The sequence below is a fragment of the Drosophila sulfurigaster genome, chromosome 2L (assembly GCF_023558435.1).
Source record: "Drosophila sulfurigaster albostrigata strain 15112-1811.04 chromosome 2L, ASM2355843v2, whole genome shotgun sequence".
In the NCBI taxonomy this organism is placed as follows: domain Eukaryota; kingdom Metazoa; phylum Arthropoda; class Insecta; order Diptera; family Drosophilidae; genus Drosophila; species Drosophila sulfurigaster.
In genome coordinates, this window is record NC_084881.1 from 3,883,545 (window position 1) to 4,019,867 (window position 136,323).

At 38.9% G+C, this 136,323-nt stretch overlaps 4 protein-coding genes and 2 long non-coding RNA genes across 15 annotated transcripts in view; 5 read left to right on the plus strand and 1 right to left on the minus strand.

The window, feature by feature from the left end:
* Window positions 1-6,377, plus strand: part of LOC133840439 (homeotic protein spalt-major) — an 11,369-nt gene extending 4,992 nt beyond the window's left edge. Inside the window, exons 1-4 of one of the 3 annotated variants that reach the window (XM_062272282.1) lie at window positions 1,351-1,502; window positions 1,583-5,796; window positions 5,902-5,982; window positions 6,112-6,377. In XM_062272282.1, coding sequence (XP_062128266.1) covers window positions 1,457-1,502; window positions 1,583-5,796; window positions 5,902-5,982; window positions 6,112-6,141 — 4,371 coding nt within the window. In that variant the 5' untranslated portion in view covers window positions 1,351-1,456 and the 3' untranslated portion in view covers window positions 6,142-6,377. Of the gene's footprint in view, window positions 1-1,350; window positions 1,503-1,582; window positions 5,797-5,901; window positions 5,983-6,111 lie in introns of those variants that run through there. The other 2 variants (XM_062272263.1, XM_062272272.1) reach the window with 2 other exon arrangements.
* A 19,641-nt stretch (window positions 6,378-26,018) lies between these two features.
* LOC133848990 (uncharacterized) lies at window positions 26,019-27,218 on the plus strand. Of its 3 annotated transcripts, none has more exons than XR_009895317.1 (3): window positions 26,019-26,203; window positions 26,264-26,361; window positions 26,436-27,211. It is a non-coding gene; the product is annotated as an uncharacterized LOC133848990 (long non-coding RNA). The 3 variants fall into 3 exon arrangements; XR_009895318.1 differs by having other exon boundaries at window positions 26,020-26,361; window positions 26,436-26,642; window positions 26,714-27,218; XR_009895316.1 differs by having other exon boundaries at window positions 26,022-26,361; window positions 26,436-26,649; window positions 26,714-27,214.
* Window positions 27,219-50,021: 22,803 nt separating this feature from the next.
* Window positions 50,022-51,948, plus strand: LOC133850459 (uncharacterized). Its single transcript, XM_062286563.1, has 2 exons — window positions 50,022-50,306; window positions 50,406-51,948. The coding sequence occupies exons 1-2, from the start codon at window positions 50,224-50,226 to the stop codon at window positions 50,722-50,724; spliced, it is 402 nt and encodes a 133-aa protein (XP_062142547.1). The 5' UTR covers window positions 50,022-50,223; the 3' UTR covers window positions 50,725-51,948.
* A 27,743-nt stretch (window positions 51,949-79,691) lies between these two features.
* Window positions 79,692-98,393, minus strand: LOC133843437 (homeotic protein spalt-major). 6 transcript variants are annotated; one of them, XM_062277014.1, is made up of 7 exons: window positions 97,920-98,393; window positions 84,880-87,911; window positions 84,173-84,330; window positions 81,533-81,863; window positions 81,229-81,461; window positions 80,935-81,144; window positions 79,692-80,678 (listed from the first exon to the last, which is right to left on the minus strand). In XM_062277014.1, exons 2-7 carry the CDS (start codon window positions 87,776-87,778, stop codon window positions 80,226-80,228), a joined length of 4,284 nt encoding a protein of 1,427 aa, XP_062132998.1. In that variant the 5' UTR covers window positions 87,779-87,911; window positions 97,920-98,393; the 3' UTR covers window positions 79,692-80,225. The 6 variants fall into 6 exon arrangements, 5 of the variants coding, with proteins under 5 accessions (XP_062132998.1, XP_062132987.1, XP_062132980.1 ...); XM_062277003.1 differs by lacking the exon at window positions 97,920-98,393 and adding an exon at window positions 88,672-88,929; XM_062276996.1 differs by lacking the exon at window positions 97,920-98,393 and adding an exon at window positions 88,596-88,929 and having other exon boundaries at window positions 84,880-88,523.
* On the plus strand, window positions 92,126-92,364 carry LOC133843541 (uncharacterized). Its single transcript, XR_009894518.1, has 2 exons — window positions 92,126-92,273; window positions 92,313-92,364. It is a non-coding gene; the product is annotated as an uncharacterized LOC133843541 (long non-coding RNA).
* A 20,265-nt stretch (window positions 98,394-118,658) lies between the features above and the next one.
* On the plus strand, window positions 118,659-119,490 carry LOC133843523 (heterogeneous nuclear ribonucleoprotein A3 homolog 2). Its single transcript, XM_062277124.1, has 4 exons — window positions 118,659-118,855; window positions 118,915-119,102; window positions 119,154-119,254; window positions 119,306-119,490. The coding sequence occupies exons 1-4, from the start codon at window positions 118,760-118,762 to the stop codon at window positions 119,371-119,373; spliced, it is 453 nt and encodes a 150-aa protein (XP_062133108.1). The 5' UTR covers window positions 118,659-118,759; the 3' UTR covers window positions 119,374-119,490.
* The last annotated feature ends 16,833 nt before the right edge of the window (window positions 119,491-136,323 follow it).

Consider the following 136,323-nt stretch of genomic DNA (forward strand, 5'->3'; position numbering starts at 1 on the left):
CCTTTCGTGGCAATTGGCAACTGGCAACTGGCGACAAGTACAAAGCGCACCGACTGAAAGCGTTGACGCGACGTCGAGTGCATTTAACGAGCCCTGGAGCACATTATACTTAATTTTAATTAATTAAAATAACATTGGCTTATCAATTATAATTATTATGGGGCTGCCAAGAATTTTCAATGAACTCTGCGGCGACTGTGAGTGTATTAAATAACAATTATAGCAGCCTCAACAAGTTCAATCGCGGCAAATCAAATGAAAAATAATTTCTCACAAAAATGTATTCTTATAATAACCAATAATAATGATACTTATGAGATTTGCGAGACGTGGAACTGTGCTTCCAAATTCATTGTCATATTTGCCTTTAAAAATAATAATAATATTAATGCGATCGATATGCAAATGGCGCTGATAGCGCAGTCAACAGTCAACGTAGCAGCTAAAAGTATCTACAGCCTGTAGCACGAATATCTTTCGCTTTGTATCTCTAGCGTTCGCCTTAGCTTTTGCTTTTGCTTTAGCTTTAGCACTGTTTGTGCCAAAACTCGCTTGACTCGTTTCGATTTGTGCAGAAATATGCTTTATTATACTCACTAGGCAACAGTCAGTGACCAAGGGGAAACGAGAGACAGAGAGACAGAGAGAGAGAGAGAGAGAGGGAGAGAGTCTAGATTTATCTCGCGTTGACTTATCATAAATTATGTTTTATGGCTGCGGCGCATGCGAACCAATTTGGTTGATTTTAAATACATATATTCGAGTGCAGATACACACATATTTCGCAATCTTCTTCATTTTGCCGACGGACACACAAAAGTCAGCTGTTTTTTGCGCTTTTCTGCTGGCAACAGGTGAGAATCAGCTGGTCAGCAACAATTGCTAATTGCTGGCCAAACAAACCGCTGATTGACAGCTGCAGGCTGAAGCTGGATGTGTAGGGGGCATCATGTTCAACGTTGCCACAAGAAATGTAATTGCAACAGCAACTTCAACGAGCTGCAGCCTCAGCGGCAAACACAATTGGCGACGATTAAGTTATATGTGCGACAAGGCAATGGACAACTGCAGTGGGTGCATTGCGGGGAGCAAAGCTGGGAAACCAGGGAACAGAGCAACAGTCTAGTTGCTATACATTGTCTATTTTGGACTTTGCTTCCAAGAATAACAAGATGATGTTTTCTTGTTCCTTTTTTTTCTCAGTTATTGTCATTGTCAAGTTGGCTCTGAGAGACATGTGCTTGCAAAATATTATTAAATAATAAATAAAAGGCATGATTAATTCCCACTTAAGATTCATAGTTAAAGCATTGCATTTTCCGAATTTATTTCCATTTAATTAGCGATTGAAGAGAAATCAGCTTGTTGAACAATTACTTCAAATGCATTAAAATGAATAATCAATTCTAATTTCGAGACTGGATGACTAGTTTCATTAGTGCTGACTAACTTAAAAATGGTTCAACTTGTTAAATATTTGGCTAATTACAAAGAATTGAAAAGTATTTTGCTAGATGACTCAATTCGCAATTTATTGGCGTGCTGTAAATGTAATTTTGCAAACTTTTTAATTCTTTTGCAGAGATAGCCAGTGATCAAGAGGATAATGGAGCCTGCTCGCCACTGACAACCGCAACGGCAAGCGCAAGTGCGGACAACAGTCCCAGTCCCAGTCGGAGTCCGCCGCGACAAAGCGAGGACGAGGCAGAGCGTGAGGTGGACTCCTCAGAACCAGGGGCAGTGAGTAAACTGGAACAATTAGATAATGATAATGCCGATAAGGCCATTGAAGATCACAATCACAATCACAATAACAACAATAACAAAGTGATTATGACTAAACCGCCCGTGGAGAACGAGCTAGAAGAACATAGTGGCAACTCCGATGCCTCTATGCCACATTCACCCGCCGCGGCGACATCTGTTACAGAGGAGGCCGCTACACAGCCGGCATCCACGGATAAAAACGTGGACGTGGATGTGGAGATGCAGGAGGACGACGCGCCGATGGCGATTCCCTCATGTGATCAGACCTCGACGACGCAAACAGCGTCTCAGGTGGGCAGTGCTGGAGTTGCAGCTGGTGCTGGAGCAGCGCCTGTTACTCTCGAAGCGATACAAAACATGCAGATGGCCATTGCACAATTCGCGGCAAAGACCATTGCAAACGGTTCTTCAGGAGCGGACAACGAGGCTGCCATGAAGCAGCTTGCCTTTTTGCAGCAGACGCTCTTCAATCTGCAGCAACAGCAACTCTTCCAAATTCAGCTGATTCAACAGTTGCAATCGCAGTTGGCCCTTAACCAGGTGAAGCCGAATGAAGATGATGCTGAGGATGATCTCGAGCCTGAGGAGCGGGAGGATGGAGAGACAGATACTTATGAGGAGGAGGAGCGAATTGCGGATATGGAGCTGCGTCAGAAGGCCGAGGCACGTATGGCTGAGTCCAAGGCGCGACAGCATCTCATCAATGCTGGTGTCCCACTACGTGAACACTCCCGAACTATTTCACCTCCAGACGCAGGGGAAGCCCTATCTGCGGATTCCTTGAAGCGCAAACGCGAGGAGGACTCCTGTGTGAAACCACTCAGCTCCAGCATCAAATTGAGTGGGGATCGTACCAGAGAAACGGATAGAAATGGGGAAAGTGCTAAGGATGCACTGTCCAAGCTCAAGGAAATGGAAAATATGCCGCTACCCTTCGGCTCTGACCTTGCTTCCAGCATCATCACCAACCACGATGATCTCCCCGAGCCAAACTCTTTAGATTTGCTCCAGAAGCGAGCACAGGAAGTGTTGGACTCCGCCTCTCAGGGAATTTTGGCCAACAATATGGCCGATGACTTCGCCTTTGGCGATAAGTCAGGTGAGGGCAAGGGCCGCAACGAGCCTTTCTTCAAGCATCGCTGTCGGTATTGCGGCAAGGTATTTGGCTCCGACTCAGCTCTGCAAATTCACATACGATCCCATACTGGTGAACGTCCCTTCAAGTGTAATGTGTGCGGCAGTCGCTTCACGACCAAGGGCAACTTGAAGGTGCACTTCCAGCGACATGCGCAGAAGTTCCCACATGTGCCCATGAACGCCACGCCCATACCAGAGCACATGGACAAGTTCCATCCGCCGCTGTTGGATCAAATGTCGCCAGATAGTTCACCCACACATTCACCCGCTCCAGCGCCAAGTCAGCCCTCAACTTCGACGTCAGCTTTGACACAGGCCCAGGCTCAGGCCCAAGCTGCGATGTCGATGACCTTTCCCTCGAGCCCAGCCTTTCCTGGTCTGCAGGGCCTCTACCGGCCTCCCATGGAGCTGCTGAAGTCGTTAGGCGCTGCTGCTGGCAGTTCCGCCGGACTACCCTTCTTTCCACAAATGCCTGGACTGGGCGCTGCTCTGAAGCACAGTCAGCAGCAGAGTCAGGAGATGCCCACAGACCTGCGAAAGTCCTCGGGTCCCAACTCACCACACGACGAGGAGGAAGACCTGTCGACGGGTCGACTTCCTGTCAAGACAGAGCTGGTGGAGGAAGATAAGCCCGAAAACTTAATGCAGGAACCGACAGCAGAAGAAGCCACTGAGCTGGAAGTGGATACCGAGCCAGAGCCAGAACCACTGCCCCTTGAGGTGCGCATCAAAGAAGAGCGTATCGATGAGGAGCTTGAGCAGGATCAGCAGCGCGGATCGCAGTCAGAAGGAATCTCTCGCCGTACGCCGTCGCCTTTAGCCTCGACTGCGGCGCAATCGCCGCCTTTGATGGCACGTCAGCATCATCATAGCCACTCGGCGGCTATGCTAGGCTACCCACCAGTGGTCCAACCAATTCAACCAGCAGCCATCATGCATGCGCAGTGTTCGCCTGGATCACAATCACATCTCGATCAACTGCCGACGCCGGGACAACTGCCACCAACGATGTCGCATCGGGAGGATTTCTTCGCCGAGCGTTTTCCACTTAACTTCACTACCAAGACGCTATCGCCGGAGCATCATTCACCTATTCGTTCGCCGGCCAACCATGGCCATGCGCATGGTCACGCCCATACCCACGCCCACATTCCCCGATCGCCATTCTTCAACCCGATCAAGCATGAGATGGCAGCGCTACTGCCGCGTCCCCACAGCAACGATAACTCATGGGAGAACTTCATCGAAGTGTCCAACACGTCGGAGACGATGAAGCTCAAAGAGCTTATGAAGAATAAGAAGATCAGTGATCCCAACCAATGCGTCGTCTGCGATCGCGTCCTCTCATGTAAAAGCGCCCTCCAGATGCACTATCGCACCCATACTGGGGAGCGACCTTTTAAGTGCCGCATCTGCGGACGCGCCTTTACCACCAAAGGCAACCTCAAGACACACATGGCGGTGCACAAGATCCGGCCGCCAATGCGCAACTTCCACCAGTGTCCAGTGTGCCACAAGAAGTACTCGAATGCGCTCGTGTTGCAGCAACACATTCGCCTGCACACAGGTGAACCCACCGATCTGACCCCGGAGCAGATTCAGGCTGCCGAGATCCGCGATCCGCCACCCTCGATGATGCCCGGTCACTTTATGAATCCCTTCGCCGCTGCCGCCTTTCACTTTGGCGCTATGCCTGGCGGCGGACCCGGTGGTCCACCAGGAGCACCGGGCATACCCGGGGGTCCACACAATGGCACTTTGGGTTCGGAGTCGTCGCAGGGTGATTTGGACGACAATATGGACTGTGGCGATGCAGATGACTTTGATGATGCCTCATCGGAGCATTTGTCGAACAACAACGAGTCAGCGAGCGATGATCGACCGCGCTCTGGCGATGACTTCAAGTCGCTACTCTTTGAGCAGAAGCTGCGCATTGATCCCACCGGTGTGGTCAACATTAATAGCCATCAACGTCCTCGTTCCGCCGCTAGCAATGCCAACTCAATTGGTTCCGTGTCCGCCTCTGCTTCACCTTCGGCTCCCACCAGCCCCAGCTCGCAGCCCAAGCCCAGCTGCTCCCCTGTGCGCTCTCTTTCGGAAGCCTCTCAGGGTGCATTGGATCTGACGCCACGTGCGGCTCCCCCGACGCTGGGCTCCAGCTCCAGCTCGAGGTCACCGCTGCCACTTGCTGCCGAGCGAAAGGAGAAGACCCTCAGCCCGCAAATAGACAGACAACAACCGCCGCCACGAAGTCCCAATGGTCCGGCATCAATGCTCTCCTCCCCCCTGCCACCCTCGGTGGGCATCGATTGCCTGCCTCCGGGATTGCAGCATCACCTCCAACAGCAGCACCAGCATCTGATGCAACAACAAGCCGCAGTGGCGGCCGCAGCTGCCGCCCAGCATCATCATCATCAGATGCAGCAACATGCCGCCGCTTTGCATCAGCATCAGGAGCAACTCCGTCGCGAGGCGCAGGAGGTGCAGCAGAAGGCGGCCGCAGCAGCAGCAGCCGCTGCTGCCGCAGCCGCTGTCCAGCGCCAGACATCGCCTCAGCCGTCGCCGCGAAGCAGTGAGCCAAGCGGTCCGAGTCCCGTTCAGCCCAATCCCTTGATGGCGGCACGTCCGCCTTTCGGCATGTTTCCCAACCTTCCCATCTTCCCGCCGGCGACGACGCAGAACATGTGCAATGCCATGAACCAGATCGCGCAATCCGTGATGCCGGCGGCGCCGTTTAATCCGCTTGCACTGAGCGGCGTTCGCGGCAGCACGACATGCGGCATCTGCTACAAGACATTCCCCTGCCACTCTGCTCTTGAGATTCACTACAGAAGCCACACCAAGGAGCGTCCCTTCAAGTGCAACATATGCGATCGTGGATTCACTACTAAGGTAAGTTATAATCTTGAGTATGGGGAGCTTTGGGATTGGATCACCTTCGGCTGGAAAACCTTAAGACTAACTCTTTGCTTTCTTCTTTCCTTTTTTTACTTACAGGGCAATCTCAAGCAGCACATGCTGACTCACAAGATACGAGATATGGAGCAGGAGACCTTCAGAAATCGTGCAGTAAAGTATGTAAGTCTTCCAATCAAACACACAAATTTTCCATTGAATAACTTAATAGACTGCCCACACGAGCCCGAAAACTGTTGTGTCTTCAAAAAGTACTTATCCAACACTATTTCTTTGATTTTGTCGTTGTAGATGAATGAGTGGAGCGATGACCGCGAATAATACCATTAGTTATCGATAACACGATGATAAACAACAATCCACAAAAAACGGCCATCGGCCGTGCAAATAGACTCGCAACAATATGATCTCAAACAGTGTTGTAAAGCCCGAGTTGGAGCGAAAGAGCGAAGAAGTGAAAGAGCAGTGAGAGGCGACTGTGCAGCTTTTGCCTGAAGTGAGAGAGAAACCAAGCTTCTGAAGGCAAGAGGCAGGACACGGAATAAAAGAGGGGCGTCATGCACCACACCCATCCCCCCTACCAAAGGTAGTTCAAGAGCAAAATCAATGAAATCGCCCCATAAAAACAGCGAGGCGTATACAAACAGTTTTATATTTATAAATTGTTGCCCACAAAAATATTATTTGATTGTTGTTTTAAAAGTTTGCTGGCAAACAGCAACAGCCAGGCAGATTTCTTTTCATGATTTCATTCATAAACAATTTTTTATGAGTCCAAAAAAGCTACGAAATTATTGAAAACAGCAACAGGCAGAGATGAAATAAAATTGGCATGAAATGTATCCAAAGATGCATCAAAAGCAATTTTCCAGCTTGTGAATATGTTGGATTGCTTTGAAACGAGACTGATAGTGTTTCAGGCCAACTACCTAATATAGTAATTCACCCCATATATATAAAAAGAATATACAATATGCAATAGAATCCATTAAGCATGCAAAACGGAGGAACAGCAGAATTGCGAAGAAATCGATAATGAAATCATCTGAAGATGAAGGCGTAGTAAAAATCAAAATTCGAATTTAAAAACACTAAACAAAAAAGAAATGCAAATGAAACAATTCTAAGGTATATGATAATCGAAAGCTAAATCGTTAGCTATTTAGTATATATAAATATATATATAGACATAAATATAATGCTTAAATATGCATGTGTGCGTTCCACACATGTTACAATAATTATACGATATTTCAAAATGTGCAATAATCATATGACATGCTATAAATTTTAGTCGGATTTTTGTTTCCTATATTCGTAATTTCTGCTTTTATTTTTAAACTCTTTCTCTCTCACTCTCTGTCTCACTGTGTTTATCTCCGTGTAAATATGTTGCAATAAATCCAGGCACACACAATACACAAATCCATTTGCTTAGCTTCAAGAAATGATTTAAACAAAAAACAAAAAAAAAACAAAAAAAAATTTAACATGGAAAAAAATGTAAAAAAAAGAAATTGTGATATTAAATGTAAAAAAAATATGAAAAAGTGTTTGAGAAGCAAGTAAAGCCAAGTCAATATAGAATGCAAATGAAAAATGCTTTCCATATCACTTTTAACACAACTGGCAAATCATAGGGAAAAAAGAAACATTGAAAACAAATGAGAAATGGAATGGAAAATACACAAATATTATTAAACACATTGTACACTAAAGATATTTAACATTCATAGTTAATTTAGTTGTTAGAACTTGACGTGAGGGGGATTGTCAAACAAATAAATACATATACATACTTAGAGATATCCATATCTATACATAAAATATAAAATCGAATCTAATTATTTCACGAAACACATTGAATTCATTATAACTTAGTACGTTGGTTAAGTTGGTATGACAGGCAACACATAAATTACGATCTAACATACGATATAATTGATGCAGGTACAAATGTATCTCAATCGGTTCGTAAGCATAGTCTCATAATTTATTATACACAGAAAAACAAAAACAAAAGCAAAAGCAAAGCAAAAAAAACAAGTAAGAATCATAAAGCAAAAGAAATGCAAATAAAAAGTATACAACTTAAAGAAAAAAGAAAACAGAAAAATATATGTATTTAAGTTATGAAAAATTAATAAACCAACTTGTGTTTTCATTCTGTGGGTTTCTTCTACGCCTGCGCCGCTTATCAAGATCCCCGGACGGGTGTTCTGGGAAAAAATTGAAGCGTTAAAATTTCGTGGTAAAAGGCCATGGACCTCCAGCTCCCATCACCATCGCCATCACCAGCATCGGCACCGGCATCAGCACCAGCTCCATGTCCATTCCAATAATGGGCCATGTCTGTGGCAGAGATCTTGTAATAAAAATGATTAGTCAAGTTTATTATCGTCATAATCTTTTAATTTGAAATCGAAACGAATATCGACAGCCAACATCAGTGCGACTAACAGCTGGCGAGCTGTCGAGCTGGCGAGCTGGCGAGTTGGAAAGCTGATCAGCAGATCTCTCTGAAATCTTCTCAAGCTGAAGCCAAGCACATCTGAAATATTTTTATTGCCTTTTAAATTGATATTTTACCTTCAACAAATTTTTGCTGCCTGCTTAATTTTTATTTTTTATTATACTTTATTTTGTTTGCTTTTGGTCACAAACTTGTAGCTTATTTTTTATTGTTTTGTTCTTATTATGTTCAGTTTTTTTTTCCTCTTTTTTGGCTTAGTATTTTTTGTGTCTTGCCTCTGTACCTGTTTTGTGGACTTGGCTTGACTTGGCTAGCCGGTCACTTGAATTTGGCTCGCATGGCATTTGAGTCGTTAATCAAAAAATTTCTTGTTGACAATGCTTTGTCATCTTTATAACGACGAACACCCGCTGTGTGTGAGCTCTTATGTGTTTTAGCTGTGCCACTGGCACTGCTTTCAGAGACGTAAATTTGTTTTTCAGCTGGTCTCCAAATGTCACATGAGATATTATTATTGTTGAGTTTGCCTACTTGCGTTGACCTAATGGTTGAGTTATTAGTGTCTTTAAACAATCGACTTGCAATCTCAATGCAATTCAATTTTAAAAGTGTAACGTTAGTTACCCCAGAATTTATATATAATTTAAATTTTAAACTAAACTGCTTATATAACTTTAGATATTATTTGTAGACTTGAGAAATATTAGTAAATTCAAATTTCAAAGTGCGGAAGCGTTAGCTTAGTGCACTTCAACTTCGAAGCGAATATGTGAGCTATTTGTGAGACGTGCAGATAAAGACTAATTATTATTATTGGCTATTCAGATATTTCTCGACTGTCCTCAAGTTGTCAACTTAACGAATAACATCCACGATGACAACATTCCAGAGACTTGTGATCTGTCATCGATCGCTTCTGTCCTTTATCCTTTCAGCGTATCCTGGCACGCCCTTATCTGTCAACGTTGTGATCGTCAGGAATATTTTCTTTCAGGGTGCTATCTGAGAAGGGTTGCCAGAGCTGGAGTTAAGTTATTGCTGGTATCTGAAAGGGCAATGTTCATGTTAATTTGCTGCGTGTAATTGCCTTACTCATTCTTGCAGTTGTTTATTTATAAGTTCTCAACAGTTTTGTCACATTTCGAGGACTTTTTAGTTTTATTTGCGCTGTTTAATGGATTTACGACACGAGAACAGGAACAGGATCGAGAGCCAGACCGGGAACTAAACAAACCCAAGTGGTTTGGGCAAATGTCTCATTTATGTTGCTTATAAAATGGCATAAAATTTTACTGCCAAATAAAGTTGGCTTAGTGTGTGCACTAACTGCACAGTGGAAAAGAACAATAACAGCGACAATAGCAACAGCAACAGCAACAGCAACAACAATAACAACGGCTACAAGAACCGCCTGATAACTATTAAGATAACTACTGCTGCCATATTCAGGTTGGGGCTCCAGCAAATCCTTGAAACGTTTGCAATAAATGCAAAAATCCTTACAAATAATATGAGAATGGTTATGGTCGCTGTTTGAGCTTATCGCAGGCATAAAAGCATACACACACATACACCCGCACGTTCACACGCACACACACACACACACACAAAGTTGGCAGCAAAAACAATCTAAACAAGAAAAATTGCACAAATTGCCCGGCTTCGGTTTCGCTTCTAACCAGCGGCAGTAAACGACCACTCGATCCAACAGATACTCCGTATCGTATCGGTCCAACGTCATCATTGCCATTGCACAGTGGATTTTATACGCGTGCACGCGCTCAAATTGTTAAGAATGATGTCTGTAGGTGAAACATCATATAGCTAACACATGCGTGTGCTTTATAAGCATTATATACAATCAAGTTTCCCATGTCGACGCATTTTGAAGGAATTTCATTTTACCAGCGTTGAGTTTTTCTTTTATTTTGTGTTGATTGGAAACATTATATATTGAATGTTTTGCGTATGGGTCCCGACAAAGGAAAACTTTATTTGAGGGCCTTAAGTTAAAGTGATATAATAATAATTTTAATATATGTTCTTAATGTTATTGTAAAGAGTGTGAAATCGAATACGCAACAACTATGCTACATACCAAAATAATCATTGTACCAATTTCTTAATCACTCAACTGCAATCTTCGGCATAATATACATATGTACATGAATGAGAAAATTTATATAAATTATTAAATACTGTGTTGTTACGTATTATTATTCTTGAGCAACCAAGCTATACACAAATTCTGACTCTTCGCGTGTCCAGTCAATATAGAGTTTGTATAGTTTGTCCAAAACAATGAAACATGACTATATTGCTCTGATATCAAACTAACTGAATGTAACTGAATGTGCAGTAGGAATATAAATATAAATGTAATCACTTTTAGCTCATATGTTGAAATTTAGATTTTTTTGGTGATACAGCTTGTAATAATGTGTATGGTGTTCAGCAATATTTGAGAAAGTAGTAATTGGTGTGGTTCCACTGTGCGCATAGCCAACGCGCACAACAACATGCACACACACTTACAACTAAAACAGAAAACACTTCAATACGAAATCTAACGATTTGTTTGCATTTTTATTATTTCCTGCTGCTGAAATTGTCACAAAATAAAAAATAACAACAATCGGGCACACTTACAGCAACAGCAACATCAACAGGAACAGCAACGTCAAGGGTTCGGAGGTTTGTGTGTGTATATGTGTGTGTATGCAATGCAGTTTGCGTGTCCCCGCTTGGGCCACCATTGGCTTCGTTGCCACCATGTCGCAGCCTCGTCAGCCGCCTTAATGGTGTTTGGGTATCCGTATCTGTGTATCTGCAAGTGTCAGTTTGGCACATCATTTGGCGGACACACAAAGGCAGCGGCTGCCTCCGTTTGAGCCACCGCCAGTTTGTGCTTGCATTTTGACGGCGGCAGATTCGGAGGCGCAGATGGATATGGATATGGATATGGACACTTATCGACCTCACTCTGCTGTTGCCCCGCCTCTCCCCCTCTTTGGGCGACTTTGTCTCTGCTGCTCTGGCGTTTGACATGCGCTCGCATTTAGGCAACATTATGCACAGGATTAGTTGACAGAGCAGCAGCAGTAACCGAAGCATCGAAGTTGTGTTTGACCATGTCACTGCCTTAAACCTAGTTCAATTCCCTTTCTCCCTTCTTTGCCTCTGTCTCAAGTCAAATCCCAGGCCTTGTCTTGTTGGACACGTGCATGTTGCATGCTGCGTGCTAGGCCCCTTGATCTATGCTGCTGGGTGGGCGTGTTCTTAGCTTTTGTTTGTGCTTGTGTTTGGGTAATCGACACCATCATAATATTGCCCAGACAGATTAATTGTGATTGAGCATTGTTTGCCGTTATTTGTGGCATTCTCCGCCCTCTCCCCCCTTTATTGCATGGCCATTTAAGCTGACAGATTGTGTGGCTGAAATATATTCCATCTAATTCCATTTAATAAGCTGTACTTTCCTCCTGATTGCATATCAGATAAAAGCGGCGATCATTGCAATACTATATAATTTATTGTCTTTTCATTTCTTCACTATCGAGAAGCATAAAATCTAACGTTTCGGCGAAAAGTTATTTAATAGTTTAAAGTAATCTAAAATTCCAACTTCCTTGCAAAAATCATTTTATAATTTTTAGTTATACCCTCAATGTATAAACCCTGGTTGTGAACTTATATAGTAAAATATATATATATATATGTATATATATATATATATTTATATATAGTATAATATAGTATATTCCCTGGGACTAGATTTGACATTCCCTAATGTTGAATACGAACAAAAATATCATTTGATTATAGTATTTTGCTCTATATTTAGTCCTGGCCTGGATCTAGCGTAATAAACGTCTTGTACATATAAAGAAAAAAATCTAGATTGAAAAGTGGATTTAAAATCTTGATTTTACAACTTTTCGATCTAAAACAATCTTAAAAAAAAGAATAGATTTAGTTAAAAAAAAAAATATTAAAGATTAAAAAATCGTATAAAAAATTAAAGACTGAACTATTCCCTTTTTTTGGTGTTGTTGCTGTTAGCTCAGTTAGTGGAGATGCCGCAAATCATGGTGCCATGTTTGATCGTTGGCCTTGAGTTGAAATTCTAGTCGGTTCGTTAATAAACGGGTAAGAGCCATAATTTGTAACTAATAATATTAAACAAAATTTAACAACATATATGTGTAAATGGTCATATTGACTTCTTGGCTCAATTTGGATATTTTTGTATTCCTGAAACTAGAATATAAACTTGAATATTAATATAATGGGTAATATTGAATGTTTGAAGAATTTTGATCTTGATATCATATAATCGTGATTGAAGATTCTATTATTGATTTTAGCAAGTTTTTCTGTGTAGTGAAAAGGTTTTATTTATAGTCCTCCTTCTTTTTATAGCATGTGCAAACAATTTTATAACAGTTAATAAGAGCTTTTAATTAATAAAAGATAAAAGTGTGATAGCCCCATAATTAAACCTTTTTTATTGGCTAAAATAATCATAAATAACAGTCATATAGCACATGCGACTATTGTTTTGTCAAATATGAATTGTGTGGCAAGATTTGGCTAATGGGCGTGGCACACAGCTAGATGGTTAATAGAAGCGACTGCCTGAGTGGACTCGAGTTCAGTTTGACTGGCAACAGGCTGTCAGGATAATTTGCGTTGCCGTTGCAAATGATGAAGCATTAATCGGTACGTTTGGGCCCTGCCCCGTGGGCGTTGACCAAATGAACGGACGTAGACTAACAGATTACAGTTACTTCTTGTCAGACCAAGACCAAGACACTCGGCACCCACTCCGTGGGGAGGAGGGAACTGTCGTGGCATTCATGGCCCCCGCTCGACCAACTGGGACTGGAAGTTGAGCTGCGACGCGATTTGCTGCTTGGTTGCACCGCCTTGCCATCTTGCCCCCCCTTTAATGGAGACGGCAGCGATGCGATTACATGAGAAAAGAAACAACTAGGTGAGAACTTAAAGAGGTTGCTCAACTAAGAGATACCCTGTAGGGTGATATTATTACTCAGAGTTTTTATTGAATGTTCCAGATCTTCTAAAAACTCGATGTCAATCGGAATGATATTTTCTTATAGAAATATGATTATAAATATGTTATTAGATAATAAAATACCATCAAAGATGTTCTTCAGTTCGTCACCAATTTCTGCCAGACATAAAAAATTGTAAGACTTGTATTGCTTTGCACAATCTGTGGGTTCATCTAGAAATTGGTTGAACTGAGTCGAGTTGAGTTGAGTTTACAGTTTGCAGTTGGCGTCTCGAATAATACCCGCAATCCCAGCAGCAATTTTCAAAATTTCAATCCCCATTTGCGCTGCTCTCTCTCTCTCTCCGCTGCACTCTCCGCTTCCACTGTCTCCTCTCAATTACATTGCCAGTGATTTGTTTGCTGCATTTTGCCAACAATTGTTGTTCGAGGACTGCAATGCTGATGATGAGTACGCTATTGAGTCGATCTAATTTCTCATGTTGAAATCATCGATTCATCGTTTTGTGTTGCCCTCTAAATCAACTGCGGCGACACTAGCAGCGACAGGGGCAGGGACATAGAGAGAGGAGCTTAAGTGGGAAAGAAGCGCTGCTGTAACTGCAAAAACCAGGAAGAGAGTATCTGTTGCAGTTGGACTCGGTTGGTGTTGGAGCCAGTTGTTGACGTGTCTGCCACCACCAGCAGAATGTGCCCCTTCCGTATTCCGTATTCCCAGCAGCTGCAGCAGCCCAATCAATCCAACTTCCATGCCACTCAGCCACCCACCGGTCGTGTTTTAATGCCAAATCTAAGCGGCTCAAATATATTTTCCCCCCGATTTGGGAGCAGAAACGCGGCATAATTGCCGTTTTGTTCGTTGTGAATGTGCGAGGGAGAGCGAGCAGGGGCACCACAGAGAGAGAGAGAGAGAGATATCTAGTTGGGGGGCGGTGGCGAACAGCGATCAAAAGGGGCAGCAACAAACAGAAATTGCACAATTTCAACAACCAATACATGTGTGTATTTTCTCGATGTGTTCGTGTGCATATATATATATATATATATATTTATGTGTATGTGTAGCTGTTATTTTTTTTTTTAAGCGAGTGTTTGGGTCAAATCAAAAAATCACAACAAAATTACTCGCCTGTCATGAAATTTGCCTCGATTTTTTCCTTTTTTCTCTTTTCTTCCGATTTTCTGCTGTTGTGGATGCAAAATGTTTTGCTATTTTACTCCATACCTTGCCGCAGACTTCCCGCCCCCTCCAGCTGAGTGCAAAGTGTTCATGTGCTTTGCCATTTTTTTTCTCTTCTTTTCGCCAACTTTTTTATGTATAATTTGAATTTACAGTCACTGGGACGCCTTCCGCTATTTGAAGTCATTGAAGTACACTGCTCTAAAAGTGATAAAATGTGTGTTCACCTTCTACATTTGTACGTATAGATAAATAGGAGTTTCTTGTTATTTATTATTATGCTTGTTAAGTTCTATTAAATAAAAAATAAAATTAAAACACTTTTTTACTTTTTTAAATTTTTAAATAATTTTTTAAATTTAATAAATACATAAACATATCTATGGATGTACAAAAAATTTAAGTAAAACATAATGGAATACAATTAATTAATAATAATTCAACTTATTATTAGATAAATTAAGTTAAATTTAAAATAAAAAAAAAAATAATACTAGTTTATTTCATGAGAAACTAACGGGAATAAAATATTTACCTATTATTCCAAAAGTCATGGTCCCACTGTGCGCCTTTTCCAATCAACGTGACGTATGAGTGTTTGGTTGTTTGTCAGCTTCGAGTTTGTTGTGTGTCCAACTTGAATTGGGTTTGAGCTGAGTTTAATTTTGAGCTTAGGCAAGAGCAAAAGAGAGACAGAGGGAGATAGTGAAAGAGAACGACATAAGACTAGGTTTGAGTTTCAGTATGGGTTTGAGCTTGAGTCTGGGGAGAATGTGGCCTCAAAACAATCCCGGGTGGAATATGCAATTATGTATTTTTAAGTTCATGTTTTTACATTTGGCAACATTGTTGTTGTTGTTGTTGTTGTTCAATGTTACCTCTCTCTACCGCTCTTGTCCGTTGTGGTTGCTGTTGTTATCGGTTGTTGTTGTTGCTGCTCGCATTTGCGCCCAATTGCTGTAAATGTAAAATTGCAGCAATTTTCTATGACTTGGCTCAATTGGCGTCGACGACGAACCCCACTGACTGCCTGGCTGCCTGGCTGCCTGACTGTCTGACTGCCTGCCCTGTCTTCGTTGTCTGCCTGCCCGCCTAGCACCACTGTGAAGTTGGACAGCCACTTTGGTGGTTTGGGCCTCGGCATGGATTTGATTGCGAGAAAGAGACTAACAACCACCCTGTGGGTGGTAGCGAGCCCAGTTATTATGAATTGCAGCAATTTGCGGGCTATGGCGATGGAAACGGCAACAACAACGGCAACGGCAATAGCAAAATGGCGATATGTCTGCGTTTCAACTTAAAGTTGCAGTTACACTCAGAGTTAATGTGGAAGTTGCAGTAGTCTGCTGGCGATTATCAGGCAATTGTTTAGCCTTATGGAAGATGCCACATGAGTATGCTGTTTGTGTGTGTGTGCGTGTGTTTGCGCGGAAAACTTAATTGAGTTGGCGCAGGCACACCTCTTAATTGATGCCAGCTGAAGAAAGGCAAAGCAGCAAGAAGTGGGGCGGGGCGACGCGGTGTGTACCGTACATAGAAACAACCACACGAAATCAACAGTTAGCCAAAAATACATTGCAAGCTCGATGCAACAAATGCCCACTTGCTGCACCTCCTTCATCTGCTGTTATTGCCTCGGACTTTAGTTGACTTCAACTCAGCTCAGCTCAGCTGAGAGCAGTCTAAGTTGGCGCTGAGCAACAATGGGCAACTGCCACCATAGCTGCAGGTGAGTGGTAAGTGGCAAGTGGCTTGCGGTACGTGGTGCGCTGGCACTTTTCGAGTGTCAACTACAAAATAACAACAAAATGTTTCGCGCTCTCATGAATGTGCTGTTTTTTTGTTTTGTCAATTTGTTTTTGTTACTTTTGTATGCATAAAACGTGATTGTTGCTGTTGTATATGATGATGTAGAATTAGATTGTCGGATGTTAAGTGGATGGAACATTAACTAATTATTAGCTAATCGGTCAAATAGTATTCGTTTTGCGAGCAACTTCGTGTGAAGGCGACATCTGGGATCACAAAACCCATAAATATTGTTAATCAACAGCATCAACAAAGACGGAACTGCAGCGATTATGGATTCCAAAGAAAAGGCAAATACATTGTGTAGGTACAAAATATTTACCTGCAATTAAGAGACGTTCATTTGTATACTATGGAATCGATTAATGGGAATGGAAATGGGAATGAGATGAATTCGATGAAATGCGTGAGTTACTGCAGAATCAATAGGCGTAATAAAAACAAACAAGAGTTTGCACGTTGCAATAAAAATCGGTTCGTGGATCAAGATCCATATATGTCTGTATGTATGCGAGCATGTACAGATCCAAATTTAAATTGTATATTTGAATTGAGTTTTTGAGGTATGCACATGCACAACAGCGACGACAACAAGAATACAAACACTATTTCCCATTTTTGTAATCGATTATAATAAAATTGCCCAGAGTTTGAAGTTGTTGATGGGTTTATTGGCTGTCTGAAGGTTTTGCTTGATCGGAAGTTCAGCATGTTATACAAATGCACACAAATCTAATGCTCAATCGATGCTTTTGCATTTTTTGGTGAATGGAAACGCAAAAGTGGAAAATTTACTGAATTAAATTCCAGCCGGTTGACAAATCATGGATTTAAATGCACTTGTCGTAATTCTGATGCAAATTCTCAACTGCTTACTTCGAATTTCAAATTGAGAGCAAATAACTCAACAACCCAAAAATCAACTGCAATACGATCTTTACAGAACTTTCTGGCAACTAAGACAACTGTTGGCGGGAGAACAGCATTTTCTACTGGGTATTTTTTATCGGCGATTCCATATAATGCTTGGGAATTTCACTGATAGGGCAAGCGAATGTCGCTCATCGTAGTAATGCATCTTCAAACCATGAACCATGATTTACTTTTGATTTGTATGTATTTCAGCCTAAGCAGAGGCAATTATTCATTGTGTTTAAAACTAATACAGATTTGAAGGTGTGCACAAAGCACAAATGCAAGTAAAAAACAAGTAAGAAAATTACAGTCGAGTATGCTCGACTGTGAGCTACCCGCTACCCATTTTGAATAAAAGCAAAATATAGCGGTATTTTTTTCAAAATATGCCAAAAATACAAATATACTAAAATTATACCGAACGGCGTATTTGTTGTATCGATATAGTTGCACATTCAAAATATACCATAGACGGCACAATATACCAGATTGTCGGCCAAAGCAACTAAGACCCCTAGTAAGTAGGGGTTTTTCTGCGTGCAAATATAACAAATGCTGTCGAAATTATAGCTCTATCTCTTATAGTCTCTGAGATCCAGTGTTTCATACGGACAGACGGACAGACACACAGACACACAGGCGGACATGGCTAGATCGTCTCGGCTGTTGATGCTGATCAAGAATATATATACTTTATAAGGTCGGAGATGCCTCCTTCTACCTGTTAAATACATTTCCTGCCGGCACTTCTACCCTATGGGTAGCGGGTATAAATATGGAACATTATAAAATTTGGTTAATTAATCGAAGTAAAATAAATACAATTTGTTGTTATCGAGTAGAGTACTACGCAAAGCAAAACACACTACGGCATGGATACGGATTTCAACAACAACTGATTCATATAATTAATCTTATAATATTCTTATAATTCTTGTATTTAATTCTAGTGCGGTTAAAAAATAAATTCAAATTGATGCTTTGCGTTAATCTATAAAGTTGTCGTCGTTGGACTCTCTTTTATGTTATCTCTTTGTTTATTTTTGCCTTGTGTGTTACTTTTTACAATGAATTGTAAAATAAATTGTACACTTTTTCAGTGCATTTCGCTGTTTTAATTCCGGCCGGTTGTTCGGAGTTTATTTGAAGGTAAATGAACGATAGAGGAGATTGGGACGGCGACTGTCGACGGCGTCGATAACAAATCGTAGATACATAATTAAATTACAGCGTTTTAATTTCTGTAATTAGTCACGACTTTTGTCGCAACGAGCACCGCCTGAAGCTCTGACAGAGCTGGTCCATAGTTGCAAGTTGTTACTTGGGAGCTGGCCAGACTTTGGAGTGAGCAGTGAGGTCGATGGCGGCGCCAAGAAGCCACCGCCACCGCCGCAGAGCAGAGCGAATTCAAATCAAAACCCATTTGCATCTAGGCAATCGCATCTGTATCTCAAACAACTACAAAACTTTGTATTCCCTCCTTTAGCCTGACTTCAAGCCACATTTGGTTCGATATGTGTGCGTTGGAATACAACTCCAAAGGACAGACTAACAGTTGGCAATCGAATCAAGGAAATGATCTATTTAATTCGATCGCAGGCCATAAATTGTAGCTGTTGAAGGCGAAATATGCAAAATATTTGGATTTTGTGCTTTGCGTGTCACAAAAACATCGAGCTAGTCTCTTTAAAGTCTGCATGAAGGAGTGAAAAAGAGAGGGCAATATACTTTGTGGGTTTGGGGGTCTGGTCAGGGGGCTGACAACTGCGCGTGCGCATTCACATATAAATTAAAAAAACGTCGCACATTTCACACACGCCAACTGGCAACTTGATTCATGAAATATGTGAATTCAGAGGCAGCAACAAGTCGCAACAGTCTTTGGTAATGTATCTCATATTATATATCTATATATGTATATCTATCAATATCTATCTATCTATATATCTATACATCTATATATCTATATATCTATATATCTCTATATCTATATATCTATATATCTATATCTATATCTATATATATATACATTCATATATATATTAAAATTACTTAAAGTTTCCGAACGAAATTAGACAAATTTAATTCGGTATGTGAAGAAAATACATTCACTATGTACATAGCACGTATAGTAAGTATTCCCTTACTATGTATCTTTACACTTTTATGTGCTCTATGTGTAAGTATGAATGTACTATTAAAGTACACACGTATTTGTGTATTCGTTTGTATTAAGTATTTGTATTTGTGTTTCTGTTGAACATTGGAAGTTGGAGAACATAAAGGTCAAAAGTTTCTCGTTTGCAGTTGAAACTTTTTATGCAGTTTTTTCTTTATCAAGCGTGTTACTGCACACAGCACGAAAGGGCAAAAATACTCACACATACATACACATTTAGACTTGCACTAACAGAATGTATTTGTAGTTTGAGCTTTCGTCCTGGTTGTGCACTGCGCCTTGAGTGCGCCATATCCTTTGGTTCGTCGTTTTCGCCACGGTGCAGACTAAAAGGTAGTTTTCATATTTTTGGCGATAAGCAGGGATGTGTGTTTGTGTAGTTGTGTATGTGTAAGTCGCACTTAACCATAGGATTGGAGGGCGGTACTTGCTCCAGGTGGACTCTCCACGTGAAGCGAAACAAAAAGTCGAAAACGAACGGGATTCGCTGCAGCAAATGGCAAAGCATAAATTTATGTAAAAAGATCTGTGATTTATAGTGGCAGCCAGTTCAAAACTTTTATTTCGCTCCCAGTTGCGATGTCTGCCACCCCAAGCTGCACTGCAATGAAATAAAGTCCGTAAAATTTTGATTACATATTAACGAGAAAATTTTTTATAAATAACATAAGCCAACCATTGTATTTAACATAAGTTTTCTGAATTTAACATAAATCTAATCTATTTCCATTTTCCATTTTGAAAATAAACCGTTGTTGGAGAGACATTGATAAATTCAAGTTGTTAAACCCAAACCTTCTAAAGCGATGTTGCTATCGATAGCGTTATTTTTGTGTGGCTGTAAGTCTAGTCAACTCTATTTTGAAATTATTTCAACTACTACTAGTTTTATTGCAGTGTACGCTTAATTTATGGAATTTTAGCTTCAACGCCGCCACAACTTTTCCTTCTCGTGTTTTACGCTCACCGTGAGCGTAAGCGTTTCATTCTTGCTGTAGTCGTCCTTGTCGATGTTGTTCATGATGTTTTTGTTGTTTTGCAACTGCGTACGTCTGTCACACGTGAGTGTGTGCGTTGTTGCCTCGTCTTTTCGTCTTCTTCTTTTTGGGGAGAGAAGGCGTGCAAAGTTGAAAGTTCCAAAAGCACATAAATCAGATGCACTTTCGGCATTTCCGGCTACCCAAAAAGACGATAAAGGAAGCCGAAACGCAGCTGGCCAAGGACTCACAGAGCCCGGAAATTAGCCAACGATTTTGCAGGTCAGCGTCAGAAACTGCCCCACAGCATAGTATAGCACAGCACAGCACCGACGCGTCGGCAGTCCATTTGCAAGGTGGTGTGATGGATATGGAAATGGGGATAAGAATGGGAATGGAAAAATGCATCGATTGCAGTTATTGCAGCCATTTGTGAATCTGTAAAGGCTTTTCCTTGGGGTTCAACACTGACAAATTCGAGTCATTTGCGTTAAGTATCTTTTTTCGCTGCATGCGAACTGGGTCTAATGACTGACGACCAACGTCAAAATTCAATTAGTCGCTAGCCCCACTTTGTCTCGAACACTGGAATGGGGAGTGAGGGCCACTCATAAATGATGATGAAGTCGCTGAGGGCGCTGGAAATATAAAGCAATTTTGCTAATTGCCATTAGGAATTTTTCGGTCTACTCTTTGGGTTCCACCTTCCACTATTTGCCCCCCATTTAGTCCACCCACCAATCGGTGCGTGCTGTGCTAATTGAACGACTTGCTCATTAGAGAAGCATGCAGAGTTGGAGAATGTGTCAGAGGTGGGCTGAGAGCGTCAGCCAAGCGATGCTATAAATTACGCACTTAAGCTAGACAGTCAGTCAGACAGTTATTCCGTGCGTGTATCTTGAAGATACTTTGACTCATATTTAGCTGGTCTAAGCTACGACGAACAAAGCGAAGCGATGCCATCGAGGTAGAAGCAATTTCGCGGCATTGAACCTTGCAAATCCCTTTTGATCCCCCATATGAATGTCATAAAAAATTAAGTGAGTCCTGGTGTCCTGGTGTAAAGGATTTTGGCTAAAGCCGCTGCTCCAGGAGTGCCGCATCTGGTCAAATATTTGCGCAGACTTCAGAAAAATCCACTTGGCATAATTTTATTTTCCATTCTCTCCGCAATTGTGTCTTCCCTAAGTGTCCATTTAATTTCGTTGAAGTATATTTATAAAAAAAATATACTTACATAATAATACAAAAAAATAGACACAGCGAAGGACGACGATGGTGCGAACGGGAACGACACAAGGACAAGGACCTGCTGACAGCTTTTTGTTTGCCTTTGTGTATTCGACACGTGACAAGTGAATCCTTTGCAGTTCGCACCCCTCGTCGCATGAGAAGGGTCCTTGCCTGCGTCTGCGGTCGGGGTGCGTATTCAAACTGGGGGTGCGGCGGTAGCTTATGTTGTTCCAAATCACACTGACAAGATAATAAATAAATATCAAAATATGTCATAAAGAGATTTTCCACAACGCCAGCAAAGAATAATCAACTGGTTTTAGAACTCTCGATGTTAAAGTGTTGCATTGTTTGTTGAACGAGAATCTTTTATTCTGTAGCGCGGTGTGTGCTCTGAAATGTAACATAAGGTGCTTCTGAGTTGGGTTCGATATTCCGTATTAAATTTTTGAATGCGACTTTTATTTGTGTGAATTGAAAATATCAATTAAATATTCGCAATTAGTGACTTTAAAATTACTAAGCCACTACGCTTTTTCTGTTGTAAAACATGAGATGCTACTCCCGGTCTTAAAGATTTTGGAAAACTCTAGACAGAAGAAGTGTTAAATGGATTCTCCCCCTTCGTAGATGACAGTAAGGCAATGTGCGTAAAAATCTCAAATGCCTCTCCGTCACTCAAATGGACACATATTCAGTCCAGATCCACGTGTGACTGTGGTTGGCAGCCCTAAAAAGGGGTTAAATGAAGGCTGGGCGAGGTAAAGGAAGACGTCAACAGACAACAACCCCATGAACTGCTGCCACAGCATGATCAAATTGGAAATGCTTGTCATATCCTTCATTTATCCATGGCTTCATACATGGATTTTTCATTTTTATACCATACACACTCGCACACATTTATTTCATAAATTATTTGTCACAATTAATGGCACTGTGTGTGCCTTTGGTTTGCTGTAGAACAGGTTGTCGTTTCGCTAGCAGAAGTGCTGTCCGCCCTTCTTGCAGTGTGATACATTTCCCCACACATTTTCAGCAGAGTTTGTAAAACTTTGTCACCACTAAATGTGCGGCTGGTGGGTGGGAGGACAATTGTCTGATATCGTGTAGCGCAGGGACACGACAAAAGGATGCGCCTCACACCCTGAGCGGGCTGACAAATAATATGATGAGATACGACATATGTGCAAACAACTTTTATGCGGAGCTTCATATAATTGAAAATCATACACATATTTATATACTTGTATACGCACATACATATAAATCTATATGTCTCTCTTTAGATGTATATAGCGACCATATTTTTGGCAATTCGGCGAAAGAGTGCGGGTGCAAGTGCGAGTGCGAGCTCAAGTCAAAGTGAGAGGGGGGACCTTTATGTTTTGCGGGGCAATTTAGAGGCCAATATCCTGCTGTGAAATATGTGCAGATTTCCGGTTGTGCTTTTGGCCATTGTTCATCGTCCTTGGGTTGCATTAGGCGTTGGATTTAGCGCTCTGAAATGATTTATGATTATGACAAATTGTTAGCGGCGACTGAAATCAATGCTTGCTTCGCCCTTACAGCTGGATAAGATACGAAGTCAGCATCTGAAGTGGGCGGGCGAGAAGTCAGAGCTTTAAGAGGGTCTTATGGCAACTGTAACACGGTCTCTTTGTGTTTAGAAAATGTCCTCTTAAATTGACAATTTTATCAAAATAAAAAAAAAAAAAATTGTAAGAAAAGACGTAGAAGATGATTTTGTAGCTTGTTTTTATATCATTAAATTTGTTTGCTCCGGGCAGATACATAGAAAGTGGGAATTACCCTGATTACTTCAGGTGTTGTATCTACCTAAATATATAATTTAACCAACATACATATTCATACTTTATTCAATTTACTTAATTTTTAAAATGTAAATTGAATGTTTACTATTAACCAAAACAATCTACTGTTTTCGTTTTATTTTGTTTGTTAGTCTGCTGTCTATAAATAAACATTTTATATTAATGTCGAAGAGACTGAAAAACTAATAATTGCTTCCATATATAACTCAAAATCTTTTGTCATTTTCTCTCAGCTTGATGTTAATGTAATGTAAATAATCTGGATAATGATTAGATCAAATATAATATATATATATAATTAAAGGTGTTTTTTTTAATTGGAGCGTACAGCAAATGCATGTAACAGGTAAAAGGAATCAAGTTGATAAAATTGTGCAAGTTATTTGAGAAATAATTTCATATGGCAAAAAATTGGTATAGCGTCTTAGTTGCTTTGGTAGACAATCTGGTATATTTTGTAATCTTTTGTATAATTTAGAATTTAGTAGTATATTGATATTACAAAAATTGTCTTCGGTATATGAATTTCGGACATTTAAAGATTACCGCAATGTTTTGCTTTCATTAAAATGGGTGTCGGGTATCTTACAGTCGACCAAACTCGTCTGTAGCTTTCTTACTGACTTATGAATATAATTGTATGCAATTATAAATAGAGTCTTTCTTTTTTAATTTTTAATTAACTTATTATATTTGTCGGTACATAAATTCCGCATATTTTGAAATTAATACCACACTATTTTGTTTTTAATAGAAAAGGGGTCAGGGGTATCTCACAGTCGAGCACACTCGACTCTACTTGTTAGCTTTGGTATAATTGTATTTGACTATATTTATGTCGTACCATTCGATCAATTCGATGGCCAACAAGTTTCCAAAGCAATATGAAATAAAAACTCAGGTTGCATTCCACGTAAGAGTCATATATCAATAGAATAGATATCAATAGAACAATCAAACTAGGCATTTAAATATATTATTTTCGTTTTATTTCTGAGATTCTATTCTTCGTGGTTGAAGATCTGATGAGGGGATAGCCCGTCATCATTAAACTGCGCGGAGTACAAGAATGGTAAATAGTGAATACTGATTACTAAATAGTGAATAAGGAATGCTGAAATTAAAAAGTGGAAAATACAAACGAGCGAACTGAGCTGAACTGAACTGAACTGCAATTAATGCTGATAGTAATCAAATAATTAACTTTCTTAATTGAAAACAATGAAAAGAGGTTTATGTCTTTGTGTTTGAAATGTTTTGGTAACATTAACACTTTACCTAAGACTACGCAGTGCAACGCGATGATGTTCTAATACCTGGACTGAGATACAGATGGAAATGAGAGACGAACATGGATGGAGATGGAGTCTATTAACTTTGAGGTTCTTTAAAAATGCATTAAACGGCAACAAAGACAAAAGGGGCCAATGAAAAGGCCAGGGCGCATGCCTAAGGTTAGCTGTTGTTTATTGCATTGGGCCAGCGTCTTCTATCCTAATAATAAAATGGGAAAATAAATAATTTTATCCAAGGAAAAAGAATAAAAATCGATGCCATAAGGCGGCACTGCAATAAAAATGTGACAAGACATAAAGCAAATGTCCAAATATACACACACACACACACACACACAGACCTTGTTGCATGAACGACACATGCGGCACAGGATGGCAACGAGCAAAGGAAAGGGGATAGGGGATAGTAAGAGTCTTCGTTAGACTGTCAGCAGGACGATGCGGTACACAAGGAAGCAGACACAAGCAGAAATACAATAAATTACTTGACGGAAAATATTGATAAGGTGACACACAAACGGGCCAAGACTGCGACTCAGACCCCGAGACATGAGACATGAGATGACACCCAGTTGATTCCAGTCCATCCCATGTCGCCATGCAGCCTTTCTGTGGCCTTGCTGTTTTTTATAGCCCTCGTCACCTTCATCTCTTGTCCCTTCGCCGTTTATCTTGGCCTCTGTTTTCGTCTTCGTCTTCGTCTTCGTCTTCGTCTACGTCTCAACAGTGTCGCCAAACATGACGCATGTTCCGGTGCCGTTGCCGTTGGCGGTGGCCAAGTGGTCATCAGGCCCAAATGAAATGAGTTAAATGACGCAGGTAAGCCCGGCTGCATACGCTGATAAGAGCAACAGGAGAGGTTCATAAAAACTAGGCGAGTTTGACTAAATTGTTCAGTTAATTCGTTGCTTAAGTATGATCGATTCTACCCCTTTTTCTTACAAGCATTAGAAATAAAAATAATGGGAATAATGATTTTGAATATATAAAGCGTTGATGGCGAATTCATATTATTCGTAAGATATAAAGATTTATTTTTAAAGATTTTTAGAAGATTTATTTTATATTGTGTGAGCTTATTCGGATGGTTTGAGATTCTTTCTGATAGACGGTAAATTCACGATTAACAACACCTTAAGCTATGTCCGTATTAAAATGAATATTCAAATTGGAAAAAATATAAATAAGTTATTAATTGTTTAAGACTCTGCTATATAAACATAATTATGGTCATTTAAATCTTTATCAGATCGAAGATGCCTTTGCTGGACTAATACATTAATTTTCGGTTGTCACAATATTTATATATCTTTGTAGACAATATGTATCTGGTATAATAACTAATAAATATTAAATACATACAGATATTGGAAATCTACATAGATAAATATCAGTTGAGTTTCCAGAACTATGAATATTCATTTTAATTGGAATAAATAATATGTATTGGTAATAATGTGAAACTGGTTTGAAAATGATAAACGAATTGAAGATATTTAACCTCTTGAGGCTACAATTACAAACACTTAAAAATTCCTAATATTAAAAGATCCGTGAATGATAAAACAAATTAGTACCTGAATAAAATTGACTTGAGAAAGACAGCTGTAAGTTTTTTTTGTTGTGGAGTTTGAGCGAGTTGTAATAAGCTCATAATTTATAAATTTAAATTGATATTCAGCTGGCATAAAAATGCAAAAATAATTCCCATGATCGAGTCGAGGCACAAATCACTCGGCAATGGCTCTGACGATGAGAATGACTGTGAGTCGGACTCGAACTCGAAAGCGAAGCGAAGCGAAGCGAGTCGAATCGAATCGAAGCCGAAAAATGCAAATAGAGTGACAATTTCCCAGCACGTTCAAACGGAGGCAAACTCATTAATTAAGTCAGCGGTGGTGTTGGCTTTCCATCGGTATTTGCCATACAAATGTTTTAAACTAATGGTCATACTCGCAGAATGAAGAACTATCCGTCGTACTATGGCCCCGTCCAGAACAGGCGACAACTCCAGCAATTAACAAATTTATAATTTCCAAACGTTTGCGACGATGAGACAGCCGCCAGACGGGCAATTGGCGACAGCGGCGAATTAAAATTACAGACAACACAATGAATAAATAGAGATACATATAGACAGATAGATGGATGGATAGATGGATCGATATACCCCCGATAGAGTCTTGAACCGCACAAATAAATAAAGGTTCAATTTTACGTCATAAAAAAGCGTTAGAAACGTGATTGAAATCTGTGAGAAATGTACTCGTATTGGAAGAACGACAACTAACCAACTCGTCGAAGCGGAGGCGCCTCGAGGCGACACATATCGCACCACGAACGTGTCTGCCACGTCTGCGCATGCGCAGCCAACAGCCAACAACCACAGCAATAACAACAGCAACAGCAACGGCAACTGCTGCAGGAACAGCACTCTGAAAGCAGCGTGTGTATCTCGTATCTCATACACCGTTTAAGCTAATTGCCGTTCGCTGCGTTGCCTTCTTGTTGTTGCCTCGTGTATGTATGAGAATTGCTGTTGTTGTTTTCACTGTCGCTGTGGCTGCCGTTGCCATTAATGTTGTTATTGTTGTCGCTGTCGCTGACAGTTGAGCAATAATAATTGTCAAAGCTCTGACTTAACTTGACTTATCGCTTCTGCTACCTTCTTAAGGTGTTTCCTCGCCCATTCGGACTCAATTAAATTGTCAAAAGTTGCCGCTGCCTTCCCAACTATTGCCACATGGCGGTAGCTTGTCTTATGGTTTAATGGCGCCAAAGTTCCCAAGGGGACAGTCGTCTTCAATATTAATTAGCAACGCTTCGAAAGTATATTCAACTTTCCGTAATTACAATATTTATGCAGTCATAAAGTATTGACCTGACTCTCTCCTCTCTTGATAGAATTTATTCACCACGGCCTCAAAGCCGTAATTAAATTTTGAATGGTTCTCTTAATATGTGAAGGAATTTGAAACTTTCGCGTGCACATTGTTCATATTACTACTTGACTATAATTTAATTCCTTTAGGATTTAAACCGAAGTGAATCATGAAAACTTTTTGTTTCTAATATTTTAATTGATTTATAAACAAGCAAGATAGATGGAGTTGAGTGTACTCGGCTGTGAAATACGAGCACCTAAAAGGAGTATGATATTATTTTAGAATATTCCAAATTAATATTTCGAAAAACTCCAATAATATACCGAACGTAATATTTGGTATATCCATATACTATTGCGGTCATAATATTCAAACTAAACAACAGACTGTTTTAGCCCTTATTGGTTTAAAAACTTTAATACTTTATCGATATTCAACTTTTACAAACAAAAAGAAAAAACATGCTAAAGTAAAATAAATAATAAATAAATAAATTCTTAAATTAGAATTATTTGATATCAAAATTGAAGCAAGAAAGTTTATTCATAAATCATGAATAAATCTAGATCGCATCATCTTGAAATTAATGATTAGAATCTTGTTTCAAGAATGGAAAAATCTTAAACCAAGAAGACAAAATTTTAAATCAAAATCAAATTATCTTAAATTTAGATTGTTTAAAATAAAACAAAAATATTATTGCGTGATTTTTTATCCATTTATGTATGTTGTCTAATTTTTATACCCGCTACCCATAGGGTAGAAGGGTATTATAAATTTGTGCCGACAGGAAATGTATGCCCATGAAAAACTATCGTAGTTTTGAAGCTAGAATTTTTGTAAACACAATAATAACTACAGTCTTTGAGATTCCTGAAAATTTGCAATCAGATACAAATTGTCGAAGTTATTAAAGAAATACTTCATGGGGTTTTAGTTTCTTTGGCTGGCAATCTAGTACTTTTAAATATAGCACTATTCCGATATACAAAATATAGTTTGTGGTATATTTTAGTCTATTTTCGGTATATTAATTTGATATATATTTTTGGAATATGTGACTCCCAAAATTGAATGTGACAAGTAATTTTGTATGGCAAAAAAACGACTACTGCAATCGGTTCCTCGTTGCTTGGATGGTATATTTTATCCTCTATGGTATATTTTGAGTAGTTGATAGACCTATACCCATATACCAAATATAGCTTTCGGTATATATATATTTTTTTAAGTATTTTTGTGGTATTTTATTTATGTATATTTTTTAAGAATAATACCGCGCTGTTTTGTATTAAAAATGCGTAGCGGGTATCTCGTAGTCGAGCACACTCGAGCTTTCTTACTTGTTTTAGTATTTTTAGTCAATGCAAAACACTTCAGTAAAATATCCGCTTCTAATAATATTTAAATTAAAGTAAATATAATATTTTGTGTTCTTAGTTTCAAAAAGAGATTAAATTTATAATGGGCGCCTCATAGGCTCCACGGGACATCAAATTCGGCTGCATATTGAAGATGCACGATATTTATGATATTTACCTAACGCTTAAGGCAATTGCGGAAAAATTTAATAACGTAAACAGAAGTAAATAAGAAGGAAACGTAAAATGTGAAAAAACGGAACAGTAATAGAAGTTGTAGCTGGCTGCACTTTCCAAAGAATATTGTAAAAAATTATTGTTTACATAATATGTAAGAAATGTGCAGCCAGACAGGCGGACATACGGACAAGCAGATAGACAGGCATACCTGGCCAAGCAATGAAGTGACGAGAAAAGTGAGCTGGATATGGAGCTCTCGGCCCCTGGTGCTGGGCAATAATTTGTTAACATCCATCGCGATGGCTGGCAGGCAGCTAGACATACATACATACATACATACAGATTAAATGTATGCATGTAGGTGGGTGGGAATGGAATTGAAAGAGTAGTTGGAGTTGGAGTTGTAGCTGACTGTGATATGGCGCAAATGAATTGTATTGGCAGCTGGCAGCCGTCGGAGCAGTGAAAAAAAGAGCTGAATATATTATAGATTGATGTGACTGCGGATGTGCAACGACACTAATTAATTGGGTATTTCATAAAATCAAAGAGTGTCTTGTGCTGCAACTCTAACTGCGATTAATATAGATACACAAGCAGTTGTATTTGCAGTTGAAGTGCTCGACGTAGTTGTATCTTTGGCTGTATCTGTATCTACTGCGTTAGCTACTGAACTGTTTGTTCATGTTTGCTGTCGTCAGCAGCTTCTGCTGCTGTTGGCTCGCGGCAATGTCTTACTTGGACTTCGTGTTCACGTTCGCGGATCGACTTGGCTCGGCTCGATGCGAGTGAGCGAGCCATCGATGCTTGATTGCTAATTGCAATCGGAGTTGTCAGGCGTCCCGTCCCGGTCTGTCTACCAGATTGCCAGCGACATAGGCGCGGGCACAGGCACAGGCACTTGCTCTGGCTCTGGCAGTGGAACAGACGAGTCCAGGGCCAGACTTGCAGAGATAGATACAACTAGAGCTTCGATTGCAGCTACAACTTTGGGCAGCGAGCCAGTTTTTCAGTGTTTCCGTTTTCATTTTTCACTCTTTTTCCCGGGGCGGGCAGCTGACACAAGGAGAAAAAAATTTCTATGTAACAACAAGTAGATTTACAATTTGTGATACTTCCCGTACTTCAACAACTAAATAAATATCCATCTCTCGCTTCCACTTCTCTCTGTGTGTACGAGTTTGTGTATGCGTTAGGTGTCTATGGGTGTGTGTGTGTGTGGAGTTTGGCTGCGTTCAAGAAATCATGTCAGGCGTCAATATGAGAATCTTCAAGTGATTTGTTTACACGCGGCAGCGTCTATTAACGAATTTATGGTAAACAAAGGGAAGTCGTTTGTTCAGCCCTACCACCCCCACTTGGACTCTCCCCCATCCCCAACTGGTTCCCTTCCCTCCTCCCTCCTCCATTGGGCATTGGGCAGGTCTCTATAGAGACCATCGAGTATCTGTATCTGCAGTTCGAGTATCTCATGCGCCAACACCGACAGACAGAATCGGGCACACACAAAGATACACTTCATAAAATATTAATTGGCTGATTTATGTTTCTATTTTCCCTTTTATTGAAGCGCATGTGTCTGCAACAACAAGAAACTGAACAAGACCAGCAACCTGGTTACATTTTGTGCATTGTTTATGTTGCACTGTGCAAGTGGCAAAGCATCTAAACAAGCGTAAATTTCTCGAAATCCGAATATACAGCATAAAATGCTTGTATGTGAAAACAGTTCCCTGTTTTCTTCTTACAGTTGACACTTTACTTGATTTGTAATTTCATTAGCATTTCAAAGCTGACTTACAGTTGAACTTTACCAACAAAAATTGCAACATTTTGCTTCAAAATTTCATTTTGACCAGATAACAATATTATGACTTAATGATTTTTATACCCGCTACCCATGTGCCGGCAGGAAATGTATGTAACAGGTAGAAGGAGGCATCTCGGACTCTGTAAAGTATATATATTCTTGATCAGCATCAATAGCCGAGATGATCTAGCCATCTGATCTGTCCGTCCGTCCGAATGAACACCTAGACCTCAGAGACTATAAGAGATAGAGCTATAATTTTTTTTCGACAGCATTTGTTATGTTTGCACGCAGATCAAGTTTAAATCAAAAAAATCGAAGAAGAAGCGTAATTTTAAAGCTAGAATTTCGGTGTATACAATAATAAGAATAGTATTTATGATTCCAGAAAATTTGGTTGCGATCAGATAAAAATTGACGAAGTTATTAAGTAAATACTTCTGTATGGGCAAAAACGCCTACTTACTAGGGGTCTTAGTTGCTTTGGCCAACAATCTGGTATATTGCGCCGTCTATGGTATATTTTAAATGTGGCACTATATAGATATACCAAATACAGTAGAATCCGGTTATAACGACTCCGCTTATAGTGTCCGACCGGTTATTACGACGAAAACTCGATGGCTTGGTTGGTCCCCATACAAACTTATATGACTAACCGCTTATACCGACGAAATTTTTCAGAATTCAGCCGGATATTGCGACGATCAAAAAAAAATCAGCGAAATAATGCCACAAAATTTAAGCATCAAACGACGCTGTTAGAAATGTATGTATTTAACAGTGATCGGCACTCTTGCTTGTCTTCATAGGAGCGATACGAAGGTTCTTATATTCTCACTACTGTCTGCTAGTTTTAGCTGATGCCTTAGCTTATGCTAAGGAACATGCAGGTATACGATTTATTATGGAAAAACGATGATATTAAATGAAATTTATACTTTTTTTTGTTTTGTTTAAAAATTAATTTGTTTTATCTTAAAACCCTATTACGAACATGGCAACCATAAAAAAACAAAACAAAAATTTGTTTTGCTCCTTTCGGTTAGTGCGTCTTCCGGGTATAACGACGTAAAATCGTCGGTCCCTTGAAAGTCGCTATAACCGGAATCTATTGTATACAATTTGCTATATTTTTAGTATTTTTGTAGTATTTGCGGTATATTTTGAAAATAATACCGGAATATTTTGCTTTTATTCAAAATTGGTAGTAGGTATCTCACAGTCGAGCACACTCAACTGTAGCTTTCGTAAGAGTTTGTGATTGAGAGCGTTTTTCCTTCAAGACATATTGATAGCAAACATTTAAGAAGTTTGTTTGAAGAATTACTTTTATATTGCAAAAATTACCTACTGCAATGCGGTCTTAGTTGCTTTGGCTGACAATCTGGTATAATTTGTACTCTATAATATATTTTGAATATTTAACAATGTCGATTTACCAAATATAATCTTCTTCATATATTTTAGTATTCTTGTGATGTGCTTTTCGGTATATTTAAGAATAATATCAATACACAAAATATATATATGTATATATATATTTTCCTTGTATTTTTACAGTATATTTGTAGAAGATAGTTTTATTGCAAAAATACTAAAAACGTTTAATTCCCATTCCGAATTCTAGATTGGAATTTTAGAAATTAAAAAAACAGTCAAGGATATTCATCCCCACACGGGTTTTTTTTTAAATAAATAAAGAGTTAATTATGTCTCGTGAATAAAGTTTATAAAATGATGATAGAATTCTGCGAGTTTCAATTACGAATGGAAAATAATAAATGTAAATTGATTCTCACATAAATCGAACCGTTTAGCTGTGACAAGCGTATCCAACTGCCGTTGGAAATAATTCATTTGCCAAATTGCCAACGAATTACAAATTAATTTGGAGGCTCAGCACGGTGTGGCACAACGCGAAGGGCATTAAAATTCGGATTTAGCTGTGCAAATCGAGCGTAATTAAATATTCAAAATTCTAACAAAATAATAAATATCGTGGAACTAATTTAACTGCCGCTGTTCCGGGTCTCCATCTGAGTCAATATTTGCATAAATTAGCGACGCTTCGACAGACTCACGTGCGACCGAGCGACGGAGCGTCAAATGCAGCCAATGGCAATCATCCCGCCTCACATCTCGCCCATCTTTCTGAGATCTTGCTGGCATGCATCCCTTGCCTTGCCTTGCCTTAGACCAGCGATGGGTCTTGTTTGTTTGTTTAAGCCATTCACTGCTGCTGTCGTCTCGCTGTTGTTGTTGTCGATGTCGCAGTCCTCGCCAGGATGTAATCCTGCGGCAGCGTGACCAATTAATTTGATTGTAAAATGTGAAATTCGTATTAAAATCAAATACAACAAAAATGACAATGCGTATGACGGGAATATTAAAAAGTTGCCAAAGCCACCACCATCTCCATTGTGAACCACAGCTCCCTGGCACCAGCAGAAAAGGAAAGAATGAAAAGCATCCCAAGCATATATCTTCTCTTCTGTTCTTGTCTCATCTTCACTGACTTTAAAGTCACGCACGGAGTTTGCGCGATTTTTATGATAATTTCTCGTTGCGATTGGGCTGCTGTCGCCATTGCTGTGGATCCCTTTCCAACCAGAAAAACAGGCGGTCGCTACATTGGATTTTGGGGAAGGAGCAGCAAACCAAAAGGGATATTTCATTTCCATTCTACTTTTCTTTTTGCTCTTAATAACAATTCCAGTTCATAGGGTTTTTCTTTTTGATCGAATCACTAAACTGTGAAAAAAGGTTGTTGCTCATTTCATTGTCTTTCGCCCTTTTTATGCGCTGTCATCAGGCACCAGGTTTCTTTGTGAAAGTGGCAAAAGTTTACAGCCGAATATCTGATTTGCATATTCCTTAAAATTAACGATTGGAAAAATTGGCATAATGTTCGAAAAGAAATCAAAGGGTTGTTGCATTAGTCATGCTCAAAACGAATGTGGCAAATTAACATGTATTTATGAGCTGAATCATTCAAGTTCGACAACCATTCAAAAAGAAACACGTATATACTGTAAAATTAAGTATAAAATGATCTTGAAAAGATTACAATGTATTTTAGATATGGTATATAGATATAATATATACGTATATAGACTTATATTTTCAACCATTAAAATAACCAAATTAAGTTACATTGGTTCTTAAAGAGTACGTCAATTTCTTACATCTTCACTTATAAATTCCTATTTACGAGCTCGACTGTACTTAGCACACATTGTTAGATGGTCTGTATTAAGTTGTAAATAAAGTATTACAGACAAGTCCAAAAACACCCTTCAAAAGTTATGGGCCACGAACGAGCCACAAAATAAAATTATCTTTATATGCAGTCCAATAATATTTCCATTTGGCGAATTGCCACGACAGCTCTAAGTTGCTTCCATTTCAAATGTAGTGTGATTGTGATAACCCCCATGGGAGAATATCTAAGCTGAACTTGAAACATGATAAAACAACCAAAAGTGTCTTGGTTGAGGGTGCACACCTGCAAGATACTCCGTACTCATCTTTATTTAATAATAATGTATATTTATATCAATAAATTTGGTCATAAGTATGTAATACGAATATAGTCAATTTTATAGCCCTATTTCGAATTGTCTAATTGCACTTGTGAGAGAATTTGATTAATTCTGCTAGATATTATAAGCATGTTGCCTTCTTTTTTCCTAAGACACAATCTATGTATATAGTCCATGACTATGGAGGTCACAGGGTATAAACAAATCGTAGACAAAGTGTCATAGAAAAGCCACACGAACTGCACTTTTCGACTGTGGAAACATGTAATATGATTTTTATGAATGGGACACAGGACTGGAGAGACAAAGTGAGAATACATGACAGAAAAGAACAGGACAAAGTCGAAGAAATCTGTGTTGTTTGCTCTTCAGGTAAATTACGGGAAATCGTTATGCGCAGTTCGTGCCTTTGAAAGACTCCTGAAATACTCAAAACACATTGACTATTCTAGGAACTTAAACTAAAGTTGCAAGAGAATTGCATAGCTCAACCCCTTTTGGGGCATAAACCCTTCACTCTTATTCGTACGCATTGTGTCTCAGGCAGGGTCATTAAATCATTCATTCCGAGTCATTTAATAATTTCAGCCAACATTGCATAAAGCACAGCGTCGGTCCAAATAATTCATTAGTGCCCAGGAACAGTAGCAGGAGCAGAAGTTCTCATAAATGCTGTGCAGGCGAAACAATAACTTTAACAGCCAGCAACTCCCACTCCAAATCTGACCCACAATGTGGGCACTCGACGAGCTCGAGGTGTTCTGTAGTCCTACGGAGGAAAAGTACAAGTTAAAGTAGAAGTTGTATTGAGAGGGGTTTCTCCATTGTGAATGGAACGAATGACCGAAACTGAGCAGAAGGTCAAAAATGATAAACGGATATGAGTAAAGGATATTTCTGTGCGTATTTCCTATTACGATTGTTACCAGAGCTGCCATTGTCGATGAATAATTGCAGCGGACTCACATTCGGACTCAGACTCATACTCGCGTTCGCTGACGACGTCCTATTCGATATAGTATGAATGTGAGAGAGAGATTGAGAGAGAGAGAGAGAGAGAAGGAGAGGGAGAGGACTGAATACAATTGCAAGTAAATGGCAAAGAAATAAGGAAAAAGGAGAAAGAGAACGAGAACGAGAAGGAAAAAAGTTTAAGCTGTCAATATTTTGACTTTTCCTGCCTGCTTTTGTGAAGTGGGCGTATAATTAATGGATCGGGCGTTCGCAGCCCATCAATGGAAAAATATTGTGAATGTGAATGCGAAATGGGGCAAAAAGGGTTCAACATTCGAATCGATTGCTTTATTTATGGCGAAATAAATTGAAATGTCAACCGGGTGGGTGGAATATCATATTCCTTTCCAGCAAAAGCATAAAAGTATGAAAGCAGCGCATTGTGTAAGACGGCAATTGCAAATCTCAGTGAGTGGGCGATTGAGAGATGGGTGAGTGGTTCTTCGTTTGTTGCAGTCGCAAAAAACTGTACACATACATATTTCTATACAAAGCGGGGCAAAGGTTCAATTACACTTTTGAACAGCATCGGCTTTCGCACCGTACCGCCCTTTCAACGTTCCAACAATGGGCCAAAGGGCGCATTGTCCTGCAGCCAAAGTGGCCTGACATTTGTCTAATGTAATCGAAACAGATTGAGATAGATAGAGGAAAACTCTTAGCCACACAGTAGCACTGAAAAACTATAAAATTAAAAGCTGAATGAGAAAACTTTAGTTCGATTATCTTGATGATATAATTTGCTGCACAATCTTACCTCAAAATAAAATCCAACACGAAATACTTTTTACAGTAGCGGTCTTTGGTATTGCTCTTTAATAATGCTCCAACAAGTCTTCATAAAATATTTGTACCATACTTCTATTTCGAATACTTCCTAAATTTATTAGATTTTGTAGATGGGTGCGGTTTTTGATAGAATTTCGTTACACATCATTTATGGGCCACAACATTAATTAATGCCTCAATAAATTATAGCCTCATTATATCGTATGAGATACAGGTGCGGGCTGTCGTGTACTCGCGTACTCATAACACGACACATAAGAAGCCATAAAATCGAATTTCATATTTCATATTGATCGCAATCATGCGATTCGACTCACGTCGCTTCGGTAGCCTCGTCGCGCCCACATAAAGCACTCGGACGCTTGAGGAACACGCGGAATCGGTAGCTATGGCCATAACATCATAATATTCATGCATTTAAATCATAAATTCGTGATTACTCGCAACACTCAAATTAAATTCCAGGCAGGCTCGAGCCACCGCTCCCTGCAGACATATTGCTTCGGACACGAACTGGAACTGGGGCTGAGAGTTGGACTTCAACTGGCTTTGCTGATGTTCATGTTCATGTTGATGTTGATGTTGAGGGGTTTTGGCATTGAGTCCCATTGAGCACAATCATAACAATTTTTGAGATATTATGCGACAGATACAAGAGCTCGTCTTGCATGATAAGCAGTCGTGGCTACGTCAATGTTTTGGCTTTCTCTGAACTTGACCAATTCAGTTGTGAATACTCATAAACTGATAGCCAAAGGCTAAACAATTATAATTTGTTGGAAAATAAAGAAAATTTGGGGTTTGATTTTATTTTGCCTCTCACTTTAAATAATGAAATACACTCGTTTTATTGAAGTTCTATTATCGTTCTAAGTAGAAAGTGTTTTAATAAAATTCGTACAATATGCAAAAACTATGACTGCTGTGATAATTAAAGATCAAATGCATTTATGTATTCTAAATAACATATGTATATAACATATGAACGTAGAATATTCATTTGCACAATGCCATAAAAAAGAATCAACAATTTCAACTATTTTGCATGACAATGAACTGGACTGAAAGTAAAGCATATTCTGTTCAGAATGAACATATAAATGCAAAATTTTCGATTTCACAATGCGGCTTTTATTATGGCCAACAATATTTGCCACTAATATGCAGCCAACAACAAAAGAGTCGCCTCCACAATGCATATTTATGAGCTCTGCAATGTGCAACGCGATTGGAAATTTGCATTTGGCCAAGTGCCTAGCCTAGACACAATTCCTCATAATTCCCGCAATATTCGCACTACTGGGCCGAACTCTTTAGCTCTCTCTTTTTTATACTCTGTGCAAAAGCAATGCACATCAAGGGTATCTGCCTTCGACCAACAGATTTGTCATTTCTCACTGCCTGTTAATGTGCATTTTTGGGTATGTCGTAGTTCATCAGTTATGAATGTTTCACTTCGCACTTGTTTTGCTTTTCTGCTGCTAGCTGGGATTGTGACACTGTGGCTATTGTTGTTGCAGACTGCCACATGTTGCAGCACGTACTTGCCGCTTGGCAAAACTAAAAACAGAATCTGAATTGAAAATGAATTACGCTGAAATGAATGCAAAACTTTTATCACAAAGTGAAATCTATAAGCCAAACGGGCACGCACACATATTGTAGTCCTCAAAGCCCATATTTCCCTCTCTCTCACTCTCTTTCGCACTCTCTCTACATAAATGAGACGTGCTTATAAAACAAGTTTTCATTAAAAAACAAATACTATACATGGTGAGCGGCAGTGAATATGTGTGTAAAGAAAATCAACCAAGAGCTTTGAAGCTCCAAAAACCCAACTATGAAATATTAAATTTATATTAAATATACTGGATTTAAAATACTTGAATATTTTAAAAAATTATACAAACAAATTCGCACGAAATCTTTTTACTGCAAACAGTGTCAAATATAGCTATTCATCTTTAAACTTTATTTCGATCATTTCCCAAAACGAGGAGTCGATTAATTTTGGGCAGGAGTGTATGTATAACATTTATAATTATTATTTTAAAGTACATATAATTTATTTTATAATTATAAAAATAGCAAGTTCTGCTTCTAAGCATCTTCCTCTGCAATATTTAATTATATAATATTTGTGTAAAAATTGAAGCAATTTTTGAATTGAACAAATATTAAGATAGTTGGACTTTATGCAAGTCCCAATTAGACATTTACACATCTGCAGATTCGTGTTGCATAGGGAAAATGAATTTACCGCATGCAAAAATTTATATCTCGTAACTTTTCTCATTAAATTTTATAAAAGGAGGCATATTTTAAACTTTTTCGACAGTTTCGCTATTTTCTCACCTGCTTCTACTTCGATGGGAGAGAAGAGTGGAGAATGGAGAGTGGAGAGCTTGATAGAAATGGAGGTTGTTGGATGCTAGAGGCATTGCAGTAGTTTGGAGATGCGCTCAAGCGGCAACGAAACTTAATTTCTATTCATTTGCTAAAATTCATTCTCACACACACATACACACATACACAGGCAGACTAATGTGGTACATACAAATGAGCAGGTGTGCGGTATATACATGTGTGTGTGTGCAAGGAGTTTTGTTATCTGCAGTCATATTGGCAGCGGAAATTGAAGCGAAACTTTTGTCTTCAGACTTGTGAATATAATTCCACGACAGAATGGATGAAATTAAGAAAACTAAAGGTAAGCAGATTAAAGAATCTAGCCAGGGGATGGGTTGAGCAGAATATCATTGTTGTGGAAGGGGAAGGTGGTGGGGGGAGCAAAACGAACACTCAGTAGTGCAAGCAGACATCATGACAAAGGGGCAAGGCGAGGGGGGCCTGGCAAAAAATAGTTTTCCAATTAAACTTTATCCTTTTGCTTTAATTTACTGGTTTCATGCCTTGTCGCCTCTTTTAACCGCAGGCAGCAGTAGAAGCAGCAGCAGCAGCAACAAAATCCCATTTTAAAGTTTTCCATTTTCCGTTTTGCCTTTTAATTTTTCTGCAGCTCCTGGCAGCGATTTCTTCTCATTTTGTTTTTTGGGCATGGGGTAAGTGGCACCCTCGACTGACTTTGATTTTGAATGCAGCAACGGATAAGCAATACGAATACGAATGTGAATACTCAAAACCAACAACAAACTGTCGAAGCATTGCATTAAGTAGAGATAAAAACACACAAAGTCCAAAATAAACAAGAATCAATTCCCTATTCCGAAATGCTGAACTATGAAATACCCTATGTAACGAATCCTGACACTAGCGACACCAATTCAAAGGTATTCAAGATGAATTTAATTATTAAATTATACATATTTAACATATTTATTATAACTCAATAATCAAAAATAATTTTAAAGCTATCATAAACTTTAAGATTGTGTATAAAACTGTATAACCACTTTAGTGCCTGTTTATTGGGTATTGAGCATAATAACGAAACAGAAATCGAACAAACTAAAAAACCCCTCAAGAGGACAAAACGTCGAGAAGGACGAGAAAAATGTGAACATTTTTCTCCCAGAATTGTTTCATGTATTCCAATATTAATTTGGTCAATTTATATTTTATTTGGAATTTTTAAATTGGTAACGTTTTTGAGCCGAAAAACATATCGCGCTGACCCATCGGAAGTCAGCTCTGTATGTGCGTGTGTGTGTGTCGGTTAAGTGGCTTAAATGGATCGACTGCTCGCAAGCGAAGATCGACATAAGGATGATGCGGGAATACGACAGAGTAGAGCAAGGGATAACTCTTTTGCACTTAGAGACTTTAGAGATTACTAAGAATATTAAAAGTTTTTTAATTTAATTTTATTAAATAATGGCACTAAAAAAATATAAACAATTACACAGTGTATATTTAATATTTCAAATTTTATGAAAATAAGTTTTATAGTAACAGTTTTATAGTTAAGTTTTATAGTAACAGTAGATAATTAGATTAATTATAAAATGAAAATATATTTCAAAATATACGGAAGGTTAAATTTAGTATATGGGTATACCATAGAGTACAAAATATACCAAATTGTCAGTCAAAGCCACTAGGACCCGATTGCTATAGCCGTTTTTTGGCCATACAAAAGTATTTGTTAAACTCAACTTTGAGAGACCCGCTACCCATTTTCAATGAAACCACATTCTAAAAAATACCAAATTAATATACCAAAAATATACTGAAATATTCAAAAAGCTTTATTTTGCATCGGAATATTACTTTATTTAAAATATAGAGTAAAAAAATCCAGATTGTCAACCAAAGCAACGAAATTGGAGTAGAAATTCAAAAGTATTTCTAGAATAAATTCGAAATGTTTTATCCGATATCAACTAAATTTATATTTCTCTGAAATTTTCGAAAATATTTTTTTCAGTGTTTTCGCGACATTCTCCCACACTGTGCGTTAGATGCAGCCGATCTGCTTCTGAACGCGTCCCATTGTCTCGAATATGGTTATGATATTGTTGCCGCCTTGCCTCCCAAATACTCTGGCGGGCTAAATTCGCATATGAATCCATCCGTCTAAAAAGAGTTCATGCTGCCACACTGTCCGTTCGTTCATTTATCCTTGCCACAAAGTGCAGAAGCAACGAGAGTGCCAGAGCACTCTTCTGTGCTGCGCACAGTAGCATGCCAGATAAATCAATGTGTCAACACCTCTTTTTGTGCTGTCAGTTTTTTATGGTTTTCGATGATATTTCGCCTATTGTCAGGTCGACGCACGCGGCCAGTTGTCTGTTGCTGGTTGCTGGTTGCCGGTTGCATGTTGCCCGCTGTCCCCAGTCCGATGTCGCTGTCCGCTGCCCCTTGTTGCCATTGGGGCCATGTTTACCCATTTGGTTAAATCGCACTTGGTCGGCGGATTCTCGCTTCGACTCGGAATCGAAATCGAAGTCGGAATCAGACTCAGACTCATGCTGCTGACATGGCCATCGCTCAGCGCTTTTTGCCATTGCTTGAGCGCTGCTCTCTGGCTTTTTAGCAGAAGAATTATGGCCTCCCCTGGTCGCCACAGTCGACAGTCGACCCCTTGCTCCAGCAACGAAACGGTGCGAGCGATGCGAGGCATTTGCAGCCGCTGCAAAACTGCTGCAACTGGATCAATTTCAGTGGCAAACGTGTCGTCGTCAACGTCATTCTTCCCTCCCTTCCTCCTTGCTTCCTTCCATCCTAGCTTTAGTGTGGAGAGTCAGAAGAAGCAACGTTGCTGCGTTTTGTTTTTGCCAGCGCTTGTGAAATTTGAATTGCCTGCTTTTTTAAGAAGATTTATGGCAACCTCGTTAAATTTTAATATAAAATAAAAGTTTTTAGAAAATCAAGAGTGTGGCTCAGCTATAGCTTTACCCTTCATTGAACTGCTCCTTAGTTCGATTGACATGCAAAGCGAATTAGTTGGCCATAAATCTGTAAATCAGCCCAAGCCAAGCTCCTAGTGAACCTGAGATCGCAGTAAAATTATTATTACACAAGTCCAACTCGTAAAATGTGCATTTAGTGTAAAAACAATTTCCATAGGAAGTACTTACGGGGGATTAATAAACATTTAATAAAGGATTGTGGTCTGCAGCTTCCTTTAGACACAAGCGCTTTTATGGAAATCATTTGCAATAAATCCAGATAGGTAGATAGATGAGTGGACACGAGACTCGAACAGAAGAGTGCTGAATACATTTGGTGAGTAACAGCAATTAAGAAACGATTTCCACATTCATAAGATCAACAGCAGTGTCCCAAAATTGTACTTCTATGTATGAGAGACAGGGTCAGCTTGTGGGACAGGGGAGCGCTGAAAGCGGTGCGGCGGCAACTTCCGTTTGTAGTTGGATGTTGGGCAAGATGTGCGAGTGGCGATTAGCCGAGACAGCTGGAGCTGGGGTTTATAATAATTTCAAATATGTTAAACAAAAAAAGCAGCAACATTAAAAACGAACATGGAAATTATTGTTGGCCCGGGCCAACACTTGAGGCCGATAAAAGTTTTTCGATAGGGGCAGTGAAAATGCCACAAACAGCTCATTACAAGCGTCAAAACAAATTTATGCAAATAGCAGGCAGCAGCAGCAGCAGCAGCAGCAGCGGTAGCAACAACAAGCTGTACAAAGAGAGTGACCATAGACCAAGATCTCAGCTCCAAGCTTAAGCTCAATTTGAAGCTTTAGCTGAAGTTGAGATCTCTGGCAGTTTGGAGGTTGAAGTCGTGGCAATTAACATTGCGCCGTGCGTTGAGCATTAATCATTTTAATCGCAATTTATGTGTCGTCGACGTCGTCAACACCAACTCGACACGATAACGGAGGCAACAACAACAAAAACAGCAACAACAACAACAACAACAGCAACAACAGCAACAACAGCAGCCGCAACAACAACAAGAATTTCCACTACAGCCTCGCCTCGCCATTTTGGCCACAAATGAGCACTAAACGAGCAACGGCCTCGCAGATTGGCATCGAAGTGAAGAAAGCCAATTTTTAAATTGAGTTTTTCGGGCCACACTCGGGCGGTCTTTCAAAAGCCGAAAGCCAAAGCCGCACGCATTTTATATATTTTTTCTTTTTTTTTAAGTTTATCACATTTATTCTTGCCAACCCTCTCCTCCCCCTCCAGGGCCTCCTCACACCTCACATCATTCATTTATCTCTGGACATCTCGTCGGTGTGTTGACACCGAGGCATTTGCCCCGATCAAATTATGTTTCATAAACGATCGCATTTATGGTGTTGACAACGGCAATGATTTGTTACAGTTCCCGAGTTATTTGAACTTTTTTTGAGATTTCACTGGGTGATTGCTTGCTCTGTTCGGTCTGTTCGCTCTTTGATGGCTTTCGCGCTAAATGGCAAATTATTGTTTAAGAAACAGGGACGAATCAGTCACAAAGTTGCTTAATTGGCTTTGGCTTCGAGTATATTCGAATGTCTTGCAATGTCATGACTAACATTGAATGTGCTCAAACTGGAATTCAAGGAATTCAGAATACGAGTATTTTAATGCAATTAGTATTAGAGTAGTATGTAGAAAGAAACCATAATTAAATATGTGGATAAAGTAGCTCAGTTTTAACTCTTCATCTGCTTGTAACGCTGACCCAATAAATTAAGCCTACAAAACAATGCATATTAAATCGACTCACATCTTGTCATTTTGACATAAAACATAAAACATTTAGGCATTCAGCTGGAACTTAAAAAAGGCCTCCCTAAAATCTAATTTCAGTGTTATGCAAATTGTATTTATTTCTTATTGTTTATGGCTGGTATTTGATTATTCTCTCTACACACATACATACATACATAGGTACGTAGATATATATATATATATATGTATACATCTAACTAATATAAAGATACAAATGCCGAACTTTTGGGCGTGATCATTCTGATTGCTCAATACCCCAGCCAAGCTGAACAATTGGTGGCACAAAGAAAACCAATCGAATTGCTGCTGCTATTTTCGATTTTTATATTTAATTTAGTATTTCCGATATTAAAATCGAAAATCAAGCAAAGCACCAACAACAAATTGATTTAAATCACCTGCACAATAATATAGTAGAAGCTGCACCTTAAATTGTTGCCATTGTCGTTGTTACTGTCGATACTGTTGTTGTTGCTGCTGCTGTTTTTGTCGTTGTTTACACAAGCAACACATACGAAAATTTATAATCACAATAACAGCAAAATTGAACAATAATATTTGTTAACGCTCGAATAGCGACGCGCCCAATAATTTTATTGAATCTCAAATGTAAACACACACACTCACACACAGACACACATATATACATATATATTCACGTATATACATAAATAGGAAAGCCAACCTTAATTTGAAAAGCAAAACAAATCGAAAAAACAAAAGTTGCAGCTACCGCCAAGAGAAAAACATACAGAGAGAATATACAGTAGCGCTGAGTGTAAAATTTATAGAATGGTTGCTTCGATTTGCTTCGCATGAATTTCGATTCATATAAAATTAATGAATATTTAAATTGTGTGACGTTGCTTCATGCAAAATGCCGCCGGAAACGCGCTTTGCTGGAGCCACCTGTATCTGTATCTGTATCTGTAGCTGTATCTATATCTGTGTCGGTATTCGTATCTGTAGCTATTGACACGCCGGATGCTTACTCACACCCACAAAACTTCAACACACGTTCTAACATATTTGTTTTTTTTTTTTTTTTTTGGCATACTTTGATTTTTACCAGGGGGTTTATTCAAAACAGAAGATGAAAATTTGGATAGATTTTTCGTATGTTGACTGGGATTGTGAATGAGTTTCTTGAATGAGTTTCTATCACAACAGTACAAACAATTTTACAGTTAATAATTTGAGATCTTACAGATACCCGCCACACGCATTCGCCTCAATCCCCTTCCCCTGCCTCTGCCTCTACCTCTGGCTTCCCCATAGTTCACTCTATGATCCACCAAATACTAGGATTGGATATTTCATTCATACTATGTCTGCTCACTCTGTGACGTCAGATTGAAGCGGCAGCTGTTTAGCATCCAGCATGGAGTATGCATATGGATATGGATATATAACATATATATAGTGTATGCAGATATGGGCATGTCGGGGAGTGTGGCATAGATCAATTGTTGTTGTCAGTTGGTCGACGGATTTGTTTGTTTATGCTTTGGCCGTATTGCTGATCTCTTTATGAATGAATGAATAATTGCCGTCGTGCCAGTTTTGTTTTAACCATTTTAAACGATTAATACCTGGCCCTGCTGAATGTGTGTGTATTGGAATCACCGACAGATGCGAGTGTTGTAGTTGGGCCCACACTATTGCCAATCGCTGAATGGTGCGTGTATTTAGAGAGGTGAATTATGCAAACGTCGACTTGGACAGCAGTGATGGGTCAACAACAAAATGGATTTCCATATTCCTCTGTGATCAATCGACTAAAGGATGATATGTGCTTAATCTGGAATTATATTTCTTATATCTACACGATGCGTACCGTATATACACATTAGTTTATATTGAGACTTTTACAGTGGATATGTTATATAGTTGAAAATAAAATAGTAATAGTATAACATTTATTCCATTTTTTTTAATCTTTTCTTAGACTGTGACAAAAATAAGTAAGCAAATCTTACAATCTGCGTTTATTTTTTTTTATGTTTTATTCTAGTTTCTTTATACACTAAGTGATGTATGAATGCTAAAATAATTATATTTTTTCAGGTAAATAATTTGATTTGGAAATTAAATTATGTTATGTACTATTTTCTAGTTTACGAGGTATTTTACATTTTAGTATGTACTTAATTTTTTGCCGTTATGGAAAATTTACTTAGTTGTGTTTATCGCCAGATGGCTTCCAGGCTGAAATGAAATTTCAGTTTTAATGCCCAAGAGAGAAGAGGGAATTCTAAAATTCAGCTCTTGCATTTAAGATTATTATGTGTACTTTTAGTTAAATTAAAATTAAAATTTCCAAATAAAAGTAATAAAATTTACATGCATGAATATCGCAATTCTAATAATAAAGCTGCAGCCGAATATGCCTGACTATGAGATACCCATTACCCATTTTAAACAAAACAATATTCGAAAATATACCGAATTAATATTATTATAATAAATTTGGTATATAGGTGGAGAATAACATTCAAATATTCAGCCAAAAAATCTAATACCCGTTTGAAGTAGGCGTGTTATACCATATAAAAGTATTTCGTAAATAACTTATTTTATCTTTTAATCTGATCACATCCAAAACTTTCAAAAATCATATATACTGTTGTTTGCGACTCTAAGTTCGAAATTATGCGTGGTATTCGATATTTTCGATTTGCCAAGGTGGAAAGGAGCGTGGAAAAGTATTACAAATGCTGTTGAACAAAAAAGTATAGCTCTTGTCTTTTTTATGCTCTGAGATCTAGGTGTTCATACGGACAGACGAATAGACAGACATCAAGATACAAATTATTGATAAAGTGTGATTATTCTAATATGAGCTTAACATAGAGGGATTCTTTGCATTTTGTTTAGGGAATAAATAAAATAAGATATATTTTGCTCATTATTTAATATTCTGAAGCGATATTTTCTTATGCCGCAATATGTTAAACAACCCTCACATTTGTGAATTCATTTGTAAGGAACTTTGACACTGAAGAAAAAATTACTGCGTGAATTTTTACAACAACAGTTGACGCTGTTACACAACGATACTTGGCCGATGATCATGTTCAGACAATAATTGTGTATAAGCTGCAACTGCAAAAACTCACCTCGCCTTGCCTCTTCTCTTATACGGGGTTGCAACTTTTTGCTGCAATGGAAAACAGAACCGTTTGCTTCTTTCTGTCGCCTGTTGATGCAGCTCCGAAAAATTGTTACTATTGTTCGGGCGTCTTAGTCCGTGTCGGAAATGTCGCCAGAGTCGCCTTCGATTGCCTTGTAGACGATGTTGTTCGAATGAAATTCACGGCTTGTATTTTGTTACGTTTCGCTGGCAACTTTTTGTGCAATTGGTATTGTTCTGTAGGTATGGGAATGGGAATGGGAAAAGCGGCCTGGCGATAGTTGGTAAAGCGGGCTTGCTAATGACAATCTCATAGACGTATCCTCAGTTTGTCCAAACTGTTTGTTGACTGTCCAAACGAACATGATTTGAAACACAATGTTGTATTTTTTTTTTCTATCTTTTTTTGCTTCTTTAATTTACTTCGCTGAAAAGTTGTAACAGAAGCTGTGCAACCTTTCAACCTGCTTGCCATTGGCAATCACTACTACCAATTGCTGGCGGTTGGTAGTAATAGTTGATCATGTCCTACTACTGCGTTGTAAATGTGGCCGAGCATTTCAAGAATTTCCACGAGTTGTGTAGCGCTGACAACAACAGCAACAACAACAATTGTCGCCGCCATCGGCAATAGCAACCTGCTGACCTGCAGCAACAGCAGCCGTTGGCCAACTTCAAAGTGTCCGAGACGGGGGCCGAGTCTACGCGACACTGCCTCAGACAGTAACAGAAGCAGCCACAGCAACAGCAACAGCAACCGAGACCATGCCCTTGCCCTGGCCACGCATTCTGGGATCAAATCGATTGCCAAACAGTAGCCAAAGTTGTTGTTGCTGTTGTTGGTTGGTGCAACTCCGACCGCTGTCGCCAGCTTAGTTGTCGCTGCCGATGTTGCAGTCGTTGTCGCCTGGTTAACTTTGATTTGTGCCTATTTTACAATGATTTTCTCTAATTGCAAATTCAGGTTTATAGATATCCCGAAATCAAAATTCCTTGTTAGGATTCTTCAACCGATAACGTTTTCCTTCTCGATGTCTCGTTCGGAAGAACTTCTCTCTCGTTATCGTTCTCGTTCTCGAATTCTACTCCTTGTCTTTTGTGTACATATGTATGTGTATAGAGTACATAGCATGTCGTCCTTCTCACGTTCTTGGCCAACCTAATGGGAGTCATGACCAATACCAGTATAGAATTGCAACCATATTTAAATTATGGAAAACATAAGCGAACATTTCTTAAGCGACAAACATGAACAAAATCAAAAATTCCAACAAGTTACAAAAATAACTCGTAGCAGTTGCCCACTTAAATCCAAAGGAGCCAGGCCACAGAATGCAACAGCAACAGCAACAGCAACAAGAACAACAACCGACCAGTTGGAGTGGATCTGTAGATGAGCAAAGGGCAGGTAGCATAGTAGAAACGCATAAGAATTCGCGCTCATTGGACAGAGGATGAGGCAGCGACTACGACTGAGACTGAGTCAGTCTGAGTCTGTGTATCCTTGTGGCTGACTGGCCGCGACAAATGAAGCTAACAACTCGGACGGCGTCTGGCAGTCGTCGTCGTCGACATTGCGATTGGCTTTGGCTTTGGCTGGCAACAACAATTGCAAATAGCAACGACCACGACGACACAACAACTTCGAGCCAACAACGGCAACAACTTACAACGACAATTATAAAATGATGACAATAAGAACAACATGCGATGATGCTGTGAGTAGGCAACGGGACGCAGTTGCAACCGCATCAGACAACAACAACAGAGACTCACTGAGCGCGGGCTTTCGCTTCAGCTTCAGCCTCAGCTTAACGTGAGTCTTAGTCCCGAGTGCGCATGATACTCTCACGATCTGGGCGATTGGCTGACTGGTTGGCCTCTACCAGGGTCTCGGGTAATGCCGAGAATTCGCCGAAACAGCCCACGAGCTGATCTCAGTTGCTTTTGCTGTTGCTGTTGCTGTTGCGCTACCAGTCTCTGCTCCTCTTCACCTTGTTGTTATTTCTCCTGCTCGGCCAGCGACAAATGTGTTTTCGATTGGTTGCCCTGTGTTGCGCCACGGCGCCACAAGCCGCAGTAATGTTCACAGACAGACTCGGCACCAGTTACAGGCCCGAAAAATTAAAATTGTTCTAGGCTGCAACATCGCAGCTTACCCAGTGCAACCTTTGAGCATCTGAGCACCTTACTCCCACACTCCTCCCTCCGCGGCGCATTCACTTGTCGCGATTAATCGCTATAGATCGACGCTTTAGTTAATTTTTGTGTGTGGGTGGCTGCAGTTTCAGGTCCAGGTCCAGTTTACGCTGATCTCGTTTCTCTTAATTGTCGCAGCTTTTATGAGACTACATTAGCATTGGGGGGAGAACGGGGCTGAGAGACCCGGGAATTGACTAAGAGCTGTCTTGTTTTTAATTGGCTACTTTGTCATTCAGCCAAGCTGCGAAATGAGGGGGCGGAAAGACGCAATTTTGAGTCCTTTGACTTATTGAAAAAAATAATTTGCGATTAGTTTGTGCATTCAACAAGTACTTACGAAAGTGATTTTAAATTAATAGAAACGAGAAAAATAGAAAAAGGTAAAAATCTAATCTAATCTAATAAGCATAATTTTTCGAATAGAAATAAATTTGAAAATTGTAGTCTGCGAACTTTAAAACAATGATGAAAAAATTAATAAATTTTAAGAAATTGGTAAACTAAGAAATGATAGGTTAGGAATAATTTTTATATCCGCTACTCATGGAGTAGAAGGGTATTAGGGTAACTTTGTGCCGAAAGGAAATGTATGTGAAAGACAGAAGGAAGCATCTCCGATCCCAAAGAGTATATACATATATATTCTTGATCAGCGTCAACCATATCCGTCAATGCGTATGAACACGTATGAAGATCTATAAGAGATAGAGGTATAATTTTTGACTGCACTTGATATGTTTGCAGTCAGATCAAGTTCGTATAAAATTTTTGCCACAACCACTTTTGCCATAGAAAATCTAAAAATTTGGAATTACAGGCGTAATTTTAGTACATATGTGCAATAATAACTATAGTCCTTATAATTCATGAAAATATGGTTATTTATGAAATACTTTTGTATGCAAGAGACTATTAGTTGCTGTGGCTGACATTGTATATATAGTATATTTTAAAATATCCTACTGTGCCAATGCAACATTTGGTATATTTTTAGTATTTTTGTGATAGATTAATTTGGTATATTATAATTTGATTCTTTTATAACTAAATATTTGGAATGTGCAATACAAATTTATTTTTAATATCGTAGCCTCACATGGATTTAATTTCGGTCAACCGAGAAACATTGTCAGCCCAAGTTTAGATGGATAAAAAACATAATGACAATATAACTCTAATGAATAAAATATCTTAACTAAATTACGCATGCAAATGCGATCTCAATTGAGTGGAGAATGGATATTCGCAAATTAGCCAATTGCAATACGTTGTAAAAGCAGGGCCAATTAAGTAAATGTTGAGCATTGAACTGTCACAATCGTTAAAAGAATGCTTATAACATATTTAACAAGAGATTGTTGGCAACAAGTTGCAAAAGTATATAATAAATAAGACAGCATGCAGAGAGGAGACGCTGAAATTGGAGCCCGACATAGGCGGATCAAGAGTATCCTTAAGAGCAGCCAAAATACCAAAAGCAGGTAGTCTTTATGTTGGCAGCAACAATATTGGTGGCTGCCGTCGAGGGTTGTATCGATCTGTACTCGAATGTATAATAATTTCATTTTATTTGGTTTTAGTCCCGATCCCAATACTGATCCCGATCCCGATCCCAACAGTGCCTGCGAAAGCGACAACCAACCAAGCGACCGATCGGATCAATGGGGGGCCAGCTGCAGAGCTGGCCAGCAATGGGAAGGGGGCGAAGGAGACGGGGATCATCCGATCGACGATGTCGAATGTTATGTTGTCACGATATCAAAGCATTTTAATTGGCCGATTTATAGATTTAATTACGTATTCATGCGAAACATCGAATCCGTGATTCGTAAAAACACACACCGCGCATCGACTTACAGAATGAAAAGGAGACACATAAAGCGAGAGCGAGAAGATTGAGAGAGCCGAAGAAAGAGAGAGAGACTGAGACTGGGACTAAATCTGAGAAAGGGAGAAAGAGTGCGAGCTCTTCAGATCTTTGGCTGATCGGAGTGCGAGCAACGCAGCAGATCTTAACAATCTTGGAATCTCCTAGTGCTATTTGAGTTGCCTGGTCTGTTCTGGTGTTGAGAACGAGCTTGGAGGTGGAAGACACATGATCCTCTGGTTCTGGCTATCGTTACCTGCCCAAGACCAATTGCTGTTACAACCAAAGCCAAAGTCAAAGCCAATACGCTACAGATGTCGGAGCTCAACTTGAAGTTGATATTGACGTTGAAGTTAAACCAAGCGCCACACGACGCCAGACTTGTCCGAAATTGTCCAAAATGGAAAGGGCAGCAAAATGAATGCTCCTACATATTCATTTCGAATCAACGCAAAGCGTTGCGTTTTGCGTTGTGGTTTTGTCGTCGCATTTCGTATGCGAAGCATATATAGGGGAAAGCCCACTGTCTCGTTACCAGTTCCAATCCCCATACCCCAGTCCCCAACTTCATCACCAGCCCAGCCTCGGCTCCCGTCGAGGCGTGCGCAGTGCCATTTATGAAATCATTTCGGGGCACATTTCATACGCCGTTTTAATATCTTTATTGGTCATCATCGTTGTCATTAAAACTGCGAATAATAAAATCATAAAGTGCCCCATACCTGCCCCTTATCTCTCCTTTCTCTCTTCCTACCCAAATATCCGACGCCATTCTCCGTCGTTCTATTTCTCTTACTGATGTTTGTGCAAAAAGCGAAATTATTAAATTTTTCGTCTTCCTGACTCGCATTTTAAATGCCTCGCACGCATTTTAATTTCGACGCTTCACTCACGTAGTCCCAGCTGGGCCAAAGGCCCAAGTCGCAAGTCGCCAGTCGCAAAACGAAAGACGCATGCCGCGAGCCGCATGCCGCAAGCCCCCAAAGTCCGAATGTTTCCAGGTCTCTCAGCTGGGCCCCATAATTAGAATGAGTTCACTTGCTGGACAACAGGAGCAGAGCTGAAGCACCATCAGATATTATATATTATGCGTAACAAGTGCGATCCCCAATCCCCTCTGATCTTCCACTGAATTTCAGCCCATAAAACCAACGAAATTATTCAATATGACAGCCGTACATGACAGTTGATTTTTGAAATTTCATCATAAATGTCAAAACTGAATTGTTTTGCTCGTAGATCTTATCCATGTTGTCGTTTCGGCCATTTCACGGTTTCTGGGACAGAAGCCACAATTGGCAAATGGCAGCAATCGTCAGAATATATGTACATATGTAGATATATACTTCTCAGACGTGCATATTTCGGCCGATGGAATAAATTATAATATAAAAGCAATTCGCGTTATGTATTTTATGCCCAAGAAGTGTCAACCAGGTGATCGTCATAATATATTTTTGTACATTTTACTGTGCCCATTTTGAAGCCCCTCAACCAACAACTCAACATGTTCGTGAGCTGAAAGAGACAGTACTCAGTACTCGGTGGTCAATGGTCAATCACATAAGTATGCAGTTAAAGTGCAAATTTATAAATTCAAATTGAATAAAATATATATTTTACATGGTCACTGAAACAAAATTAAAGAAGAGTGCACGAATGTAAAATACCCCTCAATCATTTAATAGAATTGGAATCATGAACTATAAAAGAACACCTTGTTTAATTCTTTAGTTTATTTTTGTTGAGCTGTTCAATTTTAAGCATCAGTTCACAGTTCGATTTGTGGATTAGTTGTTCTTTTGGCAGTCGTTCGTCTTTTATTTTTATCGATTTATTTCATAACTTACGAATACCACATTTATTAAACTGATCACTGATATGGCAAAACATATTTAATTTTCACAAAGGAAGAAAGTCTCTGAGAGAATGATGAACTAAATAGAATGGACGACAACGATGGGAAGAAAATAAAACAATTGAAGCGAACAACCTGGTTAAGCGATCAAAAAGACGCGAACGAACTTCTTCAGTAAATTTAACGAAATTTAGGCCAGTTGATTTTTTCCCTGGCACAAGATAATGTATAATCCGATTGCTAACTTAAAGTATTCAAAATCAACTTAATACGAATAGTCACTAGATATGCTAATATAATAAAAAACCAAATAAATTTCCCACAATTTAAGTTTTACGGTATCTCTGAATTGTTTGCGAATTATAACTTCTGAATCAGTTTCTATAATTCTATATTTAATTATTTACCACCACTAATTTATTTCGCTTTTTTTCCTCTCAGGAAAATAATTGTCCTGGGAAATTGGAGTAAATAAAAGTGATACTTCCGCAGCTCCTGTGAACCAGTGAGGAGTCTGTCAGCGCCTATTGAGTGTCCTGCATATCAAATAACAGGGGAGCGGGAGAGTAGCTGAGAGAGGCTCTTGAAGTTTTCTTCTCTTGACCGCAAGTTGCCATACGAAGCGCTGGGAATTTTGGCAAGTTGTGGCTTCGCAAGTTAAGTGGCATTTAAGCAAATTGACCACAAAGGGGTTATGCCAGAGTCATGAAATGGTAAAGCACATGATGAGAGGGGAGCAGGTTGTTGGATTCATATTAATTATGAGACTCGTATTGAAATGCGCTCTGCTGGGAGACGAAGCTCAATCAATGTTGTTGCCATTATACAATAATTCAAGTTTCGTACTCAATTTTCAGCGTGACGATCGATTTCATGTGCATCCGGTAAACAACTGCTCCTCTACCCCGCCTATCCCGTTCGGCACCCAGGGTCCCCCCTCCAGGTTTGACCGCAGTCCCGGGTCAGATATATTTACAATATGTGAATGTTATACAACGTTTTGTATTCTTTTACGCCTGCGGATATGAATGCAATTGTTGCCCTGTTGGCCTTTTGTTGTGCTCGTAGTTTCAGTTGTTGTTGTCGTAGTTGTGGTTGTTATTGTTGTTGCGAATCAACATATTATTATACACCAAATGAGTGCTGGCTGGGTGCGGCGACATTTAATGTAAATCAGAGAGCGCACATTAATTTCTGAAGGAAGTCGCACGGTGAAAAGTCTGTAATTGAATATGATAACTACACACGCAGACACATACATACATGCATACATTGTGCTTAATGGACTCTTGGACATTGCTTTATATGAAAGGTCAACTGGCAGCCGACAATTGGACTTGGATTCCAAATGGGTTAAGTTCAGCGACAATTCCAATCCCAACGGAAATCAACGTCTTTGATTTCAGCATATCCAATGGAATGGATATTATCCATTTCGTGCTTTAACTGAATTCTGAATCGCATGACACTGAAATGGGCGTGGATGGGGGCTTGTCCCATGCAAACATGGAGAGAGAGAGAGAGAGAGTCTCTGAATGAGAGAGACGGACTGACAATGTCAAATGTTTACATTGCGAATGTCTCACGTTATTTGCCAGTTACGCCGACTGGCTTTATGTCTGTTTAATCAACGACATCAACTGTAAACAACGGTCAACAACTCAATCGGTCGGAGCAGTGACAGAGACCGAGACGAGGTAGGAAATTGAGACAGAGAGGAGTTATAGACTCTCTCTCTATCTCTTTTCCTCCCTCAGAGGCAAATTTACATTCGGGTCTGATAAGGATATTTTCGTTCATTTCAGGTGCATCAAACATCTTGGCTTCTTAAGCTTTGATGCGCACAAATATTTGCACTCTCAAACACATGCAGCAAACCAACAAGAATTATGCACACACACTCATATACATACACATACATACATTTCTATGTGCCAATGCAAATAATACACATAGTAGAATAATATTCAGATATCACGAGGGTTGCTTCAAGAGTAGTCCCTCTATTCGAAGTTATTGGATGGAAAATTTATCTAAAAAGAACACGTTTAAAACAAGTTAGAAAGCTATAGTCGAGAGAGTTCGACTATGAGATACGCGTTACCCATTTTCAATAAAAGCAAAACAGTGCGGTATTATTCTAAAAATATATAAAATTAATCTTCAGAAAATATACTAACATTAACCGAAGGCTGTATTTGGTATATAGTACCACACTCAAAATATACCAGATTGGAAACCAAGGCCACTAAGTCCCGTCACCTGTGACAGACATTTTCTGGAGGCACAAAAGTATAATACCCTTCTATACTATGGGTAGCGTGTATAAGTAAGAAACATTCATTGTTTTCAAAGGAATATAAATTAATTCTCCTTAAAATACGGATTAATAAGAATTTGACTAGAACTCACCAGTTAACCCAAACTATCTTATCGCTGCAATGCGGATTTCTGCAATTCAAATGCAATTGAATTTCGCATGTCAAAGTACATGGAAATGGAAATGAAAATGAACAAAAAACACATTTAGTTTTCACAGCATTTGTGCTCGTAATTGTGGCTCTGCATCGATTGAATGACATACGATATCATCATCATCATCATCATTGGTATCGGTATTTAGCATACAGCATAGGGCATTTGTGAGTATCACTCATAAATACGAGTATGAATGCGTACAAGATTCGCACTTGTCGACAATTGCTGCAATTGTTTCTGCTGTTGCTGTTGATTGCCCCATTGTGGTCTCCCTCTCTTTCCCCCTCTTCGCAATTTCTCTGAACATGTGATTGAAGGTGTGCGTCAAAGCCACACAATAATAACAGTATATCAGACATAACACCGACAGCAACAGCAACAACAACAGCAAACAAGGAGTAGAATATTATTTGTTGGCAATAACTAATAGCACATCACATGCAGCATTGCAACGTGCGTGTTGCAACTGAAACTGCAACTGCAACTGCCTAACCAAACATGAATTTAATGATAAACATCACAAAGGCCAATTTCAATGCTCATGCCACACCTCACCTCACCACACCACAGCATGAAGCCATAACATTTGCACAAGACACAAGCAAATACCATGCGTCTGTCTGTGCGTTAGAGAGAGCTAGTTTGCGGCTCTCAATATGCAAATTTTGATATTGACGCATTGATATAACAATCAATATTTAAATTGCCGACCTCGGTCAGCTATCTGTCCTGTCCTTTGATTCAACAGCCAACAGGGAACCGCTGCATCCCGACAACAAGCCAATTCGCTCATATGCTTTAAAAATACTTATGTACATACATATAGAATGTAAGACGATGTTCACATATAGCGGACATATTTCCCATAATTCTTGACCTTATTTCTAAGTTTAACATTGCCATTGATGTACTCTAAGTGTTTAAAAGCAAACAACGAAGTTTTAGTGATGAAGTAATATTTGTTTGCTTATATATATTTATAATATTAATATTATATATTATATAATTTGTCATAATTATCTTTATTTTTTTTTTTTGTATTTTCTACCTCTGCTTGAAGGTCATTAGGAATTAGCAGTTCCCGGCAAATTGACTGAGCCTCAGTTTAATAGGCAGAAAAACTGTCAATGTCATCGATATGCTTTGGCCTTAGCTGATGTAGACAGCCTTTGGCAAAATTCCTTGAGTAACAGGCAACTGCCAAGTAACAAGCTAATTATGAGAGTTTGTCTAATAGGCTTAAAAACGGTGAAAGCCAAGTAAGCGAGTAGCTGAGGGTCATGGTTGAGCAACAGTCTCTGGCAATGGGATTGGGACTGGAACGGGGACTGGGCTTGGATTGCTAAGAGTCCCCTAGGCAAGAAGAAATGAGGAAGACAGTGAAAACAAAAAGAAAACAAACTCGGCAGACAGAAGGGTTAATTAGAAGGATAATTAGTGCGTAATCCGATATGTCAACAATGTACAAGACATGGGCGACGTTGGTGGAGTCAAGGAGTCGCTATTGGCATTGGTTTCGTCGTCGTTGCCATCGTCGGGGTGTTAAGCGAGACTCTTAATGAAATTTGCCTAAGTAGAGGCAAAGGCCAAAGACTGAGAGAAGCATGTGCAAGTGTCTAGAAAATTATGATGTAAATTCTTATAGAAGTATCGCCATGGGGCTTCCATGCCGTGACCATGCTGCCTTTTAATTTTTTGTAATTTAAAGCGCAGTTTGAATTCCAAACGCCTTGTTTTAGTGTCTCTTTAAATGATGGACCAAAAAATATGAATAACCATGCGATGAGGCAGCCGGATAAGGAACCGCATCGCAAGAGTGAAATCCTTTATGGCATTGGGCGCCACCCAATTAAAAGGCACTCGATGACCATTAAACGCTGTCGTCCAACAGCATTTCGACGTATTTTTTGCAATTAGAGAATTATTAAAGTGTCGTTAAACTGTTGGAGCTTCGCATATGAATCATGGCATCTTTTATGACGACTGCCAGTGCCAGTGAGTTCGTGAGTATTTATGACCCGGCATATTGGCAGCAACAGCAACGACGTCAACATCGACAACAACATCAACAACACTCTGAGGCAGGGAATTGCCATTTGAGTGGGCGAATGTTGCGATGGATTTGAGACACACTGCAAAATATGAAAATAAAGTTAGGCTTTGTCAGCTTGACCACAAAGTTCAAGAGTCTTCTTTACTTTGATTCAAAATATCAATTTTATTTATCCAAATACAGGACCGCTACCCATTTTGAATAAAAGCAAAATAGAGCGGTATAAATTTTAAATTATACAGAATTATTATACCACAAAAATGGTAAAAATATGCCAAAGTAACTTAGTCCCTTAGTAAGTAGAGGTTTTTACCCCTACCCTGTTACTTTGTGCCGGTAGGAAATGTATGCAACAGATAGAAGGAGGCATATCCGACCCTATAAAGCCATATCCGCCTGTTCGTCTGTCCGTCTGTGTGTCTCTCCATATGAACACCTAGATCTCAGAGACTATAAGAAATAGAACTATAATTTTTTTCGACGGAATTTGTTATGTTTGCACGCAGATCAAGTTTGTTTCAAATTTTGCCACGAATATAGAATTTCCGTATATACATTATTAACTATAGTAGTTATGATTTCTGAAAATTTGGTTGCGATCAGATAAAAATTGTTGAAGTTATTATTTAAATACTTTTGTATGGGCAAAATCGCCTACTTACTAGGGGTCTTAGTTGCTTTGGCCGACAATCTGGTATAGTGTGACGTCTATGGTATATTTTGAATGTGGTACTATACCGATATACCAAATACACGGTTTGGTATATTTTAGTATTTGTAGTATTTTCGGTATATTTTGAAAATAATACCGCAATATTTTGCTTTTATTCAAAATGGGTTGTGGGTATCTCAAAGTCGATCACACTCGACTGAAGATTTCTTACTTGTTTTAAGTATAGAGTCGAATTTTGGTACATACAATAATACCTTCAATCTTTCTCAATCCTAAAAAGTTAAAATATATCAAAAATATTAAAGAAAAACTTTTATATGGGTAAAACGCCTATCGCAGAGGGGTCTTAGTGGCTTTGGCTGACAATCTGATTTATACTGCACTCTATGGTATATTTTAATTCCCTTGATATTCTGTAGAGAGCATACAAAGCTGTCCCTAAACTAAAGTAAAGTAATCATTGTGACTTTTAGTACTCTTTTAGAAATTGTTGGATAGCAAACTTATTATTTTCTCAATTCTATTGACTTCTTTAACTTAAAGCTCATTTATGGTCAAAGTCGAACTTTGTGACTCGAATGGGATAAACGTGATTTACATTCATTTGTAACAAATATTGAAATATTATATCCATATTTATTAGGGCTGTGGCAAAAGCAAACAGGCAAGGAAATTGAATCAATGAATTTAGTGCGCGCATCAGCAGAAATTACTTTTATGATAAAAAAGATACTAAAGCGAAGAGCAGAAAAAAGTTAGTAGCCCAGCAACCCCCGCAACAGCAGCAACTGAGGCCAAAGGATGGACGAAGGATGAAGGACAATGAAACTAAGGATGAATGGAGAATGGACACTGCGGCTATCTCATATCATAATAAGCGCTCATCAATTTCCATTAAATTTAATATGTCACTTTTGGCTCAATGGGACGTGGAATGCAGGACAACGAAAACAACAACGCCAACGACAAGCACAAGGACAAAGTCAGTGTCAGAGCTCCTCCATGTGCACATCATCATCGTAAAAAACGTATGTGGCCATAAAAAAGCTTTTTCATAATTTCAAAGGGAGCTAGAGCAGCACTCAGAAGACTTCACTCGAAGCAAGTGTGCCAAGGCGGAAATAAAATATGATATGAGCTTGTAATAGATTTCTATCACATTTTGAGTGCACACACACAATCTCAGGAATGGACAGTAGCTTGACCAGGGGCTGAGTCCTGGGGATGGTGATGTCCACGCAGTGATTGGGGGAAGAGCCGAAGATGGGTGTGGTTTGGGTCATTGAAACAAATGAGCGTGCTAAGTGAAAGTTTTGATTTATGCTGAAATAATATACGCCTGGGATCCAAAGGTCCTTGGCCACGATACTCAACTGACACTCTCGCATGCACTGAGCTAACTACATTTTCTGCAAGGAATTCTTAACAAATTTAGCCAAAACATGCAACTAACTCTAGACAAGTAGCTGTAAGTCAATTTAATGGTTAAGTGCGATTTTAGAGCCTGGAAATATACGACTATCTCTTGGGCTTGGTACTCTTAAGTATTGTTGAATGAGTCAGCACAGTTTTGTGACTGACCGATACCTGGGTGGGCTTTCAGTTTGTAAATCAAAATTAATTAGGCGCACTCAAAACACAGCTGAGACATCCAGCTGGGATATACTTTTGTTTCCACGCTCAGTTTTGTTGCATTTCATACTTCAATAATTGAGGAATATGAACCCCCTCCACCCCACCCCACTCCATTCCATCTCAAACCCTTTCCAGTCCCGCTCGGTTCCTTTGCAAAGAGCCACCAATAAAACTTTTATTGCACATCAACAGCAGCAACAACAAAAACATCGAACAACGTACGACGACTGCGAATGGTCTGACACATAAAATTGTACAGCTTTCAAAGGAATCAGAGATACTAGGTGCACCGAGGGGGAGGACAGTGTAAGAAGGGGTAATAAGCAGGTGCCTGCAGTGGCGAATGTGTTTTCCATAATTGATTAATTAATTAATTTTCAAGCCCATTTGCGAAATGTTCCAAGATACTGACTCTTAAGCACACCTTCCAGCCCAAACAAAGACATCGAAATGAAACTTCAGACTAGCTGCGTGTTTTTTATGGCCGACAAACAAACCATAAAAAATTAGTCCAGAGAATGCAACCCAAATATAATAAGAATTCACAGGAAGCAAAACAGAATAGTCAATTGAATTTTATTCCACTCAACATGAAGACAAGTAATGGATATCAAATAAGATGACAAAAGGAAACTAAAGTGAATGATTTAAAGTTAGAGCGAAATACAGAAAGAGAGAGGAAACATAGCCGACTGGATTCGGCCTTATAAGCTTACCGTTAGTTCTTTGCAGTGTGGGGACTGCGACAAAGACAAAGATGAATCCGCGAGTGCAGAAATTGTGGCACTTGATATCCATAAATACGTCACAATGTGAAAGTCGATGCAGCATGCAAAACAGTTCAGTTTGCCGTTGCCATTTATGCAGAAGACGAGCTCAACACTTGCAGCACGCTGTCAGCTAGTTGCGAGTTGCCGGTTGCCAGTTGCCAGTTTCCAGCAGATGTAACGTGCCACATATCAGACTGCAGATGAAGTTCGAGAAGGGGAAGGAGCCGGCATTCAATCTCTTATGAAATGGATTTTGTCATTTATTTATCGCTTTTTCACATACAAATGAAATCTGATTGAAATATGTCTCTAGCGCTCTTTGTACCTCCGCTCTGAGTGGGGGAGTGTCTACAGTTAAAGCAGAGATTTGAATATATATATCTGGTGAGAGAAAACGAGAAAACGCTTTCGGACAAACGGTTGATGCCTAATTTGGACGCGAAAGCAGGCAACATCAATTTGGCCAATTATATTGACACTTTCGCTTGGCCATTGGCAAGTGGGTAAGAGATGAGTGGAGACAGCTTGACCAGGCGGCAATCGCATCAATCGACAGCCGACCATCGACCATCGACCGTCGACCGTAGACTGTTGAATACATTCTACTCGAACACTCATAGACCAGAACAATGTCCGACAAGCTGTGAGCTGCCATATCCCTGGCTGGCTAGCCGGCAACTGTGAAATTGGCATATCTCCGCTTGACAATCAAATCTCGGCCTTAAATAGACGCAGCTGGCTGGTTGCCGACTCACTCCATGCGACACAGGCTCCTTTTGCTCTCTTCCAACCGTCGATCGTCCCGGCCAACGCCTGGTAAACTGGCAATGGTCATCAATTCGCTCGACTCTCAATGATGTCGCGATGATCACAGCAGTCCCATCCCCAGCCACATCGCATCCCCAAAAAGTGTCGCGGCCACTGAGACGCAATCTCTGTGAGATCAGCCGCAACTACGTTGCACGCTGCATAGATGCAACAATGACTGCTACAGCGATCGTGACACAAGTGCGATGCTGTGAACGACGCCTCATTCAAGAGCAAGAGAGAGCGACAGAGAGTCCGACACTGAGAGAGAGGGAGTCAGGCGGTTGGTCAGAGGTGTCGGCAATTTTTCAACACCAAGCAACACGCGGCAGCCTCTCTTCCTACAACACGGCAACGGCAACGGCGACTGCAACAGCAACAGCAACATCAACGGGCAAGATATCAACAGATTTTGCAATTCGGTTATAAAAATTCTAACTGGAGCAATTGGTGTGAGTGTCGTTCTGATCGCCTTGAACACTTTGAGGATCCCGTCGTCTTCCAGCTTGCCTTACAAATTTGTTGCAACTGACAGTTACTCTGTTTCAGTTGTCGCACCAACAACCAACAACCTTCCACTCCACCCCTCCTCATCTTTCAGTAGTAGTGTCTACGTCCGCGTTTAGTTGCTCTTCAGTTAGCCGGATAATGATCGTGAGAGAATTAATGCCTCTGATTAGTCGACTCGCCTGGAATTTTAATGCAATCAAAGTGCTAATATGTGTTCTTTCTTAACTATCGTCGCGCATTCGAGAAGAACTGCAATTGCGATGAGACCCAATTGAAATTAAAGCAGTTTCTATCTTATTTAGTTGACTTACTCTCAATTTATAATAACTCTACACCTATTGAAGATGTATAATATAAATTGGAGTGAAATAATAATAATAAGTAAAAAAGCTATAGTGGAGTATGGTCGAAGGTTTATAATATTGATAGTACGACATTCAAAATATACTATAGAGTGGCGTTATTATTCTTTAAATATACCAAATTAAAATACCTTAGAAATACTAAAATATACCGTATATGGTATATTGATATTGATACATTAAACATAATCGATACAGTATTAAACACACCAGATTATCATACAAAAGTATTTCTTAAATAACTTATATTTCATATAAATATCTGATCGCATCCAAATTTTTGGGAATCTTAAACACTGTCTTAATTATATTGTATATGCCGAAAATCGTGACTCTTGCTTCAAAATTGCGTATGTTATTGTGAGCAGTGGGCGCATAGTGGGCGATTTGGTCTCGCTAGCGGCATTTAATACAAATTTTCAAATTAAAAAAACCGTTAATATTTTTTCACATATCGATAGCAGATGCTTTGATTAGATTTTTTAAAGCTTTTTAAAAGCTCTACGATCAGCTGATCATCAACTGTGAACGGACAAACACACCATATGATTTTGCAAAGAGCTTTACACATTTTTTTCTCTTTGCGCGCATTGAATTTGAGTTCCTCGGAAATTTACAATTTTTAGTGAAATTGTTAGAAGTTTGGTTTTTTATTATATTCAAGGTATGTATTTTCAAAAAATTAATGTTTGTGACCGGTCTATAAATGTGTAGCTCATAAAACGTAGTGGTAATTCAGTGTATTAACAACTAGCCCGGATTAGTGTACACCTGTCTTTCGTGGAGTAGAACTTACCTGATTCAAGTGGATTCAGTCTAACTCTTTTATTAGTCGAAAGTGTGAATCAGTGACGTCCAAAATGTATAATATGAACTGCTATTACCTGCTAGCCTTCAAACAATGGTTCTTTTTAGACACAGTGTTAGTACCAAAAAGGGATCTTTTTTAGTATTGCACTCAGAACTCATCCCATTTTTTTCCATCATCCCATAATTTTTTAAATAAAGTTTATATATTAAATATGTTAATTGAAGTTCAAATAAAATAAAAGTACAACAAAATTTTAAATTAAAAAAACAAAAAAATAAATTAAAAAAAACACTTTTTAACTTAAAAAATTTTATGATTTTTCTCTGATCAGTAAAACTAAATCGACTGAAGACATCTATTTTAGTTTAGAAGTTATTAATTAAATGCCGCTAGCGAGACCAAATCGCCCACTGTGGGGAGTGACAAAAGTTTAAGACAAACTTGATCTGCGTGTAAACATACACATCCATAAACAGTCATTCAGAGACTATAAGAGATAGAAATATAATCTATGTATTTATACCGACAGAGAACATGAGCATATCGTCTCTAAATTTTTTGATCAACCATATTTTCAGATATAATAAATGTTATTATTGTCAATATTGTGTAACTAAAATGAAAATTGTAAATAGTTGTGGACTATAAATCTCTATTATAACGTTTTCCCAATTTGTAGCTGGTGTTACTATCATTCACACATTTTAATAATTACATTTCCTTAAATGCCATTGAATAATTTCACCAATCAGTAAATAGACGATAACCGACGGAAAGAAATAACAATGTTGTGACATTTTTAGTGATAACTACAAAATGTTTTGTAAGCCAGTCAATGGAATAGACCGCGCCAATGGCCAATTTGATGCTGTCATGACTTTAACTGTTGTCTCGGACCTGGAGGTGTTTGGCACTAGGTGTGCATAATAAAGGTTTGGAGTCGCGCTAAATTGGGTGATAAAGTTGATCCGAGCACGATAAGGCCATTATAAATGCATTTAATGGCTAAATATTAAATGTATCTTCGTGTCGTTGTCGGGCTCGACTGCAGTCGACTGCCTTCAGTTCCTTCTACACACGCTAAACTCTGTCTGTCTTGAGTTCCCGATCCCAGATCGCAGATCCCAGGCAAGCATTTACCTGGTCCGGGTGTCAGGTGACTGCCAGCGATCTTGTTGCTCTTAGTCTCCAACCTCAACTGCTCTTGCTGCTCTTTCGCCCCCGGCGTTTTGACTAAATTTATGAAGTTGTTTGAGCTTATTAAATTTTAAGTTGAACACTTTTCACGCCTTCGGCCAGACATGCAACTCCACACACCACACACACTTGGCATTGCCGCCTGCCACTTGCCACTTACCACTTGGCGACAACTTGGCGTTACCCCGAGATGCACAGATAAGATTCTGTGACTACTGACTGGTTCCCAAACTGGGTACTGGACTCGCAATTAGCAACGCCGCTTGAAATGTGTTGAAAGATATTTGATGAATGGATAGCGTGCCAGGGGCTTGAGATAATTGTGACTCCTATGGGACTTGGTAATATTTTGGAATAATTAGCATATAATGATCGAATAACTCGAATATTATTCCATTAAAATAATTTTTCATTTGTTATTTTAATGTATAAATGATAAAAGATTGCTGATTCATTTTCTATTGATAATAATAGTTACTTAAATAAATACTTCGAAGGAATCTCGTAAATCTGTCATCGACAAATTCTTAAAACTTCTAACACTTAAATAAACTACAATAAATAAAACAAGTAAGAAAGCTCTTGTCGACTCGACAGTGTCGAGTGTCATCGACTGTGAGATTCGTTTTTAATAAAACCATATTCTTAAGAAATACCGAAATATACCGCAAATATACCTAAACTTACTAAAGTCTATATTAGTTTATCGATATTTAATTCAAATTATACCATAGTGTACGAAGTATATCGGATTGTTTTTATTAAATGTCTTTTTAAATTTGTATATGTTCGTAACCAAATTTTCAGGAATCATAAATACTGTAGTTATTATTGTATATATGTACTTTAGCTTGAAAATTGCGCTTGTTATTCGATTGTTGTCAATTTGCGGAGACGGAAGAAGGCGTGGAAAAATTTTTAAAACTTGATCTGCGTTGATCCCTATAAGAAGCGAGTATTAACATTAGTATGTCTATAACTTTTAGCCTCCTGCATACTGTTTAAAATCAACATCAGATTATTCTATACGATAATTAATGCAACACTTTTTTAGTTTAATTGTCCATTCATTTTTAGTCGCATTCATTATTAAAATTGAGTTAAAGATTTACAATATTTGTGCTTAAAATTTCATAGCAAAATACATAAATATCGATTCATTATATTTCGAATGTGACAGTGAGTGGTTAAGGATAATGTATGTATAAAACTAAGTTACCAAAGTACTTATTTACTTTGCTTGTCTGTGTGATAACTATCTGTTTTATAAATTTAACTATTATTTATTTATTTTTATTTACACACAAAATTTGTTGTACGCAGTACTATTCTAGATCCCACTCAGGATTATGGGTTCGTTGTAGTCTTACCTCCATTAGGAGTATTATGGTCCGCAAGGTAGTCAAATAAAGATGTTGCATGGAATGAATTATGAATTATATCACACGCTGGCATCCAAATTTGGGCAAATCCGGAAAACAAATACTAGCCGCAGACTCTGAACCGTACTAAGTCAACTACAGATGTAGAGGAGAACATGCCAGTAAGAGGAAGACAATGCCTCGTGTTGACTTGGCTTGGCTTGGCGCTGGGCAAAACAATGACAATGGCCATAAGAAATATGTAGAAGGAAGGCCAACAAAAACTGCAACTGCAACTGCAACTACAACCTTAACTACAGATACAGGAGGCGAGTGGAAGGAGGTGGCATGGATATGCCAAAGGCAACTGTGGCATTGTGTCGTCGGTTTGGATATCTTCATATGGCCATGGTGGCGGCCACGCTGAGCATTTAGTTGCATTTATTTGTTGCTATTAACTGGCGCGCTGACGCTTATCGACGCCAACTTAGCGGTTGGTAGGCGATCGGGTCCGGGTCCTGGCCAGGCCTAGACACGGAAAAGAAAAGCGCACACGGCGAGAACAATTGCCAGTCCAAACGATGCCAGACCAGCCGCCCCCGCCCTCAGATATGGACATGTCTATTGGTCCATTGGTCGAGTTGTCCAGCTGTTGTTTGGCTGGTCGTGGCGCACGTAGTATTGTTATCGGCTGGCAGAGATGGCCAGACTCAGACTCCAAGTCATAGCCAGAGTCAGAGCCAGAGCCAAAGCCAGACCCAAGGCAGACCGAGTACATTCTTATGTTATATTTCTCGTTCGATTCTAAGCCTCAATGTTGCATATGCCCAATGTCCCATGTCCCATGTCCCATGTTGTAGCTTCTGTGCAAGGCAATTCACAAAAAAAAAAACGAAGAAAGAAAGAACGGCATGTTCATATCTCAGAATTGGTCTGTGGTCGAGCTTAGCAGCCAGCCAGCGAGTGAGCTACCGATGTCCATGCCCAATCCCATTGTGACCCGACCGGCCCTGATGCCCTGAAGCCATGGCGTCCTCGACTTCACTGCTTTGCTTACCTTATAATGTGCCTGGTAATGCTCATCGTAATTTTTCCACATTGACGCTGCTTTTTCTGCGGTTTTGGCCATCTCGCTGCTTTAATCTGCATATCTTCATTTGAGTCTGCCGCTTTTGCTCTTAAATGCTCTGCGGTATCCTGGTCGCAGTACCAGTTGCAGCCCCACTACAATTTCTTCCACTTCCACCTCCATCCCAATGTTCCCTTCCTATTCACGTATTTTTTTGCAGTGGCGTTTTTAGCAAAATAATGAGAATCATGATTTCTGCTTGACTTCGGTTTCAACAGCAACCAAACAGCAAACCGCCAGCTATTTTCAGTTTTTACGCCATTTTCCCCTTTTCAGTTTGGACGGTTTTGTTTTCTGTGTGTACAAATTGATATGCAAATTTTTGAATAGCGCTACCGCTACCAAAATGCCCAGGAGACGCCTCCGATCGAGGCACCATTTATCGCTCCTGCAAAGGCTTCTGCAAAACGAACGTTAATTAGCTCCAAAGTGTTTGCGACTCGACAGCGGCCCTCGATGTCATCAAGCTGCAATTGCGATTTTCATTTCATTCTAGTTGTTGTCAACTACTGTAAAAGGGTATATATATATATATCTAATTATTATTATATATATATATATATAATATATACCCTATTATATATTATATATATATATATATATATATAATAATTAGAAATTATCTAATTGGAATTACATTACTTATTTTCGAACCAACATTTTTTTTTATTTGTATGATCTAAAATAATTTCAATAAAATATACAAAATTAATATACGACAAGTAAGAAAGTGTACCCGACTGTAAGATACCAACTACACATTTTGAATAAAATCAAAAGAACGAGGTATTAACTTTAAAATATACCAAATTAATATACGTAAAAAAACAATGGAAATATACTAAAGGCTATATTAGATATATTGATAAATTAAAAATATATCATGGAATACAAATTATTCCAGAATGTCAGCCAAAGCACCTAAAACCCCCTTGCAGTAGGCCTAAAAAGTGCTGCCAAAACAATTGATAGCTCTATCTCTTATAGACTCTATGTTAAGATCTAAGTGTTCATACGGACAGACAGACTGTATCACCTCGGCTATTGACGTTTATGAAGAATATATATATACTTTATGGAGTCGCAGATGTCTTTTTTTGGTTGTTAATCGGTAAAAAAGAAGTGTATAATTCAGAAAACATTTATAGAAAACCCAAGCGAGAAAACATACGAGTACGTAAACATTTACATTACAGCTTTTTTTTTTTTGACGATGGCAGTGCTACATTTATATTCTCACAGTTTCATCATATGTAGTTTAAGTTCGGCTCTCAGGTGATGTCAAAAGATAAGCCAGCTAAACACATAAACGGAAGACAAAACCAGTTTTAAATATTGGGCTTAAAGTTAATTAACTGATACTAAATATTTGATATACTTGTTTATTAATTTAATGAAGAATTATTACATTTCCATCGGTTAAGGTTCAGTCCAATCCTCCCACTTGCGCGGTGTATTCAAAATGTTGCCGCGACTCGCTCCATTTTGATAAATCCACTTTAAATACTGTTGGCTAGTCACTGCCGCCACATCTCTTTTGCTCCTTCCCCCGGATTGCCATCTACATCTCCAGTCTCAACACACTCAGCGAAACACAACATGGCCACAATAATCTTGGTTGTTACTCCGAGTTTCCCCCCAACCTGCGACCGCGCTTACTGCATCTTCTGGGCAAACAAGTTTCTGCACTCGCATAATCTGCATGAACCATAATTTTATTGAGAGCATGCCTGCCAATAAATAACTCGACCCTGGAATTCCCCTCATATACCTCTCGTGCAGCAGACGTGGCCATTTATTAATATGGAAATCTACAGAGATGCCGCTGGAAGCTGGAAGTGCTTCTGCTTCTGTTGTGTGCGTCGTTTGCCAGTCGCCAGTCGGCAGTCGCCACTCGCAGCCTAAGCATATTACATGATAGCGTCAAATGGAAGCCGATGGAGCATGCCACTTGGTGCTGCGTCAGTCTCTGCCTCAGTTTTTGCCTCTTCTGCTGCTCTTGTGCCGTGTACCCCTTCTGCGACCCTTATGGTATTGCAACTCTCTGTTGTTGCTCGATGCCGCCATCGTCATCATTGTGGTCGTCATCCACCTCATTCTCATTGTTATCGCAATGCTTCTGCCTCCGATGCTGAGGCTGACTATGAGCCTGAGCATCAGGCTGAGGTTGGAGTTGAGTGCAAAAATGGGGCTGCAGCTGGAGACTGGAGGTCGGGAGTTAAGCTGGCGGCCATCACAAAGGGATGGCGACAAACGACAAACTCGCAACGTAATTTCCATTTCATGTTATCCGCAAAATATTCATTTTAATATCTCTTCAATCCCACGACATATGGGACTACAAACAATAGACCCTTTTTTTAACCGAGGTAAGGAGGGACTAAGGGGGACTCACACTTACAGGTTCTGATAAGCATAAATATCGCTAATAACCAATCCCGTGCGATGCTCAAAATGCAAATTGCTCCTATACCCCTCTCACTTGCTTCGCCAGTCTCCGTGGTTCGCGGTTGCACTGACGCGTCCGTTCTGCTACATTTCTCCTGCCCTTTCCCTAGTCAAACCCAGACGTAGCATATGAAATGTTATGTCAAGCCTCCACTGTTTTCTTGCGTTTCGTTCTGTTTGGATTTGTTGGGTTCCCCTTACCCTATCTGAGCTGCCATAATCCCCAGCCTGGGCATCTAGACATTGTACTGCAGAGACAGCTAAGCAAGAGAGAAAGAGACTGACGACTGCAGGAACACATTCGGGCATAATCATAATGCCCGCACTGAGTCCAGCGTCATTACTCTGTCTCTATCCCTTGTTATTGGCTCCTGAAGTTATACCCGTTAGTCAAAGAAAAAAGAGTTTTACAGATTAATGGGAATGCCGATTGAGTTTAACCACATAAATACTAGTATACGAAAATGTATGTCAAGATAGTTCATTGCATTAAAAATTCCATGGAGTACGAAATATACCAGATGTAATCATCAAATCTATTCAGGCTCTGATGCTGCATATGACACTAATTTTTAAAATAACATCACAATCAAAATTTAAATTTTAAGCACGACTGTAGCCACAAACTTTGGCGTCTCTAATGCAAAAGTCTCTAAGATTTAGGTCTTCATATTGTCTCGTCTGTTGACTGTTATCAAGAATTTTTATATTTACTTTATCGAAAATGTTTTATATTCATGTATACATAATACCCTACGTTTTTATAAAAATCAGATACAAAGTAAAATATAACTGATAATAACAGTTCCAAGTATTTTAAGAATTGTGTTATATTCCCTTTGGCCACACTGAATTTTTTGTAATTTAGGAAATATGTATATGAATAACAGGTATGTTATAGTGGAGCACACTCTACTCTAATTCTCACTTGCTCCATTTGCTGTTGCAGTATTTTCATCTCTTTCGCTGTCCTCTCTCGTTGCACATCCCCTAAGCTGATAACGGGCAATTGTCAATTTGCAACTAGAATGCAAAGCCACCGCTGTGGTGCTGGTGGCTTCTGTTTTCATTCAACCAACGCATTGGCGACCACATCCGACCCCAGCAAAATATGTGCACATCCCTTAAAGGTACAGCATCAATATTTTCGAATGGGGTAGCCAATCTACATATGGTAAACGCTTTAATGACTTAATAGAAGGAAATAATAAAAATAAAATAGTTAAGGCAGATTGTCGATTATTTTGCTTTATTTGGGAGTGAATTATTGAGAGCTGAATAAGCTTAGACTCTATTATTATTGATGAGAATCTAAAATATTGTCGAGGGTCATCCACAGGAAAGCGCAAGGACAGGTGAGACATTCCATTCGTTTTCTCGCCCAGCAAATACATTTGCAACTAAATTATTTGAATCCCTTTAATCGTAATGTTCTTTGTAATTGGCTCAACCCAAATGAACTATGAGGCTAGTCGTTGTTAGGAATTAATGCTTAAACTAACAGTGGTCAACTAACAATTTATTAAAAGTGCCGTTTACTTTGTCAAATTAGAATATTATTTATTTAGAATGTAAATATGAACAGTTGACCACAGAGACTGCAAAAGTGACCACAGTTGATGCTCTTTCTCTCTCTCTCTCTCTCTCTCTCTGTGACTCTCACTACCTACTATTCCTCTGTGCCTTTCAGAGTGTGTGTTAAATGCAAACATTTAGCGTTACGCACATTTATTTCCTTTTTAGGCCCCACTAACTCTTCTTCCTCTTACTTTTACACACAACCACGCCCCTCTCTGTGTCTACCTCATGTAGATGCGGGTTCGACGACGTCATTAATATTTATGCCATTCTATGGCTGCAGCTCCACCGTAGCTGGACCTGATTGGACTGAACTGGAATGGATTGGAATGGAATGGAATGAGCTGGGCTCACTTTCATACTCACAAATTGCAGTTGCGAGTACATACATTAGAAATGTAATTATTATTTTAATTGCCGTGCAGTGCTCATTTTGTGAGCTAAACGAAGGAATGGGATAGCATGAGAATGCGGAGGAGGAGGTGTGGGAGGAGTCTGGCGGAGCCACAAATAATAAATGACCGAAAATGTAATTGGCTTTAGCCGCGTCCATTTTGTCCATTTGCTTCTCGGTTAACCGACTCACTGTAAATATGAATAATTTCGAATCAAATTAGTATTCAGCATTTAACATTCAAGAGTCACTCAAACTTGCTCTTCTCATAAAATTTAAATAGAATTCTGAGAGCATTGGACAAAGTTTATTTATCGAAAAGATATTTTTAATTTCGTTTTCTACAGATACATAAGTTCAATGTTAAAGTATATAGAAAATCATATATATATAATTGCTAACACTTTTATTGTAGACAATTACTAATTATATTTAATGTATTTTTATATAATATGATAGTAAACAATGATAGTAAACAAGTAAGAAATCTACAACAACAAATCGAGCACATTCGTCTGTGAAATACCCACTATACATTTAGAATAAAGCAAAACACTGCGGTATTATTCTGATACTGAAATATACCTAATTAATATACCGCAAAAACACTAAAAATATACCGATCGCAATTAAATTTTCGGGTATCATAAATGCTGTAGTTATTATTGTATGTACAAAAATCCTAGCTTCTAAATAAAACAAGTAAGAAAACTACAGTCGAGTGTACTCGACTGTGAGATACCCGCTACCCAATTTGATTAAAAGCAATATATTTTGCGGTATTATTCTCAAAATATACCGAATATATTGCAAAAATACTAAAAATATACCAAATGGTATATTTGGTATATCGATATAGTACACCATTCAAAATATACCATAAACGGCACATTGTGCCAGATTGTCGGCCAAAGCAACTCAGACCCCTTGTAAGTAGGCGTTTTTGCCCATACAAAAGTATTTCATTAATCACTTCCACAATTTTTATCAGGAATCATAACTACTACAGTAATTATTGTATATACCAAAATTCGCAGCTTTAGCTTTAAAATTACGCTTGTTATTCGATTTTTTTGATTTGCGAGGGCGGAAGTGGGCGTGGCAAAAATTTGAAACAAACTTGATCTGCGTGCAAACATAACAAATGCTGTCGAAAAAAATTATAGCTCTATCTCTTATAGTCTCTGAGATCTAGGTGTTCATACGGACGGACGGACAGACGGACAGACACACAGACAGACATGGCTAGATCGTCTCGGCTGTTGACGCTGATCAAGAATGTATATACTTTATAGGGTCGGAGATGCCTCCTTCTACCTGTTACATACATTTCCTGTCGGCACAAAGTTATAATACCCTTCTACCCTATGGGTAGCGGGTATAATTAAAAGTAATATGTATTAATTGATTGTTTTTTTACCAATTATGCAGAATTTTACTACTTAACCATGTTGATCCATTTACTTACGCAATACTTATTATCGATTCACGCAGCATTTAAGCCCAGGATCTCCTCTCATTTAATACATTTGTGAACGGTTTGCGATAGCCCGATTAACTGAGCTGTGAACAAAAACATTCAAATCTAGATAAAACAAGTAAGAAGCTACAGTCGAGTGTGCTCGACTGTGAGATCTCCCACTACCCATTTTGAATAAAAGCAATACATTTTGCGGTATTATTCTCAAAACATACCAATTATACTACAAAAATACTAAAATATATTTTGGGGTATTATTATTAAAATATACCAAATATACTAAAACACTAAAAATATACCAAATGGTATATTTGGTATATCGATATAGTACCGCATTCAAAATATACCATAGACACAATATACTAGATTGTCGGCAAAAGCAACTAAGACCCTAGTATTCATACAAAAGTATTTCTTTAATAACTTCGACAATTTTATCTGATTGCAACCAAATTTTCAGGAATCATAAATACTATACTTATTATTGTATATACCAAAATTCGCATTCTAGTTTTACAATTACACTTGTTATTCGATTTTTGAACGGGGGCGGAAGTTGGCAAAAATTTGAAATAAACTTGATCTGCGAAACATAGCAAATGCTGTCGAAAAAATTATAGCTCTATCTCTTATAGTCTCTGAGATCTTTCATACGGACGGACGGACAGACGGACAGACACACAGACACACAGACACACAGACGGACAGACGGACATGGCCAGATCGTCTCGGCTGTTGACGCAGAAGAATATATATACTTTATAGGGTCGGAGATGCCTCCTTCTACCTGTTACATACATTTCCTGCCGGCACAAAGTTATAATACCCTTCTACCTATGGGTAGCGGGTATAAACAGTATACATTGGAATGTCGATTCAGAATTTTTAACTTAAATCTAAAACATTCGATCTCACCTTGAAAAGTTGGAATTTTTAGACTAATGTTCTTAGGTATAAAAATTTATTCTTAAAATGGTCCTTTTTCAAGATCACATTTTTTTAGACACATGGTCTTGATTTCAGAACTGTTCTCTTTTTTCAGTGTAGACTTATTAAGTACAGTAAAAATAATAAGTTCTTTAAATATTATCGTAAAATATATTTCGTATGAAAAACATAATCATATTGATAATGAGTTTATGTATATAATGTGAACAAATATAGTTGTAAATTTCATATTTTTAATAGGGATTAGCTTAAGGACTCATTTGTCGAGATCTCATCAATAATACGCACAAGTAAATCCCTCCGTTCAGCAGGTGATTCGAGAGGGGCAACTGCGACTGCGACAATTTGCGACCAAAATGTACAACTCAATTGGAATTGCAAGTGCAACTCCAACTGCAACTGAAAGCAAAAGAAGCGTCGCCATCTATAAAAGGAGTACTCACACTCACACAGTTACATTCGAAGTCAACAGACTCAGTCACATGCACACACACTGTGAGGCAAAGGCTGAGATCTGTTATAGTTATATACTTGTCGGGTCACAGACGAATGAGCGGACATGCGAATGGCAAAAGCAGCAAAGAAGACAAGGGACAAAAGACAATGAAACAAGAAACATAAATTCAATATGAACTTGTGAGAAGAGGAAACCAAATCGGAGTCTACCTCGGGAGCTGCTCTGAAGTCCGGTTCGCTCCACTTGTCGCCATTGCTTGGCTCTCATCTCTCTCAACTCATTCGCCGTTGTCATTCCTTTTAATTTCATTTATTTTGCAAAATACAATTTAATTTGATGTGAATGCAACTGACAACTTGCAACTTGCAACTTACGACTGGCAACTGGCAACGATGCCAGGCCAAGCAAAAAATATAAGAAGAAACTTCGCAGTCCATGCAACAAAAAATGGCCAAGAAGCGAGCGAACTCTCTTCAGTCATCCCCAAAGCTGGCGACAGTTGGCCACAGTTGAGGCCGCCTTCCATAAGGCAAATATTGAACTACAATAATCATCAACATGGACTTCGACATCGACATCCACATCCACATCAGCAGCAACATCGACATCGACAACTGCAACGGCAACGGCGACGGCGACGAGCAGAGCGCGGCCATATCAGCGACATCCCCGTCGTCGGTCGCCATTTCGTGCCATCGTTCTCATCGTCATCATCCTCATCATCGTCGTGGGTTGAGGTCGCATTCGATGACGGACGTAGGGGAAGAGCTGAAGACAATCAAGCGCAAAAACGAACGAGCAATTGTGGCACACGGATGAGCCAAGCCAATGATTGTCATGAAGATAACAACAGTTGCCTTTTTGCATACCAAGCATCGCCAGCAACAGTAACAACAGCGCAACATCAACAACTACAGCGTGTGCACCGCAGCAACATGTTGCTCAAAACTAACAAAGTATTGATTGCGCCGATTGCAAGTGGATGTGGATCACTCGTCGTTGTCGTCGACAGCAACATGAATTGTCATCCAACTTCAGCAGTTGCAGCAACTCCAGCATTACCATCGCCAGCAGCATCAGCTCAGCTACAGCATCAACTACAGCATCAGCTGCATCCTCATCCTACTTCGCATGCAACAAAAGTCATTTAGTTATTGTTGTTGCTACTGCCGCTGTCGATGCTCAGATGCTGAGATACTCCGATGATGCCGACGACATTCTCATCCGCTTATCAAACTCCAAACAAATCATTTTGTTGGCGGCCTTGCAGTCAGCAGCCTCACTGTTGCTCCCCTTCAATGCCCATTGGGACAGGTTGCAGTTGTAGCAACTGGTTATGCCACAAGCCCATTGAAATATACTCGTATACATGCAAACATTGCTTGTCAGTGCCACCGCATTTTAAAGATATCTTAAGAGACTTCTTCTAATAGAAAGAAAAAAAGATTAATAACGCATTTTAAAAATATTACAAATGCAAGCTGGATAGTTAAAAATAATAAAATAATTCCTTTTTTAAATAGTTCAGTCGATGTAAACATATTCCCCATTTATCTTTTGATTAGCTAGACTTTTACCAATTTAGAATTTTAAGAATCAACATTTGCTCAACTCGGAACTCATAAGAATATTTAAAAAATCCCTTTTGTAAGATATCACATCGAATTTGTATATACGATAACTCAAGTGAATTAAATTGAATAGACGTCTGAACATTCACATTTTCCTAAATGGGAGAGAGACCTTTCTTCTGGTTCTTCCCGAACACCACAATGCATTGCCCATAAACATTTTTCGTCTATATTTAACCACATCGGAGCTGGGGTTATCGCATTAAATGCATAAAGTCCCTTCCTACATATTCCGTCTATTGATAGTGGAAGGTAGAGAGAGAAAGAAAGAGACGATGTAAACTATGATATGTAATGATGATGTTGATGATGATGATGCCATTGGTTGTGCCGTATCAGAGGAATTTCGATGCGAGAAACGATGGAGAAATCAATTTAATTTACCGGAAAATGATGAGTTCAAAAGGTGTGAAAATACCTACAAGAACGCGAGGCGGATTGATGAAGGCGCTGAAATTGGAAATTATGCTGTGCTCCTTGCCACTATGCACAACAGACATTTCTCGATATCTGGTCTGTATTGTGCCACCCAATGTGGCAGGCAGGCTGTCATTAGCGGTATTCAAATCATAACATAAATACACTTGTCGTCTGCCTCGAACAGTGCGCACAGAGCCAAGAGCACTGAGCATCGAGCATGGAGTCTTGAGTGTCGAGTGCCAAGAGCTGAAAGTGGAGAGCACTTGGGGTACAACTCGTTTAGATTATGACAGCAGAAGTTTGGGGAATGGGAGTGGGTATGAAGGAATGGGAGGCAGAGTGGGGACTGTCTGGCTGCCGCAGCTCGACGTCTAATGCTGAAGTTGCTGCGGAGAGACGCGAGTTGCCGCCAGCCTGGCAACTTGTTGGCTGCATTTCATTTTGATAACTTGTCAAAATAGTTCGTCGACTCGGAGGGTCGACGGGACGTATGATAAATGCGGCCAGACAGCGAGTCAGCCACTGACAAAGTGTTGAATGTTATGCCACTTTATTATTGCCATTAAATGCTGCACACACAAACTTCTATGCTACTGGGCATAGACACCTTGAAGATAGCTGGCTTTTGTTGCAGGTTGTGTTTATGACGATGCTGGGGCAGCAGCGCAACTCAGGTCGCATAAACTTGTCAGGCAATGTCATAAAACTCATCCCTTCGCGCTTCACCCTTCAGCCCTTCGCATGGAATATGAAAACGCTTCGGGGACACGATTCTTGCCCAAATCCCAAACGAGAATAGCAGTGAAGCGAACCAAATCGAAAGGAAATATTTTTTGTAATATTCGAGCAATAATGCGCGTTGGACAATCCCCAGCACGGAGAACGTAGCGCGGAGCGCTGAGAGAAGCCAACCCAAATCTAAGTCAGCCCCACCCAATCCATTTCACCTTAAGTCTGACCTTTATTAATGCCAGTTGGCTTTATGTTCTCTGGCTGATTGGAATATGATATCGCAATGGAGTTTTATGCGCACTCAGCATTTATTTATTTACAAGTTCAATCGATATCCTTTCCTCGTTCCCCTGATCCCATGGCAAATTCAACCGCAACTAATAAAGTCTTTGTGGAGAGTCAACGGCTGGACATGGCTTAATTTGTTAGACGTTATCGCTTCCGCTTTAAGCTAACTGCTCGCATGCCTGCAACAAAATGCATTTGCCATTCGCTGCAAAGACAAAAGCGGACAACTAACTCGTTTTGTCCCAGGATAGACCTGGGGCAGCAAGGAAGGAGCGAGCCAGCTAAAGATGCTGTAGTCACGTGCACATTTCCAATAAGCCAAAACTTATTCGCATGTTGTGCGATCGCTCGCCTAATCAATGTTTGCGTGACCTTGCGATTGAGTAGGAGTAGAGAACTGAAAAGAGAGACAGAGAGAGAGAGAGAGATAGAGAGAGAAAGAGAGAGAGAGAGAGAGAGAGAGAGAAATAATTTCATAGTTAAAATAATTATTTAGTTATTTATCAATTTATTTATGTACATCGTAATGCCTCCAGTAAATAAATGTTAAAACGTTTCAACAATATTTTTGGATCGTAATTAAGTATTGAATGTTATTCTTCTTTTAATAAAATTATTGTTCTTAAGTTAATAAGTTGGTTGAACAACAATGAATAAACGAGACACTTGCAGCCTAGTCCAGACCAGACCAGACGAGAAAGATCCAACGATTCAAAGATCACACCGAGTATGCAACAGCATAAGGTTGGAGCGGCTTCTCGGTGCCTCAATTCGTTGGGCTGTCGATCGTTGGGCACTTGTCTAGATCGTGGCCACGCATGCGGCAAAACTGCAGGAGCTAAAGCTGAAGCTGCAAGTAGTTAGAGCCGAGTAGTTGCAGCAACAACATCACCGGCGTCGTCGTCAAGGTTGCAAGCGACACCAGCGCATAGATTAAAGATTCCACCATAAACAAACAAGCGAAATAATTGAGGCAAAATTGAAGCAAACTACTCGAACTCGCAGCATGGGGCAAGCTGTAGGCAACAACACTTGGCGATCTTGCAATATGGATATGGCCGTGGCAATGCGCGATTGCCGATTGGCGATGCGGCTGCCGCTGCTGCTGCTGCTGCTGCTGTGGCTGCCACAAGCTGTAAACCAGTTCCCAGTGCAACAATTAGTACGGAATTTGTGGGTGCCATAAAACGCGCTACACGATGGCCGCATGTTGCGCCATCGGCCTACAGCCCGATTCCTCTTCAATTGCGATTTCCATTGCTATTTCCATTTCCATTTCAATTCCCATTTCCATTCCCATTCCCATTACAAAAGGTGTAACGATAAAACCACAGAGTCTATTGGATCCAACAGAACTGACTGCACCCACTTCACCCACTTCAAACAGCTGCTCCTAGCGCCAGCAAGCAACACAACACACTTGCTCTCGCACTCAATTAGACACACTTCAAAGCTACCAGCGATCCATCAAACGAATAAGTTTCCCTTCGCATTCCGATTGTGATCATTCATTTGGCATTTGCCATTCGCCATCGTCTTTCATAATTCCTCTTATGCAGACGAAACTAAATTGCGCATTGAGATCAAACAAATTGCACGCAACATAAATATGAATACTACTCGTTCTTGGTTGCTGAGCCACTTGCCGAATCATCTGGCGGAACTAGAAATACTGGGGAAATGAGCTTATGAATAACATAGCTGACAAATAAGCATAATCGGAATGCTAGACCTGCTCATAATTTCATTAGCGAATAACTAGCCGGTACAGAAAATATGTCCCGAATTGACAACACCCTCAAGCATATATAATTCCTTGGGTATGCCACATATGGTAATTATAAGCATGGCAACATGGCTGTCTGTTTAGAATCTTGATCTTGAAATCGCCGCCTGTCTGCGCCCCAGACATGGCACAATTTCTCATCTCTCATTGCCATGCAGGAGGCCAGATTCGTTAGCAACTTTGGAAACAGACGCAGCAGCAACTCCTTAGCCATCTCACACCCCTCCTCCATACTACACTCTCCTTTCTCCACATCGCAAGGCATTTAATGGCTCGCATTCTGGTCTGGGGGCAGCCTGTTAATAGTTCTATAGTTCTGCTCCCTGCCAGTCTGACACTTTACGGCCCGTGGAAAAAGCCGCATATGAAATATGTGCGCCCATGAAATGAGGAAAATTTCTATGGAAAATCGCAACATTGTGGAAAATGGAAATTCACAAATGTTCTGTCTTTGTCGAAGACAAAACATTCGTATAATAAACTAGTCCATAACTCCAAATTAATTAACGTTTATTTCAACAGATTTCATTGCATTCTCCGCTGCAAAGGTGCCGGAGTACTTTAACTCAGTACTGATTAAATTTCTAGCAGAATAAGAATACTAAGATCAATTTAAATTTGTTAACAATATCAACCAAGTACCATATACTCGTACATACATATCCCTCCTTAAGACTACAAAATTTCATCTCTAATCAGTCTGGAACATTGCCCACTACTAAAAAATGAGAATAATTCATATTTATAAAATGAATAAAAAACTTAAGCAAAAATTAATGATTTAAGTATTGTAAGCTGGTTTATAAAACGTCGGAGGCAACATATGTTATGTTCGGCTGTTTCCAATGTTGAATTGTTGGTACTATGTGGCGATTGAGAAATGTTTTGGTGGAGGAGGAAGGAGGGTATGTATGATAAATGGGATAAGCGTGGCACAACACACGCATCTGGAATGTACATTTGGGAAAAATGTACAACCAAGAGCTGTCAATTTGCATAAATTTATTGGCGCCATAACGGAATCTGCAGAAAGGCCTGAAAAAGTTGAAAGGAGGGGATGTGGATACAACCCACTTCCGGAAAATAAGACACATCAATTAAATGTTTTGCAACTTGCACGTCGGCTTTATTTTTGATCATTCGATTTTCGATATCGTTGACAATTTTGTGATCGATTTCGATTTCCATTTACGACTTTAGATTTCGCTTTTTATATGCAACTACCACAGTTTACATAAGGTGATCTACTTTTTTAAGTATATGTTTATATTCATTATGTTTATCGTTATGTGTAGCCATAAAATTAGTTAATTGTGTGTGAAAGCTGTCAAGAATCGATGCTGGAAATGCTATCGATTTCGGTCGCTATCGATAACACTACCACCATGGCTCTCACTTACTGTGCTCATGCTCCGCAATTTATACAACTTATCGCTAGACTTAATGCATTTAAATGCCTTCAAGATCGCTATCAATTACTCGTACTATATTTATATAGACACATATGATATATCCCATATACTAATATATATCGTATATACCGCGTATATATGCTAGTGTTTGTGTAAGTGTGTGTGTGTAGGTGTGTGTGGGGGGGGGGCGGGGGTGTGACTATGTCTGTGTGTGTGTGTGTGCTAAATCAAGCTTAGCGTAGTTTTATGCTCAAGATATGTAGTCCACAAAAACCATGTGTGTTCCAATCGGCCAAATTCATCATTCATCATCGGCTACTTCTCCGACCTAGCCATTAGATCTGAAAGCTCTGTGACGCCCGCCTCCGGATCAACATCTGCATCCTCATCGACATCTCTAACTCCAGTTTCTACTCCATCGCCATCTCCATTGTCTTCCTGTTCTAGATCTTGATCCAGTTCGCTTTGGTTGCCAGTACTCTCATTTTGATTGTTCTCTAGCTTGATGCTACTCAAGGGATGCCAGATATTGCTACCCAGCGATCCTTCATCCTCACGGGACGATGGACTCTGTGCGGGCTCTGATGTTGGCGACTTGCTGGTACTCCTTCGTTCCATGGCGTATGGATGGGGATGCGGATGGGGATGCTGGCCTGCACCTAGGAAGCCTGGAAAACTTAGCAGACCCGGTGGATATGGATACTTTGCACCATTGGCAAAATGCGGAGGCGGTATGTTTCCAAAGGCACCAGGACTTAGTTCACCAGGCTAAGAAAGGTGCAAAAATTAAAAAATTTCAGGGGATGCGAGATTTAGAATACCTATATATAGCTTAACGGGATTAAATTGAAATTAAGGCAAAAGAGGCTAAATGAAGATTCCGAAATTGATCAGTGTGATTATTATTACTTGAGCACTAGATGAAAAATATAAGAAGCTAAGTGAACTTTGTCAACGTCAACGTTAAATGAAACTCTCGCAAAAGCTATAAGGAGAATGAGAGAGATGGTATTGATGGACTTACCTTGGGGGGCATTCCGTTGAAAAAAGGTGGCAAATAGGGAAAGAATAGTTCAGGTCGACGCTGCATAAATTCCTGCTCGGCAGTCGCTGTTCCATGGGCTCCAGTAGAACCAGGACCAGTTCCAGGTCCAGGTCGCATAGGCAGCTCCAAGGACATGCGACGACCACGACGCGATGTTGGATTGGTCCACATGTGCGTGCCCATATGAACCTACAAAAAAGGAGAGACAAGAGCAAAGAGTCCAACGAGAGAATAGCGAAAATTCCAAAGACAAGAGGAGTTGATGTTGCCCACCTTGAGGTTACCCTTAGTAGTGAAAGCCTTCTGGCACACATTGCATTGAAAGGGCTTGTCTCCGGTGTGGGTTCGCATGTGGATCTGGAGCGCGGAACTGGAGCTAAAGTTGCGTCGGCAAACGTGGCAGAAGTGCTTGTTGTTTATTGGCGGATCGAGACTGGAGCTAGGCGGCCCGGCTGACATCAAGGCCTGCTGAAAGTCCAGCGGACTGGCTGGAAAGCGATGAGCATCTGCGTGGTGAGCGGGGGATGAGCTGAGGATGGCCTCATGGTGCGTTTGATGGATATTGAGGGATACTTACGCAGCTGCATCTTCATCAGCGACTGCTCCGCATCGGCTGCACTCTCCTGCTGAAAGCCCGAGCTACTGCTGTTAGTGTTCGTTGTTGTAGGATTGGTGTTGCAAGTGACAGCAGCTGCAGCACTCCCCTCGCAGCCAGCCTCATCGGCCAGCAGCTGCTGGGAGTCGGGATCCTCTTTGATGGCCGCCGCATTAGTTGCCACTGTCTCCGCCGGCGCCAGCATCAGCTCCTGCATCGGATTTGGAGTTGGAGTCACAGTCGGCGTCGGCGTTGGTGTCGGCGTCGATGGCGGCTTTGACTTCTTGGCAAACAGATTTGGATTGAGAGAGAGCTGAAATAGTTGGTTGATCCGATCAGAAGGGGCGCTAATTTCTTAGCATTTGCCAGTTAATGTGGCGTTAATATCGCTCCAACCGACTCTCCATTGTCCCCCACTCCATTCAGGAGAAAGAGTTTGGCCCAGACGCGCCTCTTAATTATCTTATTTCTTATTTTTGAACATAATTTACAATTTTTCTATGCCAACTAATTATCTCTCGCACAGACAAAGCCGCCTCGACGGTCGGGTCTCAACTCATATTTTTATGGCAAAACAATTGGGGACTCGACGAGCGAGTGAGCAGCAGACTTGCCCCACAGACATCAGCTTGCCTGCATGCCGCACTTGCCACTTGCCACATGCCACTTGCCACATGCCACTTGCGCCTCGCGACTCGCGACAAACAAAAGATTAAATAATTTTGCATAAAGCGTAACATAATTTATTTGCATTGAATGCATCGCACACACCGCCACCGATCCGGCACACACAATGCCCCGATCCTGCCCCTCTCTCACTCAAAGAGGAGACCAGGCACGAGGCGTGCGGCATGCGGAACGAGGCGTTACCATGGCCATCCATCTGGTTCTGTTGCTGGTCTGGTCTGGTACATATAAGAGACCAACTCGTAAATTTTGCATCATCATAATGTATTCTCGTAATTACTTACAATATTTGAATCACTTAGGAATTTCTATTGCAAAAGATGACGCCCAGAGCTGCCCCGCCCTGCTGCATCCCCTACTTAGCCGCTTCCAGATCATCAGCGATGTGCTGGGCGAACAGATTTCGAGAACATACTGTCGCCGGGGATGCCAGGGCTGATTACAGCCTGAAAATGTTATGACATTTACATTGCACAATGCAATTTGGCCAAAGAATATACCAGGAGCGGTTCACCAAGGAAAGGGGCCCAATTAAAACATAGTAATTTAATTAAATGAAACAATCTTGTAATAATGCGAGAATATTTCTTATCAGATTTAAGTCAACAATCTGAATAAGGTAGAACAAAAATACTACTTGGCATTTAATCGATAAATTAAATAGGCCTTTTTCAACATAACTTCAATTCTTTATCGTGCCTTACAATTTATGCACTCAGAATTTTGGAAATACTCCAAGAATGTAAAATATAATGAACGATGTCATTAGTCATAGACACTATACCGCATTGTGCGACAGAACCACAAACCAGAAACAGCAACAAAACATGATGATGCGACGATTGTGCTAGACATTCTTAAATATTAATACTCGCATTTGTACTTAAATTATGGGTAGACAGGCATTCCCTTCCCTCCGTTTCCCCTCGCCCTACTAGCCGTAGTGGCATTCCTAATATCAAGCTCGAAGACGAACGCACTTTAATAAATAATTGGCATTGTTGTGCGATGTAATCCAAGCGCTTTTGCTTTAAGAGAATCAATCTGAAGCTAGCAACTGGCAGCCTCTTTACTGCAACCGTCAAGCGGAACGGCAACAATTAAGGAAAACTATGCAACTCGCCACAATTTCCTTATAATAATGCTTACTTACTCTCTTCCCCGCTCTCTTGACCTCACTCTCTTACTATCTCTCCCTCTCTGTCTAGTGAGAAATGAACAATTAATAATAAGCTCATAATTTGTTTGGCCTAAACAGGAGCTTATTTCGCAGTTGCCAGCTCCAGCTGCGCTCCATATAGGGCCGTTCATTCCCGACAACTTCTCAGAGCACTTCAGGCCATAACAATTTAATTAATGATGCTCAGCCAAGGCCAAGCAATCTACACAACAAGCTTAGCCTTTGCCTCATCACATCTGGCATTAGTTCACATCATTTAAAGAAGGTGGCGATGCAGGCCAGGCAAACGGATGAGCAGCCACTAGCAAAACCTTTAGTCTTACATATTACATTGTATTTCATATTTATATAAATAATAGGATCTTAATAAATGAAAAAACTCTAAATATAAATCCAAATCATTTACATAGGCAATCTATGACACGAATGTGTTTGCTGCTACTACCCATCTTTCTTTTGAATACTCGTTTATTTTCAAAACATATTTTTATATTATTGCAAATTAGCAAGTTTCGTTTAATATTGAAGACTTAAAAGATAATAACTTATAATCGTTCCACGATTTATTTATATCGCACAAAATCATATTTCAAACCAACCCTGTTTGTAAGTATTCTATTTTACTTTTAAAATCTTAAAGTTAATTCATAAATAAATTGCCTTATATGCAAATAAAATGCCATAATAAAGAATGTTATATATGTATCAGTAAATATTTTCTAAAAACCGAAGTTTGTTATATTACTATTGCTTACCTTGGCTGCGTGTGGTGACGTCACTTCGTTAGTGTGAGTGCGGACCGAGGGAATTGTAACTTCTTTGGCATGTTCGCATTGCAGATGGGCCTCCAAAGCGGGGAGACTGGGTAGCATCTTGAAGCACAAGTTGCACACATTGGGGGGCGGTTGCAGACCTACATTCGCGGGTGAAGGAAAAGGGGAAAGGGGCAAACGGGAGACAGATGATTACTCACAAGAACACGTGCGGACGCGACAATGGGAAATCGAAATCGAAACTTCGATATAATAAATTTCCATCAGAGTAAAATGTTGTGACATAATGACGTTGCGATCTCACAACAGAACGTAATTCATTGAGGGACCCATCCCCATCCTCCCATACCCATCTCCCTCACTTCTTCTTCGCACTAGGCTACTAACCGATCGTGATGTATTGGAATTGAAAATGCGCGAAAAGTTTATAAATAAATTGCGGAATTTTGGCATAGGCAGACGCGCTGATGATGGGGAGATAGAGGGATGGGAGATGGGCGGCTTTTGTCTTGGTCCAATTGAGTTATGTCGCGCCAAGTGCGCAGATTTATCGAGCTTCCCCTTTCGCTTCTGTCGCTGCGTAAATCGTCGCAATGAGGTCAAAGGTAGCAGACAAAGCAGCTTTGTCATCTCGCGCACTGTCAGACGATACTCGTCAGCTTGCATTCAGCAATCGGTAGTCGACTTACCCATAAATCCGAGCGGTCCGAAGGGCAACAGCGGAAACTTGGCATGTGCCTGTCCTAGGGCGTGCATCTCTTCGCGAGCTGCGGCCATCAACAGCAGATTTGGGGGTAGCAGGGGCATGCCATGCATGGGTAACACCGCTCCACCGTTGTTTACCCCAAAGAGACGGGCCGCTGCCGCAGCTGCCGACGATGGAGATGAGAGATCCATGGCAGGCAGCTCGGTACCATTGGTACTTTCGCGTCCACCCTCCAAATCGGATCTGGAACGTTCATCACAGCAATCATGAGCAGTGGGTCGTCTGTCTCGATCTTTTTCTCTTTCTCTGTCTAGAGGCGTTGTGGTGATTGTTGTGGCACTCGAATTGTCACGTGAATCGTCTGTGCTGTCCATGGTCATGAACTCATCGAAGTCGCCGCCCTGCGACGACTCGGAACGTTGTCCTGAATGATCAGAGATAGTGGTGGAGAAGTCCAGGGTGTCTGAAGTCCCCAATGACTTGTTTGAGTTCTGATCCTCAATGCCCAGACGTTCGACATCGCCAGCTCCTAAGCTCTGGCTCTGCCCTTGACCTTGCACAGCGCTACCATCATCCATAGTGTGGATGCGAATGTGCTGCTGAAGAATGATGCCATTGGAGAACTTCTGATGACACACAGGACATTTGAACTGACTACGCATGGGCGGTTTGATTTTGTGTATGCTCATGTGTGCCTTCAGATTGCCTTTGGTGGCAAAGGCACGTCCACAGATCTTGCAGCGAAAGGGTCTTTCACCCGTGTGGGTTCTAATATGCATCTGAAGGGAGCTGCGGCAAGACATAACCTTTTGGCAGAAGATGCACTGATTAGGATCCGTCAACTTGTTCTCAATATTGTCCACTAGCTGCTGAAGCTTCGACGTCTCCGATGTCTTGTCTATCTCAATTAGATCCTCCCATGACTTGTCTATGATGCGTTCCATCTGCGCCAGTGAATACTCTCCGGCCCCCGTTCCGGCAGGCAGACCCAATGAGCCATCCCGGCTAGCGGAGGAGCGACGCACGAGCTTGGCAATGTGCAAATGCTCAGCATGCTCTGCAGCTCTATCCTCGCCTGGCGGACTGCCTGCATTGCTTGTCTGTCGCTTTCGCACACTGCCATTCCGACGGGGTGTCGTTTGACTTGACTTGGGACTATCTTTGGGCTTCTCCTTTTCTTGTTTCTCTGGTGAGGAATCCGTTGGGGCTACGCTCTGGCATCTATTACGATCGGACACGGATTTACTTGGTGTGATTCCAGGAATGGGAGGTAGGATAGGACTTGGTGTTGGTGTCTGTGCACGTTCAAGAGGCGATTGAGACTTCTCCCGAATCGACTTACTGAGATCCTCGGCCTGCGGAAGCATTTGTTGCTCTTGCTGTTGATGAATCTGCTGTATTGACTGCGCTTGCTGCTGCTCCTGGGCACAAGGATCTCTGCTAGGTGGTGGTGGTGGTGCAAGTGGCGCGGGTGGCACAAAGGGTAACCGAATTGGCGTCAGAGTGGCAAACTGTTCCGCACTTCCCGAGGATGATCCTCCTCCTGCTCCCGCTACTGCCCCTCCATTTACTACAGGCGGCAGCATCATGGGTGGAAAGATCTGAGTGTGACGCTGGTAGTGGACTTTGAGATTACCTTTAGTTGTGAACTTGCTGCCACACACGTTGCAGTGGAAGGGTCGTTCACCGGTGTGGGAACGCAGATGGATCTGCAGGGCTGAGTAGCTGCCAAAAATCTTGCCACAATACTTACAGCGATGCTTAAAGATCTCTCCGCGATTCTGGGCTTCTTTCGAGGCATATTCCGAGTACTCCTCTTGCATTTGTGCAGCATGAAGGCTCTGCGATGCGGAATCCAATACCTCCTCCGTGCGGCGTTGCAGCATCTCCAGGCAGTTAGGCTCATTGGGCGCTGGCGGAGGGTCGTGGTTGGTGATAATACTCGATGCCAGACTGGAGCTGATATCACACATTAGCGGTTGATACTCATTCTCCGTCTCGGGTTCGACTTCCGCCTCAATCTCGCGCTCATCCTCCCGCTTGATGAGCTCTCTTTCTCGCTCCCTATCCCGTTCGCCTTCACTTTCCTTATTGCACTCGATTGCCATTTCCAAGGTCAAGTTATGCCCATCAGTCTTTAAACTCTCCTTAAGCCGCACGTGGTCATCCTCGAGAACTTCACCATTCATCCGTGGCTTTTCCTTGACCAGATATTCCTGCTCTGTCTCTCGCATCTTCTGTTCCTCCACCTCCGCTTCTGCCTCCACTTCCGCATCTTCCTCCTCTTCCACATCGTCGCGCTCTTCTTCGTTTCGCCCCTGCCTGCTGAGGGCAGCGACCACGCCTCCGGCCCTCTTCAATTGACTCTGTAGATGCTGGATGAGCTGCAGTTGCATCAGATGTTGGCGCTGCACATTGAAGATCGTTGACTGTACCATGGCCAGATCGCTGGGATCGGCTGCTCCTGCTAGCGCCGTTGCGGCAAACTGCGCTACCGCCACTTTGGTATGTTGTAAAGCTTCAAGTGCCACATGCCCCGATGTGGGCAATCGGCTGCCGGAGATTACGGACAGATCCAGAGCCTCATTGCTGTTCTCCGGCTGTTGGTCTTCATTCAACGATGGCAAGGATGTTTCCAATGATACTTCCATTGGTCGGCCTCCATCTGCTCCTGCATTCGGATGAAGTTGTGGCACCTCATCCGCTACGCTGCCGTTGTTGTTGCTGTCGGCACTAAGTTCCTTGGCCAGCAGATTGTCTCTATCTCCAACTCCTGCTCCAGAAACGGCTCCGGCACCTGTCGAGCTGCCACTACCAGCAGATGTTGTACTGCGTGTACCTGTGCCCCGGTAATTGATGCGATTACGAAATATTGAACACATTATGCCTAGAATCGCCTCTTCCACGACTGCTCCGCCTCACAAGAGCAGCTGGAAGAGATTCCGATTGTCGGCTATAATCTGATATTTAGTTTAGCTGTGGCTCCGGCTCTTCTGCTGCTGCTGGTCATCAGCGCTGTGGATAGATCAAAAGAAGATTTCGGATTGAGCAACAGCAAGCGTAAGAGAATAAGAAACTGAGCTTTCCGCTTTAGATTCCTATAACGAGCCGGTCACGTAAGAAGGGTCCGACCCGGTCAGACTTTATGATAAATTTTTGAATATATGAATAGCTTGTGGTGTCGCAACTTAAAGGCGATGAATAAATGAACGCATTGCATATTATTAGGGGCGTATAACTTAATTTTGGCCTACAGAACGAGCCATCGAACCACCCGCCACATGTGCAATATCTATTTAGAATAAAAACTATATATCGGTATCGCAATCACAATCGTCATCGCCATCACCATCGAAATCGCATCGGAGGTATCGGATCAATGTTTTTTGGACTTTCCTCATCCAAGGGGGATTATTGAACTGGTCGAAGCTCGTTACGCGTTTTGCATGAGGCTTCAGATTCCGCTTGAGCTTGGAGTTGGTGTTGAAGTTGGATAATTTATTGATATATTACTTGGAATCACTCAGCATAACTTTGCTTTGGTCCCATTCGATTTCGATTCCGGCTATGGCTAATTTAGTTGTTGACAATTTCCAACTGTCTCTACGCGTCACGTCGCAATCCCATCTAGGAATAGGACGATATCTATACAACTGATTGCGATGTGGTTACCGCGTAACACACGGAAATACTACCCACCCTATATTGCCTACTGTCCACTCTGACAGTCCAGAACCATTGAAATGAATCAATTGAATTGTATGCAAAGACTCACAAGTGTTGCTTCCCTATCGTATGATAATGTTTCTCCTCGCATTGGGATTTGTGCCACTATAACCAATATTGCCAAACGTAAATAACTTGGCTGAGTTATTGGCCAAGGAGGAACTGGAACTTCTCGCACCCAAACAGCGACTTAGCTGTGGAACTAGAACACGCGAACAGAACGGCGCCAAATAACGAATCGAGTACATTGTCCTACTTACTTATGAATTTCTTTAGTTAAATATCGAAAGAGTTTATAAATGCAATTAAACGCTTACTGTGTTTAAAAATTGGATGATCGAATACAACATACTCAGTGCAACATAAAAAAATACAAATTATTTTGAAGGTAAATTTTGTAGATACATTCGATTCGCTCAAATTATTATACACCTTACAACACAAGCATTTCGATTTTAATTTAATTTAATTTTTTAATACTCCATACTGTTTTAAGATTTTCATATTATTGACTATTTATCAATCAATGTATCTTATTATTTTGTTAATAATAATTCAAGATAATTACTCTTTGCAAGATTAGCATGAGATGGTTCAAAATACTATTCTACGAACCGAACCTTGTCTTAGCAGTCGAGCTCTCACTCACTTGCAGTCGAAATACTTCATTATGAGGTATTAAACCTATATAAGCTGATTATATAGGAAAATATAGAAAAATGTAGCAAATAAGATATTGTTTTTGAGTCTGTATTCTGTATTGAATAAGAATTCGATTATCCCATTATAGTTTGGTGGTCATCTTAATTCATTTCGTTTTCTCCACTATGTGATTTCGTATTGTGAGCATAAAAAAGAAAAAATCAAAAATAAGTTGGCGAAGAGAACATAAATTTTGGCCAGAAATCGATTTCCCCATAATTCCGATGCATTCGTGAGTTAGCCTTCGCCGTGGTATACACTCGGATAACCATAAGAAAGATTCGTAATCTTAATACGAAATTGGGCAGAATATTTCACAATAATCGATGCGAACGTGTGCTAAGATTGGAGTTTGCTGTGCAAGAACGAGACCAAGTAGCATTCACATTACGGCCGATTGCTTTATGATTATTTCCCGGCAATTAAGTGAATTTATTGGCAAAGGTAAACACACACACGCACACACTCCCCACTCAGCAGACTCCAGTCCCATTCTCATAGAAATCATACAGATACAGACCAGTGTACTATACATAAGATACTATACTTTACTCCTATCCATATCGATTGGGACAGGCCGCACTCGAAATCATCGGCGCACACACATCGTATAGTATTTCTATCAATGGGCTCATCCGAAATCAATTTGTTTAATGCAGTAGTCGACGCGCTTTTCCCATAGCTGAATGAGGCAGGAAAGGGAATCTCACATTGCGACTGAGATTGTGGAAACTTGTGGGTGGTTGGGAGTCAAGATGCCCGAGTACTTGCTTAGGACGCCTTGAAGGTGTTGACCGAAGACAAGTAAAGCCAGTAGCCACAACTTATTCCACTTGAGCTGATTTCTTGAGCGATTTACGCACAGCCAAAAACATAAAACTTGTGCAATTGCTTCAGCTTTAGGTTTCTTTGGTCTTTTTCCAATGGAATCCAAATCTGAAATCGGAATCGAAATGTACTTCGAATTCCACAACGAATGCACAGTATGTTTTTATTTCCTTTGTCATTCCGGCCGATTTTTTCAAGATAGAGCTTCCTGTCAGCAGGTGGTCCGCGTGCTGGCGTTCAACTTGAAAGGAACTTTAAATCTTTCTTCTTCGGGTTTCAGTTACTCGTCCGGATAAATATTGTATCTGAGATATACAACAAAGCGTCAATCATTCTATCGAAAATTGGTTTTATCCATAGCGGATACAGATCAAAATTCTATGCAATTTGCTTGATTGATTGATGGCACACACGCACACAGAAACGCACATGGACACATAAATAGCTCCACTTGCACCCAGTTGGGGCAAGATACAAGTATATCCGGCTAGAAATTTGACTGAATGAATGATTTGCCCGCAACGTGGCGGTAAAATAAACAATTGATGAAATGATTGCTATACTCGTAGAGATATTGATTGAGATCTGTTGCTCTTCAAATCGATCGACAGATCACTGCCTTGCCTGGATCTATGTGAATTTCAATTCTGAATACGATTGTCAGCCAATAACTATTGTTCATAATTTGAATCATTAACATTGCATATTTCTATAGCACTAGCTAACCAATAAGTATTAAGTATTTTTTTATCCCACGCAAGTAATGCGTACTAATTCTTATTTTAAATGTTTGATTTTCAAAAATTTTAAAAATTCTATATTTTTAAAGTCATTTTAATTTATTCCCAAATATTTATTAACATCTGATTTATAGTTTACAATTGGAAAATCAGCTAAATACTTTTAATTATTTATTTCTTATGTACAACGAGAATGTGTTTCTTTTTCTTGTTAATAGAGTAATACATAACTAAGCTTTAGAGAGAATTTTCCATCATTCATTCGGATTTTCATCAATCGAAAAGCAGCGAAACTTAAGAATTTTCTGTTTTTGGAACATAACGAAAATAAGGACAAAAATGAGGGAGGAAAAACAAGAATGGTTTACGTCAAAATTTATGAGCTTCATTTAATACGTGTATGTAATGAAAAAAATACAAGCACATTGTGAACGAAGAAGGGCAGAAGTGTAGACGTGGTTAAAATCAGTATTTGCAGTATTTAAAATGCCAAAGAGAAGAGGCAGCCAATGAAGGCTCAGGCGTTAGCACTTCAACTGGAACTGAACTGAGCATGGGAATGGGAATGGAAATGAAAATGGGAATTGTAATGGGAATGAGAATTCGAATTCGAATGGGAGCTGGAGCTGGAGATGGAGATGGAGCTGGAACCGGATCCATGCCGAACAAAATGTCTGCAAATTTATTAAGCTGAAAAAATTTTATGAGTTGAATTGGTATAATTTTCATATAATTTTTGAGAAAGAAACGAAATGGAACGAACGACGATACGACAACAACAACAATGACGATGACTTCGAGTTGCAGTCCAAACGCAACCGGAAAGGGCTCGCTTTAAAGACGGTCAGAGAGGGAGAGTGACAGAGAGATGGAGGGGGAGTGGAGGCCGGTCAACCAGTTGAGCTGCAGACGCCGCGGGTGGCTGTTGACCAGAAAGGCGATCGGACGCTCGGTGGAGGGGAGGGGATGGGTAGACGAACGAAGCAAGCGCCACACACACAGTACATGAAATGGACGACGCCCGTTTGTGTTTAAATGTGTGCGTGTGTGTGTGTGTGTTAAATGCAAATGCTGCGTGTCAGCTGACCGAAGAGCAGGAGAAAGAAGAGAAGAGCAAAGTCGATAGGTCGTGAGAAAGGGAGAGCAAAGCCAGAGGGGAAAAGGAGGGAATCACAAGGCAGGACAAGCCAAAGCAACAGAGAACGGAAAAGAAGCAGAAGTGGATAAAGCAGACCAATGCACTATGTTGAATTTGACCCGTTTTCGTGGCCAAAACTCATTTTTCGCAAGTATTCAAATTTCCGTTTTTTTAATGTTACCATGTTGAGAAATGATCAAATCGCGATATTGTATACCTAAAATGTTAACTTAACAGTTTAATGTTAAAATAACAGCTGTTAAAGTAAGCTGTTGCAAGCAGACAATACGTGCAGTGTTAAATGTTAAATTTGCGATGCAATTTCAAATTGGCATATCTCCCACAAAAAATCATTAAATAAAAAAATTCAAAAGGAATATTACTTCTTCAAGTTATTACTATGTGTTGATACTAATATGTTGCTTGTTTTGTTCGTATTTTTCTAACAATTTGTATATTTAGCAAGTGTTGTCCCCTTGTCACTTTTCGAAAGAAAGTTGAACTTTCCAAAAGGTTTTAACTAAAATGTTCAAATTTGTTCAGTGAGTGTCCATATACATGTTGTAGATCTGTCAATTCTGAAATCATAATATGTAAGCTCATTATGCGTTTTTTGCGGTTTTTTGCGTAATTTGATTTATTAGGGAACAACATTTTGATCAAAATTGCAGAACTGCTAGAAGTGTGGCGTAAGCAAGGAGCTTTTGCGAGAAACAAAATGCCATATACACTATCATAACTTGTTAATCTTGCTGTCCTATTAAGATTTCTTGCGTTAAATCCTGAAAAAAACGTCACTATTCGCAAAATGATAAACAAGCCCTTGGTAAAGCCTTTGCGATTTTTTGTTCTTGAATAACTTCCATATTTATTATCCGATCTGAACCAAATTTTCAGGACGCATTTGAAATAGGACATTCATCGTGTGTTCCAAAATTCGGGTCTCTAACTTGAAAATTGATTTATATATTCGCTTTTTCGATTTATGTACACGTTGACACGCCCACTTTTCTAAAATACCTTCCTATGGCAATAACCTTTATTATACAAGAAACCTGCATTCAAAAATCTTGTTATTTTAAAATTTTTAATTTTGGCCATAAAAACGGGTCAAATTCAACATAGTGCAATGCCAAGTGACCAAAGGAAATAGGGGATCTACGGAGAGCACACACACACACACACACACACACACACTCTCAGCCTTGTGCCTTGTAAATGAATTTGTATTGTTTTGCATTTGCTTTTGGGCGCTATTTTGTTTTTCTCCTGCCCTGCTTTCGTTTTTATGTTTTTTCTTCACTAAAGGAATAATAAAGGGCAGTTACTTATGCACTGTGAGTGTGTGTGTGTGACAGAGAAAGAACTTTGGAGGCGAAATTGTGACGCGAAGCGGGCAGGGGAGAGGCGAGGAGTTGAAGGAAGAGTTGTTAAGCTGCCATTGCAAACAATTAAAATCATAAGAGACGCACATAAATTATTCATGGCTTAATCTAAAGTGGACAATCTATGCAAAGTACTCTCCACACACTTACACACATACAGACATTCACACACATGCAGACAATCCTTACCCCTCTTGCCCCCACCTTCTGGGCATAAATGTTTATAGCTTGTGCACACGCATACAAACAAACACATTTCTGACCTCTTGTTTTAGCCACTTTCGATAAACGTTTGCATCATTTTTGATATTTTCGCATTTTCATCGTGCTTCTTCTGGCTTCGTTTCTGTTAAAAACTCATATTATATCCAACAATTAATTCTTTACCGATGTGTAAGATCTGCCTCATATTTATATATGATACTTTGCTATAAGTTCCTCAAATACAACCTTGGAAGTAATCATTTAATTATATTTCGACTGTGAGATACCCGCTACCCATTTTGAATTAAAGCAAAATATATTACTACAAAATACTAAAAATAACCCAATTGGTATATTTGGTATATCGATATAGTACCGCATTCAAATATACCATAGACGGCACAATATACCAGATTGTCAGCCAAAACAACTAAGACCCCTTGTAGGTAGCCGTTTTTGCCCATACAAAAGTATTTCTTTAATAACTTCGAGGATTTTTATCTGATCGCAACCAAATTTTCAGGAATCATAATTACTATTGTTTTTATTGTACATACCAAAGCTCTAGCTTTAAAGCTACGTTTGTTATTCGATTTTTTTGATTTGCGGGGGCGGAAGTGGGCGTGGCAAAATTTGAAACAAACTTTGTCTGCATGCAAACATAACAAATGCTGTCTAAAAAAATTATAGCTCTATCTCTTATAGTCTCTAAGATCCAGTGTTGCATACGGACAGACGGACAGACAGACAGACAGACAGACAGACGGACATGGCTAGATCGTCTCGGCTATTGATGCTGATCAAGAATATATATACTTTATAGGGTCGGAGATACCTCCTTCTACCTGCTACCCATGGTGTAACTTTGTAACTGCAGCAAATGCAACAGAGAGCAGTAGGCATCTTCGACGAAGTATAGATATTCTTGATGAGTGTTTGTTATTTTGACATCAAGTGTATTTCAAATTTTTGCACGCCCCACAATTCCAAAATTATCGAGTAACAAACGTAATTTTAATGATTTGAACAAGAAAAAGTAGAATCGAAGAGTGGACTATAACTGCAATATTTATGATTCCTGAAAATTTGGTTGCCATCGGAAATAAAGGTAGAAATGATTTAGGAAATACTTTCGTATGGCAAAAAACGCCTACTGCAAAAGGGAATTCATTGTTTTGGCTGGTATATTTTGTACTCTATGTTTTGAATGAAGTACTATATTAACATACCAAATATAGCCTTCAATATGTTTTTGTATTTTTGTGGTACATTCATTTGATATATTTGAAGAATAATACCGCTTAGTTTTAGATTTATTTAAAATGGGTAATGGGTATCACATAATCGGGCAAGCTCTGTGGCATTCTTAGTTGACTAGATTGTAATAATGGGATTTTAGAAAATTTCTTTGATCATAGTACGAACCAGTTTCGTTGCAAAATTCAATCATTGATAATGTTTTCAGAAATAATTGTTTGAATTGAATTATTAAATAATTTATATAGTATATTGAATAATGAACATTTACTTTATCTACAATATAAATAAAAATAACTTCGAATACGATAAAAATTGCAGTGTTGTAAAGTTTTTGAACAAAGACGCATAGAAAATGAACGAGATATTAAATGTATGTGAATCTGAAGCGTTGCAAGCATTCTAATAAACAGCCGCGATACAGATGCATTCACAAATAAATATCTGTCTATCCGCTTTTGAGTACTGATAGATTCGCATGAGGCGTGCGCTGATCTGTTGGCATATTTTTGGCGTGCAGAAAAATTCAACGTGGCCACATTACAAATAGGAAGAAAAAAACGAAAAAGTACAAATATATATCGCAGAGCATAATACAATCTTTTTGGCTTTTGGCAAATATTTGGACAGCGCGTCGTGTGTGTGTTTCTGAGTGTGTGTGTGTGTGTATGTGTGTGGATGGGGAAACTCGAAATGAAAATGATGAAAATTTACGAGGCAAAAGTTGACAACAAAAATTGCCTGGCGAAATGTAGATACAGTCGAAAGTGTAGACACTTTTTCGATAGACGCGCACATTTCTGTCATAACAAAAAAATATTTTCCTCCCTCCTTTCGCTGTTTGTGTCGCTGCTTTCCCCCTCTTTTCATTATTTGTTGTCTTTGTGTTGAATTTATTAAAATGAAAATAAATATACAATAAAAATGAGCGAAAATAAAATACAAATAAATGATGATGGGATGAGATGGGAGAGAGGGCAGCAGCAGAAAAAAGGGAAATGAAATGAAAAATTGTCTGGCGCATGAAACATTTCGAATTTTATAAACGACGAAAAGTAAATGAATTTATTGTCCGTCAGCGAGAAAGCAGATCATCATGCGAATGATAAAAATGTTCGTGATCATGATCATGATCATGAGGATGTCAATGTGCACGCTGCACGCTGAGATACAAGATACATTTTTGTTGGCGCTCTTCGTTAAGATGAAATCGCGCGACTCATAAATTAATTAAGGCAATAAATGCATTAGGCGCTAGGCGTTGCTACATAGGGGAGGGGCGAAGGGGCACGAAATGCATTTGTATCTTTTACTTGAATAATGTATCTGAAAACGTTGGTTGTAGTGGCAGTTGATTTGCTTGATTGAAAATTAAGCTCATCATTTCAATCTCAATCTGTTGCTGACATTTGACTGCAATGTGTATCTACAAGATACAAGATACACACTCGACTCGAACCTGACACCTGTCATCTTTTCGTTTAACCTACGCCCCCACCCCTTCCCCCTCCTCACCCACACACCCACAAACACACACATTGTTGCTGTGCTAATTTTACTCTCACAACATGCGTCTGTTTGCTCTGTTCAAGTTGTTGTTGTTGCACCTCACACACACACACACACACACACACACACACAAATATATGCACACACACTTGGAGCAGCATCTCGTGCCCATGTCAAGACCTCAATAATCCCCTCTTCTGCCCCCGCCAATCTCTTGCCACGCAGCTGGGGCACAAAATAGTTGTATTTATGTTAACTTTGACATAAGCCCGACATGCAACATTCTGTTGCTGCTGCTGATGTTGCCTCGGTTGCATGTCCTCGCATAAAGTGTCAATTTTAAATAATCGCCACTCAGGCAACAACTGAGCCACAAACATATACACACACACACACTCACACTCACACACACACCAGCAGCATTTTGATTCTTGCACTTCATTAACTCATGGAACTGCAAATCATTTAGAACATATTCAAGATATTGAAGCGGCAATTACATCAGATGAACATCGAACTAAGAAAGCTGATGCCATAAGTGGAGGTTACGTTTTAAAGGTTTATCCAGACATTTTCGATTTGATGAGAGATTCAAGTTAATCAATTAAATTTGGTCCGACACAAGTTTGGCTTTGACGCAAGCAATCTAACGAGATGCAATGTTCAGCTGCCAACCAAACACTCAATATCTTAAATATAGTAGATATATTCTACATCTTAAATATATTGGATATAAACATATATATTTAAGATGTTCAAAGTTTGGTTGACAGCTTAGTTTTTTATGAAATTGTGGGAGAATGGAATACTTTACAAAATTATATATAATTATATTTGAATATATAAAGAAAGGCGCCAAATATTTAGATAAGATTCTATTGTGAAAACTTTTCGGAATATTTCACAACTTTAATTTAGTTTTAATTTAATATAATCATATAATTTGAAGAAACAATGCTGTCAACTTTACGTTTATTTGTACACTTAAATTTTACTGAAACCTTCAAGCTTTAGGCATTAAAGTCTTCTAAAATTGTGTATTCAATTCAATTTTTGTTATAATAAAGTGAAAAACAGTTGTGATAAATATTTAATACTAACGATTCTTGAAAATGTTTTGACCGAAAAAAGTAAGAGAAGGTATAAAATATTTTAAATGGAAAGTTGTAAATTAGCATAAGAACTTTTTCAAGGAAAACAATCAATATTGATGATTAAAATATTAAATAAAGTGTCTTAGTAAAGTGTAACTATAAGTTTACTTATCAGAAAAGAATTGAATGCACTTCCATTATAATGTTTTTGAATTTTATTTTTAGCATTGATAGTAATTTATTACTTTTTGAGGTAATCATGCAATTATGAGGAATGAATAATATGTTATTAATAAATTCTTCCGCTGTTCTCCTGATAATTATTTCTCATATATCAATCAATTCAAGTATTTTTTAGTATTTTAACATAATGGGATGGAGATTTTCTCCTTTCTCGAGTATAGTTGTTAATAATTTATAGAAATATACTCGATACTCACTTTGATTATAACTGTAAATAAGTTGTTGTTTTTCTCTCTTCTGTTGGGCTCACTTGTTTCCAAATTGGTTTTTGCTTTCTTCTTTATCGCCTATCCGCTATTGTGGGATTTATTGAGCTCACTTTTTTTGGTTTGCTTTGTTACGTATTCGATGCGAAATTTCGTTTTCGCCGACGGCAGCAAAAAATAGTTTGTGTTTTCGACGAATCCTGCGAACGATTTCAATTTCGATTTCGATTTTGATTCTTTTGTTGTTTTGGTTGTCTTGTTGTCTTTAGTTCACTTCACCTTCATCGCGTTTATTGCACATATTTCAATTGTTTCGAGAGAGTGTCGACTATTGATGTCGCTGTTGTTGTTGTTGATGTTGTTATTATTGTTGTTGTTGTATTTGTTGCCATTTGCATTTTTTCGCGTTGTGTCGCATGAGTTTTATGCTTTTTGCATTTTTTATGATTAATTAAACACGCGCGACCACAAAAACTTCCTCGTACTGCTTCCCCCTCCTCCTCCTCCTCCTCCTCCTCCTCTTTCTCTACCACGCTCCCGCACGCCGCACTCTTCGCACTTACACTCGCGCTGTGTCCCACTCCCACACACACACACACACACACACGCACGGCAGCACACACACACTCACACACACGCACGCACTTAACGCTGGAGATGATGCGGGAGAAAAAAAAAGCGAGGCGAGTATTGTGCGTGAGTTGCGGCGACAACGACGATGACGATGACGACGACGACGGCGGCGGCGGAGGCGGCGGCGATGACGACGGCAGCGGTAGTAAAAAACCGTTAGCTGGCCACTGGCTTTGCAGCGGCGACTGTCAAAAATTTTGGCAATAATAATTGGCTGCCGTTTTGTTGTTGTAGTTGTTGTTGTTGCTGTTGCTGTTGTTAATGTGAATGGCAAATTAGCTATAAACTGGCCACTGGCAAGCGGCAAGCGGCAAGTGGCAAGTAACAACCTGCAACTGGCGGCTTTGAGGCGGCTGACCAAAGCAAAGCCAAGAAGTGGCGGCTGCTTCTGCTGCTGCTGCCTGCCTCGCTGGCTGGCTGAACTGACGCTGTCGCTGAACTGGCAACTTGCGCTGTCGCTGTTGCTGCCGCTGTTGCTATTGCTGTTGCTGCTTTTTCCGTTGCCGTTGCCGTTGCCGTTGGCCGTGGCGTTGGCCGTGACTGGAGCCGAAGCAGAGAATGTCCTTTATGGATTTAACGAGCAAGAAACGGCACACAACGAGACAACGCAGCAGCACCATCAGGCAGCAGCAGCACCAGCAGCAGCAGCAGAAGCAGCAACGGCAGCAGCGACAGCAGCAGCGAATCGAAGTGTCGCTATCATTGTTTGGGGGCAGCAGCATTTTCGCTTCGTGTTCGTTTCGTTCTGCATTGCAAAAGCTTAAGCGACCAACAACACCAATAACAACAACAACAACGACAGCAACATTAGCTGCGCAGCGGCGCAAGAGAGAAAGAGCGAGAGAGCCACTCAAAAGTGCGTGCAACATTTTCGAAACTCAACTTGGCCCAACTAACAGCAGGGGAACTTGGCGTATAAGACTGTTGTCACACTGTTATGTTAGGTGCCTAACATTTATTGTCGCTGTTAAGCTGGCGCAGCACTAGCTGTACTGCTCTAACACACGCACTGCGGCCATTTATGATAAGTCTCAAGTTTACGGGCAAGTATATGTGTAATGCGCGCGTGTGTGTGTGTGTGTCATAAATCAAAAACAGACTCGCGAAGAGCGCGAATGTGAATGTATTTGTAGTGGCTCTCACAGTTGCTCTCCCTCTCTCTCTCTCTCTCTCTCTCTCTCGCATAGTCTTTCGCATAGTCTCCGTTTTGTCGGCTGACGAGCGCTCTCTGAAAGGGCCGACAGCGCACAAATCGATACCGCAAGAAGCAGAAAACGAGAAACTGTCCGACAGAAGGCAACGTCATCTTCGGTCAGAGCGCAGCAAACGATTTTTATTTGCGCAGCGTCATTGTCGTCGGCGTTGTCGTCGTCGCCGTCGTCGTCGTTGGGCCGTCGACAAATAAATAAAACGCAATGCAAAAGCAAATTATGACAACTTTAGGCGGAGCATAGCGACAGCAACAACAACAAACGGCAGCAAGAAACGTTGGCAGCGCTGTTCGCATTTTTATCTTACTTTATGCTCCTCGTTGGCTGCGCTCAATCATATTTATCCTTCAATGTGTGTGTGTGTGTGTATGTGTGTGTTATACTATGTATGAGTGTTTGAGAGTGTGAGAGCATGTAAGTTTCTTTATTTATCCATATTTCCTTTATGTACGACGTGTCGTGTTGTTGCCTTCGCCTCTTGCCTTTTCTTTGCTCTTTGGTCCTTTTGCAGCATTGCGATTCAAAATGCCGTCGGAATAACTTCATTTGCACAGATTTTTCATGTGAATATTTTCACAGTAAATTTCAATCGTCAGTTAAATTAATTCGGAAATAAAAACTTAAATAAATATTAGATAATTAAAAGTTTTTATATCTCTAATATCTTTAATAAGTTACATAGATTTAAAAAACTTATGAGAAATTGATAGAACTCATCATTTTAAGAAAATGAAAACTTTAAAATGAATTAACGATTATACATCAATTCGAAGTATATTCTCAGTACTTAAGACAATCATATTCATTCAAATTATTTTCTGAAATGTAAATCAAGATGACTATTTGCTTTTAAGACGTTGCATAACTTAAATTTGAATTATGAAAGTTAAAGTTTTTCTTAAATAGAATTGCGTACTTTAAAAGTAGTCCTAAATTTGCGTGATTTTCACTGCCTTAAAAAAATAAAAGAATTATTCTGTATTAAGGTTTTATCAAATATATAAATAAATATATATATATATATATATATATATATATATATATATATATATAAAACAATCCACTTTTTCAACATAAATTAAAGCTCTGCTATTTTTAATTATTCAAAAGACAAATTTTATTTATTTCAATTGTAACTTATAGTTGACTCTTCGGTCTGCATTGACTTTTGGTAACAAAAGTATTGAATTTATGTAATAATAAAATGTAATAGTATATTTTAAAGGTTACAAATTTTTCTGAAATTTGAATAGATTTTAAAAGTTTCTGAATTTTGAATTTATTATTTTACTTCAAAATAAAATTAAAAAAAAATGTTTTTACCATAATTTAAACTTTAATAAAAGTGCTGCTCTTCCTAATTATTTATTTATTTTATTTGTAACTTAGTTAAATTCTTGGGTGTACAAAAAGCAAAAGAGGAAGGAAATACATAAGAAACACACATTAGATTTGTATAATTTGCATTTAATTTATCCGAAACTTGAATATATTGCACATAAATTGTAATTCGTATTAAAGCATCTTCAATCCAATGATCGATCATTCAATTGCAAGACGGGGCGAGATTGCCGAATAGCTGTTAATAGCCATACCGATGGAGTTTGTGGCATGAATTATGCATGCCACCGGCAGCAGGCAACCGTTAAGTGGCAACTGGCATGGCCACCAATTGTATTTCATTTGCAGATACATGCGTATGTATCCTCTTGCTACATATGTTTATGTATCTGCATCTGCATCTGCATTTGTATCTGTATCTGTATCTCGAAGTGCGAGTGCGAGTGCAACCCTTTTGCAGTCGCTGCCCATATAATCTGAAAGAACTCGTGTGGAACATCTGCCCGCTGCGTGTGCTTATGAATTACTAAAAAGCCTAATAGAATAACAACAACGAATAGCAACAAATTCAAAATGGATTCATGGATGAATAAAAAATGAAATGAAATGATAACAAACACCAACAAAGAGGACAACAACAACAACAAGAGCGGTGGCAATAACAACCCCGTAACTGAGCCGCGACCCTTCATAAGCATCAAATAATACCAAACTCTCTCCTCTCGCCTCTCGCCTCTAGCCTCTTCCTCGCACTCATTTCTCCATCCGTGTCAAATTAGCCGCGTCTTCAACATGGTTGCACTGTAGATTTTCAGAGTCGAGTGCCTTTTCCCTATCAGAAAGAGAGAGAGAGAAAGGTGCAGCATCTCTCTTCCAGCAGAGACACAAAGTCTATGGCCACCAAAAGTTTCCCAGACATAATGTCGTTTATCATCGAGAACCGCTTCCAATTCCTCCATCGCCATATTCTCAACGTGGGTCGAGTGACAGCAAGTGGAATTTGTATGCAAATCGAAACCCGTTTTTAAAAATTTGATGACGCCGATTTGTCTCTACATTCATAAAAAAAGCATATAGAAAAACGATCAGACCAAAAAAAAATAAATAAATAAACGAAAAGAAAAACCTAGGCAACATTTCTCAGGTCATCGGGAAATCAAAGTCAAAGCGAAGCCGACCAGAACACGATCAACAAAGCATAATTAAAGTCGGAATAAATTATTATATACATTTTAAGGTAAATGCGACAAATGTTCAGTCCCTAACCCATTCCCCATTCCCCAAATCCCAAAAAAAATACGAAGCCATCCAATGAGGAACAACGTTTATAATCATCTTGCAGAACGTGAGTTGGTTCAACATACTGCAAGATGTCGGTGGGATCATACGGACTGGACAATAAAGAAGCCGAGCAATACTCGAAAAGGAAGTCGATGGATTCAAAGGAATATCAACCCTCATAAAAGTAATGGCAGAAGAATAATTATTCATAGTTTCGCATCTTGAAACTTTTTATTGGACAAAAACAATTGTCGAATGTTTTCTCTCTCTCTCTTACTTAGTTTTCTTTTTAAACGTTTCCCTGGCTGCTTTCTGATTCAACTCTCCTCTTTGAGTCACGCATTTGGATCCTAAATGGAAATCTCGTCTGTACTCGTTGACTCATTAGACATAGGTTTAATTTTAATTTGATTTTTTTGTGCCCGATTCACATAAAATGTATTTATTTAAATGACAAAGATCGTTAAGAGTACCTCCCACATACATTCAAGTCAAACGATAAACTTCACATCAACTACGAGCATCATAAAAATCGAAATACACGTCGCTCGTCTCGAGGGCTTCGGTTATATTAAGTATCACGTTTGTTTCCACTAAATAAATGTATAATACCAAATAGAATAGAAAACAAATAAATAAAAAAGACCGAAAGTGCACACTCGACTCGTTAAAAGTACGTACCTCAGACTCGCTCAGAGCATTGTTAAGATTCTTTGATTTTCCCATGTGTTGACCGACGATCCCAAAGAGTACTCGGCTCCCATTATTCAAATGGGTTCTTAATTTGACTGACCAGTGATTTATTCCAACATTATCAAATACTTCGTAGACTTTGCGCCTATCGAATCAGATTCATAAAAGACCTGCTTAACTTTTGAGCTTAAGAAGAGTCTTTTTAATAGATTTATTGTTTCTACTTCCCTACTAAAACTATCCCAAAATCACATTTTTATAAATTCCATAATATTTTGGAAGAATAACATTATAATAAAATGTACGACATGAAATCGGTTGATCAGCTCTAAATCATAACATTACTACATGGCATATAATATCATATTTCAGATTAAAAATATTGTGCGATCTTCAAAAACAAAATGAAATAAAAACAAACATTGTTTTTTGTTGAACATTTGAGATAAGTGCTTACTTTTTAATGTAAGAGTTAGCTGTGCACTTATCGACATTTAATCACATTTAGTTCCTAAACTTGAATTTTTCATAATTTCTAATGAGTGAAGTTTGTCTCCGCCTTGAACTGAAGCTTCTTTAAAGTATGCATAGATCTGCAGTTGCCACAATAGCTAGTAAATTAAGAGTTCGGTGTAAATCACATCTGTTTTGGTTCGTTAATGAATCATTTCTGAATGATGAGCTAACATATGGTCGGCACGAGTCGAAACTGCGAGGTCTTAGGGGTGGAGGAGGTAGGGTTGAAGGGAAGAGGATTTATGATGATATTGTTTATGAATTCGAATTACAAAATGTAACGCCACATAAATATGGAGGCAAGTATTTGCTGAGCTGCAATAAAAAAGCAATAACTACGCCCAATGTTGCAAGTTGAAAGTTGAAAGTTCAACAGTGAATGGGACACAGTTTGGATGGTGGAAAATCAATGAAAATGCCTTTAAATTGAGAGCAGACGCAGCTTTAAATGTGCCACATATAACAAGGGGCAAGAAAGAGGAGCCTAGACTAGAGGCAGGGTTCAATGTGGCACAAGCAGAAGCAATGGCAGCAAGGACACCCATCTCACAAGTGTATCCCTCGGATACATTTGCACAACAACAAAACTATGTGTGTGTATGTATGTATATACAACTGTTGCTTATTTACCTAAGCGCCAGGCAGCAAATTTGAGCCAACATCGTTGTGTTGTCAGTGTAACTCCAGCGTTGTTTTCTCTCTTCCCCTTTTTCCGCTTCTGTTGTCGTCCACTTTTGCATCCTTTGACGCCACTCTTTGCACTACAAATTTCTTAGTTTTTCTTCGTTTTCCCTTGCTTCATGCCAATTGCTCAAATGCTTTTGCATCGTTTAAGTGTGTAAATGTTTTCTCGCTTCGAGTTCTAAAAAACAAAAATTTCTTTAGCTTCCTTTTTATTTGGCAGCCACTTGAATTTGCTTATTTGTGTATCTGTATTTGTATCTGTATCTGTATCTGCATGTCTGTGTGTCTCCATCTGTGTTTGTATTTGTATTTGTATCTGTATCTGTATCTCAGTCTGCCTCTGTGCGCGTCTGAAGGCTGTTGACATTGGTTTCGAGTTTACAAAGAAATCGATTAAACAGCAAATCGAGTAAATGACCCAGAGTGACAGCTTCAGCGCCAGCACAAGGTCATCTTTTAAATTTTTGTTAGAAAATTTAATTTATTTTCATGCATCCAAGCAAATAAACAATTGGTTTAAAAGAAATACAATACATAGTTTGCTATAATAAATAAACAAAATGCATTTATTATCAAATACAATATTGATTAGTTTTTATACTGGGATCAAGATGCGATCAATCCTCATGCCTTTAAATGAATTTATAATAATAAAACTTTCTTAAATGTATAAAGAAACAGTTTTGGTTTCGACTAGTTTTCCATTTATTATGGAAGCAAGTGAAATAACTTAAATTTAAACCATTTTTTTCTTACAAAATTGCTAGAGCTGGCATTAAGGAAGCTTTGTATCCATGACAGAAGGATTTCAATATGAGACATGCCTCTATTAACTACAGTATTAGAGATTCCTGAAAATTCGGTTACGTTTAGATACAAATTGGAGAAGTTATTAAATAAATATTTTTGTATGAACAAAATACGGGTCTTAATTGCTTTGGCTGACAATGTAGTATATTTTGTGCTGTATGCTGTATACTATATTAATATACCAAGTAAAGCCTCTGGTATATTTTAGTATTTTTGCGGTATCAGGTAGCAGGTATCTCACGGTCGCGCACACTCGACTGTAGTTTCCTTATTCATTATACAATATTTTCATATGCTTAACATTAGTTAATCGTCGATTGTGACTTTAAATGGCAAGCAGATGAAAATGAAATGCCAATTGTTGCATTTAAATGCCGAGAAGGGAAGAAATAGCTTGGAGGCCAATGCCGCATCCGGCAGCTATGCAGACTGTGTCGTCTGGGCTCGAGGACACAAGGATTGGTGTTGGTGGGTGGACGACAAAATCGATAGTATCCCAAATAGACATGTCTGCTGGCGCTTCTTTATGTTCAGCGGGTTCCCGCAACATCAACAAGATGTATTAGCTGCCTTCATTATGAGGCAGTAACTTTTCCCACTCCCTCCCCCGGCCCCTCTCTCTCATTTTCCACCTCTCCGCACAGCAGGCGAAAGTGTTGTCCGTTGTTTTGCCACATCAATATACATATATATCTATGTATGTATGTGTGTGTGTATTTTGTCTCTGTTTTTTGGTGACAATTTCCGCTTGCTCTAAACGAGCTTCGTCCTTGCCAACTGTGGCTGCTCTCCTCCTTACCCCTAGCTCCTTTCCTTGTCTCTTGTCAGCCAAAAAAGCCAAACTAACTTTGTGCTCCCTCAGTCAGAGTCTCCCCTCTACCCCCGCCCGACCCTGTCTGCCTTTTTTGCCGTCACCACCGTCGCCATCGTCTCGCAGTTTCACTTGTTGTATGTGGGCGACGCTTTCCTCGTTTTCCCACTCGAATTTCCATTGCGTTTGTAGGCGAATCGCAGTCGTTGTCTTATATACCAAATGTCTCTGGTTTCCCTCGCTCTCTCTCTCTCTCTCTATGTGTGTGTGCGTATGTAAGCCAAAGGCTTAAATATTCTAGAAGCAACAACTGAACTTTAAATGTACAAAGCAAAATGAACAAAAACAAAACTGCGGGCAGTTTTCCCCTTTTTCCATTAAAGTTTTATTTTTATGTTAATCAGGTCACTGGCACGCCTCCATCGTCGCATATGTGGCGCCCTCTATGGTGTCGAATTGGCATACAGTAATTGCCAGATGTCGAGCAAGGTCTCTAGACTTCAGACTCCAGACTACATCATTTTTTGTATTTCGCTGCAGTTGCACTAAAGAGTTAAAAAACATGAAAAACAGGAAACCAAACAGCAGAGAGACAGATAAATAATAAAGAGCGAGAGGGAGAGGGAGAGCGGCAACATAAGATAGATTCTCTCATTGATCGAGTTCTCTCGAGCGAACTATTTGTTTAGGTGATGTGACATAAACACAAATACACTCATGAACACACACACTTTCAGCGATCCCATTGTCGTGTCTCTGTCATGGCGAATATCCCTTTATAATTCTAATGCGAATCTCATATCCTTCATTGTGATTGAATCCTTATTGTTATTGCTGGGTTTTTTTTATACCCGCTATAGATAAAAGGTAGAAGGTAATTATAACTGTGTGCCAACAGGAAAAGTAAAGAATATATGAGTATATTCTTGAACTCCGTCAACAGCAAAGTCCTCATGAACATCAAAATTTCAGAGACTATAAAAATTGAAGCTAAAATTTCTCTTCGTTTACATTTGTAGTTGTCGCAAGCTGATTTTGTCAGGCCCACCTCCGCTCACGTAAATCGAAATAAAACAAATAGTACACCGAATAATAATTACAATTTTTATTTATTAAATAAATATAGGACAAGACTAAGACTATTTTCATTCTATTTTACAAATATAATATAAAAGCATTTTGCTTTTCCAAAAAATTCCATTTAGTATACTTAAGTATTTTTTCGGTATATTAATTTAATAAATTACTCTCGCATTTCTTAACAATATTCCAACATTATTACATATTCTAATTCTATTAATTTTTAAGTTTGCTTAAATCTTTTCTTTACCTCAATTGATACTACAAATTTCGTTATACAATATACTGCATTTAGTATGTTTTTAGTATTTTTGGTATATTAGTTAGGTATACTTAAACGATAATAACACTTTTGCGTTTCTTAACTACGTATATAACTATATCTTTTCATATTTGTATTTATTTTTAATTTGAATTTAAGTTTGCTTAAATATTTTCTTCACTCTTATTGATAATAAAAGCTTTTCCTACCCCCAATAAAGTCGCACAGTCAAAATCAACTTACTCGGGGGTAATAATTATGTATTTATGCAAATTTCCGGGCGACATGTCGAATTCGAAAGCTGCAAAGCGTCGTCGTCCATATTGTCGCATCATTTACCATTTACGAAATTGTTTAATTCAATTAAATAATTATATGCATATGTTTTCCAACGTGCATGACACTCCTCACACACACACACACACACATACACACGCGCACTTTGATGGGGTACATTAAAAAAGCGGCAGCACCCGCACCCTGCAACCTGCACCCTGCAACAGGCGCACAGTGGCAAATTACGAGTAACAATAAAGTTCGTCAACTTGGAATGAAGCGGGGGTGGCTTTCGAGGGGTCTCAAGGGTGCCAATGAGGTATGTGTGTGTGTGTGTGTGTGTAACAAAAGTCTTAAGCCAGTCGAAGGAGTGTGTCCTCAGCTAATTCCTAAGCACAGCCAGTCTATATCTATGAGTGTGTGCATGTGTGTGTGTGTGTGTGTGTATGTGTGTGTGGGAGTTTAAGGCGAAACACGAAATTCATTTGCGTAATGCGTGAGCTCAGCGGCGTTGACGTTGGTGTTGGAAAAGGAGATGGGGCGAAGAAGAAGCGGGGGAGCGGGGGTAAGATGCGGGACTGTAAATTTGACAAGCTCATATGTAACTTTATGCACGGATTTTCTCAGTATTTTTATTGAGCAATTTTTAAAGCCATAACCGAAATTCGATTCCAAATGCAAATCCTTTTATGGCGCGGCACCTTAAGAGAGATTTGCCTCAGTCGTATTTATGACTCCCGCGAGGGGTGGGGAGAGGAGGTATAAATGAAAGGAAATGTGAAATAGTTGATGTGCCGATTCACACACCATTAGCTTCAGTCACCTCCCTCCCTTTTCTCTCCTCCCTCATTTAAATGCAGTGCGACGAAAGCCAAGTGAATAATGTTTGTGTGTTTTGCTTTTTTTCTTACACATTTTTATTTCATTTTCATATAATTTAGATTTTGATTGAAATTAAAGTTAGACTCACGTTTCGAATGCGTAATGAACAATTTTTCAATTTCCCGACGGTTCTTGAAATATTTTTGATACCTTTTTAATGTACTCATTAAACACAGCAGCGACGCTACCTGAATATCTAGATGAGTGTACTCGTTAATCGCTGTGAAGTAGCATTCCGAAACTTCGGTAATTCGTTCTCCGCTTTCCGTGAAGTCATCTGACAATTTTTAGTAGAACTTAGTTCTAATAGCTTAAGTTTTGTATTTAATTTGTATTTATATATAATATAAAATTAAACTGTTATTGATATTAAGAATAACAAGTAAGAAGAGACATCTTCGCTACCCACTTTCACTAAAAGGAAAACAAAGCAGTATTTTTTAAATACCAAATTAATATACTAAACAATACTAAAAATACCAAAACTATATCTGGTATATCGATGTGCCATTACATTTAAAATATAATATACCGGGTTGCCAACAAAAAAACAACTAAGCCCCAACTTCAGCAACCGTTTTTTGCCACATATATCTTATAGTCTCTGAGATTTACGTTTTCATAAGGGTGGACAGACAGACGGACACGGCATCGTTGATTCTGATCAAGAATATATATACTTTATGGGGTCGGATTTGGAACCTTCTTCCAGTTAAGTACATTTGCACATATTAGGCTCAAAGTTATAAAAATAATTGCATTAAATAATGTTGTGTTGAAGCTGTCACAAATATAATTATAATTATTCAATAAATTTTGTCATTATGTAGTAATAAAAAAAACTTGTTATTATTATTTTTATTTTATTTACAACCTGACGTTACTCTTCCGAAATAAACGTTCACTACAGTTAACTGCTCTTTTCTCAATATTTTCACTTTGGCAAAATATTACATTTATTTTTGTTTTTCATCTTAGTTCAAAAAGGTTCCATAATAATTTAGACAATAATACTTGCAATATTAATATATGTATACCAGGAATATAAAACTTTTGAAATGCTAAGTTTTACAAATATTTAAATTAAAATTAGTTTAATTTTGTGAGCTTTTTCTGTTATCTATAGTATATAGCTCTGATTTAATTGTGAAATATTTCTACTAAATTTACCATATTTATTTTACTTACAATTAACTTAATTCCCTGTGTTTCGTAAGAAATTAAAATTTATACCGAGTTGAAAGATATTCATTATAAATGCATTAGAAATTTGATCTCCGCAGTTGAGATTGATCATTCCCGGAACAACTCCCCCAAACCACAATTGAATGACATATTCACGAATTTATCCCAAGCTGCGCTCTTGATTCCTAACAATTTATTGCTGATGCACAAGGACCAATTGTAATCGATAGCATTTCATTTAGTACAACGCTTCTGGGCGATGAGGAAAACAAATTTCCCGTACAGCAGACATAAATTAAAGACCGATAATATCATATTTCCATGAGGCGCCAACAGAAACCACATTGCACAAATAATTATTGTAAATTGCATGGGATTATGCCGATCTCTATGTAATGCAAATTGTCAAATTGTCCAAGATACAGATAAGTATAAAAACAAACAGACAAAAGATGCGACAAAATGAAGAGCATTTGGTTGGAAAAATGAAGAGAAATTTCATTTTTGGGGCGAACAATGAAATAATTGATATGTAAACTAATATTCTCTCATCCGAGCGAATGACAAATCTCTTTGGTGTGCGTGTCGCCATTGTTGATTCTGATAGCATTGTGAGACGATGGCTCACATGCTGTGCCCCTAATATAATAATCATAATAAATCCTTAATAATTTCTTCAGTCTTCAAAAGAAAGCGACGACAACAGAAAGACGGACATACTATATTGTAGGTATTTAATGGAGGGATCGCAATTGTCAACTGGGATTGGAATCGGGCTTAATGAACTCGAGCCCAACAAAACGGCGGTTGACAAATTTCTTGCCAGCGATCCTTGCTGATCCTCAGCACACACACACACTGATACACACACGGACACACAAAATTTCATTAGGTTGCACAAACAACTCATCCGTCAGGTATTTTGCTCGCTTTGTTTAAGATATTGCGGTTGATTGCACACGATTTGAGCCCAAGCCCGATGCGATCCCAATCCGTAGCCTGGAGCGGGGCTCAAGGAATCCCAGGCACTCTTAGCTAACTTTTCCACGAGTGCTCTCCAGGGGCAACAGTAGCTCTTTGTCTGGCATTGTCAACTGCATTATGCGGCGCAGCAAAGAGGAAAATTTGTCAACACATTCGCCTTCGGGTGGCTCGAAATCAATTTCGGGATCTTCTTAGATCTCCGATCCACATATGCGCCATATGCGATGCCAATTCTATAGATCTCGGCTGTGTGTACGTTTGGGTTTCTGGTTGTTGAACGTTGAACGTTGGGTTCGACCACTTTTTATTGATATTTAATTTATGTTCTATTTATTTCCGAGTTTTTCGCTCTGTTCGCTGTGTTCGTTGTTGACGACGACACAAATTACATATTGACACGCTGATGGTTTTTTTTAATATGCACACACACAGACACACACACGCATGCAAAGAGACACACACAGTCACTTCACCTACTCTGATGGAGGGGAGGTCGTCCATCTGGTGGGCTTGAAACAATAAAAATGAAATTCATTAAATGAATTTATACATTTAATTTATTGGCCTGACTCTTTATCAAAATTTGATAAAGCAGACTGCGCGAGCATGGCAGAATACTACACACACTCAGTGTATTGACTATGAGTATCGAGTATGGCTCTGGCTTCGACTTCGGCTTGGGCTTCATTGCACACAGTCAACGTCGACAGCGACTGCGACGTCAACTGCGGCGCTCCCCTCTTCACAGACATTAACAGATGCGGTTATGTTGGTTAACAAACATTTTATTGGCAGTTCAATTTCGATTTTTAATTAAAGCGTGAAATATCTCTGATGTAATTTAGCCCGAGACCATTAAACGGCTCTTCAAAATAACATAGACATAGACATAGACGCCGCTCTAGAGAAGAAACTCAATGTGTTATACTAAAGTAATATTCCTCTAAGAATCCTAAGTTCTATGTCTAATAAGGGTGATACTAACATTATTAACAATCTGGTGTATTTTTAATTAAAATAAATGTTTCAGTATTTTTCAGTAAATTTATTCGGTATATTTTAAGAATAATGCCACATTTTGCATTTATAAAAATTGGGTAGCAATGGATGATATATTTTAAGTGAAATAATATATAGATATTTAATTTTTTAGTATATACTGAATAATACTAATAATATTGGAAATTAGTAGCGAGTATCTCACAGTCGGGCAAATTTTAAAACAAACAAATGAATTTAAAAACGTAATTTGGTTCAGATTATTGACATATTCTGAGATCTGTTTTTTAATAATATGTAATGAAAAGTGGAGCACATTATATTTAGATTGTTGAATAAACTGACATATCTGCTGATAAATATGTACATTTAATAATTTCCATTTGAAGCAGAAGAAGTACTTCTAAAGTACTAGTAAAAAATATAATTATAAATTAAAAAGTTCGTCCAAAATTATAAAACAATAAAACTAAAGCGATTATCAAATTTATAATAAAAATCGTAATTTTCGTTAATTAGTTACTTTACTAAATATGCAAAAGGTGTCACTTATATAAACAGAATAGATAGCTTGACATTTTACATAATTATTGATTAGTTTTCTGGATTCTTTTGAAGTGCTGCAGACCCGCTTTTGTGTGTGGCTTGCTTATGAGATGAAATCCAATTAAGGCGCCAAGTGCATTCATTTGATATTCCCATCTAACTATGTTATAAAGTGAACAACAACGACAACTAGTGGCACAAGAATAACAACAATTACAATAACAAGCATAACATCGAGATAGCAACCGCAACAATATCGATAACAACGAAAACGAATGCAAATTAAACGGCTCGGGGCATGCATCTTTGGGGCTTCTCATACATGTGGCTCCTACATGAGGCAAGGGGCGAGGAGGGTGCTCCATATAAATGCATATATATATGTACAATACATATACATATGTATTTAGTATCGCATGTATAACTATTTTTCTATGCCTTGAATTAAATTCGATGTAAAAAGGAAAAAGCGAATTAAAAAATACAATGGGAAATGGGCGAAAAGCAGAAAAACAAAAGCATCGATACAAATGCGATTAAATTACAAGCCTTAACAGTATTTATTGTTTTTGCGACTGCAGAGAAAGAGAGAGAACGGAAGATTGGGCTGGTGATGAGCGAGTGGGAAAGAGAGAGAGAGAAAGAGAGAGAATGATGGGAGGTGATACATGCAAATTTTTACAAAGTCTGCAAAAAGCTTAAATAGGAAAATTAAAAATCGATAACATTAAATTGAGCTATCGCTGTGGATGTACACACAGTGCAATTTTTATTTTCTACTATTTACTTATTCGTCTTCTTCTTCGTTGAGTAAATAATACCAAAAAGGAAAACAAAAAGTAAGAACTTAAGCGTATTAAATTGGATTTGCCGTCAAAGCTGCAACCAAACATGCGACAAATGCGATAAGCATTAGTATACTACGTATGTATGTGTGTGTGTGTATATATTACATCTAATATTACACATAGTATGTAAGCTGTATACGCATACATATGCATGAGCTGAATTTTCGATTTATTGCACATTTCAATTCGATATACGAAATTATGCAAAAATGCCAAATGAATTTACCAGCATTTGCCGCCGCTCCCCTCTCATCCTCACTGCCCTACTCCCCACCCTCTCCCCAACAAGAGTTTTGTGCTATAGGGTCACCCCCTACTGAGGGTTTGTTGTCATCAATTTGGCTGTTGACATTAGCCAAGATGGAACAAATGGAAATGCATTAAATATTGATTTACGATCCTATTTACGATCATAAATTTGTAGCTATTTAGCGGTTGACACACTCTCTCGAACATATTGTAAAAACCAAAAAATCAACAAATTGTCAACACAAACAAAACATAGAACGCTCCTCAATGACAACACGAACAAGGCAACAAAAAACTGAAATATTACACTCGAATATTAAAAAAGAAGCAGAAATTAAACGAAACGAGCCGAAGCGAAACGGAAGCAACCCAAGAACCAAAAAAAACAGAAAACAAGAAAAGACCTGAGACAAAAAAGAATGAAAATAAAACATAAAAATAGAATTGACGATGCGTTGACAGTTGAAGGTACTTTAGCATGGGCATCTGTTGAGGGAGCGCTGACTCGCCCGCAGGATACGTGTCCCATATACAAGATATATTAATGTTTGTACAACAACAATGGCATTCCAATAAGTACTTCAGATGTGACTCATATCTGTCATAGTTACTGCGCAACCAGCAAGTAAATGGAGCTAGCCTAGGCAGATAAAGAAACCCAAACGATAATTCTACCTAGGGGTCTAATATTTTATATCAAGGCTGCGAATCAGAATGTTATTCCATATTTTCTTTTAATTTTATGTCAAAAATAATGGACAATAACCATAATATATAGTATAGTAAATGAATTCAAACAGATAACAATTCATTATTCATGATAATAGTGGAGTGATCATAATGATATTCATTTAAATATTATGATACAAACACAACATCATATTTGATAAACAAGTGATTGATAATAATCATAATATCTAGTTTCTTTGATATATATATATATAGATGTATATTTGATTATATCTTCATTCCACAAATGTTACGCACATTATTGATTTATTTTCAGTTTTATTCAGAGATGTTGGCTGCATTTATACACACACATCATCTATAAAGTTCTGGTCAAATGTCAATCGCTAACTTGGAGGGTTCATATTGTAAAATTGTAAAGCGAAACAAACAAAAGAATTTTGTTGAATCAAAAGCAATAAATTTAATGACATTTATTGGTTTTTGCTGCTTGTCATGAGACAACAACGACAACAACAACCAGCTGAATGAAGCCTTGCGTCATTTAGAGCCAGTTTTATGATAGTTGACTCCTTCGACACAACTGGGGATGATCATCCAATGTCGCAGTGTCCCAAGCTCTGTTCGGATTTCAGTCTCCGTCTCTGTATATCGTGCGGGTGTCATTTTCGGGCTCAGTGGCACAATTTGAAGAGGCACTTGAACAGGCTTCCGTTGGGTCTGGCCTCGTCATTAGCAGTCCAAAGGAGAATAGTGGCATGCGGCATGTGGCAAGCGACGCGTGCTGTCGTGCAGCCAACCACCCCACGCTCGTTTTGGGCCATAGAAGTGCAGCCAGAGCCACAGCCAGAGACACAGTCACAGCCAAATAGTTCTGTTTGACAGTTGCAGGGAAAACTCTCGCATAATAACAATAACAATAAACCGGACATCTGAACAATGCTGGACAATGGCGGGCGGTGTCTAGGTGGAGAGACCTTGGACCGCTGGACCTCTGAACCCCTGCCCTGGACAAAGGTCAGCAGTTTAAATTGTGTCATGTTCGCATTGCTGACATCTCTTTCCTGCCCTCACCACCAATCTGCCTTCTGAGTCCTGCGACGCATTCAAAAATTGAAATATTACACATTTTATTTGAAAAACAACAGCAATAACTATGAAATGCACACAATAACCATTGGCAATTGTTGCCACACTGACAGATCCACACCCAAACTAAAGGCTACGGAACAGAACATTAGTTGCCTCCCATTGGGAGCCAGGCAAATGCCAATTTCAATGCGAAGATATTGTCACCCAGTGATTGCTAATGTGCCATCTATGAGTGGGTTCAGTCACTTCCGATGTCAAAAACTGCCCTCTAATGACATTACTTCTGCTCTCGCAGCGATTTTCCCATTTTTCAGTTTCCCATTTCCCATCTTTCATCGCAAACTGCAAACGAATGTGAAATGAGAATTCAATTTTTCAATTATTCCCTTGTGAGACTTTTATTTCATAGATAATAAATAAGCATTAAAGCTATTTTCGAAACCAACTAATGAAACCTTTGGGAATCTTACTTGCTAAAATAATGCATTATTATAAATATGTAATTAAGAAAGCTTCTTTAAGATTGTTTCACTGTAACGTAAATTGTCGACTTTGTAAAGTTAACTTCCTACTAACTTCTTGTAACATTAATTTGATTCGTACAATCGGATGACAGAAACGACTTAATTCGGTAACTCTAGAGCAGCACTTATCACTATCTGAGATGATATTCTTGTTGTATAGAAAAAATGATTGACAGCCATCCTTTTCATTAATTTCATAATGCCATTAAATTATAATAAGCTTATGTTAAATACAACATTTGTAATTTTTAGTTAAGTTAAGTTTGTGTAACAGGTAGAATAATGTATAACCGACCCCAAAAAGGATATATATTCTTGATCAGAGTTAACAGTCCGTCCGTATGATCTCAGAGGCTAAAAGAGATAGACTTATTATTATTTTTTTCAACAACAATTGTTATTTTTTGCACGCACATCAAGTTTGTTTCAAATTTGTGCCGCGCCTACTTCCGCCTCCACAGATCGAAAAAAAATCGAATAGCAAGCACAATTTTGAAGCTAGTGGGATTGTTGCTAAAAATTTGGTTGCGATCGGATTAAAATTATATTATATAAGTTGTTTAAGAAATACATTTGTATGGCAAAATCACCTATTGAATTCGAGCCTTATATGACAATCTGGTATATTTCATAGTCTATGGTATATTTTGAATGTAGTACAGAAATATAAGAGTACTTAAAAAGACCTTTCCCAACTCCTTCAATTGCTCCAGTGCTAGTTCCAAAATTCTCTAATTGATCAATATAGATTTACACTTGCTTTATTGTAATAACTTGTATAATTAAAGATAAAATCATTTAAGCAGTTCCTCCTACTCAAATAGGGAATAAACCATTAATTAAGCCGATTAAATTGAACAGCATTTCATATTTTAGCCAATTAGGAAAACGAGCATAGCAGATCATTGAAGCAGCCAACGGGCGGCACTAATTGGCAGGCATTTAACACTTTCCCCTCCTCGATTGTCGAGTGGAAATTGGAGGCACTTTGCTTAATCATTGGCAGCTATATGATGCCAGCTGCGCTACTGCGACTGCGACTGTGACTGCGACTGGAAGTGGAAGTGGGACTCGGCCATGGAGATCATCATCATCAACATGAGCAGCGATCAACGAAAGGTGGAGGGAAAGGGGCAAGGCAAGAGCCAAGGAGTAGGAGGAGGAGGAGAGGGGCAATGCTGTTCCCCCACGCGGCAGCCAATGCCTGATGATTAATTGCTCTGGAAATGTTTTGTTTTCATAAACAATTTTTTAATAGGCTCGCTCAGTTGTGTGTGCTATAACCGGGGGTTGAGGGTCGGGGTTCACAACGGTGTGCGTGTGTGTGAGAGTGTGTGTGGGTGGGGTCAAAGAGTTAAATCGTTTCGAGTGTATCTATGCGCTTGTTTGGCTTAATGTGAATGACTCCGTTGACTCCTCGGCAGTTGTAGATGTAGATGTTGATGTTGCTGTTGCTGTTGCTGTGAAAGATGCTTTCATGTTTGGAATTTAAAAAAGAGTTGATAAATCAAAATGTTTTGGAATAACATTAGACCGCCCCCAAGACCAATTCAAGGCCCTGACAAATGTGCATTGCTTGAGGGCAAAAGGAAGGTGTTAATTGCCAGCAATCGACTGCAGAGAGCCAAAACTAACTCTACACACTTTTGATAATCATATTTCCTAGACACAAAGATAGACAAAGAGAGAGAGAGAGAGAGATCGAATGAGAGCAAAAAAATTCTATAAATAAGAAAAAATAAAAATAACAGATCAGAGCAGGAAAAACATTTGAAGATATTCATTCAGGAGGGAGCAGAACGATGGAGGGGGAAAATTCGTTGCAGTGTCGCGTGGCGTGACAATAAAATTTATGAAATTTTCTTCTGCTCGACACATTTTCACATATTTTCAATTAGAAATAAAAAAATGCTTTCAACAGGTGACAAAACAATTTTACGGCCGAGATCCATGGAAACCGCACGAATGCCGTTTAAGTGGATTAAGTACGGCACAACTAAAACGAAAACTAAAACTGAAACTGAAACGAAAAGGAAAATGAAAATGAAAACTAAAACGTTTATATCGCATATAGGTTGTAGATACATCGTTTGATGGCTTTTAAATTGCTGTTTCTAAAAAAGCAGTCTGAGCATTCAGCTCGTAAATCTTTCGCTTTGCCGAGCTGCTCAAAATATTGTTGGCCATAAAAAACTATGCAAGTCAGGGTAATATAGCAAGGTATGTTTTCACAGCGGTTGCATGCATCACAAGGACAAATGCACACTTATCTTTTGCAGAGAAATATCAGCGTTATGAATATGAAACAATTATATATTTATGAACATCATAACGATGCGATTTATGAGGTCATCTGCTTTTGTCTCCGCTCTTCGACCTAGCGGGATATTGTCTTTGTTTTCTTTCTTCTCTCAGAGTGCGCCTTACTAACAATAATACCTTTAGCAAAGTCTCTATCCAGGGGATAAGAACCTGTTTAACAGCCAACTGCATCGGACAGCTGTCAAGTCACAGTTGATATCTGGGGTAGACACTTGAAATTCGAAATGAAATATATTTTTTTATAATTTTCCAATGAAAATATGAAGAATTTTTACATTTTTGGAATATTTTAAATAATCGTTCATAATAAGCTTGACTATATCTTCTTTCAATTGAGATATGCGATATGGAATGCTATGTGGAGTTTTGCCTAATATTCTAATAATTCTATCCTAAAAATCAAATCTGATGATATCCAAATAGTATCGAATATAGTTTGATGAATTAAAACTGACGTCTAGGCATGTTTTTGAATACCTCAAATTTTCTTGTAAATTGTATTGAAAATATTGAAAAATTCTTGCAAGATATCAAGTAAATACACTGTTAAGTTTACGGTATTTTAAAACACTTATAAAAATATTTTCAAACTTATTTAAAATTATTAAACTTGATACTTTGTTTTTAAATTAAAAATCTATATAAAATATATATAAATTTTAATTAAAAGTCAAAATAATAATGTCCATTTATATTCAAAGGCTAAAACAAATACTACTTGGATTAAATTAATCATTTAGTAGACACAGCATTGACTGTCTTTGAAGTTTCCATATGTAATACAAAGAAACAGAAACGAATTCATTCGTATTCTAACATTTCAGTAGTTTATTTTCTTGGTAGGAATTAAAATATTTTTTAAGAGCTATAAATTTGTCGATCACATTTTTGGCCTATTTGAAGAAAATCACGATGGACTATGGTAATTCAGGTGGTGCAGAATTCAACTGGAACTACAGCATGGGAGGGAATGGAGGAAGCGGCCAAGGCATGCCCATCTATCCCCAGGTGAGTTTATAGAAGTGATCTTCAAGTTGCGAAATGATCACTAAACTCCTCACGTGCAGATGGGTCAAATGGGGCAGATGGGTCAGGGACAGGGTTTCGATGGAGGACAACAGTGGCTGCACTCAAACCAGGCGAATCAGGGACAGAGCTATCAATCTGCAATGCCTCAAGGTCAGGCCTCGCCCAGTCCGTTCGATGATTACAATCAGTCAATGATGCGGTATACAAATCTCCCCAAGACAGAGAGGTAAGTGCAATCGCACATTAGACTTATTTACACTTTTGCTTTGCTTCTTAGTGGCTCCATGGGCCAGCAGCAGCAACACGGAGGTCAGGCGATGGGTATGAATGCCATGGGCAATAGCTATGGAGGCTATCCCGGCGGCATGTCTCGCAATGGTGAGTATCGGAATCTCGGGAATTACTTGCGATCTCATCTGCTCTCTGCAGGTCTTGGAAATCCTGGCGCTGGCATGGGGCAAGGTACCAACAGCGGCTACGGTGGAAACTGGCAGTAATTACTTTCCCTGCCCCTTTTTTCTTTCCGTTTTCCAGTCGATATCCTAGATATTTCCACATCATATAGTCCTAATGGAATGCACCTCTATATTGAATAAAGACTCCTTCAATGGCAACTGTGTTTTCGCAATCGTTATTCAAACGCTGCCCTGATTCTAAGTCCGGGTCGGAGGTCAGCTATTAACCTATAGTTTGCCGGGTGTTGTGACCCCTGTCAACGCGGATCATGATAATCTGGGATGGCCATAAAGGGAGGGAGGGATGGAGGGTGGGTGCAGAGGTGCATAAATTACATGCGCAATGCATTTGCATGTATAAATTATGATGATTCTATTAGTTAGCATGTCGTTTGGCAGCGCTGCCATAAATTACAGCGTTGCAACAACTGCATGAGCCACCGCCTGGGGCGCTATTAGCATGGAAGATGGTAGAGGGAGGGGAGAGGGCCTGCTCTACTACACGTGTTCCCTGCCTCGCTCCACCACATCCATATCCACATTCACATCCACATCCTATGTACATCCGCCTCGCTTTTCCTAGCTCCCAAGAATTTTTTATTAATAAATTTCAAAAGCGCGAGAGCGCGCGTGTGTAATGATCTGTCGCTCTGGATCATGGTTGTGGATTAATGGTAAACCGAACGCATTTTTCATCGAACATTCGACTGCATTTCGTTTCATGGTTTTCGTTTTTCGTTTTTTTAGAACTCTTGTTTCAAATTTATGTCGCCCGCCACGCGGCATGCTTCATGTTCCATGTTTCACGAGCCTCGAACCGCGCGCCGTGCGTCGAGTTCACTCAACTGTCTGGTGGTTGCTCCAGTTATGAGACCATTTCGTTGTGCTCCAAAAATCATCGGCACCTCTCTTGCACCTCCTCCGGCCTTCTGTTGGTTCAGTTGGTTCCGCAAAACGTGCCTCACACCTTGTCTCACCTCGTCCCATTAATGCAAGTCACGTCCCCGGCAATTACATCCGTCAGATATGCAGAGGAATAGAGCAGTGTGAGTTGCTCCAAACTCTATTTTATACTCTAACAAAGGATTGGAACTCTAGTTAGACTCTTTATCGCAACTGGTTAAGTATATTAAAAATTTCTAATTTGTGAGACACAAATATATATGAATACAGTAATAACAAGCCGATATTTTACATATTTTCTTAGGTAAATTTAATTGATCAAATTTTTGTTGTTAAATTTTCTTTTGTACAAGAAAGATTTTTATTTAGAATTGAAATAAGTGCACAGAGAGCAAAAATCTAGATGGGAAATATGGATTTTTTGATTTAATAAATAAAAATTTTTAGGTTGAAAAAATCCTAAATCAAGATTTTTATTCTAAATTGGCAAAAAAAATCATCTTTGTTTAAGACTAGAATCTTGCTTCAAAAATGTTTTTTTCTATATTGAAAAGAAGATGATAAATCATTAAGATTGTAAAAGTATTGTAAGGTATTCTTAAAGTTTTAAACTCTTTTTCGAATCCTAAAAAATTGTGTTTTTTTAAATAAATCCAAATTATATTAATAAACTAATACTTACATTTCATAAATTACTACTATTTAAGAAATATTTTTCATAAATACAATATTCTCACGAAAAAAATATAGAAAAGATAGGAATGATAAACGATTTTAAAATACTATGTTAAACTATTTGCATTCTTTATATTCGCTTCTTTATCTATATAAAAATATACAATTACATGATTATAATAGAATAAAAATAAATAAATGCCATTTCAATTTCCTACGGTTAGACTTTCCATGTAGAGTGTACAAATTCGTCAAAAGCTCTGAAGCTCTTGGACAACTACATAATTTGGTGTTGTCTTTGAACCCAAGTTTCCCGGTTGAATCAATGGGGCAAGGTGTGCAGCGGGGGGCCTGAAGAAATCGTTGATTGTGGTGTTGGGTTCGTCTTGCCCTTTCACGTTGAAGTACTTGAAATTGCTTGGTGTTATTTTAATTTGTGTGTTTTTTATATAGTATTTGTTGTGTTGGACTGTTTCTCAGGTTGTGCGTGTGTTTCTTTTAACGAATTTGTTTTCTATGCACTTATTTAATTGTGTTTTTATTTTTATTTTATATTTATTATGTGCTCTTCTCAGGTTTTGCCTTTCAAAGTGCCACATTTAAGGTAAAATGTATTTTTAATTTATTTTGTAGTCGCCTTTTGTCGCTTTATCGAGCTCATCGGGTTCGGGTTCAGGTTCGGATTCGGGTTCAGAGTCAGAGTCAGAGTCGTCATCGACGATAAGCACGCACCGCACATTTTTTTCTGTATTCAGTTTTCTGCTGGTTTTTGGCTTTTGAATTTTAATTGAGTTTTTATATTATTCGGTTTTAGTTTTGTTGAGCTGCCTCCATTGCGGCTACTTTTAGTGCCGTGTAATGAAGTTGGTTTTATGGGGCGGTACATTAACATTTTGAGCCAATGTAAGCGTAAGTAAACCTGAAGTAAACTGACCGTTAAACGGCGACTACTCGCATTGTCCTTACTTTAGGTACTTGGCTATAAAACTTCACTGATTTGCATCTAAGCCAAACAAACCTCTTCGAATCAGTTTTATAAATGAATAAATCTGAAATACATAAATACTATACACTATACACTATGTACATCTGTATACTTGACTGATGTAATTCGGTTTGATGATTTTCTGGCAAAAAAAAAAAGAAACGCGTCGGTGGTCTACAACATCAACACTTTGGTTAGCAAAACAAACAGTCGACAACAACTAGTAGTTATACAGCAGGGCAACAACAATGATTACTGCAACACTTGCCTCCCTGTTGCATGGATATAGTGTTGAAAAGGGCGTGGCACTTGGGACACCAACATCTACACGCTCAGACACAACAAATAGCAAAAATGTGCAGCATTTGTAAAACATTTTTGTTAAAAACCACAAAAATCAATTGACAATTCAAGCATCACCTGATATTCTGTGTTTGTGTGTGTGTGCATGAGTGAGTGTGTGTAATTCTGGCATAAATATGCAGCTATTCTGGGTGGCAATTCTATTGAATGTAATTGTATCATAAAACATTCGATAAACCAACAATTCAGAACATTTGATCTATATTGTCCGCAAGTGGCCAAGGAGAGGTATGCTAAGGTCAACATTTTGGAGATCTATCGAAGTCTTTAGACTATATATATTTTGAAGAACTTCTTGCTTAAGTCCCGATAATTTTTGGGGAAATTATTTTCTATCTTTTTTTGCCACAGGGTAGCTTTCCAATGGGTTTCCCTTTTTATCCATGAATTTTTTTGTTGCCAAGTCTAAATTTACAAGTTGAAAATTGTTGAAAACTCTAGCGCTAGCGCATTGACAACTCTATTGGCTGCCCACCCGTCACGACAAACTGCATTTATCACTCGGAAAAAAAGGGCGGGTTCCGTCAAATCCCGTTGATAACGGCGGGTGGTTCCCTTTTGGCCAGCGATTAACCCGCAACTGCCGGCGGAGCGGTGTCATTTTAAAGTTGCCATTAACACGCTATTGTTCGGGTTTTATGACCCAGTCCTAGTCCCAGTTGCAGTCGAGGTCCACACCCGCAATGGGAGTCCCAATTCCTCTCCCCGCCCCTCACACTCTCTGCTATTGTCCCTATCACTGACCCCTGACCGATCCAATTTCTTAACACCCGATTGATATGTCCGGTGGCTATTCTGAAATTAGATCCATCTCACGAATCAGAGGGTTGTAGTTTGCTTGCAGATAATGGTGGTCAGAGCGAAGGTTGTGCTTTAAAATATCATTCGAATGCATCGATTGACAAAAATTCAATGAACCTAAATCACCGAAGAAACCTTTAAATCAACTTAATCATCTTAAAAAAGAATACTGCTTTGTCTAAGCTTGAGAAGTTAACGGCCAGATATTAACACTATCTAGTTAATAACTTTTATATGTATGTACAAGTAAAAAGTTTCCAAAACATATAATAATGTTGGAATTAATATAGTCAACTTTCCATAAGTTCAAAGGTACCTATAGATACAATAGTTCATAATATTATAACAATACATGAAAATGTAAAAATTTAAGTTTATAGTGGACAATATAAAATATAAAATATTGATTTACATAGCTCAAGAATTCTTAATGTATTTATTTTAGTTCTATTTATTTGATATTTTTCGTAGATGAATATTTTTGGAATTTCAGTTATTGAAACTAGAAGTAATCATAGCGTCTGTCATTTCGAGTACCAGTTCTCTAGCCACATTTATGGAAGCACCCTCTATGGACTTTTTTTGAAATTAGAAATTAAAAGCCAAATGCGTTCGTTACGCGAGTTCGTAGAAAACAATCAAGAAATATTTCAAATCATTTGCAGTCATTCACAATTTGAACAGGGTAAGAAGCGCATCAACATTATTTGTATTTTATCTTACGTATTGTTTTATTTTTTCCCAAAAAGGAAGCAATAACTGGGCGAAAAGGGAGCAATGCCAACAATTGAGCTAATTTCAAAATAAATTTTTAATCTCAGCCATCGGACAATGCGAGCAACTGCAATCATCCTCGATCCAAGTATTTCCACCCACATGGATGTGTCAGTCTTGACGTGTCAACCCCGTCTGCGGGTCAGTGGTCAATAGTCAGGAGTCAGGGGTCAGCTGGCCATTGGTCTTCAGTTCATCCCCCTCTACTGAGCTCCCTTCCAGAAACAAACAATAGAGAAATGTCAAAATTAACGAACGATTTTGGCGATTTAACGCTCAAAAATTCGAATGGAAAATGAAATGCGATGCGCCACAAGTAAGTGACGTCTGTGAGTGTGTGTGTATGTGTGTGTGGAGAAAGGCGAGTCGTAAGCGGATTTGGAACGCCCACAACAATTTGTAACGGGGCAGTCAATGCGTGTGTGTGTGAGTGAGTGTTAGGTGCCATAGTTGAGGGAATAACTGCTGCAGCAGCCGCAGCAACAACAGCAGCAGCAGGCGGTCAACCCGAAGGGTTCAGACTCACAATTCATGTTCTGAGTTCCCATTTCCCAGTTTCCAGTTTCCAGTTCGACACGCGTCGCTTTGTTTGCCACTTTTATTGACGCCCAAATCCCAGACATAGTCATCAGTAGCCAGCCGGTCAGACAGTCTGTCTCTCTGTCCCTCAGTCCATTGAGGCAACTCCCGTCGGTCCGGTCAGCAAGGTGTTGCCATTGTGCCGATTCATTAGCACCTACGCCCTAGACATTGAACTAAGTTCTCTAAAGATCTGCGTCAGGGGAATAGGAATCACAAGGTTTTGTCACGCGCCAGGAACGTTCTTTCGTCCATTCGTCAGATGCATTGGAAACAATTGGTTATTGTGTCGGTTTTACAGTCTGCACCAATTGTGAATTGCTTTAATTACTCTTGATTGAGTTTTATTTGGTTTTGACCATTTGCCATAAGCCATAGCCATTGCGTTCTCTGACATTGGATTCTAATTAAGAGACAAGCTTAGTAGGCTATAAAGAATCAATTCCCACCCAAAGATAGACTGTACATAGATTTATAGCTAAAATTAGTATTTATTTGCCTAAAAAGGTTACAATGAACATTTTGTATTAAATCACGAATCTGTGCTACGACATCAAGTAATAGAAAATCAAAAATAGATCTTATAGCTAAAAAAGTTAAAATTGAGTATTTATGTAATGCCTAAAATGATTGTTTTGCTTAAAATTTATTAAGTTAAATAACAAAATGAAACAAAAAAAATTTTTGGATTATCTTGTGTGGTTATGATTTTGTATTAAATATGTATATCAAAATTTATGAAACGTGTTATATATGATACTATTTAACATTAAAAAAAAGATAAAGAAAAAATAATTTAAAAAAATATATACCGATACTTGAAATTTTGTTTAACCAGAAATACTTTACTTAGATAAAATAAGTAATCTACAGTTTAGTGTGCTCAATTGGGAAATACCCATTTTCAATAAAAACAAATCATTGAGGTATTATATTACAAAGTAAAATAATATTACAAAAATATATAGAACGCTACAATTGGTATATTAATAAGAGTATAGTATTAAGAGTATGCCCGATTTTAAACTATAATAGGGAGTCACCTAAACCATATTAAATGAAATGAAAATAATGAATAAATAAAACTAATTTGATGTAAAACTTAAATTTCAAATATAAATTAAATAAATGTAACAATAATGAATATCGGTAGTAAATAATTAGAAGGAGTGTGTTTAAACTGTTAATAAAGTATTTAAAAAATTTAAATGAACGGCGGAAACTCTAATACACATAATCTTCAACTTTAGCATGCAAGAAGCATTTTATTGGTTTTCCTACTCCGCCCGCCACAAATTGTGAATACTCGATAACGGCTGATGGGCTCAGACAACCCTTTCGAGTCGTAAAGCAGAAAAGTGCATAAAGACGTCAAGCAATCTCATAAACAGAAAATAAAATCGAATTGAAACGAAACGAAACGAAACATATTCCGATATCTATGCATAAATTGTGTCACGTGGCATGAGTGCTCCAAACGAGGGCTGAGAATCGCACTGGGATTGAGTGGAATTGGGTGGAATTGGGATTGAGATTGAGACGACACCACAGAAGCTGCGCCAGCAAGGCATATCTTATTTCATAAGCAAATAAGATATAAAGTAAACTCAGAACTGAACCCTTCAAGCATGTTATTCTCCTCGGTTCCAAAAGGCAAATACTTGCATTGTACACATGTAAACAGAGTCAGGTATAGTTTAAGCCATGAATCAAAGAGAGACGCAGATAGCCTCGAAAATATACGAGTATATATATCAAGAAACATGCACGCAAAGTTTACGCAGATTTTGCCGCAACATCCTTTTGGCTGTGAAAAGCCAACGCGGTTCGTCTGCCCAAAACCCCATCAAAATTCTGGCCGCAGAGCAAGCCGCATGGAACTTCGCCCCATCCACCCTATCCACCCCACCATGTCCGCCTCCATTTCACGTACACATCCCTCGGGGCGCAGCCAAAGGGTTGCGCCTGCACCTTGACAAGACAGTTAGACGGTGGCGCGTTAGAAGGTTTAGGTTCGTACAGGGGGGACAGGGACAGGGGAGACGCGAGTTGACAAAAGATTTTGACTTTCGCCTTGTCGCAAGTTGCGCTAAAACTTCAACCAAAAATATTTTGACGGTAAACCGCCAAATTAAGGAGGGGTTCATGGCGACCCCGCCAACAATTCGCTTTCTTGGTTTTCGTGATAATAAATACACAGCGAAAAAATTCCTAGAACTAAAAGGCGCCCGAAACCAAACGCAAGGAAGCTAGACGCGACTGTTCTCAATGCGATGCCGTTATCTCAAATAAAATCAGAGTTGACAGATGAATATATACAAATAAAGTGTGGCTAAGGCACCTGATTTGCAGTCTTTGCAGATATAACTAAAGTAATTGAAACTATAGGAAAGTAATGGCAAATCAATGTCAATAAGGGGAATAATTTTCTTCGTTATGCTTAACTCTTAAAACTACTTAGCTTCCATCACGGTTGTATGAAGTAGGAGATGCTTCAGATATTCATCAAAATTAAAAACATCTGCCCGGGTAAATATTCAGGAATATATATTTTAAATATTGAAATTTGCATATTTTCCTTGAAAACATTAAGCCATTACAGCAAAATGACTTTTCATTTATCCATTGACATTAAAGCGATACATACTTAGTAGCTTTTTTTGCAGTGTATGAGCCTGTTGTTGAACGAGCTTTGCTGCTGCTGCTGCTGTTAAACACATACATACATATGTATCTGTGCGTGCAACGCCATACAAGTTAATAAACTTGTCAAAAGCCACGAGGCAACGATGCGTGCGGCAGTCGCTATTGAAACTGTTGCAGCTACTTATTATTATTGCTATTGTTTGTTATTGTTTTTGTTGTTGTTGTAGTTGTGCTCTCTGTCAATGTTGTTGTTGTTGTTGTTTTCCTTTCGCTGACCAGGGGCTGTGCACCTTTTGACCTCAGCCAGCTGTTAATCGATTTCCATGACCGGCGGCTGTCACCTGCGCAGTCAACAAAGGATTACACCGATGCAGACGTGAGCGAGAACGTGGACATCGATGTGGACGTGGATGTTGAAGTGCATCTGCGCAAAGGGGGAACTAAGGACTGGCCGACTAGTCTTCGCTGGAGGCGTTGGCTGTGACGCCTGCGCAGAGAGGAGAGTTGAGAGTCGCATAAAATTCAAATAAATTTCCAACTCGTTCGCTGGCATTGTGCGAGTTCCATTTTTCATTTGTTAGTTGGACATGGGTTTAGTATTCGGCAAACGAGGGGGTGAATGAGCATTAACATTCACGCTCACAGTTACAATCGCACTCACACTTGCTTACATAGACTTCAGTGGAGGGCTTCCTCTTCCTTTAGCAATTCACAATTTTATTTTCATTTTATTACACGAAACAAAGACAAATTACATAAAATATGTGCCCCGCACTGTTGCACCAACAGTTTCGCTGTATCTGTAGATCAGCCAATGTATTGTGTGCATCTGTGTGTGAGTGTGTGTGTGTGTGTGTGTGTGTCTGTGTGAGTATCTGGCCCACACCTTGAGCTGCGTCTGCGTTTTTATGTAAATTGTGCCGTCGGCAAGCCAAAAACATCAGGCAAATACCCATTAACCAAGTCGAGAAAGAGTCAGAGACGCAGTCGAAGACGGAGACGGAGACGAAGACAGAGTTGGAGTCGTGTTGAGTTCATCGCGCCTGAAATTGCTAAAGGAAGTTGTTACTTTGTAATTAAAATTTGAGATTGATTAACTTATTGTTCGTGTGAGTTTTACAACCCGAAACTATTACCGACTATTTGATGGTTTGATTCAACTTCAGCCTTTGATGGCCTCTCAGTCAACGTGTCAGTCTTACTCCCAGTTCCCTTTCCAGACCCATCCCAGCCCAGCCAAGCTCCAGTCACAGTCTCAGTCTCAGTACAAATAATTTCCCTTCTTCTATGCCCCTCAGAGATACTAAACATTTGCTCTCTTTGGGTTATTGAACTTTTCTTCGATTAGCCTGCGTCTAAGTTTCACCTTTAATTGTGCACAATTTATTGCTGGGCATTCAAATTTTAATTTGAATTAGAATTGAGTTGCTCACGTGAAAAGGTTGGTTTAACATCCCAGCTAACTATTTGTGTTTAATTGTCAATGAAAATAACTTTAGCTTAAAAATATATTGCTGGATAGATTAAGATATACAAATGTATTAAATATCATAGCCAAGTACTTAACTATTATTTTTATTTAATTTGAGGTCGCTCCTTCAAAGTTGCATAAAAACATAATGCTGTATATATTCGTTTTAAAGAAAATATTTTTTTCTGCAAATTATAAATAAAATGAAATAAAAAAATACAAATAGAATGGCAACATTTTGTCTTTTCGAAAATCATTCGTCTAAAAAGGACATTAGAGTTTCGGATCAGATTTCATTTAACAAACAGCAAAATGATGACCTTCAGTTCAAATGTTTGCGGTGTTTTTTTGAATGCATAACATAAAATCACTTAAGTTAAGAGCCTGAAGAGTGGGCGAGAAGCAGGGCATAAATCTCTAGATTTATTATTCATATGGTTGTATTTTTGTGGGATATGCTGGTCTCTTTTTGATGCGTTGCGTATTGATGTTAAAATTCAACTTCAATTCAATATTTCTTGACGACCTGTGGATGGGGTGAAATGGTGGAGGGAGGGTGTCAAGGGTGTCACGTACTGGCAGTATTATGGCAAATAAATGCTATTTCGACTGGCTGCCATTTGGGGGAATATTATTGCAAAAAGGAAAACTTAAAAATTGATTTTCATCTGGAGAATGCCAAAGGAGCGGAATATAAAAGGATTCTTCATATCCTGCCTGCTGCTCAGAGTACACAAGAGTACCAACGGATTCAATTGGAATTGATTTTTGTACGTAAACATAAATAAAATATGAACACTACACACTCTCGATAGCGTGTGCATCTATGCCAAGTGTAATGGACGAACGTCCAGTTGGCACAGCAAATATTTTCACAGCGAGCACTCCAAGGTGCCACCCCTTATCCCTCAGTCATCCTTCTCCCCTTCCTTGTGAGTGTTTGACTGTCCTCATCAGCAGTCCAGTGGCGAGCTGGTCAAATAAAGCCGTTAGTAAGTATTTCATAAGTCGCCAGCATAGAGATAGACATCGCAATGCGATGCGATGCAATGAGCGAAAGAGATGAAGTTAGCTCTGTGGGAGAATGAGAGAGAAAAATACCGACAGACGTTCATCCTGGCAGATAAGCAATAAGCCCTGAGCTGATGGACAGCCCAACTTTCATCCCGAGACGCGGACCTGGAATCTTGAGTCGTGAGTTGAGAGTCTAGAGCATCCAGTTCCAAATTCATTGGCACACGTACACCTAATACAAACAAGGACATGAGCCCCGTTCGTGACTGAAAAGTTTTTCTGCACTCGATCCTGATGCGGATGAACTCCTCGTACTTTTTCTATTTTATTTCCATCATTTTTATTTTAACTGTGCGCTCCGGCGAACACCGTCCGAAACTTTGCTTCAGATAAAAATTTCTTATTTATGGCTTAAGGTTCTCAACTCGAGAGCTTTCCTCCAAATTTGTTGTCCCACCCCAAATCTTCTTCAATTGGCGTTGCGCTTAAATATAACCACAGTTGCTTAAAGCAAGAACTTCTAAATGAACTCCCACTTGGGATGGTCTCGCATTATTTTTGTTGGACCATTAATTAACAAAAGCACACAAATATCAAAATGTAGCTATTAAAGATAAAAGTTGAAAATAAAAAACAACTTTGATTGATATGAAGTAGTCAATTAAACATTTAAATTTTAGTTTAATATTAGTGCTATATACATACATAAATAGCGATACTGAAAGATATACCTTTCAACTTATAATAGAAACCGTTGTGAAGAGGTCATATATAAAAATATTATATTAAAATTTTGGTACAAAATTTATGAAAGTAGTGCGCTTTTAAAATAAAAGCAGTAAGAAAACTTCAGTTCAAACCATATTTCAGAAAATATATCGGAAAAATACTAAAATATACCAAAAGCTGGTATATCGATATTGTATTGCCGGACTTCTATCCTATTGGTTGCGGGTATATTGTATATTTTAGAAAATATCTCTAAAAAATACTCAAATATACCAAAATCTATATTTGGTATATTGATATTATATTGTCTTCCTTCTACCCTATGAGTTCCGTATATATAAATTTTACGTTTGAATTTTAAAACATCATTTGAGAAAGTAGTAGAATTATTAAAAAAAAAAAAAATACATTTCAATGGATCTATAAGTTCTCAATTAATGAATAGACATCTGAAAGGCTGCACTGTGATGGCTTATTTTTATTTCGATTTGTCACTATTAAAATATATATGTGTAAGTATATAAATGCCAGCACTTATTTTTGCGGGTATTTGTATATTGAATGTTGTGTGTAATTTTTGAAAGCGACTATAAAATACTTTCTTATAATTGCTTTTCGATTGCACTATTGAATAAATTCTTCAGCTCTTTTTTCAAGTTTTATTATAATTGAAATTGCCGGGCATCGATTAATGCCAACAAAAATAATTCAAATAAATTAAAATGCAATTAAATAAATCGAACCAACCAACCAACGAACGAACGAACGAATGATCGACCGAACGACACCCGATGAGGTGGGATTTGCTGATGGCTGTCGTGAAAGTGAAGGGAGAGACGCTCGACGAAGGGTGAAGAATTGCAAAATTGTAGACGTGCAATATTTTTTATGTGCTGATTAAAAAACATTCCTTGGATATTGGCCAAAATATTCAGCAGCAGACAACGGTTCGAGCCATTTCATTTGCATTTGCATTTACAATGCATTTTTTGGTTTTTTATAGCCGCAGCTGCTGCAAAAGTATCTGTATCTGTATCTGCAAACGTATCTTTCGCTGCGTCTGTATCTCTGCTCGTATCTGTATCATCGATTGGGATTGATGGCGCGGCAATTGTTCTTGTTTTGCTGTTTTCATTTAATGACAGCTCATTGGTCTCTGCGAAAATCAGTGAATCGAAAGGACGATAGCAGAGACGCAAGAGGGAAAATAGGGTGACGGAATCGAAAACAAAATCGCAATCGGAATCAGAATCGGGAGGGCCCTCAACGCGTCAGCTAGTGAGTCTGCAATTAAGTGTTAAAAATATAATTATTGCAACTACAGAATACAAAAAAGGCAATTGCACTCGTATGTGAGATTCTGTCAACAATTGATGAGTGAATCGAGAGTGTTACTTCGACTTACACTCTTAAGTGTGGATGCCACAAGAGCTAAGTGCTTTGGCATGCCCCAATGATTAAGCAGGCAAATTTCTGTGCGCATAAATCACTTGAAAGTGCGATTGGAAAAAATGTCTCGCAGCACACACACACACAGTTTTCTCCCCATCGCGGCCAAAGAATTTTGTATTTTATTTTGTTCACATTGTATCATCGACGCTGCCAGTAGCTAAATGTCATGAAGCAAATGCAATTACAACTAAATAATACATCTTATATTCGTTTCTAGGCAAAACTCTTTGTTTTGTTTTGTTTTGATTTTATATGTGTCCACTTTCATCAATTTCTATTCTAAATCATTGCCTTTTTTACATGTTGTTGACATTTTGGCATTTGGTAAACAAATGTCACACTTTGACAAGGTTCGTCTTTCGTCGAAATATTTTGAATAAAAAACATTGTATGCATTGATTAAACATAAGACCATTTTCCCTTTTTGTCTCTACATTAGAAATTCATTATTCAAATAGGTTCCAGCAAATAATGCAAAATTTTCATTATTATTCATTATTCAAAGCGTTTCAATGACTATGAAATTTAACAATTTTCGTATTCATAAACCTAAAAAAATGCATGTGAATTGTTTCACATTTTTGTGATTCATCAATTGCAATTTAATTTTGACGATGTATGCAGAGAGAAAAAATCTAGATGAAAAAGAAAATTGCTAATCTTAAATTTAGAACTATTCGATCTTAAAATCTGGATATAAGATTTTTAGGTTGAAACAATCTTAAACATATTTTTTTTTTTAATTTACGTTTTACGATTAAAAAAACGTATCTCAAGATTGCTTAAAGAATGTTTTATTATGAATAAAGAGAAATAATAACCTTCGAAAAACTAACGGAATGAAAATCTTGAGTTAAGTACTTCTGGTTATTTCTTGTGATATTGGTGTTAGCTTAGTAAGTAGAGATTCTGGGTTCTGGTTGTATTTAATAGTAAAAAGAAATTGACAAACATATATAAATATACCCGCTACCCATAGGTTAGAAGGGTATTATAACTTTGTGCCGACAGGAAATGTATGTAACAGGTAGAACGAGGCATCTCCGACCCTATAAAGTATATATATTCTTGATCAGTATCAATAGCCAAGAAGATCTAGCCATGTCCGTCTGTCCGTCTGTCTGTCTGTGTGTCTGTGAGTCTGTCCGTATGAGACATTGTATCTCAGAGACTATAAGAGATAGGGCTATAATTTTTCTTCGACAGCATTTGTTATGTTTGCACGCAGATAAAGTTTGTTTCAAATTTTTGCCAAGCCCAATTCCGCCCCCGCAAATAAAAAAAATCGAATAACAAGCGTAATTTTAAAGCTGCGAATTTATGTGTATACAATTAAAACTAAAACTAAACTATAGTATTTATGAGACCTGAAAATTTGATTGCGATCAGATAAAAATTGTGGAATGTATTAAAGAAATACTTTTGTATCGGTCTTAGTTACTTTGGCCGGCAATCTGGTGTATTGTGCCGTCTATGGTATATTTTGAATGTGGTACTATACCGATATAACAAATATACCGTTTGGTATATTTTTGGTATTTTTGGTATTTTCAGTATGTTTTGAAAATAATACCGGAATATTTTGCTTTTATTCAAAATGGGTAGCGGGTATCTCACAGTCGAGCACACTCGACTGTAGCTTTCTTACTTGTTTTCATATATGTATGAAACAAGTACTATATAATTTTGATTTTCAAGAATGGCAATTGAGATTTTTTAACAAAACGAAATATAAAATTAGGACTATAAACTCAATAAAGTAAGAAAAGAATTCTTTCGAACTTTGTTTTTAAAACTACAGCATAAGTAATTGTCATAAATTAAGATGAATCGTAGTTGGACATCGTTATGCAAATGTATGAGTTTGGGAAGAGGTTGGGTTGAGGATTTAAAAGAGGCAGCGAGAGGAGTCGACTTAACCACGTGTGTACCAAAAATGCGAGCTATCGAAATCGTTTACAGCTTTATGATGCATATTTGTGTACGAACAACTACTTAAGTGGTATAAGTACAGTGTACACATGCAAGTGTGCGTGTGAGTTTTTTGTGCATGTGTGCTTGGGTAATATATTTTAATTTCGTTTTTTATTTCATTTTAGTTGGCAATAATCAACGAAGGCGCGCTTTGCATAACAATTACGAGCAGCAATGAAGCCGACGCGTCGCCTTCTCTCGCCTCGCGGCCCCCTTATTGCCCAGACATTATTCTAATACCAAGTTGACTTACTCAAATACATTCATAGATACATATGTCAGACGCACGTTCGAATTAGCCCAATTTCGTGCGGGCAACAAAATATGTAAAAAATGTTCATAAATGAAATGTGAACAAGTTTACTGTGTGCATGTGTGGGACTGAAGTGAGTACGAGCTATATACATTGCTTAGGTCTGGGTTCGGGGCTGGTATCTAGGTCTGACCATGGTGGGAATGGTGGCAATGCGCTCAACCGCTAACCGTCGCGATTAGCTACTCGAATTCGCGCACACGTACGGGCCATAAAAAGGCGTTTCTAATCTACTATCAAAATTTTGTCAAAAATTGAATTAATCGCTGTTTTGCCCAAGCTCAAGCTAAAGCTTAAACCGAAGTCGAAGCGAAAACGAAGCCGAAGACGATCTCCCGTAATCTCTAGCTAAATATCGTGTGAATTAAGTGCAGAGTGCTCCAAATCGACACTTTAAGAAAGACAATCAAGTATAATAGTAAGTGTGTACTTTGAATTTCACAATGCAGGCAGGCTCTGTTCCCACTCGAGACAAGACGAGTTGTGACTTTCGTTTTAAAGAAATTGAAAACTGTGAAGGCAAACCATTTCCGCTCAAAGCTCTCAACTCTTACGACTCTTTCGACAGAAATGAGGGCTGTCTTGATCACCTGCAATTCGTCATGGTATATAAAGATCGCAGCTCTGACTACGAAGCATAAAAATCATGTGCGAAACATAAAAGAAGAGGCTTCTGCTTTCAACAATACAGAAATACAGGGATGCAAACCAACATCTTTTGAATTAATTGTAATAGAAATTTTATAAGTACTATATAGTCACAGAAGAACCAGATGTGAACTTTAGATCATAATTGAAGCTTTGCTAATGAAACATTACCCAACCCTGGTTCAATGCGAAGATTTGATAAGTCATAACTAGGCGTAACTGCAGACCCGCATGGAGGTGTTTAATGTTCACACTCAAGTCAAGTCAAAAGTCGAAAGACCACTAGCAACGTCCAGCTCTCACACCGAGTGGGTGGCTGTGGTCAAATGTGTGAAGAAGGATGGGCTCAACTTTAGCATTGGCAACAAAAAACTTAGGTAGTCTTCAAGAAGTGAAGCTAATGCAGACATGGTGGCAAACCTGATCCGCAACATCAAAACGAAACGGAGGAGAACAATTGACGAGCACTTAAACTGACCAGGAGGCAGTTAACCGATTTTTAAATATGGTTGGCAATGTTTTATGACTAAGGAACAGCTGCTCAAAATAAATACAAGGACAGTCAGCTATTAACTCCAGCCCAGGGCTTTACTTTAAGATTTTCAGTGCCTTCTTGTAGAAGCAATTTATTCCGATTATGGCCACTTGCTCATTTGGAACTAATTAGTTAACAAAACTCCGCCACATTCCGTGAATTGCAAAACTTATGGTTTATGCTTGGCCTTACACATCCATGTATTATATAGAGTTATAATGTAACAAATCTTAAAAGCTTTTACATGTTCATTCTTCCCCATTTGTTACTAGTTCCGCTAATACTCACAGTATCTAGAATATACTATATGAATGCTAATATGTAACTATGTAATTATACTATAGATAAATATGCCTTTTTTGCTTGGCATAAACGAGAATTTACTTTTCCCCAATAACAAAACCAAATCCAATGTTACCCACATTTCACTAGTCATCAAACTACAATGACAACTAGCGTAGTAAATACCACTGCTAATCATATACTCCTATTGGTGAACTCTTTTCCTATTGAGCGGGAATTTCCCTTGGACATCCACAGACATCAGTCTGTTATTCTGTTAAACCTAGATCTTAGAAGATATATTATGTATTCTGTATGCATATGAGACACTATGTATTTTAGCATAGCATACATTTCAAATTATACAAATTAAGTTTAATTACTATTTAAAAATATTTTGGAATTATAAATCATTTCTATGCTATATGTCAATTGAGGTATACTTAACAAGTTATATATTTCCAAATTATTGAAATATTACAATATAAATTCACTTATTGTAAGTACTACATAATAGAAAATCTGTAAATTTTTTTAAACATATACAACAATGACGACCTAATGCTTGTTTTAATTATTTATATTAAAAGTTCGAAATAATTTTCAATAGCACCTTTAAGTCTAAGTCTAATTTTTAGTCAATAAAATAACTTAATTTATTATATTTTCTATAAAATTGTCGAGTTATACTCGCTACCCATAGCGCGAAAAGGTATTATAAATATAATTATAATTATGGAGTCATCTACGGCCTCATAAAGTCTGTTTGACTATAAGAGATTGAGACAAATTTTTTTTCGTCAACACTTGTTCCACGCCCCGCGAGCTTGGTACGTATAATAATTTAT

What these genes read in the sequence shown, in the direction of transcription:
- LOC133843437 (XM_062277014.1), bottom strand. Translation starts at nt 87,778, where the DNA reads ATGTGTTCAATATTTCGTAATCGCATCAATTACCGGGGCACAGGTACA. An exon ending in CGGACCGCTCGGATTTATGG is followed by an intron (nt 84,331 to 84,879) that starts GTAAGTCGACTA and finishes CCGCGAATGTAG; the next exon opens with GTCTGCAACCGCCCCCCAAT. An exon ending in TCAACGGAATGCCCCCCAAG is followed by an intron (nt 80,679 to 80,934) that starts GTAAGTCCATCA and finishes CACCTTTCTTAG; the next exon opens with CCTGGTGAACTAAGTCCTGG.
- LOC133850459 (XM_062286563.1), top strand. Translation starts at nt 50,224, where the DNA reads ATGCAGAGAGGAGACGCTGAAATTGGAGCCCGACATAGGCGGATCAAG. An exon ending in AGCCAAAATACCAAAAGCAG is followed by an intron (nt 50,307 to 50,405) that starts GTAGTCTTTATG and finishes ATTTGGTTTTAG; the next exon opens with TCCCGATCCCAATACTGATC.
- LOC133843523 (XM_062277124.1), top strand. Translation starts at nt 118,760, where the DNA reads ATGGACTATGGTAATTCAGGTGGTGCAGAATTCAACTGGAACTACAGC. An exon ending in GCATGCCCATCTATCCCCAG is followed by an intron (nt 118,856 to 118,914) that starts GTGAGTTTATAG and finishes CCTCACGTGCAG; the next exon opens with ATGGGTCAAATGGGGCAGAT. An exon ending in CGGCGGCATGTCTCGCAATG is followed by an intron (nt 119,255 to 119,305) that starts GTGAGTATCGGA and finishes TGCTCTCTGCAG; the next exon opens with GTCTTGGAAATCCTGGCGCT.